The sequence below is a fragment of the Dipteris shenzhenensis genome, chromosome 18, assembly GCF_047967505.1.
Source record: "Dipteris shenzhenensis isolate YYH24624 ecotype China chromosome 18, Dip_SZ_1.0, whole genome shotgun sequence".
Taxonomy (NCBI): domain Eukaryota; kingdom Viridiplantae; phylum Streptophyta; class Polypodiopsida; order Gleicheniales; family Dipteridaceae; genus Dipteris; species Dipteris shenzhenensis.
The window spans coordinates 36,178,426-36,322,604 of record NC_141613.1 but is presented as its reverse complement, the minus strand read 5'-3'; the positions used below and the strand labels follow the sequence as shown (position 1 = coordinate 36,322,604).

At 40.3% G+C, this 144,179-nt stretch overlaps 2 protein-coding genes across 2 annotated transcripts; both read left to right on the top strand.

Annotated features, from left to right (window-relative positions):
• Nucleotides 1–35,775: 35,775 nt before the first annotated feature.
• On the top strand, nucleotides 35,776–89,020 carry LOC147891170 (wall-associated receptor kinase-like 6). The gene is made up of 3 exons (XM_087389171.1): nucleotides 35,776–36,844; nucleotides 36,953–38,014; nucleotides 88,596–89,020. Exons 1-3 carry the CDS (start codon nucleotides 35,872–35,874, stop codon nucleotides 89,018–89,020), a joined length of 2,460 nt encoding a protein of 819 aa, XP_087245297.1. The 5' UTR covers nucleotides 35,776–35,871.
• A 25,220-nt stretch (nucleotides 89,021–114,240) lies between these two features.
• Nucleotides 114,241–122,029, top strand: LOC147891169 (uncharacterized). The gene is made up of 5 exons (XM_087389169.1): nucleotides 114,241–114,255; nucleotides 114,637–114,768; nucleotides 114,842–115,065; nucleotides 115,177–115,246; nucleotides 122,015–122,029. Exons 2-5 carry the CDS (start codon nucleotides 114,667–114,669, stop codon nucleotides 122,027–122,029), a joined length of 411 nt encoding a protein of 136 aa, XP_087245295.1. The 5' UTR covers nucleotides 114,241–114,255; nucleotides 114,637–114,666.
• The last annotated feature ends 22,150 nt before the right edge of the window (nucleotides 122,030–144,179 follow it).

The window sequence follows — 144,179 nt, the reverse complement described above, 5'->3', positions numbered from 1 at the left end:
ACCTCTAATCCCTCATGATTACCATAATTTACTGCACTCATAGTAATCATGCATGCAAGCCCGATGGTGGTAACTGGAAGCTGAGTAATTGTGTGGCACTGTGATGGCTGGTAATTAACTGACAGCCCAGTGGATCTTAGCCACCACCATAGACGTAGTTGGGAATCTTAGATTCCACCACCTCTAATCATTCATTACCATGCAAGTCAGTATTGCCACCTTGAATTATTCAAAATTCGGGCCAACCACCGTAGTGGCTCTCACCTTGACAGTAGTTGGGCTACAACCACTGCGGTGGCTCTTACCTTGACAGTCTAGTCAGCTATTCCATTCCCTTAACCATTTCCTCTTATATCCCTCTCGAATGTTTTGTTCTCCCTTGCAATCTCAAGCCTCCACTATTCCATTTCCTTCACTGCTTCATCTTCTATCCCTCCTGACCATTTCTTTCTTCCTTGCACTCTTCCTGCAACTTCTATCCCCTCTCGTAATGGACCCTGCATAGTCCGAGAGTACAATCTTTCCTCCCTCTCTGCAGCACAGTGCTAAAGCCCCTCCTCCCCTCATCTTGAAATCGTCACATATGGGAGCTCCTCTCTCGCTATTCAAAAGCCCAATTTGGATGCTCTCAACTTCACTAGGATGGTGTAGTAGGTGAACATGAAGGAGAGGAAACTAGTCTGTCAAGGTTACAAGATTGCCATCAATGAAAGCATTAATTGAAAAGGCTCTAGGAATTTCTAGAGGCAGTACGCAAGCACACTTTTTTGAGAAGCAGTGGAAGACACAGGATATTCTAGATGTATACCCCAATGCTCAGATTAGTAAAGATGGCGAAGTCAAGATTTCGAGCTTGCCAGCAGACCTCCAAGATGTACTAAAGAAGACAGTTCACTTCTTTCCTAATACGAGAGGAACCTACAAGTTCTAGTAGGTTCAAGCAGTAGTAGAGAAACTGAAAAGACGTGATGTATCTTTCTCAAGGGCGATCTCCAAGAGCGTGTTAACCAACCTGAAGAATTGTCATCTAAGTCCATTGGAGTTGCAATGCACCTGATGGCATCCACCGTCAAAGGAATTTTTGAGCAATACGAGAAGCAGATGTCTCAGAAGGTGACTTTTCTACAATAGAAAGCCACCGATGCAGCAAAGGTAGCGCAACTTGAGAAAAGTCTCAAGGAAGGTGTAGAAGCCAAGGTAGAGGAGGTACAAGTGAGGGCCTTGCAGGCACAAGAGTAAGCTGAGGCCGCCACAAAATTGGTCGACATGGAAAGGCATAGAAGAGAAGAAGCAGAGAAGCACATGAAGAGCTCCGAGATAGGCTCGAAGAAGTGAGAAAATGATGGGGACATGCTAGACAAGGAGCTAAAAAATATGCGAAAGGACCTTGAAGATTAGAGAGCCAAAAAGGAGGGTCTTTACAAACGGCTCTGCAACATGCAAAACTCATTGAACATTGAAAAAGACCAGATGATGGAGGAGCTGAAAGGGGAGAATGCAAAAACCAAAAAAGTGATGTAGGAACTGTGAGAGAGCTTCGAGGCTAAGAAGGATGGGGAAAAGAGCAGCTGGGGTGGAGAAGACAATAAGGTAGCTCCCCAGGCCAGGAAGGATGCAGAGAGCAGCCACCACAGTGGAGCAAGTTCCAGCCACTGCGGTGGAGAACTTTGCAATAGCCATAGTGAGGATTGTTTTTCAAAACACTGTTGGAAGTCCAAAGAGCAACCTACAATACCTTGCAAGAAGATCATGATAGATGTTTGCATAAGCTTTCCATGGCTTTCGATAGTTATGAAAAGCAGTCTCGTGCCTTCCATTTGGGATTTACAAAAACAATTTAATAAAATCAGCATGGTGGTCATTTGGGATATAAGAAGCAGTCTCAATACAAATTCCATTTTATAGGACAAGTGGACATATTGTTTCCCTGTAATGAGGCTACATACATTTTCTTAGTACTATCTTAGTCATCCTTGTCCACCACTCCAAGACACCCCAAGATGTGCTCATGTGTGTCTAAATCCAATTTGAAGACGCTCTTGCCCTTCTTTCATTGTGGCACAAGTTACATATGGAACTTAATAGCTCTTACTACATGAGATTACACACATGTTTGTGGACTCTTATGTAGCAGTTCGTAATTGCGGCCTCTCTTGGATGTTTTTTTGTACCAAAAAGCTCCGACTACTACATCCCACTTCTCATAGGTTGTTCCCCAATTATCCTTAAATGTTTCCTCAACCTTGTACTTAGGTTTTGTACACTGCAACAGAAAGTATGGATCATCTTCCTCGTTCTCCCCAGAATCTGTGGCAGATGCAAAGTTATCCCCCTCTTCCAGACAGTTAGTGAGGTCATCGAAACTCTCCCCAAACTGTGGCGAGTCGTTTGTCTCTCCATTGTTTGTGACTCCATCTGAACGTAGATGAAAAACTTTAACTCGATCCCATGTCTTCACAGTTGCAATGTTCTCACAATCATCATGATCCCCTATGATGCACGCACTGTAGAAACAAGAAAGTTTTCTCATTTTGATTAGTTGGTTGTTTGAAAATCCCCATATGATGTGCAAACCACGAACTCCTTTAATTTTCTTACAATCGTGTTAGCTTCTCCTTTGCACTTCATCCACTTTCACTTCATGGAACACTCTGCATACTACAGTATTCTTAAGGCTTTGTTTACTGTATGTTGAATGCGCTCTTGTGGAGAGGTTGGCTGTGAGCCATGTTACAACATCATGCTAATTGTTGTTTAAACAGAGTTTGCTTAATAACAACATCGCATCCAACATGTTCACCCTTGCCATGGCTAGACCCAAAGAAATTCCACATCATGTCTAGATCAGTCAGGGATTTGAACCTTGAGACGAAGTAGAATCCACGTGCTGATTTAAATTGAGAGGGAGGCAGCACCATCTGACCACACCCAATGTTGTTTTATATTTTCTGCATAGGGATTTTCCTTTTTCAGCCATTCCCAATGCAGTAGAAAAGCATGCTGCACAAATAGGGTATCATGTTCCTTGTCATCTGAAATATAGAAATGGTAAGTGCATTGCATTGACCTGGACTCCTGTGAGTCATCAAGCATATTGGCATCAGGCGTGGAAGAATTAAGCAAATGATTATACATGATATGTACAAGAATTGTTATCTCCTTGTTGTACCGGTGAGCACTTTGTATCTCATCTTGTTCTTGAAAAGAATAATTTTCTTCAACATCTATGACAGATACTCACGGGGAAAATTGGCAAGGCACGTCCTGAACTGCTTACCCTACCAGCTGGCCGTGAAATTGTGAAGCACTTATTTTGGGATGGATTGAGCCACGTGACCTACAAGCTCCCTTGGTTGGGTGCTCTTATATGACAGTACCAATCTCTTTTTATCGGATCCTTCAACATTGACATTTTCAAATCTCCTCCATTTTAGAGCAACGTGGTTGTCTTCCCTCATTTCATTTGGACAGCCATTGAATGTCTTCTTCTTCAGCTTCAAAGTGCAATTCTTACATGTGCCGCGAATGCATTCAATCTTGTGCCACTCACAGTCTCCCTTTGGACAAACCACTGGCTCCCATAGATACCTCAGGCTACAAAACCTGCCCTCCCTTGCAACACATAATGAGGATCCAGGTGGCCTACAGACTACGCATTCATTGGGGAGGCATGGGCATCGATCCCCATGGAGCAATGCTCCAACATGACTAGATCTCAAGTCATTCATAGCTTGGTGGGCCAGGTCAAAGTCTATGTCTGTTTTACAACAACAAACATTCTTGTCTTTGAGTTTCCTGATGTACCAGGGCTTACAATGCTCAAAGCTCCTCTGCCCAATTGAAATGTCCGGACTCTGATCCACAAACTTGAGATACAACTCCGTCTGCTAACCCAACATGTGGGAATAATAGAACAATGAGCCCCCTTTTTGCTACTACTAAAAGGATACAAAACACAGTCTAATTAAAGTATATAATGAAGCAAAACAATTTTCAACCACCGCGCTAGTTTAGGATAGTCACAATTTCAATCACCGGGATGGTTTAGGACACGTTTAGGACAATCACAATTTCAACCACCAGGATGGTTTAGGACACCGTCACAGTTTCAACCACCGGAATGGTTTAGCGTGACGGTCTCAACTTCACATATTAGACAATAACAAGTATATTTCTTTTCATTTCTGAATTTCACCATTAGAAAATAACAATATATTGCTTTTCTTTTCTGAATTCCACAATTTAACAGTGGTAAATGACCCGAATAGTAGGAAAATAAATTTAACGAATTTAAGTACTAAGAAACACAATAATTTCAACCATCGGGCTGGTCAACAACTAATGTTTGTTCAACCACGCTGGTTCAGGACAATCAATAACTGGTGATTGAGCTGAAGCAGCCATGATTGCATGATGTTCCAACCACCGAGCTAGTTTAGTAAAATAATAATATATTGCAAAATATATTAATGTTAATTTTTGCTCAACCATGCCACTGGGCTGGACAACAACTAATGTTTGTTCAACCACGCTGGTTCAGGACAATCACATATTAGACAATAATAAGTATATTTCTTTTCATTTTTGAATTTCACCATTAGAAAATAACAATATATTGCTTTTCTTTTTTGAATTTCACAATTTAACAATGGTATATGACCCGAATAGCAGGAAATTAAATTTAACGAATTTAAGTACTAAGAAACATAATAATTTCAACCACCGGGCTGGTCAATAAATAATGTCTATTCAACCACGCTAGTTCAAGACAATCACATAACTGGTGATTGAGCTGACGTAGCCACGGTTGCATGATGTTCCAACCACCGGGCTGGTTTAGTAAAATAACAATATATTGCGAAATATATTGCTGTTAATTTTTGCTCAACCATGCCATAGCGCTAGACAGCAACTAATGTCTATTCTTCCACACTGGTTCAGGACAATCACATCACTAGCAATTGAGTTGAACCAACCTACGATTGCATGATGTTCCAACCACCGGGCTGGTTTAGGACAATCACATTTAGTCCAAGCCTAGTTTAAGAAAAGAAACAAGTAAACTATCCCAAAGTTCAATCACAAACAACCACCGGGCTGGTTTAGGCACCATTGACCTACGTTGTATCTAGCATGTGTATAGCATGTGTATGATGTGCTCCTCAAACACCTTTTGTCCCATCCACTTCTCACAGATGTCCTTTCTATTTGGAGAAGCTCTCATATTTTCATGCTAAAACGTTGTCACTCTAGCAATGAATTTTGCACTTAGGTTGTCTCTCCTTTTCTTGCATTCTATTGAAGCCCATAGGCTTCTCGGATCGGGATGATCGTGCATTGCTTCTACTCTATGTTCAACCACTAGAGCCACGTTGGTCCTTCTTATTGACAACATCTTCGACATTGTGCGCCCAAGCCGTTTCTCCTTTGTTTCAGGGGACACCAACATAGCTAATGTCGCCCTCTTTGCAGCTAGTTGATCTAAGCTGTACACCCCTTTTACTTTCTGTAGGCCATTTCTCAGGTTAGAGAGCATCGCCTCTTGGGCGTGAGTTGTTGGTAGGGTTTTAACTCTATGAACTTTAGGGTACAGGCTAAAGCTTGTGAAGACTTGAGATTGGTAATCACCTGAATGGCCTGATGTTGCTACCTCAAATGCTCCCACCAATCGTGACACCACATCTTGTGTTCTTTGCTTCAATGGCAATGATCAAATGCATGCATCTGCAATCGCTTCCTGCTACTTCTCTGCAAGGAGTCTTCTTTGTTCTCGTTGTTTCTCCCTTTGCAGATGTTGCAAAAGTGTCTTCCGTTGCCGATTCGATACCATGCCAGTGCTTTCCTTGACCCACACTCTATTCCTTGTGCCTTGACCTAGCTTTTTTGCTTTCCTGTCTCGCAGCCTCTGTCTACTTCTCTTGCCAGCCATGGCAAATTGTATGTTGTTGAGAGATATGGTGCCATGAGCACATGTAGAGCAAAGGTATGAGCAAAGGGTAAGCTGCCACATGGCATGGAGGAGATATCCCACATGTGAGCAAGCAAATGGATGTAAGTACCCTCACCTATAAAAGGGAGGTTCATTTGAAGTAATATCAATCAAGCACTTTGCACTATCTCAAGATTCTCTTTATGAGTCCAAGCTAATCTATCTTGGAACCTAATTGACTTGAGATACATGTCATGAGCACTCTCTTCATCATGTTTCCACATAGGTTCCATCCACCTTAGAGTGCTCCATAGATCCTGAGGCACACATGTTTTGTCATGGTATCAGAGCATAGGTTTAGTTCTCCTAGTTTAGCTATTAGTAGTTCACTAGGATTGCTTCCATTCCTAGATTAGTTGTAGGTTGCCTTAGGAGCACATGTTTTCTCTTAGGTTAGTTTCATTTTAGATTGAGAGAATTCCGTCCATTGAATGAAAATTCCGTTGATTGCTTTGAGATAATTTCGTCATTCCTGAGAATTGTCAAGGAGAGTTATTCATTCCGTTTACTCTAAGTGAGATAAAGATATGCTTCATTGTGAAGAAGGTAGCTTGAGAGGGAAGATATGTTTATGAGAGAGACAAAGATAGAGACTTTAGAGACAAGTTTTTAGAGAAAGACAGCCCCTCGAGCTCCAGCTTCAAAGCCATGTATGGGCTGTCACCATCAACAACGAGCAACCTCAACAGGCGAGAGCTCCTCCGTCATAGCTCACCAATAGTTGCGGCACCGGCCAGTCGCCTCTAACAGTCTCCCAGCCTCCAAAGAAGGCTTCATAAGCTAGCCTCTCCTTCATACGCGACTTCCATCTGCCATGACATTCCCGCGGCTTATAGCTTGAGCTCTAGTCTCTACAAATGGCACCCGTATGCTCAACAATCAGCAGCTCAAGGGCACCGCTACAGCTCGCGACTAGCCTCCTTCGACCATCCATAAGTGCTAAGTGATCAATTGTTTCAGGCTACCGCCCAAACTAAAGGCATTCCAGCCCAAGAAAGTGACTCGAAAGGCACTCCAACGAGCAGCCCACGTTGCCCAGTGACCTTCTGCTAGCTTCAACGAAGCCCATGCTCCAACGCCATCGCCAACAATGCGTCTCACCATGCTGTGCCTTGCCATGATTAGCAGCCCGAGAGAACCTCTACGGCTCACCATGTTGTGCCTGACAGGCTCACACACAAAGCAGCGCACACAGCGCTGAGGCGACCTCCTGCAAGCTCCTATCTACAACTAGCACCTCCAAACGACTCGCAGCACCTAAGAGCACCGAAACGACCAGCTCTTGCAAGGCAGCCACTTCACCATCAGCAGCTTCAAGACTCCTAGCTCACAGACCATGCTGGAGGGCTTATGACCAAGGGGCTCGAGAGCTCACGGGATTACGCAGGCACGATGGGGCAGCGCTGCAATAAAAGACGCAGGTGGGAAGCCCACGCGAGCAATAGCTCGAGCCACCGAATGGCTATGCGATGTGCCAAGCAAGAGAGAAGTTTGCGGTTCTTCTACGAAGCCTGCAACAGTGGCCGCTCACAGATCCGCTCACAGCGCCAATGCCTCTCCTCACGCGACGCCATCAGATCGACGGACGGAGCCATCTCTTCTCCAAAGTCTCCACAAAAGAAAAAAAAGACACATGGAAGATAGAAACTAACTACGGTTAGGTATTTGACCTTGGGTCAACCAATGGATAGGGTTGGTCAAGCTAACCTTGGTCAGGTCAACCCAATATGCCATGGTTAAGTTAGAGTTAGGATTGGTTAACTGCCACATAAGCATGCACAGTCAGAAGTGCCACCCAAGCACAGTCCCTTTGTAAGCACAGTATGGAATTCAGCATGTGAATCCCTGTGCCACATCATGAAAGGCCCTCTTCTTCACAAAAACTTCGACAAGGCGTAACTTCCAACCCAGGGGGAATTTGGACACGCTTCAAAAGGGAAAAGTGATCGTATTTTCGAGCTCTACGCGCCCATCAAGTCAAAATCATTGTATGCAATTAGACACTGCCAATATTGAAAGAAATCAATTGGTAAGACCTTTGCAACAAATGAAAAAGCAACGCATGAATGTAGAAAGTATGCCAAAAGCACAAGTGCATGAGATGACCATAGCACGAAGCATGGCATCCACACATAAAGCATCAAGGCACATGGAAGAACAAAGCATCATGCATCCAGCTACGTCAAGCGAAGAAGCAAACGCCATCGACATGAAGCATTGAAAAGCAAAAACCTTGCCAACCTTGCCTATGTTTGGTAAATCAAGCCTGACCACCTGAGAGTAACAATGAAACCACCCAGGGGAGGTATTGACATGTAAAATCCACACTTGACCACCTTAAGTAGCAATGCATGCACTAAGGGGAGATGATGGAATGTAACTCACATCTGACCACCTTGTAGTAGCCAAAGGATTATGGCACCAAGGGGAGGTGTTGAGAGATATGGTGCCATGAGCACATGTAGAGCAAAGGTATGAGCAAAGGGTAAGCTGCCACATGGCATGGAGGAGATATCCCACATGTGAGCAAGCAAATGGATGTAAGTACCCTCACCTATAAAAGGGAGGTTCATTTGAAGTAATATCAATCAAGCACTTTGCACTATCTCAAGATTCTCTTTATGAGTCCAAGCTAATCTATCTTGGAACCTAATTGACTTGAGATACATGTCATGAGCACTCTCTTCATCATGTTTCCACACAGGTTCCATCCACCTTAGAGTGCTCCATAGATCCTGAGGCACACATGTTTTGTCATATGTTGCCATTGATGCCATGGCCACAATCAGTCCAAAATACACCCAGAGAAGCTAGTTGGTGAGGCAAGCAAAGAATAGAAGACAAATTACCCGAAAGAAGACAATGGTAAACCAAAGTTTGCGTAAGGTCACATCGAGGTGCGTGCGGGTTGCAGGGCCGGGGCAGGTTGTAAGTACTTAAATCTTCCAAGATTTAATGGGCGAGAGGTGTGAAAATTTGAAATTCACAAGAATAGCAAAATTTCACCTGCTGGTTTTTCCCCCTTCGACGATACATGTCAGTAGAATTGGATATCCCAGACAAGTGCAATGTGGAGTAAAATGCTTCAAAACACAAATAGGCTAAAGGGCATGCTATCGGGTTTGACGTTGTGTATTATTAAATTCAATGACCTTTGGCATGCTTATGAGCCATATAGCAAGCAAGTGCATGGAAAAAGAAACAATTCAAAATTGTAAATAGTGTTAGATTTATTAAAATTTCTTTGCACATGCACAAATTGCACTTTTCCAACTTCTTCCATTTTAGGGTGAATCTAGATACCAATACAACAACTATCAACGTTTTAAGACCACCATGCACTAGTCCTAATAGTTTGGATTCCAAATTTTTAATCCATTTTGGTTTTCAACAAATCAAAAGAAAGTTATGGAGCATTCCCTCAAATGGGTATGCATCACTTTAGCACAACATTGGAGGCCCATTAACCCATGCATACTGATCTCATTTAGGTGTGTCCTTCAGTTGAGGAGAAGCTCACTTAGTGTACTTTAGAATGATTACTTGGTTGCATGTATGTATAGAACAAAATTTTAATGTTTTTGAATAAATTGCTATATCCTATAGTCTTCAGGATGCATGCTTCACATGCAACATAGCACTAATAAATTGCTATATCCTATAGTCTTCAAAATGCATGCTTCATATGCAACATAGCACTTATAATGCTTTAACAGTCTCGTGCCAGATCCTTATTCTATAATTTTTTCCTCTCATGTTCAAGTTTGGAATGTGTACTATAACTTCAAGACAAAGTTTGCTGAATTCCATTGAGCAATGCATAAGTTATGGATCATGCAAGATACCCATATACAAGAAAGTCCTTAAACCTCACCAAAAATGGCTACACCCCAGCAAACAATGACCCCAAAGGGATTGAAGAAATGTGCTCCTACTTGATGAACCATGTTGCACTATGGCTATTTGTTTGGCTTAAAATGGAGGATCGACAGTCCTACACAACACCAGTTGAGCATGACCTATTCCATGATTTGGAATCCATTGACATTTTGGAGTATATGGTCAAATGCAGCAGCTGCTAGACCGTAGTTATGAAGATGGAAGCAAAGGCATATAGTGGATACCAAATTCTTTTGTATATAAATATTCACTTTAATAGAATTCATTCTTTTTTCTCCTATGTTTCCTATTTGGAGATCACACGTTGGTTGGACTCCTTTTCCTGTTACAAAATAGACTTGTTTGAAGTGTTCTTATTTCAACTCTTGCTTCATGTCTTCAAGCTAGTACATGGAAATATTATATTCAAGCCATTTCAATATAATCCAGTTGTTTAGTAAGGAAATGTTGCTATTATAGTGTAATGCTATTATAATTAATACGATTATAACATGACAAGCTATCGTCTTCTAATGCTATGTAGTAGCACTAGTAGTAGCACCAAGCATTAGCAACAACACTTACTCTTAGCAGCATCCCTAACCACTAGTAGAAGCACTGAGCAATAGTACCAACCACTAGCAGTAGCACGAAAAACAACACTAGAAGAATCACCAACCACTAGCAATTGCATTAGTAGTAGCACTATAACAACTGCACCAACCACTAGAAGGACTATAGTAGCACCAACCACTAGTAAACTGCACTAACTATTAGCAGCATCCCTAAGCACTAGTAGTAGCACTAAGTAGTAGCACCAACCACTAGAAGTAGCACTAACAATAGCACTAGAGGCAGCAACAACCAGTAGCCGTTGCTCTAACAATAGCACTAGAAGAAACACCAACCACTACCAGTTGCACTAGCAGTAGCACTATAGCAGCTGTGCCAACCACTAGAAGCACTATAGTAGCACTATAGCAACACCAACCACTAGCAACTTCACTAGCAATAGTACTATAGCAGTTGTACCAACCACCACTAGCAACACTAACTACTAGTAGCAACAACAATAACCACTAGTAGCAGCCAATGACTATATATATGACCTAAAAATATGGTAGCCATTTAGAGTATAAGAAAAGAACCATCTTAAAAGGGATGTAGACCAAGATTATAGCAACACACACTACTATCAGTGCAACTACTATTAAATGATGTGAAGGGGTTCCCTTTCAATATAGGGGTTCCCTTTCATGTCAATATGGCCATTGAGGGGTCCCCTTTAGGGGAAAAGGCCTTAAAAACATGCCACATATGTCCAATGGCAAGTCGATATGGACCTTGCCCCTAAAGGGGACCCCTCAAGGGCCATATCAATTACTAATGTTAGCATACTTATGTAGCAAGGCCTAATGGATCTTGTGGGTTGTGACCATGAAAAACATGTAAAGAACACGAATTGGGAATAGCTTCACATTTCCACTTATTTTCCCTATTCACGTCTCCTACCATTATCTCACAAAATACACAAGCACACTCACTTTGTTTGGATGCATAAGAGGCTACAACTACCTCATATAAGTTGGCTTCTAGGAAAGCAACAACATTGCTTGCAAACTTTAAAATAGCACCGTATTTCTTTAGTTCTTCTTGTGTAAAATGAAAACTCACATGCAAGCCATTTGTTTGTAAATTTACTCTCAATTTCATTTTGAGGAACTCACTTGTAATCTGTTTGTCTATAGATCTGCATTCCCATTATGTGCTAAGGTATCTTTTACATTTGACGGCTCTTCTATCTCTTCTCCTTCAATTGTCTGATCGACCTCAGTGCTAAAATTAGCACTTCTAGCATTCCTTATCAGATTTGGATTAACCACTCTTCTCACTTTTTCTAAATATGATTTGCACAAAGGAATAACATCAGATGGAGTGCATGTACAAGCTTCAACATCATTTTGCCAATTCCTATAAAATGTTGCTTGATGTGAGTAGCACCACCCGTAAACTTTTTTCCATAATATTTACACTGCAAGAAAGAGATTAGGGCATGCACTTTCTATATCCCCATCACATATGACCAAATCTTGCCACACGGCGTGCTTTTAAAGTTGCATGCAAAAACATAAACGACAAATAAAATATTACTTAAAAACATAAAAGACACACAAATCATTACTTGCGTATGCAAAAGGAACATGATACAATAAAACTTTCATTGAAAGAAATAAATATACATCCAAACACACTTTTAAGAATACAAGATTGTAGATACATCCATTCAATGACAAGTACAACAATATTTATCTTTCATCCATTCATTCACGTTCTCTTAAAAAAATATAAAATATCCATTGAAAATAAAGTGTAATAATAAGTGATTGTAAATGCAAATCATTCATTCACATTCTCTCAAAATAATATAAAGTATTCTTTCAAAATAAAGTGTAAAAACAAGTGAATGTAAATTATAAATTATTCACTCACATTCTATTGAAAGAATATTCAGTATTCATTCTGAAGAAAATGTAAGAATGAGTGAGGGTAAATCCAACCATTAATTCAAATTCTTATAAGAGAATATAAAGTATTATTTCAATAGAAAGTGTAAGAACGAGTGAATGTAAATGCAAATCATTCATTCACATTCTATTGAAAGAATATTAAATATTCATTTAAAAGAAAGTGTAAGAATGAGTGAATATAAATGCAAATCATTCATTCACATTCTATTGAAAGAATATTGAATATTCCTTCAAAATAAAGTGTAAGAATGAGCGAATGTAAATGCAAATCATTCATTCACATTCTCTGAAAGAATATAAAGTACTCTTTCAAAAGATAGTGTAAGAATGAGTGAATGTAATTGCGAATAATTCATTCACATTCTCCTGAAATAATATAAAGTATTCTTTCTAAAGAAAAAGTAAGAATGAGTGAATGTAAATTACAAATCATTCATTCACATTCTATTAAAAGAATATTCAATGTTCCTTCAAAAGAAAGTGTAGGAATGATTGAGTGTAAATACAAATCATTCATTCACATTCTTTGAAAGAATATATATAGGATTATTTCAAAAGAAAGTGTAAGAATGAGTGAATTTAGTACAAATCATTCATTCACATTCTTGTGAAGGAATATAAAGTATTCTTTCAAAAGAAAGTGTAAGAATAGGTGAATATAAATTATAAATCACTCATTCAAAATCAATTAAAAATTTTTTAAATATTCTTTCAAAAGAGAGTGTAATAATGTTAAAGATTTTAATTAATTCAAACAAAGAAATTACAACTGTAATTCATTCAAGATTTATAAGTTTCATTTCCAAAGGGAAACCCTAGATATTGTTGCCAAGAAAAGAACCAGAACAACAAATAGATAAATAAGACAAACAAACTCACAATCACAATTCAAACAAGAAAACCCACATTCACACTTAACACAAGAGACCTAAGGCTCCCAACAAGCAAACAAACAAACACAACTCACAAAAGAGATCTTAGGCACTCAACAAAGAGACCCGCAAACCCCTACATACAAAAACAAATCTGTTTTGATTCAGACCTTCCAGATTGCTTTTGCAACCTCAAGGGTCTTCCATCTTTGATATCTTCTACTCGGCTAGAGAACCAATCATGAGATACAAAAGAAAACCTGTTGCTATGAGCTTAAATATAAGAACAAAGGGAAGTATTCAAAATAATGCAGATTTTTGTATGAATAAAAGTGTTCATACGAATAAAATTATTCCTACAAATACGTTTGGATGACGTGTCGATTTATGAAAATATGTGACGTGTCAATGTTTTTTTGCCCGATTTATTCTCTATATTGAATCATTCATATGACTTTACTGTATTTTTGGAATCATTATTTTGAATCTTTCTACTAATATATCAATACTAAATTAACACTAATATAGTAAGCTAAATTTTAGTACTTAATTAGCATATCAATATTAGTACTAATCAGCATATCATCATTAGTACTAATCAGCATATTAGTGTTAATTTAGCACTTTTTTAGTACTACAATAGTACAAATTTAGTACTAAATCAATACTACAATATTGCTAAATTAGTATAAAATTAGCATATCCTGATTAGTACTAATCAACATATCAATAATTAGTACTACGAAAGCATCAACACCATTTCAACAAACTGTGTTTGGCAATATAGCCCTTGAGGGGTCCCTTTAGGGGCAAGGTCCATATTTACAAATACATGATAAATGTTTGTCAAAGTGTTTGTCAATATGGCCCTTGCCCCTAAAATGGACCCCTCAAGGGCCATATTAATAAATGCATTGACAAACACTACATAGTCTTTATCTTTGTTTTTTGTGAAAATGGCTTTGTGTAAGCAAAAAAGATTTTGTGCCTCAATTAAGTTGAAGGGTATTACAAAATCTTGGGTGCTTGCATTGCTTCTTGGATTGTTCCTATTCCTTAAATTATGTTTTAGTAGAACTCCCCTCCTTTATATTTTGACTTGATACAGCAACATTAATATATAAAGAAGAATATTGCAACACTCTTTTTTACTTGATACTACAACATTAATAAAAAAATAGTACTTAATATTGCAACATTATTCGATAACCAACAAAACTTGTACATGATACTACAACACCATAAAAAAATTGCACACACACACAGAGAGAAGAGAGAGAGAGAGATAGACACAGAGAGAGAGAGAGAGAGAGAGAGAGAGAGAGAGAGAGAGAGAGAGAGAGAGAGAGAGAGAGGGAGGGAGGGAGGGAAGGAGGGAGATTTCATAGGAAATAACTTGAAAAAATGAAATTTATTCTTTATATATAATTGGTGACCCAGGATCATTACACCATGTAATAGTATATCCATGTACAAGCTATCTTCAAGTCCCATAGAATGGAGGATAGTGCTTAGCAAACCAGGTTGGTGCAAGCATTTATGTCGACAGGTCTATTGCCAAGCCCCAAAATGCTTTGCATCACATCCCACTAGTTTGTAAGAACTGAACCAGCCAACATTAGTCTCATAATATTTTGAGCATCAACCATTTTACCATAGCTTCTAGAAAACTCTCCAATGAATAGCCAAAATGGGTGCTAGCTAGAATCATATTCTATGTTGATGATATGGACCTCATAGGGAAACCCTGAAATACCAAATGACTCCTATGTGTAGTATATGGTCAATCTATGGTAATGGCCTTATGACTCTATTGAATCATTGTAGTTTGACTAGATCAATGCCTCATTTGGTAAATTGGGGGGTTATTAAACTAATTCAAGCTAGAGATAACATAAGTTACAAGGGTACAAGGGTCTTGATCACTAAAACTAGCACTCATCAACTAGATTTGCTAGTGGGAATAGTTAAAAGTCATACATCATTAGGGGAGAATTAGGGTCTCCAAAGGGCCCCCAATTAGTGTTTTCTGATTTCAAGGAACTAATGAGGTATTTGAGGTGTACCAATGGGAGTGCTCCTTTTTGTGGGGCAATGCCATGTTGAGATGGAGGGTGGGAAGACCTGCAATCCTCCCATATGCACCTGCCCCAAACAATCCTACAAGTCATTCAAGAGGTGGTGGGCCCTTTTGGGAAAAATTTCCCTCCCTCTCAGCTTGTTATAGGCCTGCCCCATCCTCTTTATGGTCTAGCTACATTCTCCCTCCATTTTTCAAATGTGGAAACTAATTTGGTAGCGTCTCTGCCCCCTCCTACTCTGGTCCACTATCTTTCCCCCTTTCCAGTACCTCCTATAGCAGCTGCACATTCTCTCTCCATTACTAGCTACAGCACCTCCTACAGCAATAGCAGCTGCTCATCCCCCTCTACTCTTTCTCCCTCCATTCCTAGCTATAGTACCTCCTGTAGTGATGGCTTCTCATCCCCCTCTACTCTTTCTCCCTCCATTCCTAGCTACAACACCTCTTGGAGCAGCTGCTCATCCCCCTCTGATTTTTCTCCCTCCATTCCTAGCTACAGCACCTCTTGGAGCTTCTCCACCTTCAGTTGCACCCTTTATACCTTTCCCCCCTCTCCCTCTCTCTCCCTCCAAGCTGCACTTTCAGGTCCACTCTTGCTGTTGTGACCTTGGTACAAGCATGATGAGGAGACCATACATGTCCTCTGTGTCCCACAGGAGCAAAAATGCATTGGGTGAATGGGTGCCTTGCACCTATAGCTTGAATGATTGGATAGTCATGAGAGGATCTGCTAAGGTTCCACATAAGCTTTCCAAGAGCAAGAGAGGTGATCTTTTGCATGAATGGAAGGGCCGCATCATGAAGTTCAAGCTTCGGAAGAAAGGATGGCTTGCAAAGGTGCAACACATCTACATGGGGAAGGACATGCGCCTTCCTCCGTCAAGCAATCAATCGACAATACCATTGCATTGTAAGTTTACATTTTGTGTAAGATTTCCAAGTGTAATGACTCAGTTTGAAATTGTATTTTGAAATAGAACTTGTGCACAGCAGATGTATTTCCTTCAGACTTTGAGGAGTGGGGACCAGTCGAGTCCTTATTAGGTAAGTTTACTGCCATTCATGAGGATTTAGGAAGGAAAATGCATGCTTGGGGAAGGACATGCGCCTTCCTCCATCAAGCAATCAATCGACAATACCATCACATTGTAAGTGTGTATTTTGTGTAAGATTTCTAAGTGTAATGAGTTAGTTTGAAATTGTATTTTGAAATAGCACTTGTGCATAGCAGATGTATTTCTTTCATACTTTGAGGAGTGGGAACCAGTCGAGTGCTTCTTAGGTAAGTTTACTGCCATTCATGAGGATTTAGGAAGGAAAATGCATGCTGGAGAGAAGTCCTCTACTTTGAAACATAGAAATTTAGATCTATTAGTATAATGCCAAGTACATTACTCCAAGGATGACATCAAGATATGGCCATATTAAATGCATTGCAGCACCACAACTTAAAGACATGGATTGCACCATGGTGGACATAAGAACAATGCAATCATACAAGAAAAAGGTTGCAAAGAATGTGGGCATGGCCATGAATTTTACATTTGGCTTTAAATGGGTAAGGTTGTCTTGGTTTATGCCTCTGCACATTTTTGCTTCTTGTTTTCAGAATATCTAGATGCACAGAATAGTGCAATCATACAAAAAAAAAGGTTGCAAAGGATGTGGGCATGGCCATGAATTTTACATTTGGCTCTAAATGGGTAAGGTTGTCTTGGTTTATGCCTCTGCACATTTTTGCTTCTTGTTTTTAGAATATCCAGATGCACAGAACAAAAACCATGTGGTCATGCAAGTGCCTACATGAGAATGCCCTTGAGGAATTGCTTGGGGTGAATTGGGGAAGCAGGTCAGGTGAACAAAAGGGTGATCTATTTCAATGCCATGTACATGTAAGGACAATGTGGTTGTCAAGTACCACATCTCCTGCCAAATGTTATATTTTGCTTTCCAATATAGATGCTGGAAGAAAATAGGTGGCAATTGGCTCCCCCTTGACTCTAAGGATGATGATAATACAGGGGTAAGTTTATGTATTGATTCTCATTTAGGAGATGTCAAGAATGTGACTGTGACGTCACAATGAACTCTTAGGGACGTGCGAGAACACCTATTGGTCATGGAGGATGGCATGTTTGAGTCCTTTAACTTTACCTTAAATGGTGAAAAGGTAGGAAAGCGTGTAGAGAAGTGCATGCATAGTGCCACTTTTATCCCTCCTGCAATATTGAAGATGGTAAACAATGTGGGGTGGAACAATTATGGATTTTGACATTTTCCAATTCATAGTGGTGTATTTAATTTTGATGTTTTGAATGGTTTTGTTTCATATCAATGTCAAGTTTTGCCCAAAAAATTTATAATTCATTTTATTATTTATATTTAGAACATTTGGGTATATATAGGTTATAAAGTTACTTTAGTTTCAAAGTTTCACTATCATAGCCATAGTTCTCCTAGCTACCAAACTACCATGGATTTTTCTAGGTCTTCCTTCCACGATTTCATCTCGCGTACTCCATTAGTTGATAGAGAGGAGTTATTTTTAGTCTTTGATAAGAGCATAGATGTCCTAGGCACCTACTTGGGAGCCCGAGACAATTTTGAAGACCTCATCAAGTACATGCAAGACCACATCGCGAGTTTTGCATATCAACTTGATGAGTCTACAAAAAGATGGGTCCCAATTGATTATTTGAAGTACTTGTTCAATAAAGAACCCAAGTTCGTGAAGTGTTTAGATCACTTTCAAGCCCAGCTCACACCCCTAGGGTTTAGGGAGGTGGACACTGATGACCTCCTAGCATGTGGAGTCATTGGAAACATAGGAAATCGGTTCCTATCCTTAGAAATAACCTTGATTTCCTCACAACCATGCAAAGGCTTTTTATTTTCCCATATTTCTACCTTAGATCTAATTTGGTTATGGAATGCTAGCTATGGAATAATTTCTTAACTTTTAGACATTACTTCTCTAAACTTTTCACCATAAATAATTAGTTTCTCTTCATTCTTTGAACTTCCAGATGTTACGAGAAGTGCAAGGCCAAAGAATTCGTATGGTTGTAGACCATGCAAAGTTTCACATAGAGGAGACGTGTTTGTCGTACACATCTTATTTTTTAAAGTTTGTTGTGAATGGTACGTGAGTGGGAGAAAATGAGAAGATTAGTGAAAGGATGGGAGAGAGAAGAGAATTAACCACGAAATGAGAAAAAGCCACCCTTTCTAGAATTGTTATACTGATCTTTAATTATGGTGGAATCCACACATACCCTGAATGTATTATTCTTGTTGGCACTGATGAGACTCGCTTTCAATAATTTCTCCAGTTCTTTGTACACCATGGTTCTATACCTTGGATTCATTATGTAGGATTAGCTTACCTCACGATTGGGGACCTTGCCTTTTGGATATGGTAGGTACTATATTCCTTCCTTTATAAGACTAGGCTAAATAGTCCTGTACTTCATCAATGGTGTTAATACAGTCTCTGTATTTCATCAACAGTGCTTTTACCTCATAGTGAGTTGTTCATTGATTAATACAATCTTATTCTCTTCCAAGGAAGCTCCAAAAAAACATTTGGGCAGAAAAAAAAAGTTTGATTATATTATGATCATAAGCTTTGTACACATAAGTTCCATAAGTACAAGAGACCCCTCTCTAGAGAGGAATAACCAGTGTGTATAAACAAAATAGCTCCTGCTCAGAGGAAAAAAAATTTGCTTCTCCTAGTGGCTTGATAGCATCCGGATAGCTCTAGGGCAGGAGAGAAGAGTGTAGAATCAGCTTGCAGGCTCATCTTTAATAGGGAACAAGGAAGGTAGGAGCTATGCATGAAGGTCCATGCTGGAGTTAGTGCAGCTCCCAGCCTCTCTGATGTTTTCATCTAGTTCACCCTGCAATTGTGAGATCTGTTCATTAAAGTTATGGAATTCCTACTCCAGCATAAATTTTTCCTGGACCACAGAAGGTAGTAATCAGTTAGTAAGAAAACTTCTTCCATAACAATTCAAAAATAATTGATCAGCATGTATGACCATAGTGCATGTGCTCTTATGTATAGCCAAGTGGTATAAGTGCATCTCCCAAGAGAAGTGACTTCGAGCTAATTGGTTCCCCTACCATTAACTGAATCATCTTCCAGACTTTTCTTGCTCTGGGGCAGGAAATATATAAATGGAATATATCTTCTTTGAGTCCAAAATAAGATTTACAAGTGCCATCTTCCTTACCAATCCTCAAGCTTATGCAATTAGTCCAGACAGCTTTATGTAGACTTAGCCACAAAAGAGTAGACATTTTCTCTCTTCCTGACCTTCTACCCAAATTGGGATCGGTGTTAATTGGTTTGTTAGGCCCATTTGAATTCCCTCAGGGATGGTCTGAGGCAGCCTCCCATCCATGACAGGATTTCTCTTGACTAGAGCCCATGTCTCTCATGAATTAGCCTTAGATTGAATCTGTTGAGATGGAATTTGGTCATCAAACATAAGAAATGGCAACTTATGTGTCACATTTTGCCATTTTCCACATTAAAAATGACAACTTTCATGTCACTTTTTTTTTTGGTTAGAATGCAGATTTTTATTATAAAGTCAACAAGATGTACAAGTTTTTTACATTAAAAAAAACATGATTGTGGGCACATATAAAAAATCTCCCAATGTATTCTCCACATCATACTTATCCCAACAAGGGAATGTCACCAATATGAGTAATATTGTGCATGGTATCATCCCCCGTAGCAACAAACTCCTCATCGGGCATCTCATCCTTATGAATGAACCACTCACCATGATGAATCATATGATTTGTGGCTCCTAAATCTATGAGCCAATCATTTAGTTGATCCAATCATTACTAAATGAAGGCTCTTGTATGCTACTCATAACACGCTCCATACTAAAGAGGTGAGTGCAATGTAACCAAAAAATGCATTTTGCCCAGGCAAAATGTGTAGAGACGTTTCTGGGTGGTGACACGTTTCCAACCACAATGTTGATAAGGAAAAACATACATTGGCTCAAAGAACCCTAGGTTGGGAGTATTGGAAAGCTAAACTATGGACAAAGCTTGATGCATTTATAAAGTTGCTTAGACAAGGTCAAATAGATGAGCTTTATTATGAGAGATTCGGGATAGCATTGGGAGAATTCATATCATTGATGGTAGAAGCATGGGGGGAGTCACATATTACACATTACATAGTAATCCTCCTTAGGTTGAAATTTTGTGCTTTAAACTTGAGTCAGTTTATGTTTCTAATACGATGTTTTTCTTTATAGCATATTCTTTATGCACATGCATCGTGGTTTGTGGAGCAATGGGGCCCTCTGTCCATTTGGAATACTCAAGGAATGGAGAAATCGCACTACAGGGCAAAGGTAGCCTACTTCAAGAATACAAGGCATGGGGATGGTATCACGTGAAGCAATGCACTACACGAAATGTTCGACTGGTTTTATAGATGTCTAGAAGCCAAGACTCTCAAGCACGACAAGGTAGAGGTCTCAAGTCTTGCAAAAGCGGTTCAACATGTCAAGAAGACAAGGAGATGTGCTGCTTGGAAGTCCTCATCAGGGAGTCAAGGGGTTGCGCTTTGGTTACAACATAGAGTCAGACAGGGGAGGCGTTGGGTCCTAAGAGAACTCCAAATGTAAAATGTTTGATGAATAAAGTTAACACTATTTTGAGTCAATTATAGATTCCAAAATTCACAAATTTGTTTGAAAATTGCACAGTCGCATGTGCGACATGGCGGGGCGGAGGGGTGTATGGGTTGGGAGGGAGGGTGGTGAAGATTAAGCATTACCAAATTGGCGAAAAGGACCAGGGGGGAGGGGGTACAATCAAAAAATGCTAATTTAAAAGGGCCTATAAATAAAACCCCTAAAGTGTTTTAAAAAAGACTATATAAGGCAATTCAAAGCCCTAAAATCCCTCATTTCTATGGCACAAGTTAAACAAACTACTAGACCCATTGGACATCGTTTAGATGCTACCCGCTCTCCTCCTCACAACTCCATGGCCTCCAAACACACTGCAAGCCCTAGTGGCTAATAGGGCAATGATGAGCAAGGATCTAAAGGCGGTTCTCATCATCAGCAGTCCCAACAACGCGAGTCCCCACCATCCGACTCTTGTAGGGGATCCCAGGGATCTCAGCATGACGAGGGATCCCAGCACGATGAGAGATCCCAGCACGATGAGGATCCAAGCATGATTAGGAAAGTAGAGAGGTTTCCCAAGAGGGACAAAATAGTCCAATCAATCATGATCAATTGCCCCTCCCTCCTCCCTGGGGTCTTGGCATGGAGCATCTAGACCAACAAGGGGAGCAAGAAAGGCAAAGTGAGGAGATGGAGAGATTAATGGGGCCACAACAACAGGAAGTATTTGGGGGGCTCGTAGATAGCATGAACCTTAGCTCCAATCCTCCAACCAAGCAGACTGCATGGAAGAGCACCATCAACCCTCTGTGCCTCAAGATTATCACATATGAGGAGCCTCTAGTACGAGCTGAGCAAGAGCCTCAACCTACTGACTCACAACCTCGGCAAAAGGGAAGGAAACAAGGATAAAGCAGACCCCTAGGCGCGAGGGGCCACCTTGAAGGATCCACCAGACACAGGAAGAGGAGCCTGAAGAGGAGGTTGCAAGGGAGGAGATGCGAAAGAAGTTCAAAGTGGACAAGCGACCATAGAGCCATTTCCAGAGGCCAGTGCAAGGTCCCCCAAAGACTAAGAGGCACAAGAAATCAGGCATGAAGGCACTTCAAGAGATCCACAAGGTCCAGACCACTATGGACAATCTTATTCCCCATGCACCCTTCCAGTGTGTTGTATGTGAAATAGCACAGCATTACAAGGATGATGTGAGTTTTACTTCAGGTGCTATGGGAGCAATTTAGGAGGTGACAGAGCAGATGATAGTAGGTCTTTTGGAAGATGCAAACTTATGTGCTATCCATGCCAAAAGAGTAACAGTGATGGACAAGGACCTTGAACTCACCAAGCGCATCCGCTCTGATCCCCTCCTTAGGTCCTAGATGTTGTTTAGGTTCACTTGGTGTAATCTGAATCATTTTGTAAATCGCTGCCCTTTGAGGCCAATTAATAAAAGATATTTTTATGTTCTATTACTGTTTCCATGTTATTATACATTCTATGTGATGTTTTCCATCAGTTTATGCAAGTTCAATGTGAATTTGAGTGGTCAAATGTTCTAAATTTTTCGACGTGGCACAGAAGGGAAAAGTGTTCAACATCACGCGGGGAGCCTAGAAAGGTCAAAACCCTCTATGGCGCATATGGAGCCTATTTGACTTGGTCAAACAAGCTCTATACGCGCCATAGAGGGTTTTGACCTTTTTGGGCTCCTCGCATGATGTTGAACACTTTCCCCTTCTGTGCCAGGGTGAGCTTCTTGATGGATTGCTAAAAAATGACCATTATAGCACAAAACATTATCTGATAGCATGCTTTTGAACAGAATGGTGAATGAAAATATTATTGCCAACAACAATTAAAGCGACAAATTACAATGACAGTATCAAAATAACTTTTATAAAAGAACACAAAATGGGATACTGTATAAAAATTATATTTGTATTCATATAAAATAAAAGTTCGATACAATAAGGCTTCACAGCCTTTTTCTCTGCTCTAAAACATTGCTAATATCAGGCTTTGAATTCCCAAATAGACTCTTAGATCTAAACCTAGTTGATAAAACGTCAATGCTATTGTCATTGCTGGCCAGGGACATGGCTACTGCCGTCAATGCCATACCTTGAAAATTGGTTCCAAAAGGGGTTTGGTTGAAAACTACTCATTGCTCCTTTCACACTTGAAGCACATGGCTGAGATCTTGCTTGTTCAAGGGATGGCCAATGAGATAAAGTCCACCGCCACTGGGAAGCAAATTATGAGCTTCTCTACTTGCAAATCAAAAGCTAACCGAGGGGAGTATATAGTAACTCGTGCACACAAAAAACAAGGTATTACTTGTACAACTCCACATAAATGCACAATTTCATTGTTGGATTAAACTTACTAACATTCTAGCATAAAGATCATGCCTTAAATCCAAGAATGAGCCTGGCACTTGAGCATCTTGGCATCTTTTGTCTTTCACAAACTTGGCATCTTCTTCTAACAAGGCATGCATTGCAAAAGGGTGGGATTGAATCACTTTAAAGATATTTTTTTATAGTCTCTTAGCGAGGCATGTATTACACAACAATAGCACCAAATTGATTGAAATCCAAGGTCACTTGCATTATGATTTGCCTTCTCTATGATTCTCCCCAAGAAGGCAAACTAGCACTTAACAATTGCATTCCTTTTCAAACTTAAACGTCTGCTTCCTATGTTGGGATATCTCAAGGTGTATGCCTCAGGCACACCTTATGTTTCTATGTGTGAGTGCTAGAGGCACAGTTAGGTGCCCACAAGCACAGTTAGGTGGTGGAGAGCCACATAGGATGATTGAGTGAATCTAGGAGCAGATTGAGGAGATGATTGTGGAGCTTTGAGGTCATCAGTGATGTCAGTGACCTTGTATGAGGTGCCTACTTAAGGACCTCTCTTTTCTTCATTCTATAAGCAAGTATTCTGAGTTTGTGTCCACTCTTTGCTTCCTTTCAGTTTTTCCAACATGGTATCAGAGCCATTTGATCCTCCTTGAACCCATTTCTGCCACATCATCATCTTCTTCCTCTTCTTCTTCTTCACCATCTCTCCCTCTTCCTCCAAAAATTTGCTTAAGCCTGTTCTCCTCCGATTCTCAGCCATTTCCCACGCCCTTCTAGCTGAAGATCCACCTAGTTGGGGCGAACTTTTGGCTGCAAGGAATCGACGAATCCTCGCTTCAGCTCGTCGCCATTATAGGAAGATCGTCGAAGTTCTCTACTGCGTTTTCTCTTCGCCTGCTCCGTCTTTGTCTAATTCCTTTGAGGGCAAGCTTCTCCATACCTAGAGCTACCTTGTGCTGAAATCTGAGCAGCAATGGCTGCATATTGAAGGAGAAAATAGAGAAAAACCAGTCGACTTTGTTGAAGAAGGAGAAGGCGACCTGACGCATATTTTCGCCTCTTCTTCCCAGAGGATCTACTGTGGTATACCAGCTTTCTTTTGCCTCAGAAAGCCCCCTTTATTTTGCTTTGAAGAGTGTGCTATGAGCCCTCCAAGTTCAGCTCTCTAGTTTTGACAGTTTTGACAAGCTTTTGAAAATGATGCTACATAAAATGCTACTCTAGCATTTCTGGTTTTTTTGAAGTTTTCAATAACTTCACTACAAGTGTTGCTTCAGTTTTGTTTTGACTTGCTAGACCTGGTTGTGATTGGAAAGTTTTTATTTCATCCACTTCTATGAAGCATGTAAAAAGAAGCATCATTGTTTGAAATCTAGTCACTACTATTTGCTACATCAAGTGCTCATACTTTGGAAGTATTTCAGTTATTTTTGCCTTGTAAGAGAGATAGACACTGCCCAATATCTGGGTTAGACCCTCTCATGGCTACCATATATAATCTTGAGAAATTCAATGGAAAGGGCTTCCATACATGGCAAATGAAGGTGAAATTTGCATTGATGCGGGAGAACTTATGGGGACTTGTCAAACCTACTCCTACCGCTTCTTCTACGGCCTCCAATGCTGGACAATCTTCAACTCCGACACGACCGGCAAGGGATCCAGCAAGAGAAGAAAAAGCATATGGTATAATTGCTTTAGCTTTGGGTGATGATTACATACATCATATCTCTGACTTGGAATCTCCGTCGGAAGCTTGGCAGAAGCTAGACATGATTTTTGGTGCAAGCTCTCATATCTCTAAACTATCACTTAAAATCTCTTTCTTTGAATTAAAGATGGCAAGTGATACTACTTTAGCTGCTCATGTCAACTATATGCGGAGTCTTATGACTCAATTAGCTTCTATCAACTCTCATATCACCCCTGATGATGCTATGGCAGTGTTACTTAAGAGTATGCCTGAAAGTTTTGATCACATTGTTAGCACTTTGAAGAATCCTCCCAAGCCTAACCTTGAAGGCATTATCTCTGCTCTCCAAGAAGAAGAAAGGCATATGGAGCTAAGGAAAGGCAATGACACTGCTTATGTTATGAAATTCCAGAAGGGCAAGTATACTCCTTGCAATCACTGTGGAAAGACAAATCACCTTTCAAAGGACTGCTTCAAAGTTAATCCATGCAAGCACTGTGGCAAAAACAACCATAGTGAGAAGTTTTGCAGAGCCAAAGCAAAGACAGAAAATGCAAATCTACTTACAGTTAATGAGCCTCCACAAGATGAGGCATCCTTTGAAGATTATGCATTTTAAATCATCTCTATGTATGCTTCAGATCTCTCTTTTTATGTCAAGGTACTCAGCCTGGATAGTCCTCCAAAATGAATGAAAATAAACTATTGTGTTTTGTAAACACCTCTGGTCACCTTATGATGTAGGCCATGTGTATGTTTTGTTCCATGGTACCTCCTGTAGACATTGTGTGCATGTACATGCAGGGGAGATAACCATTGGAAGGTCTGTTTGTATCCCTTTTTTACCTTACACCCAAGGGAACCCTTGCTAGCATGAGAACCTAGCCATAGATTTATCCTTGACCACCATGAGATGGCATGAGAAACTATGAGACTAGATGTATCCTTGACATAGCCTGAGGCATTTCCTTGAGGGGGGGTTTGTTGGGATATCTCAAGGTGTATGCCTCAGGCACACCTTAATATGTTTCTATGTGTGAGTGCTAGAGGCACAGTTAGGTGCCCACAAGCACAGTTAGGTGGTGGAGAGCCACATAGGATGATTGAGTGAATCTAGGAGCAGATTGAGGAGATGATTGTGGAGCTTTGAGGTCATCAGTGATGTTAGTGACCTTGTATGAGGTGCCTACTTAAGGACCTCTCTTTTCTTCATTCTATAAGCAAGTATTCTGAGTTTGTGTCCACTCTTTGCTTCCTTTCAGTTTCTCCAACATCCTATGCAACCCAGTGCCCCCTGCTTCTCTTTTATATATTATATGTGCATATTATCTTCTTAGCTTGAATCTTACTAATGCTTTTGGTCTTGACTTGCACTCTTTTGCAATAGACCCTCTCTTCCACATTTGCATCAGATCACCTTTGACTTTTACTGTTTGTCCTTATTGATGAATTGATTTTCTCTTTGTTGATGATCATAACCTTGAAACTAAACTCATTATTTTTTACGAGAAACGTGTTTTGCGAAATGTTTCTGGGTTTTGCCAGGCGTTTCATCTAGAAATGGGTTTAAATTTTGTATTTCATATTAATTATACATCAAACATAAATAATTATCTCCAGATTCTCTCTCTCTATGTGTGAAAAGAGCTCTCAGATACACACATACACACTGGAACGGTACAATGGACTCGGAGGTTGCCTCTTTATAGCTATGAGGGCGGTAGTCAGATCAATGTAGTCGGTGGAAACGACTAATCAACCTAGTCAGTGAAGCCGACCAGTCAACCTAGTCGATGGAACGGACTAGTCGTCCATGGAATATTCAAGGAATATTCCTTGTACCGCTCTCATCCTCGAACCCCCACCAGGGGGACCAGCTGGCCCCTAGGCCCTAGCAAGAATAAGGGGCTCCCACACAATCACCTTTCTACCATCAACAATCTCATTGATAGACCTCATCTAACATGCAAGTCAAGATCCATCCAGTGTCCTGGGCTCACACATGGCTTCTCCTCATATGGGGGCCTTACAACTTGAGCACCTTGGACCACTAGTGGTTACCAGGAGGGTGGGGCATTGAGCATATCTAATAGTTGTCACAATGCAAGGCAAATGCATCATACATAAGGAAATAACAAGTGCAACTACAAACCCAAAAGCAAAAGGAAGCTAAATGGTTGGCTATGGAGGAGAGGTAGATAAGAAAAGAAGCAAAGGAGAAAATTGAGTTCCCAAAGCAACAACCAAAGGACACTCTAACAAAAGTGGAGAGTGCAAAGTGGGAGATGTTATCCATGGCAGCAACCCTTGACAGACAGAAGGCAAAAAAGGATAGCATTTTGAAACAAATTTGCAATATGATAAATACATTGAGCATTGACAAAGACAATGGCATGATAGAGTGAGTACAAAAGAAGAATAAGGAAGCCAATGCGGTGTCAGGGGATCTACAAGAATCCTTGAAAGGTAGACAAAATGCCCAAGAAACAGATCGGGTAGAGCTTTAAGCAAGGTGAAACAGCTACATATTAGAGGGACATATACCACACTTTAGAGAACTAACCATGTGCCACTTTGCAAGAACCTGTTAAGTCTATTGATAATCGCTTACCTTATATTGTTGTGGTACATGTAGTCTTTATGTTGTGTCAAATCAATGGAATTTTCCTCTTACATTGTCTCTATGATTAGGTTTGAGGAAAAAATAACCCCTCATCTTGTAGATTGGGGTTAGATCAATCAATACCACCCATCCGCTGTGCGAAAAGGTTTGAGGTCATACATAGGAAATAATGGCGGTGATTTGTTAATACAATAGTATATTAGTGAGTCAGATCTAGGGAAACCACACAAGGAGAAGACAAAGTGAGATGCAAGCAAGCAAGTGTACCCCTGGAGTGTAGTGGGCATATAAGAGATGTGGAGAGACTAGATGTTTTGCCATCTTGGGTGCGGCTGGCTTCTCGTTGCTTGGAGCCACTCACTTTGATGGTAGTGGATCCTCATTAGTGAGACCCACACAACACTTTCACCTTACATTAAATTTTACCTTTTTGGCATTAAACTTTAATGAACAATGGGTTTAAAATACACCATACCCACACCATGATGTATGGTTTGGACTTGTGGCTTGGATAATACATAGGCCTTAATATGACAACTCTTGTTCCCTTACATGTTTATTTGGCAAGGTAGGCTCTAGTAAAATAATTAATTCATCAATCAAAGTATTGAACTTAGGGTTGCTAATGCTTTTTTATCCATTCATGGTGACACTAGTATTAAAAAATATCTATCAATGATTTCATGTCTTTAAAGTTTTGGCATCCTCAAGATTTTGATTCTTTTGAAATTTACACTACCCTTTTGTGTTTTAAAATTTAGGCCTTAATTTACTTCCATGTGTATATATAATCTGTAGGTAATAGAATGAGTAAAAACCCATTTGTTGAACTCACATGATAGGGTTACATACGATGACAGGCCTCCCCGGCCATTGCACTGCCTTAAAGTAGATCAACCATTTTATCTAGTAAGAATTTGTGTGCGTATTGCATAAGACATGCTTCCTTGAGGGCCCCCAACATGCAAACCGACATAGTAGATAATCATGAATAGATCTCACTAACCAATGAGAGGGCTGGCAAATATGATAACCTAGTAGCCCAAGTATCACCCCAACCATGGTGATGTATGGAATGCACTTTTAGCATGGTTGATCAACTTTTGGGCACTTAAATTAGAGAAAAATTTAGCTCTTTTACAGTATTCTTATGATCCCACATAGACTAACACAAAGCAAAAATAATAATGGCACAGAGACACTCATATTTTACATAAGAAACTATAATATCATGTGTGTTTAAGGGCATCTTAAAAATCCCTTAGAACACAAAAAATGGCATAATTTGCTACAAAATCCTCACAAAATCATAGTATACTATAAAATGTTTATTACAACAGTCTAAGCAGATTCACCATTAGCACCTAAGGAGAGAATATGAGAAATAAGAACATGTTTGTATTAATACAAAATTTGTAAACACTACAAAATGTTGGTTGCCTTGGACCCAGTCTACTATATTATTATAGTCTAAGAAAATTCACCATTTGACATGTGTTGAGACTATATGAGAAGAGAGAAACATCTTTATAGTATGACCAAAATTTGTAAATACTACAAAACCATCTAAGAAGATTCACCATATGACATGTGTTGAGATGATAATACGAGAAAAGAGGAACGTGTTTGTATTATTATTTAATTTGTAAATGTTACAAAATTTTGGCAACCTTGCACACTATGTATAATTGGCCGTTTGCATCCCTCAGAGCGTTACAAAGGAGATCAGACATAAAATAACAAGTTCCATCGCTTCAAGAAGGACAAAATTTAGTGGAAGATCCAGAACGACATATAAGGGATGCAAGGAGAAATTTCTTAGCTCATTGCATATTTGAGCCCATAGACGGTCAGCACTATGCTTATGCTTGTAATGAGCATTCTAGTGAGGCATATAATAAAGGAGAAGTTACTTATGACACCTTCAAGAATGTGCCTCAATTCCACTACTATTCTACAAGCATTTGTATCTTCAAAAATGAGAAAAAATATTTGATTGAGTAAGAAATACTTAATCATGACATTCATGCAATCCAAAAGATCAGTTCCACTTCAAAGATGTTGGCCAAAGCTAGGACCATATGGAAAACTTTTAATGTTCCTATGACCAATCTCAAGCGAACTACTAGTAAAGAGGAAATGGAGAATCTTGTTGACTTTTACACATGCTTGAGTGCAATTGTACCAAGGGGAAACAAAGAAAGGACAGAGGTGATGACAAGTTTTAAGAGACAGTAAGGGACAGGTATCAAGACTACACAAGTATACTTTTCTGTAGTGATGAAGTTTTCAATTGGATAAAAGAATTATGCCTTGCATGTGAGAAGGGAGAAGTCACATATGAGGCTCCCTCATTTATTACAGACAAGGCAAAGAATAATGAAAAAAAATGAGATGATGGCTCAGATGTGGAATCCTGTAATAAGAAACTTGCCAAACAAGTACACAAGTATAGCTGTAGAGATATTAATGCCCAAAGAATGGTTTTTTGGAAAAAGGGACAAAGACCATCGCATGGAAGATTGCATCAACCAGCAGGTTAAGTGTGATGTAGTAACGAGCATGATTGAATATTTGTTGACAGAAAAAAGCATTTTTATCAGTCAATGTGATGTTGATCATAATATTGTGAAGGAGATGGCATCATCTTTACTGTCGGCTTTAAAAAAGGCTTCGGCACACAAATAAGTAAAGGTAGAAGAAGATGGGTCAAAAATTACCTCTTCTATGACAAATGACATCCCAAAAAATGTGCATGCTTATGTATAAAAAAACATCAATGAGCACACATTCAAAAAAGCAAAAATTTGAATAGGGGCTTTTATTTCATACATGAGATAATTTTAGAATTTGGAAAGAGTAGAGTTTAATAGAGTTTCCTTGAATGACTTCTTACTTGACAACACAGCTTGGGAAATGCCTCATCTTTTCTTTGTCTATGAAATATCCCCAATGATATTCGTCAACTCCTTGACAAAATATTACATACCACTATTGGTAGATTGGAACTATGTAACATTGTCGTATTTGCTAATAAAGAAGACAAGGAAGAAATGTATGCTAACCTAGAAAGGCAATACAATAGAGAACTTAAGGTTTACAATGGTGTATACTCAAGAAAGAGAGACAAGAGAGAATGCGGTCTCAAAATATAGTCTTAAAACCTTTTTCTTATGCATGAAGAGCCCTCACAATGATCACTCTTTATAGAATAACATAAGAGGGAATGTAAAGAGATTGCAACTAATGGTAGAAGACCATGACGCTCCAACTCTCCTCCATTGTAATGCCAGGTCACTACGAAAGGCTAGCAAAAAGTACTGATCTTTTAATTAGTATGATGGAATTTTTGCTGCCCCCGAATGGGAAGTCACCCTGTGTTGAATGGGACATTTGTTTGAAGCTCTTATCAGAAAAGGATATCCTGTAAAGCTATTGAGAGCAAGGCCTTCTTGGAATACCTTGATACCATGGCTTCTCTCACAATTAAGTATGGTAAAAAAATGTCTGATCTCCCAAGAAGAGGATACTGACATAGAGATGGCTATGTATGATGAGAGCAAGAAAGAGGACTAAAATGATGAAAATGATGGATATGATAGTGAGGATACCAACGACAGTGAGGAAGCCGGAGACGAAGGGGATGGATATGAATCTGATCTTGTCTTAGAAGGTTACATAAAAAGACTACGAAGATATCTTGAGGTATGAAACCTTATCCTTAATTTTCTTCATAATTTCTTCAACAGTATTTTATTCAATTACAATTAATACAAAATTTTAAATATAATAAATTTTTATCTATTTATAGGAGGAGGAGAAGGAGGAGGATGAGGAGGACATAGATATAGTAGAGAAAATAAAAAGCTCATCTCAAGAAAACAAAGTTGTTCTCACTGTCCATCAGATGAGTCAAGAAAATAATCATACCTTGCAGCAAATGGGAAAGTCATTTCATGTTAGGTTTCAAGTTCAAGAACAACCTCTTACTTTTCTATTCAATGAAGAGGAGATTTCAATCCTCTTAAACCCCAAGAAAGAGGTTAATGACAAAGTCATAATAGCCATCCTGAGGTTTGACACACAATTTTTCTTGACTTTATACTTTTGTATTTTGATTGAATCAAATGAACTAATTTTCTTTTCTTTCTATTTCTTGTGTAGCTACTATTAATGTATTCTTCATTGTTGCTATCGTAGACTCAAACCTTTTAGGGGATCTCCTCTAACTATTGTGGCTAAAGAGGGATGAATTTATCCTTAAGGCAAGCAAGAGAAGGTGGGTTGCTATGCTTCTGGCACTTAGGGATCCACATGTGAGTGTTGCCATAATAATATCTTATTGATCCCAACCTTCTTGTGCCTTTGTTGATTATAGCCTCTCACATGTTCAAACTCCATTGTATCATTGTAATAAAGTGATATATGTTCTTTGTAGAAAAATGTGAGTAGGACCACAATGTCTTGTCTTATAGATATTCTGTTTTGTTGAGCCCAAGTTGCTTGTTGATTATAGCCTCTCGCATGTTCAAACTTCATTGTATGATTGTAATAAAGTGATATATGTTCTTTGTAGAAAAATGTGAGTAAAAACACAATGTCCTAGAGATCTTCTTCTTTTTTGAGCCCAAGTTGCTTCTAAGAAAGTTGTCAATGAGGGTAATAACTCCTCATTCACATTGGAAGGTTCATGTGTAAGTGTAGGACTGTGTGTGAGATCTCTTTCACACATTGGATAGTACGGTACTTTGCACAAGCCTTAATCTCACCCACTTTTCGACTTGTATGAAAAAATTTACCAAGTGAATCTCACTTGCATGGTCGGGAATGCATTTTTTCTTATTTTCCACCACCTGTTCTGCACAAGGGTCCAAAAATGTGCATCCAGGTGCCTCATTCAAACATCTTCCACTGTGTCTAGCATGGTTGGCATGACAAGTTCTTGTGTAGATGCCATGAAGCTTAATGCCAAATTTCTCACTAAGAAAGATCTTGAGTATCTCCCAAGGGCCAAAGTGGATTCTATTATTGTCATCAAATTATGGATAGAAAAATCTTTTGAAGATCACGTATGTCAGATGTAATAAAAGAAAAAGATTTTGAATGACTTATTTTATCTTTTTACATGGTTTTTGGTATTTTTCCAATGTTACGTTGGCCCTCTTCTGATTGGTCGAGAGCGAACTTGGTGGCAACAACAACAACAACCTCTTCACAGACAGCCTAAGCAAAAGCACATCATAAAATGGAACGACAAGATCTCCGACACTTGACAAACAAGATCTCAGCAATGAAGTTGTCATAGTAGACACCCACCTACAAGTCAACAAATGGGTTGAAGAAGTAGAGTTGGAGAGCTCAAACGATGGCATCACTATGGAGAGGAAGCTTGAAGAAAAGCCGCTTCAAAAATCCAAACTGCAAGAGCTATCTTGCATGAAGCTATCAAAGTCCTCGATTTGGAGAGGTTGAGTGGAGCAAAATAGAGGTGGCCAACCAACCATAAAGGAACCACGAATTAAACACAAACAACCTGCGTCGCCTTGAGCTCCTACTGTAAAAAAATTTCTTTCAAAGGTTTTTTCTAAGGTTGACTTGACACATGGTAGATAGGGCTGGTTAGATAAATCAGGCTAGGTTTGGTCAGTGGCTAATAGTATGACACATGGCATAGTGCCACCTAAGCATGCTCCCTTGCTAAGCACAACTTTGCATGCTGCATGTGAACATCCTCTGCCACATCATCACGTTCAGCTTTGTTGATGAAATACTTTGACACGCTGTAACTTTCAATCCAAAAAGAATTTGTACTCGCTCCAAAAAGGAAAAGTGATTACCTTATTGAGCTCCACGCGCTTGTCAAGTCACATTTATGCAATCAGACACTATCGGCATTGAAGCTCAAAAGCTCAAATAGTAAGACCTCTCTACAACACACAAGCATATGAGATGACCATAGCACATAGCATGGCATCCATGCAAAATGAAGCAAAGAAAATCAAGAACAAAGCATCATTCAAAGAACATGAAGCCTGAGTCAAGCAAAGGAGAAAAAATCGAGAGTCATCATCAAGTAATGAGCAAAATGGCGACAACAACAAAATGTACTAAGATGCAAACCTTGCCATCTTTAGCCTATGTTCTAGTAATCAAACTTGGCCACCTACAAGTAGTCATGCAAGCACTCAAGGGAGGTATTGACATGTAAAGACCACACTTGACCACCTTAAGTAGCAAGGTATGTACTAAGGGGAGGTGATGGATTTGTAAACTCACATCTGACCACCTTGCAGTAGCCAATGGATCATGGCACCAAGGGGAGGTGTTGAGATATGGTGCCATGAGCACATATATCAGAGGCTAAGGTATGGTGTAGAAAGAATTGAAGTAGCCACCCTCAGATGTGGACTACATGATGTGAAGATGTGGAGCAAGGACCACCACTGGATGATATGTGGATCAAAGGATCCCACATGGTTTGACTATTCTAAAGGCTTTCTCTATATAAGAAGCCTTCTTGTACTATTGATCACACATTGCAATACATTGACTTGAGTTTTCCTATATTTCTCATGGAGTGTCTTGTGAAGTTGCATCCACCATAGCTAGTACATTGATCATTGTTGCAGTAGGCATAGCATGATCCTTACCTTTCTCTTGGATTTCATGTAACTTTGAATCCTCTTCCCGAGTCGTATCTCGGTTTTCATACCTCACTGAATTTGTCGTTAAGAGGGGGTAGCCATCCTCTCTCTTTTCACGAGTTGGTAGGACTCTTATTGCAGGAGGAGCAAACTAGGAAGAACATGGCCACATGGGCCTTCGAGCATGCCATGCTTTCAAAATTCAAGCCCAAAGGGAAAGGGTAGCAATAGCAACATGCAAATCAACCTACACATCAGCATAAAGCTGATTCCGGATAGCCCTCTCACAAGGCTAAAGGTGAAGGCTAAGAAGCATCCTTCAAAGGGTCATAGTTGCAAGTCAGGAGAGCATATGATTCATCCTCAAGAGTGGCTGTAGTATCTGGACCATCCACTGGAAAATCTGAAATGCAAGACAAAAAGGCATAATCCTCTTCTACAAAGTTGGTTGTAGCATCAGCTCCTTCATGTGCATGAGGGGATGATGCATCTGAGACAGCCATACCCGAATCCTTTTTATTTTCCTTTGCTATTCTCTTCTTGCATTCACCAATGTAGTGACCCGGCTTCTTGTAGTAGTGACAAATACCCTTCTTCTTTGTCCATTTACATGTTCTTTACTTTGCTTTTTATTTTTTTCACCTTTAAATTTTAGTCATGCGGTGCTTAACATTGTTGTAACATCTATGTGAGTCATAGTAGCCATATCATTGCTAGAAATGACATCTTCAATGTATCATTGCAATGGGTTTAGACACAATCTAGATAGCCTTATGTATTTAGATGCATTTGGGCTACACAATTTTGATGAACCTACCATCATCCATGAGTATAAATGGCCCACCCTCAGGGTGAAAACATGATTGAATGTAAAAATCCTGGAACTAAGTACATAAAAAGGCATGCTCTATAGTTAAATCTAGTAAAACTTAGCTACTTAATGGGTACTTAATTTTAGAGCATGATCTTAAAACTAGTTGCACCCAAAACATCTACATCAATAATGATTTCGCCGTTTGGTGAACCTACCTTTATGAAACTAAGAAGCAAGTTCTAAACGCTTTTTTCCATGTAAATTATTACCCCTAGATGCCCCTCGTGACAGGGGGATCTTGGAAGTCATACGATTGCAATTAAACAACTCTGAAAATGGCTCGCAAGACTTTTGAACATGCTCATCCCTTCCGGCAATCGCGTCGTCCAAAACTTGAAAAAATTGGCAAAACCTTTGCAACCCGCCGATTTGGGAGGCGAGCCCAGAGACAGGACAGATACAGTAAAGTGATCAAGCCTTGAGAGAGATTTAGAATCAACTGCGAAATTGAGAAGAGCGAAAGAGAGTACGTAGAAGCTGAGCTTGAGACTAGCGAGAAGATGAAGGTAGAATTTCAACGTGAGACAGAAGTGCGAATTTGAGAAGAGCGCACGTAGAAGCTGAGCTTGAGAGCGAGATGAAGATAGAATTTCAACGTGAGACAGAAGCAATTAGCTGCTTCTGTGAGAACGATTCGTTAAGATCATGCCGAGCTCCCTGATGCCAATTGCCATCCTTGTTGTGGTCTTATACTTAGTTTGCAGCAGCCAACTCAATAATACAGTAGGAGCTGTGGAGGAGCTGATCGACTGCAGTAGGACCTGTGGAGGCATCGCCATCCCTTACCCCTTCTGGATCTCCGACTCTCTCTGTGGCCTCCCTCCCTTCCCCATCCTCTGCACCAACAACTCCCCCTTCCTCCTCACCGATTCTGGCCAGTTTCAGATCCTCCATATCTCTCCCGGTAGCCTCCTCATCAATTCCACAGACCTCAAGGCCGAATCCTGCAACCTCACCCACCCCGGTCATCTCACCTTCACCCTCACTCGCCAACTCGCTAGTCCCTTCGCCTTATCCAGTAACAACATCTTCGTGGTTCTTGGTTGTGGTTCCAATGGCTCCTGTGAGGGCTCTGTCTATGATCCCCTTCTATCCACGCAGCATAATCTCTTGAGCTTCGATTGTTCCCCCAGTTGCGGCTCCACTCAGCTCGAATTCTGCATTGCACCCTGCTGCCTTGTTAGTATTCCAGCGGGAGTGACTCAATTACAATTCACGGGAGGCGGAGATAAGGAGCCAGGCGACGATCCTCGAGGACAAAGATGTGGATTCTCCACCATATTACTTATCGGCAATTTCAGAGATCATGTCTCAACAGCCTTTGGAAGTGGGGAATACGGTTTGGAGATCGAATGGGGTATCATGCTCGACGATAGCTCCCAGAATTGCTCGACTGTGAGTAAAGAAAAGGGATACGCATGCGCCGAACATGCAACATGCGAGGACGTCCGTTTTCGTCTCAATAGGACCGCTTATTTCTGCAATTGTTCTGAAGGTTACTCGGGAGATGGATACAAGAACGGAATTGGGTGTATCCCCATCCCTGCTTCAGCACCAGCACCAGCATCATCGCTCTACCCACCTTCCAAATCTCAGATGGGGCGCAATGTCGCGATAGGTAATCTCCATTTTCAGGTCTATACAGCTTTCTGTTATCTTTCATTTCCACCTACAGCCATTAGAGAGCCGAAAACTGATATTGCTGAGATTTTTCTACCTTCTGCAGCAACACTGGCCACATGCTTTTCTGTGTCCATCCTTGCCTTCTTGCTTTTCTCCTGTTTGAAGTTACGAGAAGTAAGGCACAGGAAGCAACGATACTTCGAACTACATGGCGGTCGCAGGCTACAAGAGCTTCTGTCTTCCGTCACAGGGAACATAACTCCCAAATTGTACTCAGAAAGTGAACTAAAAAAGGCTACGTTGAATTTCTCAGAGGAGAGGATATTGGGGAGTGGTGGTTTTGGTACAGTGTACAAGGGCAACATGGACGACGGTTCAGTTGTAGCGATCAAGAAGTCCAATCGTGTGCAACAGCCTGGGGAACCCGATCGTTTTGTGAACGAGATCATCCTTCTATCCAGCGTCAGCCACAGAAACATCGTTCGGCTGCTGGGTTGCTGCCTGGAAACGCAAATTCCCCTTCTCGTTTACGAATACATTCCCAACGGCACGTTGTCGGAGCACCTGCAAGGCAAATTCCACAGCTACTTGAGCTGGGGCATCCGCTTACAAATTGCCCTTGAGATCGCGGATGCACTCGCTTACCTCCATTCTGCAGCTTCTCCGCCCATCATCCACCGTGACGTCAAGTCCTCCAACGTCCTCCTCGACGATAACTTGACCGCAAAAGTTGCCGATTTCGGTGTGTCCCGCCTTGTGGCACTCGATCAGAGCCATGTCTCCACGCTACTGCAGGGCACATTCGGATATCTGGACCCCCAATACTTCGAGACGCTGCAGCTGACTGACAAGAGCGACGTCTACAGCTTCGGGGTAGCACTATTAGAATTGATAACCTCCTTGTCTCCAGTGTCTTCTAAGCGAGGCAATCTGGCTTCGGTCTGTCTCACCAAAATCGAAAAAGGCGACTTCTTCCAATTGATAGATTCGCATCTCAACATCTCCATTGGCTCAACGGAAATGAGCTCCATTGATTGTGTAGCAGAGCTTGCCACGAGGTGCTTATCAGATGAGGGGCATAGCAGGCCTTCCATGAGAGAGGTTACTGAACAGTTGCGTAATATCCAATTATGCTGCTCAAACAAAGAGCGTAAGGGTGCACGAAGTAATTTTAGTAGCACTCCACGATTTGACTCATTTGAAATTTCAGTTTGAATTAAACTCTTGCTTTTTTGTGACTTCTTTGTCCCTCATGATAATGATTCCCTCATTATAATGTCAAAATTGATTAGTGGTTCACTAGGGATTAGTTAACTACTCAAGGCAAGTTTCCAGTTTTTTCAATCATCATGACGCCACTTGTCACAATCATATGCGTTGGTTTCCTACAAATCTAAGGTCAAAAGCATATACAAAACGTTCCATCATCAAAGTCTGTACAAGATAAAAGGATGCAGACCAATGCGATAGGAGACTCTATCTCTATAATCCACTAACACTACAAGAGGTATCATTGTCTCATTCCGGATATTATCATACTCTCATACGCAGCCTTGTCACAGTCTCCACATTCATGGAGTAGTTGCATTGTGAATTGAATGCTCCTTTCCCTCCCTCACCCCCTCCCTCCAATCGATCCCACTTTCCACTGCCTCTTTTTCCTCCGTATAATGCCTCATGTCACGATCTATAGTGACCTTGTTATGCCCACACCATTCTGGTGTGTGGACTCTTCAGTTTGCCATGGGCTTTGTACTGCATCACTAAAGAAGTGCAAAGTTGTCCTTCAAAGTTATATGAACAGTTAATAATATGGTGGGGAGGAAGAACAGTGTATAGAATACTAGAGAGACAAACACGATGACACAACTATAGATGATGACCCAATTATTTTTGTTCATTTTCACAATATACTGGTAAGACACGTATATTATGCATACAAGATAGTAGGGAAAGGCACGTTACTCCACGCAACTCAAAATGTTGAAATCATCATGTTCATGCCAGAATCAATAGGTCTACTAGTGTAATCGTTCCTACTCTAATACTGTGATGGTCCCAGCATTGTAGTGCTCGGGCTATCCGAGTATGCCAAAGCTCGTTACTAAGAGAGATCATACGTCGACTAATACTCCTGGGATGCCAACTCAATATATAATATGTTACTACCTTTGTCCAAAATCCAAGGTATGGGGGGACAAGGTCCATAAATAATATGCATGGATTTCCTTAAAAATTTTCAAATATGCAAGGGGAAAAATGAAAATTTCATGTCCCCACTCCCACAAAATATAAGGCAGGTAAAGAGCAAGACCGGAAGCAAGCATGGTAGAGGGATGGCTTGTGCAAGAGTCATTAGTATACATCATGGAGTTTCTTGCATCCATGGATCCTGATATGCTGCAGGCTTGGCATAACAAGGATGATGATCGCATCATTGGCGAGGTTTTCCAAGGAATAGGGATTGAAAGATGAGTGAACAACAAATGGAGAAGCTCAATAAGTTTTGTATCCTCAATAGTAAGGAGATGCAAAAGTGGATTGAGAGATATGAAGCGGCCAAAGCAGAAACAATAAATGCAAGGAGGAGATTCAGAGTAATGTACAAGCGATCGCAACCATATCCACAAGATCTCGCCCTTCTCCCCACTCACATGTCACTTGATTGGCTACAACTGGCTCTACGTAAAGCCGAACATGATGGAGAGACAATAAATGAGTGCGAGTGAGAGTTATCATCTTGATGTATGATGCATGTAAGTTTCTTACCTCGATGTAAATAAGTAATTATTTCTAGCAATATATGCTATAAAATATATGCATCCTCATCGTTTTAATGATGCTCTTTTATAGTACAAAAAGTATAGTGCATTAGGTATGGGGGTTAAAGGTCACTGTGCCTTTACCCCGGTTATGTACAATACTCAAACATATAAATGAATGAAAAAGAAGATTAGGGTGGTTCTGCACCCACCAAAACTTGTGTGGCTCTCTGTTTCTCTCTCTCCCTCTTCCGTTCTTGCTTCCGTTGAGAGCACTCTCAACTGGTATCAGAGCCCGGGTGATCTAGCTGAGCGTGCGTGAATGCTTAGAAACTCAGCAGCTCTGTGGGAAGCTTTGTGGGTGACTTTACTTGCATCCGAGTGTGTAGAGACCTTGGAGGAACCTTTGGAAAAGTCACTTTGGTTTTGCGAAGTGGTTTTGAGAGCCTGTTAAGTGTTTTCAAAGAAAAAGTCGTTTTTTGAGATTTTCCCCGTTTCGTTTGATGATAGAGACTCCGTATTGACTTGTAGAGGCAACTATTACTTGCTTTTGGTGTCCACTTCACTTTAGGAGCTTGGAAACACCTTCATTCTTGAATCTGGGATCATTTCATTGGATTTTTGACTCACTGTGTCAATTTCTGCGTTTTTCTGCCCGGGTGTTGGAACTCAAGTTTGGAGCAACCATTTGCAGATCTGTCAGTTTCGGTGAACTCAGGAGGTCCTAAAACTTCTATGTTGCTCATTATTCGCACTCCGGTGGAGTTTACAAATAGCTTTGTTTCCAAAAACGTTTTTTAGTCCGTGTGTTGGACCCAGTGATTGAGACCACGGTTTCCAAAACAGTTTGTCCCATTGCGTTCCGGACGCCCAAAAACCCCTACTTGTCAATTCTTACGCGATTCAGTGGAGGATTTTCAGAGTTATAGATCTCTGTGTATTCGATTTCGTCTCTCTGTTATGCATTTTTCATTCTAAGGTTTTGAAACCTTAGATTTATGCCACATGGCAGTGGATAAGTGTTGACTCCCATTTCTCACTCATCGGTTGGGATTTTGGAGTTCTGGTAGAAGAGAGATATTTGTAGATTTTCTTGCTGAGTCCGATTATGCAATGGCGCCCATGTTTTGAGGCATCTCAGGTTCTATTTTCAGTAGCGGTCATTACCGTGGGACCATGATTTCTTGAGCATACCTTATGCAGATCACTCTGGTTGCAGTTTGAGCAGTGTGCGCTCATTCGTGGTGTGCATTGGGTTGCAGTGGATGATTTATAGGCCATTTGGATGCATTGCAGTCCTTATTGGATGCGTTGATAGGCCCATATTGCCTTGTGGGATGCTATTTTTATGGACGCTTTGCACATGGATGCTATTTTATGCTGAGGGACAGCTTTGACACATTGCAGGTGATGCACTGATAGTGCTATGCTCTCTTGGATGAGATATTATTAATGCATATGCCAGTGGCTGATGTTTATGCTTGAGTCATTTGGCACTTATTGGCATTTTGGATTGCCATTGCAGTTGGCATTTTCTTTTGGGCCAGATTTGCTCATATGGATGCATAGTATATGCACATGAGTCAGATGCTTTGAGACATGAGTTTTGGTGATATTTCACTCTATTGTGGCATACACATTTGGGTGCACCTGGTATTTGGTGTGATTCTCTCTTGTAGGCACTAGCATTTGGGATTTTTGCTTCATTTGCATCATGGCATCCTCTTCCATGTCTGAAAAGGAGATTTTAAGCATTAAAAAGTTTGATGGGACAAACTTTTCTTTGTGGAAAGAACAAATAAGGGATGTTCTTATTCAAAAGAAGCAGATTAAACCCTTGGCAGGGATTGAAGCTAAGCCTGTAAATATGTCTGAGGATGATTGGAATGAGTTGGATGCATTAGCAAAATCTACTATTAGACTTCATCTTGCAGAGTCAGTTTATTTCACAGTAGTAAATGAGCAAACTACGGAAGATTTGTGGAAGAAACTGTGTGCCACTTATGAGAAGGAAACTGCCTCTAATAAAGTTTACCTCATGAAGAGGTTGTTTGAGCTGCAGATGAAGGAAGGGGTCTCCATTGCTTCTCACTTGAATGAATTCAATATTATTTTCAGCCAGCTTCAGGCTCAGAAGATGAATTTTGATGCGGAGACTAAGGCAATATTTCTCTTATGTTCATTGCCATCCTCATGGGATACCTTCCGTACAGCTGTCAGTAACTCTGCACCTGGTGGAGTACTGAAATTTGATGATGTTGTGGGTAGCTGGTTGGTCGAGGAAATTAGACGAAAGTCTATGGACGACAACAAGCAGGATGCAGCCTTAAATGTGCAAAGGGGCAGATCACAGTTCAGGGGGAAGTCCCAAGAAAGAGGGAAGTCTCGTAGCAAATCCAGGGCACGGAACATTGAGTGTTACCACTGTGGCAAGAAGGGCCATATGGAAAAGGATTGCTACAAGAGCTGAAAAGAGAGCAAAAGGATAAGAAAAAGAATGCAAATTGGGGTGCAAATCAGAAGGAAGAGAGTCCAAGGGAGGACAAAGGAAAAGTGAAGATCGAGGAGATCAATGCAGTCACACATGATAGTGACAATGATGTTCTCTTCATGTCTAGTTTATCTGCAGAGTTGCTTACCACTTCAGATGATGCATGTTCCCAGGATTGGATTTTGGATTCTGGTGCTTCATTCCATGTTACTCCCCATACGGAATGGTTCTCCACTTATGACAGTGGAAAGACAGGTTGTGTGCATCTTGGAAATGACTATGCATGTGACATAGTGGGAGTAGGTGACATAAAGTTTTCTTTTGCAAATGGGTCTGCATTTATTGTGAAACATGTGAGACATATGCCTAAGTTGACCAAGAGTCTTATTTCAGTGGGTCAGCTAGATGATGCTGGTTTTCACACCACTTTTGGCTTTCAGAGTTGGAAAGTTTAGAAGGGCTCTATGCTTTTGGCTAGGGGTGCCAAGTGTGGGACTTTGTATCCCTTACATGTATCAAAGGTATTTGATCATGTTGTTGCAATAACCGAGCAGCCAAGCACTTCTTTGTGGCATTGCAGGTTGGGGCACATGAGCCAGAATTGAATGAAACTCTTATGCCGTTTGGGTTATGTACTGCATTTGAGTTTCTCTGATTTTGAATTTTGTGAGCACTGTCTCTATGGGAAGCAGACTAAATCAGCCCATAAAAGAAGGGGAAAGAAAGAGTTTGAAAAGCTTGATTTGGTGGATTCAGACGTATGTGGTCCCATGCCTACACGGTCATTAGGCGGGGTTGAATACTATGTGACATTCATTGATGATGCAACTAGGAAAGTGTGGGCTTATGTTATAGCTCAAAGAGTGATGTGTTCCAGGTATTTCAGAAATGGATGGCCTTGGTTGAGAATTAGTCAGGTAGAACGCTTAAATGCCTAGGGACTGACAATGGTGGAGAGTATCTCTCTCATGACTTTCAGCATTTCTGTGATACACGTGGGATTAAGAGGGAGCTCACATCCCCTCGTACTCCAGAGCAAAATCCAGTTGCAGAAAAGATGAACCGTACCATTCAAGAAAGGTTGCAATGCATGCTTTCCAATGCAAGTCTTTTTGGTGGTTTTTGGGCTGAGGTAATGAAGACTACAGTGCATGTGATCAATAGATCACCTAGTAAGAGTTTGGATGGTGGTATTCCTGAAGAGGCATGGAGTGGCAAGAAGCCCTCTTACTCTCATTTGCGTATATTTGGGTGTGAGGCATATGCACATGTGCCAAAAGAGCTTTGAAAGAAGCTAGATCCTAAGTCTAAGAAATTCATCTTTCTGGGTTATGGTGAAAGTGGAGAGATGGGCTATCGTCTCTAGGATCCAGAAGCAAAGAAGATCATACGCAGCCATGATATAGTCTTCAATGAGAAGAAGATGCATAAGGCACCCATGAGGGATGTGGAAATGAGGAGGATCACTTTCCAGGATGTGAATCCACCTGATATGTTGATAGACAGCAAGGTGTCCATGCACCAAATGTGCAAGAAATGGTACCACCAAGTACTCCCACATGAATACAATCAAGGGTAGATGATGGATCATCTATTGGTGGAAATGATGAGCCAAATGTGGCTGATATGCAGGTGGGACAGCAAGCTGAAATGCTCTTGAGAAAATCATCTAGAGTGTCTAGACCGCCTGATAGGTTTGTTCTAGGAGTAGACTATGTGATGCTTACTGATTACGGGGGGCCTTCTTGCTACAGAGAGGCTATGATGCGTGAGGATCAACGCAAGTGGGAGTATGCTATGCAATCAGAGATGAGTTCACTTATGAAGAATAAGACTTGGGACTTGGTTTCTTTGCCACATGGAAAGAAAGCATTGCCATGTAAATGGGTCTACAAGATGAAGGTCACAGGTGATGATGTGCCTAGGTACAAGGCCCGTTTGGTCGCTAAAGGGTTCAAGCAAGAGAATGGTGTGGAATTTGATGAGATATTCTCTCCGGTTGTGAAGATGACCACACTTAGATGCATGCTTGGACTAGTGGCAGCAGAGGATATGGAGCTTATGCAGATGGATGTCAAGACAGCTTTCTTGCATGGGGATTTGCATGAGGAAATTTACATGGTGCAGCCGGAAGGCTTTGAAGAAAAGGGCAAAGAGCATTTAGTTTGCAAGCTGAAGAAGAGTCTCTATGGTCTTAAGCAAGCACCTAGAGAATAGTATCAGAAGTTTGATGCTTTCATTTGGTCCCAGGGTTTTAGAAGGAGTGAAATTGATCACTGCCTCTACACTAAAAGGGCTAAGGATAGTAGCCTGATAATCCTGGCACTATATGTGGATGATATGCTATTGGCTAGCAAGAATACTTATGAGCTAGATGCATTAAAGGCCAAGTTGCATGAGGCATTTGATATGAAGGATTTGGGACTTGCAGGTCATATTCTTGGTATGCACACCTGGCACTATATGTGGATGATATGCTATTGGCTAGCAAGAATACTTACGAGCTAGATGCATTAAAGGCCAAGTTGCATGAGGCCTTTGATATGAAGGATTTGGGACTTGCAGGTCATATTCTTGGTATGCGCATCACGCGTGATCGGAGTAGGAAACTCCTTTGGCTTTCACAAAAAGAGTATGTTACAAAAGTATTGCAGCATTTCAATATGGAGGGGGGGAAGGCAGTGAGTACTCCATTGCCTCCATATGTGAAACTGAGTCATACACATAGTCCCAAATCAGATGAGGAAAGGGCCATGATGGCCAAGGTTCCTTATGCATCAGCAGTTGGGAGTCTTATGTATGCTATGATAGCTACTAGACCAAACATTGCATTTGCAGTGGGAGTTGTTAGCCGGTATATGGCTAATCCAAGAAAGAGGCATTGGGAGGTAGTTAAGTGCATCATGAGGTACATGAAGGGTACCAAGGAGATGTGCATCTGCTTTGGTAGAGGAGACATGCATGTACTTGGGTACACAGATTCAGACTATGTAGGGCATGTGGATAGTAGGAGATCCACTTCTGGTTATGTGTTCACCTTTGCAGGTGGTGCAGTGTCGTGGATGTCTCGCGCACAGAAGTGCGTTGCTTTGTCTACCACAGAGGCTGAGTATGTTGCAGCCACAGAGGGTTGCAAGGAGGCTATATGGCTTGATCCGATAGTGGGAGATTTGGGGATTCATACAGGTGTACCGACATTGCATAGTGATTCCATGAGTGCTATTCAGCTAGCATGGAATCTGGTCTTTCATGCAAAGACCAAACACATTGAGGTCACGTACCATTTCATCAGGGAGGTACTTGAGGGAGGTACTTGAGGACAAGCGCATAGAGCTTGTCAAGGTTCATATAGATGATAACCCTGCAGATATGCTGATGAAGAGTCTACCTAGTCAGCGGTTTGAGTATTGTCATGTATTGATGGGCATTCGATAGTATGCTCACTGGTTGTTCTCCCTTAAAGGCACATTGTCCTTTAAGTGGGAGGTTGTGGGGGTTAAAGGTCAGTGTGCCTTTACCCCGATTATGTACAATACTCAAACACATATATAAATGAATGAAAAAGAAGATTAGGGTGGTTCTGCACCCACCAAAGCTTGTGTGGCTCTCTGTTTCTCTCTCTCCCTCTTCCGTTCTTGCTTCCGTTGAGAGCACTCTCATTAGGGTCATATGAACGACATTTGCATGCAGAATTCATCGATTCAAAGAGAGTCACGTATGATTGTGGAGTCATGGCTAACTTCACACAACCCAAAATATTTATTTCCCACAAGACAAAATTAAAAACCAAGATGCTTTCTCTACCAAATATTAGAAGAGACTCATAAAATTTTTGCAAAACAATCAAAAGAAGGGGCAAGAGGGGGAGAGAGAGAGAGAAAAGAGAGGCATTACACATTGCTAAAGATTTATCTCTATTATAAGAGATTCCACAACCACACCATTTGAAACTAAAGCGTTTAAACTAAGAACTCAAACTACCATCCTATCTCAAGAATGGTTGTCCTTCCTATCTCACCGTCTAGCTAGGAGATAGACTATAGTTTGCACCCCTAGGTTGATGCTTTGATCCATAGAGATTGCCACCTTCTCCTCAAAAATCAACCTGCTACGAAAAAAAAAAGTAAGACTAAATCCCATATAAATTTCTTTTTACAAAAAATCATGTTGGATTGAAAAAACTGTAACTGGGACTTCAGATATATAACTTAAAAGCAACTCCACCCTACCAATAGAGACCTTGAAGGAGCGTGATTCCTTCTATTGCACTTGCACCAATGACCCCATCAGTAAAACAACAAGATCTAGTGCTAATTACTCAAACAACCCTATACATAATCAAGAACCTTGGAGTATTTTGATAGTTTGTATCAATATAGCCCTACCCTCATCATTACCACTTGTTCTCCAAGTCAACCACCTTGCAATCCCTAGCCCAATTATCACCACCCTAGAGGGCCCACATATTCCCACTATCTTGAGCACCCCATCGTACCAGATATGTTGTGATGAGAGCATCTCATATTATACATGGAGCAACTCAACCATGTACATGGCATGTAGATCTAGATAATCAATTCAAGGACTTCAATCATATTGAAACATATCGTGAAGGGCATAAACCATTAAGTTAGGATAGCAACAATATTCTTATAAGTTACACATAAATACTTGATCAAATTTTCAAAACAAAGTCCACCAATGGTAGGTTTTGATCACGATAACATCCTACAAAACTACACAATGCAATTATATGCACATTCAAATAGTACCAACCTATAAGTTGAGAAAATCACTTTAGGTCTTAACATGATACTAGAGCTTGGTATAATAACACACATGCCTATTTGGTCAGAAACAATCCAATTTAGAGTGTATAAAGTAGAAGAGAGATTTGCCTAGGAAATAATCCGCACTACTATGTGCATAAAGAAATTCAACTTGCAAATAACTGACAAAAACATAGTGTTCAGAACTGAAAATATATTGTTGCATCAAAAATTCACTTTAGAGTTCCAGAAAAAACTGAAGGCTACACCAGAAATTTTGCTCCACAAGCCTGCAGGAGAGGCTTAGGTAGACAGGGTAGGTAGGAAACAATTTGTAGGAGAGGCTGATGAATGTAGGAGTGACACAAATGGAGGGGTTATATAGCCGGCCAGAACTAGCCGACTCAAGTAGTCGGTTAGCTGACCAACTTGGTTGGCTAGTCAATTGGTACAAACCAGGCCTAATTGGCTTGTCAACTAGTATAGACCAGGTCTATAACACCTGGTTGCTAGCCTATAAAATGCCCTACTACTAGGCCTTTGTTTGGACTACTCCAGGTAGCCCGAGGTAGCTAATAAGGTTGCCACAATCTGCAACAACTTGCTGCAAATAGCAGGGTCTTCAGACTCTACTAAATCTAAAAGGATTACTCTCAGGTTCCGACCAAAAACTAGGGCAAAATAACACCTAAATACAAAAATCTTGGCAGCCCTAATGTCCCAGCAAAGGAGCTCACAAGGAGGCACTGCCCTATTTCAACCCCCTCTTAGTGTCTGCTGTGGGCCAATATACACAAGCTAAAGAAGATATTCAAGCTGCTCCAAGACAATGCCTTTGTCAAGAGATTAGCTACATTCTCCTTTGTTGAATAGTGAACAAGCTCTACCATCTGCTCTAATCAGCTTTTGCAGATGAAATGACAGTCCACCTCTATATGTTTCATGCGATTATGGAATGCTAGATTGTGTGCAACAATAGCACATTTAAACACTCATGCATGATGCATGGTAAGAATTGTGGAGATGCACATGTTCGAACACATAAATGATATCAAATCTGTATCAAAATTTTAAATCACAAGGATATTACTCTCATTAACTCTTGTGAAAACTATCACATCCATCGAGAACATATAAATATGCTAGAAGCACATTGATACATATTTTGGCATGCATACACAACACATGCTAGTAAAGAAACGTGAAAATACGCACGCACAACCATGCAAATGATACCCTATTCACACAAAAGAACATGGAAATTACTCTCTTCAAGGTCTGTTCATACTATTCTATCCATCAAAGACATACATGCATGCACACCGATGCATATTTTTATTACTCATGCGCAATGCATGTAAGAATTGTGTACGTATGCTTGACCATGCAAATGATACCCAATCTACATGAAGTTTTGAAAGATAAAATATATTACTCTAACTAAGGCCTATACAAGTATCATACCCATTAGACATAGAAAAATATGCTAGAGATACACTAGTTTATATTTTTAGCACTCATGCACGATCCATGGTAAGAATTTTCAAAATATGTATGCCCAACCATGCGGATGCTATCTGATACACATTAGAATTTGCAAGAAGAATGATGTTACTCTCACTAAGGACTATTCAAAGCAACACACACTCACAAAGGCTAGAAGAATGCTTATGCATATTTATTAATGCTCATGCACGATGCACGGTAAGAATTGTGGCTATACACATGCCCAACCATGAAAATGATGTCCAATTTAGATAAAACTCTGCAAGAATAAGAAACATACTCTCATTGAGGCCTATTCAAAGTATCATGCCTATCATACTTACACACATATGCTAGAAGCACACACGATGCATGTTTTTAACACTTGCATGACACATGGTAAGAATTGTACAAATACTTATGCATGACCATGAAAATGATACCTAACCCACATGAGACTTTTCAAGAGAAAGGATATTCCTCTCATTAAATCCTTACAAAGTATCATACCCATCGGAGACACACACATATGCTAGAAGCACATTGATGCACATTTTTTGCACTTGCACATGCCGAACCATGAAAATGAAATCTAATCCACATCACAATTTGCAAGAACAAGGATCCTACTATCATTAGATCCTACATAGAGTATCACATCTATCAAACATAGACACTTATGCTAGAAGAACATCGATGCACATTTTTAGCATTCCTATACGATGCATGGTGGTAAGAATGTGAAAATGGGCTCCTATGCTGTGCATCGTAAGAATTGTGGAAATACACATAACCCAACATGAAAATGATATTCGATTTTACTTGCAAAAAAAAGGATCTTAATATCATTAAAACCTCCACAAAGTATCATAGCCATTAACCACATGTACATATGCTAGAAGCATACTGGTGCATATTTTTAACACTCATGGACGATGCATGGTAAGAATTGTGGAAATTCACATGCTTGACTATGCAAATTACACTTGATCCACAAAAAATTTACAAGAACATGGATACTACTCTTGTTAAGTCCTATTTAAAGTAATGATACCCATTGTACATACACACATATGCTAGAAGCACACCAATGCATATTCTTAGCACTCATGGACGGTGCATGGTCTAAAATGTGAAAATACACATGCTTGAACATGAAAATGATATCATATCCACATCAAAACTTATAAGAAAAGGTTTTGAATCTTCCTAAGGCCTTTTAAAAGTAACATATATATTGGACACACATACTTATATACTAGAACCAGACCGAAGCTTATTTCTAACAATCATGCATGACGAGTGGTAAGAATTGTGGAAATATGCAAGGCCAACAATGGAAATGACATTGGATCCACATAAAACTTTGAAATAGAAAGTATATTACTCTAATTAAGGCCTTTGCAAAGTATTATACCCATCAAACCCATGCACATATGCTAGAAGCATAGCGATGCATGTTTTTAACTCCATGCATGCTGCATGTTAAAATTTTGCAAATACACATGCCCAACCATGCAAATGGTACCCAATCCATATCAAATTTGTGAGGAAAATGATATTACTATCAATAAGGCCTATACCCATTAGACACCCACACATATGGTAAACACACATTGATGCATGTTTTTGGCATTCGTGCATGATGCAAGGTATTAAATGTGGTTATACGCATGCCCTATCATGTAAATGATATCCAAACCAAAATAAAAAATTTCAAGCGCAAGGTTCTTACTCTCATCAAGGAATGTGAAACATATTCTAGAAGTGTACCAATTCATATTGTTAAAACTACGATGCATGGTAAGAATTGTGAAAATATGCATGCCCAACTATCCAAATGATATGTAATCCACATCAAAATTTGCAACCAAAACTATGTTACTCTCATTAAGTACTTTGCAAAGTATCATACCCATTGGACACACACACAAAGATGATAAAAGCACATTGATGCATATTTTTAACACGCATGCATGATGCAAGAAATGGTTGCCATTTTGTGCTGCCATTTCTTCATAAGAAATGGAAGTCAAGAAATTGTTGCAAATTTGTGTTGTCATTTATTGCTAAAAAATGGCAAACTATTACAAGAAAAGGTTGCCATTTCCTATTGCTATTTCTTCCCAAGAAATGGCAGTTCAAGAATTGGTTGCCATTTGTAGCTGCCATTTGTACAAATATATGGCACTTTGACAAATGGTTGCCTTTTCATACATAAGAAATTGCAAAAATAAAAATTTTGTGCCATTTCCTATTTCCATTTCTACCTAGTTTTCTTGTAGTGCCTTTAGGTTGTCATTTTGGAGAGGATCCTATATGTCTTTCTTGGTTTAGATCTAGTCCTAGGCTCTTTGAGCCAAAAAAAGCTACAAGGCCAAATTGAGGAGCTTTTGAATATTCTTTCAAACAACAACAATCACAAAACTAATGAAAAGTGAGAAGGGAAATGACACCTATTAGATTTAGAAGAAGGGACCTGATCATAGGACACTTAACGTCATAACACCTGGATATCGTATAACAAAAATATAGGTTTCTGGTATCCAAGCATTGCTATATGTTAATACACGATATTGTTGATGGGATTTTTTATAAGAACCAATCCATCATAAAAGAACTAAGAAAAAATACAACTAGAATGATTTATTTAAAATATTGAATCAATTCACAAGCTCCTCATCAAGTACTTACACTTTTTAGTTCTTTGGCTTGGTGATATAATTTGTATAAGTATGTTCTTTATAATCTTGCAAGCATTGAAAACGTTTGAAAGGGGAAAATAAATAAAATATTAAGCCCTCCCAATACAAAAAATCCATAAATAATATATTCTATCCATATCCCTTTTTAGGCATTTCTATCTTCCATATGGGACTTCATGTTCCCTCATAGGATTTGATCCTTTTTGTGTCATCTCTTACATGGTACTTGGAACTCCCTTATGGAAATAAACCTCCCCATATTAAAAAATCTCTAAATAATATATCCTATCCATATCCTTTTTAAGGAATTTCTAGCTTCCAAATGGGACTTCAAGCTTCCTCATGGGAGTTGAAGTTTGATCATGGGATTTCCTCCTTTATTCATCATCTCTTGCATGGTAGTTAGAACTCCCTTATGGAAATAAAACAATACTAGACCTTGATGGATTAAATCACTATACTATGTGAACACTTGAAGTCTTAAACATGAATTTGAAGTCTTGAACATGAAATTTGAAGCCCCCAAATATGATGTCTTAAACATCATACATGACATTTAAATCAATATCCCACGTGAATTTTTGAAGTCTGAAACATGAAATTTGAATCAACATCCCGCATGAATATTTGAACTCTTAAACATAACATTTGAATCAATATCCCATGTGAATATTTTAAGTCTTTAGCCAATAGCCCTTGATGGATTAAATTAAAATCCTGCAAGAATATTTTAAATCTTATCGAACATGACATTCAAAGTCCCACATTCACTTTGATACTCCCATATAGGACTAGATCAATATCCCACAAGGAATCTTTGAAGTTCTAAAGATCAATTTAAAGTCTAGCATACATGTTTAAAAGCCCAATTTGGGAGAAAATAAATATCCCACATGGAATGTTTGAATTTCCAAAAGGGTTATTTGAAGAGATTTGAAATCTTGTTATTTAAAGGGTTATGTAAGTTTGGTACTCGCATATAAAAATGGATCAATATCCCACATGGAATGTTTGAAGTCCTAAACATCATATTTAAAGTCCCACATACAATTTTAAAAGTCCACTTTGAGAGTGAATCAATATCCCACATGGAATATCTGAATTTCCAAATGGGATATTTAAAGTCCTGTGTAGGAGTTTGGAAATTCCTTATGGAATTTGAAGTCGCACATAGGAGTTTTTGGGTCCCTTATGAGATTTCAAGTCCCACATAGGGATTTCAAAGTCTCTTATGAGATCTAATCCATATCCTACGAGGGATTTAATGTTACATATAGGAGTTTGGGGTCCCTCATGGAATTTGAAGTCCCACATAGGAGTTTTTGGGTCCCTTATGAGATTTGATCCATGTCCCATGAGGGATTTGCAATCCCATAGAGGAGTTTAGAGGTCCCTTATGTGATTAGATCATATCTCATAAGGGATTGGTAAAGTCCCTTGTGGAAGGTAGTAGGTTTATCATGTCATCTTTGACCTGATAAGAAATAAAGTTTTTAAAGAATTAATTTGGGATTTATGGAATTAAATACGATTTAAAAGGACTTAAAAAAAAAACATTAAAAAAAACCCTTAAAAAATGCCTCAGTGGCCTTCTAAACATGTAAATAGGTGATGATGGCCATGATACTTTGTACAAGCCTTAAAATTACCTACTTGAAGGCATGTGCAGATTACCATGCCCATCAGGTACCATTTAGATGGTCAAGAAGCCGTATTTTCATGTTTTCGACCATGCATCATGCATGTGAAGTGAAAAAATTCATCCGTGGTCTTCTAAACATGAAAATGAGAACTGATGGCCATGATACTTTGCAAAAGCCTTAAAAGAACCTAATTTAAGGCTGTTAAAAAGTATCATGTCCATCAGGTACCGTTTGTGTGGTTACGAAGCCATATTTCCATGTTTTGGACGATGCATCATGCATGCGTGTACTGAAAAATGCCTCAGTGGACTTCTAGCCATGCAAATGAGGCCTGATGGCCATGATACTTTGCACATGCCTTAGAATCACCTACTTTAAGGCTCTTTCAAAGTATCATGCCCATCAATACTATTCACATGGTCAAGAATCCATATTTCCATGTTTTTGCCCATGCATCATGCATGGGCGTACAAAGAAATGCCTCTGTGGTCTTCTAAGCATGAAAATTGGACCCAATGTATGATACTTTACACAAACATTAAACTTACCTACTTTAAGGCCCACATAGAGTATCATTCCCATTGGGTACTATTTGCATTGTCAAGAAGCCATATTTCCATGTTTTTGTCCATGCATCATGGGGAAAAATCTTTTGGCGAGCTTTTTAATGTGAGCTTTTTTACCATTTCCTTTGTTTTTGCGAGCTTTTTTTAGAAATCCATACATGTTTTTGTTATAAGAAAGATGGGGAGGTTAGAAAGAGGGGGAGAGGATATAGGATATATTCATTTTCATAGCATGTGGAAGGGGTGGAAGAGTGTATACTATGCACAAGGGGGGGGCGGATATGAGTGGCAGTAGGAGGCAAAAAATTATGGAAGATATGTCCATATTCAAAGTAGAAGGGAGGAACTATGGGAGATATGTTCATTTTAAAAGTGTATAATTTGAAATTTTTAACCTCATATTTGGATTCCTCGTCGAATTCCGATCATTTTGAGTACCAACATGACCATATTGCGATAAAATTTGGAAAAATGGTGTTTTTGTCATTTTGGCCTGTTTTGGGCCTATTTTCGCAGACTCAAAATAGGCCCAAAACAGGCCAAAATGAATTCATGCTAGCGCAGACTCAAAATAGGCCCAAAACAGGCCAAAATGAATTCATGACAAAAACACCATTTTTCCAATTTTTATCGGAATATGATCATGTTGGTACTCAAAATGACCGGAATTCGACGAGGAATCCAAATATGAGGTCAAATCTATCAAATTATACAATTTGAAAATGAACAAATTTCCCATATGCTCTCCCTTCCCCTTTACATTTAGTAGATGAACATAACTTTCACATTCCTCATCCTCTCTCTCCTCCTTGCACTCCTCTTTGCATACCTTATAAGTTCCCCCTCTAACTATGATAATGAATATATGTTCCAACTCCCCTCCCCTCCCTTCTCCATGCCACTTTACCCATGCACCCATCCCTCCCCTTTTCCTTTATCTCCCCTCCCCCCCCTCTCTCCTCTTAACTGCAACCACAACCCAAACTTTCCACCCACCCCACTCCATGACCCCCCCCCCTCTCTCTCTCTCAGGTGAATGAAAAGCTCACAATATTCTTGAAAATTAAAAAAAAGCTCATGACAAAAAGCTCACCAAAAAATCACACCCTCATGGGCATCATGCATGGGCATACACAGAAATGCATCAGAGGCATTCTAGGGATGCAAATGAGATGTGGTGGGCATGGTACTTTGCACCAGTATTAAGCTCATATACATTAAGGCCTTTGTAAAGTATCATTCCCATTGAGTACCATTTGCATGGTTAATAAGCCATATTTCCATGTTTTGCCCATGCATCATGCATGGGCGTACAAAAAATGCCTCAGTGGCCTTCTAAACATGCAAATAGGAATGGCCATGACACTTTGTACAAGCCTTAAAACTACAAAGGTGACCAATGTATCCTTGCGTGTCAATGGAGAAGAGAAGCTTGCACTCTAGATGTCTGAATGGAAGGCATTGTAGATTTTTAATTGTAGAAAAAACACGAAGGAGCAAGGGTTTGTTAGAAAGGCAACATCCAATTCCTTGGTCCCTATGAGAAAGATGGCTAGTGAGTTACAAGAAAATGCCAATCCAACCCAAGTTGAAGGGAGAGCACAGATAAAACAATGTACTGCATTTGTAGACATGTACTCCCACATAGTACACTTTCCATTGAAAGCACTAACCTTGCACAAACTAGTGGGAAATGGAGGACAAGGGAAGGTATTGCGGATACAGGTTGTGGGTGTGCTAGGTCTTAGGCCAACATGGTGGTATGTTGGCAAGAACAGTAATAGAGACGATGCCCATGCTCATCTAGCACTAAAGAATGAGCTAGCAATGGCAGTGGTCCATAGAGTTGTCTATCAAGTATTGGGGTACTCATACACTCAAGACCTTTGAGTCATCACTCCATTTTTCAATGGTGGAAGTGTGCACAATATGCTGATATGTCTCCCACAGCATTGCGGGACAAATGTGAGATGGGTTAACACCACATATCCTAGAGAAGACCCTTGTAGGACATATGTGAGATGGGTTAAGACCACACATCCTAGAGAAGAACCTCACTTTCACTGGAACTCTCCACTCACCAAGTTGCAAGCAAGGTTGTTCTGTCACCATGGATTTTTCATTGCTGCTGCTATTGCTAGTGGTTTGAGAGCAGTTCACGAACAAAGGTATGCGCACATTGATTTGCAAGTGACCCACTAGATGCTAGACTTCATGGGAGATAACAAGCCTGTCCGAGTTGGGATTATTGATTGGGGAAGAAGCCTCAACTAGACCAAAAGTAGATATCCACAAGACCTAACTTATGCTCCTCCAAAGGCATTTCCATGGTTAGCATCGAAAATATATGCTAGTACAACTACATGTACAAATCCTAGGGGCACATGGGCACGAGAGTTAGATTGTTTTGTTGTTGCTTGCCTATTTAGAAAAATTGCCAACTTTCTCATAGATGCTGTAGAAGTTCTTAGTGACAACTCGATGAAGGGAGAAATTGTAGTCAAGCTCTTGGCTGATTGTGGAAACTCGCTATGTAGGATTGATCCAAATGAGAGACCTACCATGGGAGCAATTTTGACAAAAATGCATAGTTTCAATGTAAAGGAGGATGTGGCAATGCGACCCAATGAGGAAATGAAGACATGTGGTTGAACATAAGCTACATATTTTTTGAGCTTCACCCATATGATCGCAATTTGGATTATCAAACTTGTAATTTTCTTGTATAATTGTAGACATGGATTTAAAAATTACTATGACATGTATCTTTAAAAATCACTATGACATGATTATTTAAAACAAATGTAATAATTTTCCAGAGTTTTCTAGCACTATTTGTACAATTTGATCAATCCACAATCAAAATAGTTGGGTAAATTCTCAGATCTTGTAATTTTCATGTGAGTAGATTATAATTAAATGCTTCAATAACACGTTGCTCACTCGATTTTGGCATGGTTGTTAGATCTTCACTTGCTCTCTCACTCACCATGGCATCCTCGTCGCAACAATCAATGCAAGCTACATACGCCTCCTAGGACCCAAACGTGAGGAGGATGCAAGCAATGAAACACATAATGGGCATGGCTGATGGCTACCCTCCTACCAACAACAAGAGATGAGGATTGCACAATTGCCAACGCAAGCGTCTTTCATGATCCGAATGGTTGAAGTACGACCGCATCAACACAATGGTCTCGTACAATGACATGGCACTTGTGTGGGATTGCGGCGATGTCGCCTCACATGGACGGTGGTCCATAAAAAACTGTCACCATCCAACTATGAGGGAGAATGCATATTATATTCATTGCATGATCAAAATCAAATAAGCCTCATAGCGAAGCTGTGACACTCTACTTTGCAAAGATGTTGTATGCAAAGTTTGTGCTCGACGTGCCTGTAGACTTTGCCTCCCAACCCAAAATACGTAGCAAAAAGTCATCCCAACCAAGGATAGTCACCGCTACCGCTATCCCCATCGTTGCATCACCACTTGCTAATGTGGGAAGCTCGACTTCAAGTGAGTGAAGTACATGCCATTTTGTTCCATCTATGCTCATAGTTGTTATATCATACATAGTGTAGTCATTAGCCATGTTTTGCATCTATATAGTTTCTATGACAAGCTTTAAACTATTTATGAATGTGCATGAAGCCGTGGGAGATGAAGGTATATAGGGGGGTTGATGGTGCAGAGGGTCCAAAGCCTGCACCGCAAAGTGCTACAAGGGAAGGTCTCACGTTTCCAAGCATCATAGTGCATGATGCTATGTCTGAATATCGATGGGTGATGAGTGAGAAGAAACAGTTTCTTACTAAAGTGAATCGTATGAATGTAATGCTCCAACAGACTGGACAAAAACAAGAACTCAAAAATGCCTACGAGGAGCAATGTCGCATCTCTGCTGTGTATTCTTAGCAAGCGCGAGATGCACAAGCTAGACTCCAACACATTGAAGATAGAGGTCATGTTTGTAACTTGGGCGTGGCTGTCAGAAAACCCTCCACCCTTCCGATGTAAGAAAATAGTACGCAGCGGAAGATAACAACAAAACGCAAGTGCACAATGGAAAGCTGGAGAGAATACAAAAAATTCTGATATACCAAACTGCTGATACAACTGATGGTTGGCTGTCCACCCGTGCGCTCTACAGACAGAGCTTCGATGGTGATCTAGACAGATGCTGGACGGAGGACTATGAGCGTGAAGAACTGGTGATCTGATGATAGGGGGTGGCCACTTATATAGTGTAAGTGGTTGACGGTCGGCCCTGTAATAGGCAGTCGGCCTAATAGACAGTCGGCCTGGAAGACCACCGACCCTTCAGAAAACATGCCGTCGCGCATGAAGGATCGCCCCCGGACCCTGCCGCTGGGGGCTTTGCCCCCAGACCCCCACCGGGGGCCTGCGCCCCCCGGACCCCCTGCTATCGGGGGGGCTATCGCCCCCCCGAACCCCCCCTTTGTGCAGACGGGTATCTACTCTTGGCTCCTAAGCCATCTCATAACCATCTGGTCTACTCTAAGACCCCTTCCAGTGTCTAAACTGGGGATCCCTCCCAATATCTGATACCCATCATGGCTTCTCCTCATATGGGGGCCTTACAACATTGGGTACACAGAATATTGGTGGGTTACATGAGAGGTGGACATTTGAGCTAACTCTAACATCCGATGTGTATTACCTTTGTGGATGATGGGCCTTTATGTCCAATATGCCAAGATCACTTCGATTCGATGGCCGGATACTATGCGCTCTCATGCCACCATCGATGTCACCTGGTATGCCTGGAAAATACATTAAAGGTCAAGAGTGCATGTCCATTTTGTAATGCTCCTCAGGTCAAGCAATTGTACGACAAGCAATTGTACGACGTTCTTAGCATCGGAGCAACATTTTTTGCGAATCCTCAGTTGCGAAGACTCTAGTTCCCGTATAGGTTCTATGACATATATTGTAATGACATGTATCAATTTTGTTAATGGATTTTGGAGATGATGCGATGAATTATACAAGTTAGCATGTTGTATTTCGTATTTGAAAATGACTATTGTTTTTGCCTTCATTTTTATAATATAGAACTTTTAGTGCTGTATTTTAATTGTTGCGATATACGTAAATGCTGAGCGATTTTGATGCTTGAGTTTTTACAAATCGATTTTCTTTAGACGTACACCCATCAAGTAAGCATGTTGGTCATCGTGCTATACATCTTGGCTACCCTCATGCTCATGGTGCTGATGTGTGGCCTATTTACCATTTTTCTAAACAATTGTCGACTTTTGCTCCATTCAACTCTTCTTGCACTATGTTCTACACTTCTTGCACTCCGTTTCTTACATACATTTTACTTTTGGTATCAGAGCCTAGTTCTTTCCTCATGCCATTGATAATATTTTACTTTTGGTATCAGAGCCTAGTTCTTTCCTCATGCCACTTCAGTATTATCAGTTCGGGATTACTTACGAATTATTCTTTGCTACTAATCCCTCACATACTAAGTACAATACTTCCCCTCCAGTAGAATATTCTACTTACATCTGTTTCGTTCATGCTTCATCACAATATTTTGAGTTTTTGCTTCCCCTTGGTATCATCTTAGGAGAACAAGGTGAATCAGTCTAAGTTCCCTGCTCATACTTGCCTTTTGGTCGAAGATGAGAGTTTGGATCAACACTATTAAGAATGTGGAATGCCTGTGGATCTCTATAAACACCTGATAGATTGATACAAAATTCAATTTGCTCACCATCAAAGCTGACGGAGCCAAGTAGTTCTGTATATCTTGGTGTTTCGGCACAATGCATATTATATTCTTGTCTTGATCCGCTAACTCTGCTATGGCCATGATGAGATTCAGATCCACTCCAAGCAGCATGGTGGCCTCAAAACCCTAAACCCTAAACCTAAACCCCCAAACTCTAAATCCTAAGCCCAAACTCCCAAACCCTAAACCCTAACCCACAAACCCTAAACCCTAACCCCCAAACCCTAAACCCTAATCCCTAAACCTTGAACCCCAAAACCTAAACCCTAAACCCTAACCCCCAAATACTAACGCCCTAAACACTAACCCTAAACCCAAACCCTAAACCGTAAACCCCTAACCTCAAACCCTAAGCCCTAACTCCCAAACCCTAAACCCCCAGTCCCCAAACCTTAAACCCAAACCCCCAAACTCTTTTTTAATTCAAATTAATTTAACTTAAAACTAATAAGAATTTAAAATTCACAATCATAAGAAGTTTAAATTTTGACAAAGCAAATTCTTATTAGTTTGAAATCACAAAATTTGAAATATAACGATGCAATTGTTCATATGGACCTCCGAATTGATGCAACCTTGTAGAAGTATCGAATGGGAGACTTTTTGGATCTTTAAATTTTTGGAAAATGGGCACCACTTGTAATTTTTTTGCCACCTCAAATGTAACTATAAATTTTGCAAAACTAAGCACATGTATACTTTGCTCATATCCGTTGTGGCATAAAATGTATACTTTCCCCATATTCTACAAGTTAGCTCGTGTACACTTTGAACTTATATAATATGATGAAAAGCTATTGTCATGTTTGGTGAAATGTAAATTGTCATGTTTGGTGAAATATAAATTGGCATGTAAATTCAGTCTCATTTTTGTTTACAAATCATTTGAGAAGCAGCAATTTTGCCTTCACAAGTTAGAAATTCTTGAAATTATAAATATTTTATGCACAATTTGATGGGGTTTAAGCTCCCTGTGGCAAAGTGTGCTTGGAAAGATTTATAACTTCATCAATGGCTAGTACACATCTCTCCAGTAACATGATTTACAATATCATGAATTACATATCAAATAAATTGCATTTTAGAATAATTGCATTTTAAAAAGAATTGCAACATTTCATTTGATGTCAGAAAAGAAGTGTGAATTGCAATGTCTCATTTGCATTTTACCTCCAATTGCAACATTAATCAAACACACTGGCATACATCACAACAACATCACTTCTTCTGAGTCGCTAGAATTTGGTGTGTAAGTATGGGGGCATCATGCAAGGGACCTGGAAGATCTATGTGTACCCACTTTGGCATATCACCATCACTGCACACCCCTTTCACATTGTCCAACACCCTACCATGGGCATAGAGGTAAACCATCTTCTCAACTTCTGATGTCAAGTGGTTCCTACGACAAAATGCACAAACTTGTAGTTACTCCAGTTTTGTTTGCTAGAGGAGTTGCTACAAGGTTGTGACAATCCCTTCATGGCCAAGGCTTGCAAATGAGGCATGGATGCTCCACACTCCAACGTTGTAAATCCTGAAGTACATTTAAAATATCCACATGGAGACTTTGAAACATTGGGAGATATCTTATAATGTGACATATTTGATATGCAAGCACATAGAACGCTCTAGGACCAAGATGAAATTGTTCCAAAAACAAACTTTCAAGATATTAAGAAAACTTATTTTGAGGGGAAAAAAGTAGAGATGTTATCTTGCTCCGGAGAAGTTTTAGTAATTGGCAACTTTAAGGGCTATGCTCAGAGTTTTCTCTGTATAGTGGAGATAATTAAGTTGACTAGTGCAAGTGTCATTCAAAATGCAATGGATAGTACTTCACATCTAGACAACTATAATACTACGTCTCATCTATAAGTTCATAGTACTTGTAAATGGGGGTTAGCTTTCTTGAAATCAAGTTTGCCCAAGGCAGTTTCCTTCAATGTCATGGAAGACACAACAGAATATTATCTAAAGAAAAAGACTATAACAAAAATGGGATCCAAATTGATGAGAAGCTATAGTAGTGATCAAGAGTATCATAGTGGCATGCTCACAGGTATTGAGGACATTATAGTAACAGATGTTGATGCAGAAAAGGTTTCTTGTGTTGCAAGTGACTTGAACAGCCTCACTGGTATAGAAGACTTGTCCTATGTTGCAAGTGACTCAAACAGGCCCACTGGTATAGAAGACTTGTTCTGTGTTGCAAGTGACTTGAATAGGCTAACTCGTATAGAAGACTTGTCTTGTGTTGCAAGTGACTGAAACATGCTTACTGATATAGAAGACTTGTCTTGTGTTGAGAATAATAAGATGGAACCACAAAGAAAAACACACACAAAGATTGATGGGATAAGTGATAAAATAACAGGAATTGATGATATTAGTGACAATGATCATGATGTTACCACTCGAATGCAGGGCAAAGGGGGCAGAGAATTTGAGACTTGTCATGTTGTTCGTAATATTGTTGCTAGCATGCCAGAGAATATAGATCGGAGAATCTTGAGTTACGAATGAGAAAGAGTTCAATCACAAAATTCAAGAGGCATTGGCAACAAATTGACATCAATGAACATGTCTACCAGATTGCCATTTCCAAGATATTATAAGGCATCAAATAATTATCAAGCCCACATAGCATTTGATTATAGAGATGAAGATTCAAGGGAAATGGATTCGAGGTTTGATGCTCTTACAATTGGAAAATACAAGACACTATTTATAAAAAGAAAGTATGTGAGTGTGAAGAGGCAAAGAATCATGGCATCAATTCCAAAACCAAAGAGACATGTAATGTTATCTGAGGAGAATATGGAAAGGATACTTATGCGAGTTTGTTGCAAGAGATTTTGCATTAGAAAAGTTGGGAAAGATGATTGTGTAGCCATACACCTTGGTATTTGGAGTAAGACAATGCCTAATAGACATAACTATCTTCTTCAAGAGTTTTCATGCTTTCTTCATCAAGGCACTGATCAAGATTTGAGCACAAGACACTGTAAACCTAGATTGAAACCCATGGTTAATGGGATACCCATTTGCAATCGAGGATATCAATGGTTAACTGGACTATCACATGGCACATACTAGACCATTTGGGCAGAGGTGAAAGAAAAAGTGGTTCATACAATTCATGGAAATACCTACAAGCTTAAATGCCATGGAAGCACTATAAATGCAACTGCAACATTAAAGCAAGTTCTCGAGACCATGCATTACCATAGCCTCATCTTCAACAAGCAATGCTAGATGGATGTGTCGAATGTCAACAACATCTTCCTTTGGGAATGACAAAGAAGGTCGTCCTAGAAACTGTCAACAAAACTTTACAAGACAAAGGCGAGAGCATGATTTCACGGTCAACCTTGTACAAAATTTGGCGTAGAGACTTTTGCCATGTCAAGACACCATCAAAGCAAAGGATGTCAAAATATAAGACATGTGATGAATTGAAAAATGCCATTGAACATAGTAAATGTGAGCACAGTGAGGAAGATATATTAAATGGCGATCAATCCATTTACGTCATGTGCAGGATGCTCGAAAGTTGTATGCTTCTTGGAGAGAGGAAGCTATTTCACATGTCGATAAGTCCCTGTGCATCACCATTGATGGCATGGACCAGAATACAACAACTTTGCCACGATATAGACGTATCCCACCGGCATTGGAGGGAAAATGTGGACTAAAAACACACTTGTGTGGAGTATTAGTACATGGATACCGAATCTTTTGTGATGTATGGATTGATAGTTTGCATGACCATGATAGTAACCAGGTTGTTACATCAATCATGAAAGCAATAAGAAAGGTCAGAGATGCTCGCGGATGTTTACCAAACACATTGCAAATACAAGTTGATAATTGTTGGAGAGAGAACAAGAATAAATATATAATTGCTTTATGCTCTCTGCTGGTTGGTTTGAAAATATTTGAAGAAGTGGAAGTTGGCTTTCTTCTTGTCGGCCATAGACATGAAGACATAGATCAAATCTTCAGTGTTATCTTTGGTGAGTTGAAGTTAATGGATGTTTTGACAATGGAGGATATGCTATTTTGAATTGGGAAAAAATTTGGAGAATTTCACAAGGAAGAATAAGAAGTGGCTATCTTAGAGAGGATGGTAGATTGGAGAGCATTCATAGAGCCACATTTATGAACAGGAGATGATGCCCTAATAGGACACAAAAATCCACACTACTTTCGGTTTCACATGCATAACAATATTCCAGTGATGCAATGGAAGCACTACTCAGTAGATGGAGATCATTTAAGGAGTGAGTCATATGCTTTATTTTACAATGAATAATTCCATTGGAGGAAACTAGATTTATTCTTGCAAAAAACAAATCACTTGACATAGATGAAATGAAAGGCTTGAAATCCTTCATTAAACATCTTCAAAGTATGATGCAAAAATATCCTAAGCAATCAACTAAGAATTTGGAGACAATTAAATCAACTGAAGCACTTATCCAATCTTTAGAAAGACAAGAAAACTTAATGAGCATTGAATACTGTGAATCCTTTTGGCCGGAACAAGCTATGTCACCAAGTTTTCCTTTGGATATAAATATGTTAGTAGATATGGAGGAAGCAAAGGAATGCCTTTTACCTCAAAAATATTGTGGCAGGAAGGGAGACAAACCCTTACCAGAGTTTATACCATCTAATGAGATTGAAGAGGGTCTATTTGTTGCAATTTGGGCATCTGATCCAGGTTCAGAGTTGGATGACCAAGGTGGCCCAATTTGGGTTGCAAAGGTTGCTAAGATAGAAAGGGATGACAAGGGAACTCCTATAACATTCACAGCTTTATGGTATGAACCAAAGCCATTGAAAAATTTCCCAAGAAGATATACAATAAAACAACTCTATGAGGGATGCCTGCAAAAGAAATGTGAATGGGTTCCAAATAATGAGGGATTAACAGAGGTGGAAGTCAGTAACATTATCCATTACTGGAAATCGAGGACACGAAGTTTTAAAAAGAAGCATGGATACAATGTTGAAAAATGTATCACAATCCCTGATCCAAGTCGTGTACACATTAAACATCATTTGGCAAGACTTGACCCATCAAGCGCAAATACATTACATGAATATGATGACTCTAAATGAGATTCAAATGCATAAGATAATGTTTTGTATGCTTTTTTCCATACAAATGGTGTATCTATAGACCACCAATAAGATAATGAATTGTATGCTTTGTTTTTCAAAAAAAGGGTGTATCTATACACCACTTATATATTGAATTCAACAAACTCTTTTCAAAAAATGGTATATCTATACACCACTTATATGTTGAATTCAACAAACTCTTTTCATATAGTGTCATATTTTCACTTCATAGTGTTAAAATTGAACTAGAGTTAGGAGACTACTATTATTATTATTATAGTTATTGGATGGGGGCACCATGCACAAGTTTGGGAATTTTCGCTTCATTGAGCCTTTTTTTAAATTATTAGAGGTCACCACTTGACTTTTTAGCTTAATAAGGCCATATTTGTATATAAGTGACCCATTTAGTGCTCTAAAAAACCCAAATTTTGACCTCACTAAGTGAAGTTGAGTGGAGAAGATATGCTCCAAAAAAAAGTCCAAACTAGGAGAGAAACTCCAAAAATTTTGAATGGTGTGTTTTTGGCTAATTATTTGATTCTTGGATAGGCAAACAGTCCTTCTCTATTTTGAAAAGTTGAGAGTTCCTTAATAGTAGAAGGATACTCTGTCCGATCAATAAGATCATGCCACGACTGGATAATCTGTACATTTGTTTGTGTATACTATTCCCACCATTGCAGATCTAATATATGGGCAGCATAGTGCAAAGATTTGTGTGCTTGATTTCATCGTTTTCGCACCATATTTTGCAACATGATCTGACAAGCCATACTGTATCCACCTTCGCTTGGCCTTGCATGTTCCTTCAAAAGATCCCTCTCAGTAGTCCACCAAGCTATATAAGCACTTCCCATGCTTGGCCCTTTCACATCCAACCTACGGATTGCAAGCCAAATCAACATCATGGCTTCCACTACATCAGATACCCTCTTTCGAAATGTCGGATTATCAACCAGTGCCTTTAAGTTGATGAATTTGTTCCAAGATCCACTCGAGTGTGGCTCAACTATCCACTCTATGGCCTCTACGCTAAATAATGTCTAGGCTACGAGGCCTGTTGCTTTAACAACCGCTCCATCATTATATAGTTTGTGCCAAAACATGTCTTACATGTATTCAGAAGCTCCATTGGGTGATTCGCAAACTGGTGATTCCTAAATATACCGAGTGATCGCTCATGGTTAAGAAAGTATAACATGACTTTTCGAGCCTCATCTATAACAATTTTGAAGTTTGTCTCAGGTGTTTTGTACCAATTCTCCAAGACTAGGTCCAGCTCGAGGGGTGCACCATTAAGAAATCCTACGTATCACGTGCGTTCAAGGGGTATTAAAAAAATCCCTCAGCTAAATTTTTTTTCCCAATAAAAGCATCCCTCTTTACTTATGAACTAACACATTTTTTTCTAAAGTTGAATTTAAAAAACCCTCCTGCTATTGTAAACCTATTACATTTTTTCCAAAAGTTGAATTAAAATACCCCTCCTTTTGAACGCACATGGTAGACTAAATTTTTTAGAGGTGAACCCCTTGAGAGGTCTAGACAATGGCATGAGCATGGTCATGCCCAAATACGTCAATATTTGAGATTTATAATTTTCTCACCCTTTCGATAATTTTTAGCATTATTAGTAATCACTTGAATAATATTGTCAGGACTAATGTCTTCAATACGTCTACTTACCTACCCTGCAATGAATTCTCCCGTCTTGGCCTCACCGCTTGTATCAATCGATTGTTGGAAAGCCTCCCTTTTGAATGTCACAACCATGACATTAATCAAGGGCCTCCTACTCTAACATTCTTCCATCCATCTGATACGATGGCTTAAGCCTTTTTCTCAATGCCATCATAAACCACTTGCTGCACCTCCTCTTTCATCCTATTGTAGTATGCATCCAACATGCCCTCCTTACTTCATGGAAACTAAGAGAGCGGAGAAGATACCAGGGCCCTGACGTACATAGGCACGCAAACTTGCCTTCGACCCCTAGGCCTCTAGCTCACCACGTTAAAACTTCATAAACAGGCGGGTGCTCAGCTGCCATACCCATACCGGGCATCACGTCAACCCTTCCACCTTTCTTGGATGACCTAAATTGTATACTGGCTTTGAACCCGGTTCTCTTTTAATCGAAGTAATCGCTCCTGTTGAAACTAAACTGACTCTTCTAGGCTTATATTCTTGATCACAATCCATAGACTTGAGGATATAAATTCCATGAGGACAACAGCCTCCAAACCGTATACCAACCGGAGTGGTGTCATGCCTGTGGTGACTTTGAAAGCCATTTTATATGCCCACAATGCCAAGTCTAGTTTTGTATCCCAATCCTTTTGGTTATCCAATAAAGTCGTCTTCAAGATACGCTTCAACATCTTCTTACTACTCTCTGTCTCTCCATTTCCTTACAAATCATATGTCGTGGCCATCTTGTGAAATACCAAATGCACATTTGCTAATTGCTTCACCATTGCATTGAGAAAGCTCAGGTGGTGCACTAATAAGAAACCCTACATATCACGTGCGTTCAAAGGGTATTAAAAAATCCCCTCAACTAAACTTTTCCACCCAATAAAAACACCCCTCTTTACTTATGGACTAAGTGATTTTTTTCTAAAATTGAATTAAAAAACCCCTCTTGTTCTTGTAATCCTGTTAAAATTTTCCAAAAAGTTGAATTAAAATACTCCTCCTTTTGAATGCACGTGGTACACTAAAATTTTATAAGGTGAACCCCTCGACTGAGAAAGTGAATCCCCTCATCTAACACCAATTTGATTGGACAACTGAACCTCGTGAGTGATGATATTCTAGTATAGGACCTTTGTTGTATTGGCCAATGTATTATTCCTTAGCACCTGCTCTTCAACCCATTTGGTTGAATAATCTATGGCCATCACCACATACTTGTTGCCAGTGTACTGTCTCAGGGTGTTCACCTCCAAAAATTTAGTGTACCACATGCATTCAAAAGTAGGGGTATTTTAATCCCACTTTTGAGAAAAAATTAATAGGATTACAATAACAGAAGGGGTTTTTAAATTCAACTTTAGGGGAAAATCCGTTAGTTCATAAGTAAGGAGGGGTGTTTTTATTATCGAAAAATATTTAGTTGAAGGTTTTTCTAAATACCCCTTGAACACACGTGATATCTGTTGGGAATCAAGCTCTCAGTTATTGTTCCTGTTGTGTGAGTAGGTGAATAAGGTGAGTTACACTGACTCAACCATAGTTAGTTCTTATCTACTATGTATGGGTGTGACCTTAGTAGTGTCCAATTGTGTTGTGTGGGGTGAATAATTGTTGCTTCCTATATCTCTCTTCTTATTTTTCTTAATATGGTATCAGAGCCAGGTTCCTTGCTTTCTGGTTGCCCATTGCTTGTGGAAGCTTGTGGGAGTGCGTCTCCTACTCTAAAGCTTTGAAGTGATGAGAAGAGATCTCGTTTTTCGGACTGAAGTAGCAATTTTCAGCTTCTATTTGGCTTGGGAGTTGTCCAATTGATATCTTCTTGCTAAGGGGAGATCGCTATTACCCATAGGTTGCTCGTGGGAGTTATATTTTGACAAAACACAACTCGTTTTTACTATTTGGGTGTGATAGAACGGAGTTGATCTCTTTTTCTGGACAACTACTACTTGGTTTGAGTCAAGCAAGAGGTAAATATAGCAGTAAGAAGCAAAAACGTCTCTCCAAACCTCATCGCCCAGCTCTCTGGAGGTTGTTTGTGAAACGTCTCTCCAAACCTCATCGCCCAGCTCTCTAGAGGTTGTTTGTGGCTGAAAAAAACTCTCCTACATCTCCTATCAAGTGGAGAACCTTCAGCTTGTAGATCTCGTTTTTTTGCCCCTGGACAGCATTTGGAGACTTTAAAAGTGATATACGACTTGCTTTCTTTCCTTTTCCAGCACCCCAAATTTTGCTACATCCTCATACATCATTTTTGTGGAGTCTTAGTCTCTCTGTGAGCTACCAGGACTCCCGTGTTCCTCCAAACACAAAGTGCTGCTGCTGTTTTTTTGTTCAAAAGTGATCAAATTGTCATTTTTTGGACTGTTTATTTCTCAAACTGTGTGGATTTGGATGCTGGCCTGAATTGACGCGTTGGAGGCAAGTATACAAGCTCCGACTTTGCTTTTGGAAGCAAGTTCATGTGGATTTACTGTCAAAAGTTATCAGCTTGGGAAAATAAAAAAAGTCACAGTTTACAACTTCCTATCAAATTGTCAGATGCAGTTGTAGGCATGATATTAGAATGTTCATGGATATATGTGATGGTATTTGGACGCCCAATGGTTGGACGTTAATGTCAAGTAGCTTGACAGATGCTATGCCTTGCCAGTGATAGTAGCAAAGTGGCATTTTGAGTCTAGTTGATCCATTGAACTAGTAACTGGAAGTTTTCGAACTGCTGTCAAAAGTGTGCAGGTGCCTATTTTTAGCAGCAAATAATAGTGAGAACCTGCACTAAACTGAAAAGTTGTAGACTTGTGGATTGGCTACAATTTGTTCGTTGATAGTTTTTATATCTAAGGTAACATGCAGAAGTTATTGACTGTGCAAAACCGCAAAAAGTTATAGAAATCTGCTGTTGGAAACCATGGCTAATGCTAGTGGCAGTGACAACATTACATAGATTATTGGAGAGAAGTTGGATCAAAATAATTATGCCATTTGGAAGTTTCGAATGGAAAATTTCATGAATGGAAAATTTCATGATTGGAAAAGGTTATTGGGATCTCATTACTGGTGATGAGGCAAAGCTTGACATGCCTATCAAGAATCCTACTCATGATCAAATCAAGAGCCACAAGGCTTGGCTAGAGAAAGCACGGAAGGTGCTACATTGGCTTTCTCTTTGTATTTCAGATGCCATGGTCATACAGATTATGAGTTGCACATCCCCCAAGAATTCCTGGGATATCTTGATGAGGTATTATGGCACCACAACAAGTGCCAGAAAGATACAGTTGAAACATAAATTTAACAATATGCCAAGAAGGGGGAGAACGATATAGGAATATGTGACTGATATCAAAACTATAGCTGATCAATTGGCCTCTATTGATGCTCCTATAAATGATAATGACATGGTTGCAGTCACTCTAAATGGACTTGGTCCCGAATATAAGTCATTTGACACTTCTATTTTTGTGAGATAGAATATGCCAGATTTCAATGAGCTGGTTGCTCTTTTGATCCATGAGGAAGTGAAGCTTGGGCTGAATACCAATGGCAGTAGCTCAAGAAATAGTGATGAAGTGTTCTACTCTGATCAGAGAGGCCGTGGTGGATGACACAGAGGTTCATTTTGTGGTAGAGGTGATGGTAGGCATGTCCCTAAAACCCCTAGTCAGCCACCTTAGAGAGGAGGTGGAGCCTTTAGAGGTAGGGACTTTCCATCCGGACGGTAGCAAAAATTCTGTCATACTAATTAAAAGATCAGCACTTTTTGCTGGCCTTTCATAGTGATTTGCATTGCGATGGAGGGGACTTGGAGCTTCATGCTCTTCCAGCAGTAGTTGCAATCTCTTTGCATTCCCTCTTATGTTGTTCTGTAAGGAGTGATCATTGTAAGGGCTCTTCATGCACAAGAAAAAGGTTTCAAGACTCTGTATCTTGAGACCGCATTCTCTCTTGTCCCTTTTTCTTGAGTATATACCATTGTAAATCTTAAGCTCATTGCCATATTGTTTTTCTAGGGTAGCAGACATTTTTTCCTTGTCATCTTTATCAACAAATATGACTATGTTACATAGTCCCACTCTACCAATGGTGGTATGTAATATTCTGTCAAGGAGTTGAGGAATGTCATCCGATGATATTTCGTAGACAAAGAAAAGCTGAGGCCTCTCCCAAGCAGTGTCGTCGGATAAAAAATCATTCAATGAAACTCCCTTGCACTCAACACTCTTTCCAGACTCTGAAATGATTTCATGTATGAAAAAAAAGCCCTTGTTCAAAAATTTTTCTTTTATGAGAGTGTGTTTATTGATGACTTTTTGTGCATATGCATACACATTTTCCGGAATGTCACTTGTCATAGAAGGAGTAATTTCAGATCCATCATCTTCTACCTTCACCCATTTATGCGCCCAAGCCTTCTGTTTAGCTAACGGTAAAGCTGATGCCATCTACCTCACAATGCTATGATCAATTTTACATTGGCTAATTGGAATATTTTTTTCTGCCAACAAATATTCAATTGCACTCTTTACTGCATCACGCTTGACTTGTTGGATGATGCAATCTTCCATGCAATGATCTTTATCCTTTTTGCCAAAAAACCATTCTTTGGACATTAATTTCTCTGCAGCAAGACTTGCGTATTTGTCTGGTAAGTTTCTTAGAGGCCTCCACATCCGAGCTGTCATCTCTTTTTTCTCAATCTTCTTTGCCTTGTCTTTAATCAATGATGGAGCCTCATATGTGACATCTCCCTTCTCACATGCAAGACACACGTCTTTGATCTGATGAAAAACTTCATCACTATGGAAAAGTATGCTTGTGTAGTCTTGATACCTATCCCTTACTGTCTTAAAGCTTGTAATCACCTCTGCTCTTTCCTGCTTTCCCCTTGGTACAATGGCACTCAAGCATGTGTAGAAGTCAACAAGATTATCCACTTCCACTTTAGTTGCAGTTCTTTTGAGAGTGGTCATGGGAGAATGAAAAGTTCTCCATATGGTCCTAGCTTTGAGCAACATCTCTGAAGTGGAGGTGATTTTTCGTAGTGCATAAATGTCATGATTAAGTCTTTCTGACTCAATCAAATATTTTTTCTCGTTCTTGAAGATACAAATGCATGCAGAATAGTAGTGAAATTAAGGCAGACTCGCGAAGGTTTGATAAGTAATTTCTCCTTTATTGTATGCCTCTCTAGAGCGCTCATTACAAGCATAGGCATAGTGCTGACCATCTATTGCCTCAAATGTGCAATGAGCTAAGAAATTTCTCTTGGCATCCTTTATATGTCGTTCTGGATCATTCACTGAACTCTGTCCTTCTTGAAGTGAGGGAACTTATTTTCCAAGGAACTTAGTGAATTGCATCTCAAAATCTACAGGCTGAGAGAAATTGATGGATTAACTATAATCTCCTATGACTGGCCAAAATGCTCTTGGACGGAGTACCAAATTAGAAACAACTGGTTTTTTTCCATCAATCAAAGCCTGAAAAAGCTTTTTAGCATAGACAATATCTAAGGTCCTGCTGTTGGTGAAGACACTTGCTTTGACTACCGTTGAAGCATGTATAACTTGAGTCTTCTGGCCCCATATATATCCTGGATCCTCATCTATCACAGCCTCATTCAAGAAAAGATTTAGGTTCTATATTGATAACATTTCTACTTCTAAATCTAACTCCATTTCAAGACCCTCCGCATCCTCTTCGTGTTCTTCCTCTTCTCTTCTTTTCCCTTTCTTTGTATATGAACGACCTCTTTTTCGAGTTATAGGACTTGGAACTGTAGCTCGTGAAGTACTTGCCTTTTGCATTTGACATCTGGGTTTATTTTTTAGGGGCTCTATGTGAACGTCTTTAGATCGCCCTACTTCTTCTTCTATTGCCTCAACTTCAGGTATACTTAAGGGCTTCACTTGTTCTATTATTCCATCAACTTCATGGGTTACACCATCTAAGTGCGTAATACCATGAACAAGAGATGTGTGTGCATGTCCTGTCTTATCTGATGCATGTCGTGTCTCACTCAATTCAATTTCTATTTGAGATGCATGTGCATGTCCTGTATCATCTGATGCATGTCCTGTCTCCACCAATTCAATTCCTGTCTCAGATGTAGATCCCTTGTAAGCATTCACGTGTACAAGACCCTCATCCAACGCTACAATGTATTCTGTCTCATCCACTCCAGTTCCTCTCTCATTCGTATTACCATGAACCAGGTCTACATGGCGTGTCTCATCACTTCCTTTCTCATGTGTGGATTCTTGCACCTTAGGTCCCTCCAATGAAGTTGAACCTTGTTCAATGACACCCTGAAAGTATTCAAGGATAATCTTTGACTGCATTTTTCTTGCTTCCTCAATGGGAAATTCCTCCCACACATGTTGGAGGATCTCCAATGCAGGAACCAATTTAGGAAATTTAGGTGCTTTTGGCGGCGGCATCATAAAGTGCATTGCATCTTTCTTAGAAAGAAGAAACAATCTGTTGCTCATTCTTGACTTTGTGTAAATCATCATTGTACTACTATCTTTTTCAATTTTTATTCCTAGTAAGGTGCCCCCTTGAATCAAATTGCTCTTTGAGAAAGATACATTTGATGCCCACTCATCTTTCTCCAAGTCTCTCTTTGTCATCACTAGAATGAGATTTCCTTTACTTAATACCACCAAGAACCATGCTTTCTTTGTTGTGTCAACAATGGTCCAGTTTGTGAAGTCCTTTGGGGCATAAATTCTTCCATTGTATTTCAATGTCATACCATTGACAAATGCTATAGCCTCAAGATCCATCCTATATTAAAGCACAACACAAATTTTAGGTACTTTGACAAACTATAATTACTTTGATAAATCAAAAGTACAATGAGTCCCATTAATACACCTCAAGTTTTTATTCTTCCCAATCGTATAAGTGTCAATTTCATGCTTTGGGAATAGCCTAAAAGGCTTTACAAGGCTTAGACACATGCATAAATGTGAAAAAAAATAAGGATTTACAATGATCTCGTGGATAGTGTAAAATGAAATAAAGTACAATTGAATACAAATTTGAAATCTGTCAGATATAAGTGCAAAATGCTCTGTCAACTCCCGCAACTGATATAAGTGTAAAATGCTCTGTCAACTCCCACAACTGGTACAAATATAATCTACTATGTCTAGTCCCTTAACTGATTCAACTGTAATCTGTCATGTCCACTAATACAACTTTCAATCATCTTGAAAGTTTAAAAACCTTGATCATTGCTTAAATGGTAGGGTTGTTGTGAGTGTGAAACCGAATGTGAACGAATGGACTGACTTCGATTAGGAACTAGTCGGGAAATTTTGAGCATGGCTTTGATTGGTTTTTTTGGAGTTCTCTCCTCTAAGGACAAACTAATCTATGCTAATCTAGACTACACCAACCGTTGAAGTGAAGAAAAGCAAGAAATAATTTATTTTCCATTGTTCTTTTTAATATCCTTAGGTTGCGAATTAAAAGCAAAAAATAATCTATTTTCCATTATTCTTTTTAATACACTCAGGTTGCGAGTTTAAAAAAGATAAAATTTATATTTTCAAAAACTAATTTACTTTGTAACTCATAAGAATTGAACATTCACAATAATAAGAAGTTAAAATCTTAATAAATTTGAATTTAAATAATAAAAACTACAAATTTAATTTGACTCCAAATCCTAAATCCTAAACCCTAAACCCTAAGCGCGAAACCCAAACCCTCAAATCTTAAAACCTAACCCCAAATCTTGAACCCTAAACCCAAACCCCCAAACCCTGAACCCTAAACCCAAACCCTAAACCCTAAACCCAAATCCCCAAACCCTAAACCCTAAACTCCCAAACCCTAACCCCCAAACTTTAAAACCCTAAAACCTAACCCTAAAACCCTAAACCCTAAACCCAAACCTCAAAACCCTAAACCCTAAACCCTAAACCCAAACCCCTAAACCCTAAACCCTAACCCCTAAATCCCAAAACCTAAACCCTAAACCCTAAACCCTAACCCCCAAATACTAACGCCCTAAACACTAACCCCAAACCCAAACCCTAAAGCGTAAACCCCTAACCCCTAACCCCAAACCCTAAGCCCTGACTCCGAAACCCTAAACCCTCATCCCCAAACCTTAAACCCAAACCCCCAAACTCTTTTTTAATTCAAATTAATTTAACTTAAAACTAATAAGAATTTAAAATTCACAATCATAAGAAGTTTAAACTTTGACAAAGTAAATTCTTATTAGTTTGAAATCACAAAATTCGAAATATAAATAAATTCAATTTAACTTAAAGTTTATGAAAAAATAACGTAAAATTAAGAAAATAAGACTTAAAATTTTGAAATCACAAAATTTGAAATATAAATAAATTCAATTTAACTTAAAGTTTATGAAAAAATAACGTAAAATTAAGAAAATAAGACTTAAAATTAAAAATTTAATATTTACCTAGAAGAATATATTAATTCTCCCTAAAAAGAAATAAATTAAAGTAATAATAACGAATGTAAGTTAAACTACTTTTAAAATTTTTAAAAATGTAATAAAATTAAAATTATACTTTCTATATTCCAAAACAAAATGCATTTTTGTAAACTATATTTCAAAAAATTTAATTGAGAAATTAAACTAGTAAATTGAAAATGGAAGTGAAACTCATTTTAAATTTAAAAATAAAGGAAATTTTAAAATTCAAGTTTCCACAAGTTTTCCTTTTTGCACACGTTTGTCTTTTCACACTTTTCAAGTTTCCACACGTTTGTCTTTTCAAAGACAAGGTTGTCTTTTATCACAATTTTCAAGTTTCCACACGTTTATCTTTTCAAACACAAGGATTCATAGTTTAAAAAAAGGCGGGAAATTTGAAATTCAAGTTTCCACATGTTTCTCTTTTCAAATACCAAGGTTTATAGTTTTGTTTGTTTAAGTTTCGACTAAATCACACACCAATCTCCTCTAATATGCCTCATTGATCGTAGCTCCCAAATTCTTCCATCAAAACATCTCTCCTTTATCTCTCCTTGATCGTCGCCCACTCATTTCTCCTCCTCATTGGTAAGATTTTCTATCTCTGATCGTACTTTCTCTTGCGCCCTCCCTCTCTAAATTTTCATCTCTCGTCCATCTCTCGTCAATCTCTCTCATCTCCTCTCTTCTTCTTCTCTCTCTCTCACGCTAGTATGCTTCTCTCTTCTTCTTGTCTCTCTCTCTCTCTCACTCTAGTACGCTTCTCTCTCTCTCGTCTCTCCTCTCCCTCTCTTTTTCTCTTCTCTCTCTCTCTCTTTCCTCTCCTTTTTATTTCCTCTCCCCTCTAGTCTACGTTTCCTCTCATCTTTATTTACTCTCTCCCCTCCTCTTCATTTCCTCTCTCTCTCTCCCACTCTCTCCTCTCTTTTTCTCTCTCTCTCACTTGCGCGCTGCGCCTCTCTCTCTTCTCTCTCGCTCTCCTACTCTCTCCCACTCTATCTTTCTCTACTCTCTCTCCCACTCCCCCCTCTCTCTCTCTCTCTCTCTCTCTCTCTCTCTCGCTCCTGTGGCAGCACGCCCCTCTCTCTCCCTCCCACTCTCTCTCGCTCTCCTACTCTTTCTCTCCTCTCTCTCCCACTTCCTCTCTCTCCCACTCCCTCTCTCGCGGTGCCCATGCCCCTCTCTCTCCCTCCCACTCTCTCTCTCTCTCTCGCTCTCCTCTCTCTCCCACTCCTCCCACTCTCTCTCTCTCTCTCGTGCCCCTCTCTCCCTCCCTCTCTCTCCCTCCCCACTCTTTCCCTCCCCCCCTCGTGCTGCGCCTCCCCCCCTCTCTCTCTCCCCACACTCTCTCTCCCCCCTCTCTCTCTTACGCGCTGCCACGACAGCGCGCCCCTCTCTCCCTCCCCCCCTCGCGCTGCGCCTCCCCCCACACTCTCTCTCTCCCCCCACTCTCTCTCTCCCCCCGTCTCTCTCGCGGCAGTGGCCTCCCCCCCTCTCTCTCTCTCCCCACTCTCTCTCTTCCCCCCTCTCTCTCGCATGCTACCGTGGCAGCGGTAGCGTGCCCCTCTCTCCCTCCCCCCCTCTCTCTCCCCCCCTCGTGCTGTGCCTCCCCCCCCTCTCTCTCTCTCCCCCCCTCTCTCTCTCGTGCGCTACCGCGGCAGCACACCCCTCTCTCCCTCCCCCTCTCTCTCTCCCCCCCTCGCGTTGTGCCTCCCCCCCTCTCTCTCTCTCCCCCCTCTCTCTCGCGTGCTGCTGCGGCAGCGCGCCCCTCTCCCTCCCCACTCTCTCCCTCGCGCTGTGCCTCCCCCCCTCTCTCTCTCCCCCCACTCACTCTCTCCCTCCCCTCTCTCTCTCGCGCGCTGCCGTGGCAGCGTAGCAGTGCGCCCCTCTCTCCCTCCCCCTCTCTCTCTCCCCCCCCTCGCGCTGCGCCTCCCCCCTCTCTCTCTCTCTCCCCACTCTCTCTCTCCCCCTCCTGTCTCTCTCACGCACTGCCGTGGCAGCGTGCCCCTCTCCCTCCCTCTCTCTCTCCCTCCCCACACTCTCTCTCCCCCCCTCGTGCTGCGCCTCCCCCCCTCTCTGTCTCTCCCCACTCTGTCTCTCCCCCCTCTCTCTCTCGCGCACTACCGCGGCAGCGTGCCCCTCTCTCCCTCCCTCTCTCTCCCTCCCTCCCCTCGCGCTGCACCTCCCCCCTCTCTCTCTCCCCCCCTCTCTCTCTTGCACGCTGCTGCGGCAGCGCGCCCCTCTCTCCCTCCCCTCCCCCCCTCGCGCTACGCCTCCCCCCCTCTCTCTCTCGTACGCTGCCGTGGCAGCGTGCCCCTCTCTCCCTCCCCACTCTCTCTCTCCCCCCCTCACGCTGTGCCTCCCCCCCTCTCTCTCTCTCCCCACTCTCTCCCCCCCCTCTCTCTCTCGTGCACTGTCGTGGCAGTGCACCCCTCTCTCCCTCCCTCTCCCTCCCCCCCTCGCGCTGCGCCTCCCCCCCTCTCTCTCTCTCCCTACTCTCTCTCTCCCCCCTCTCTCCCTCCCCACTCTCTCTCTCCCCCCTCACGCTGTGCCTCCCCCCCCTCTCTCTCTCCCCACTCTCTCTCTCCCTTCCCTCTCTCTCTCGCGCACTGCCATGGCAATGTGCCCCACTCTCTCCCTCCCTCTCTCTCCCTCCCCACTCTCTCTCTCTCTCCTTCCCGTTGTGCCTCCCCCCCTCTCTCTCTCTTCCCCTCTCTCTCTCGTGGTCTCTCTCTCTCCCTCTCGGCACTCCTTTCTCTCTCTCTCTCTCTCTCCCTCTCGGCACTCCTTTCTCTCTCTCTCCCCCTCCCTCTCTCGCGCTCTCTCTCCTTTCCCTCTCTCCCTTTCTCTCTCTTGCCTCTCTCTCCCTCTCATCTCTCCCATCTCCCGCAGCCCTCTATTGCTCTCTCTCCCTTTATCTCTCTCACATCTCTCTCCTCTCGCGCGGTCTCTCTCTCTCTCTCTGTCTCGCGAATCTCTCCCTCCCTCTCTCTCTCTCTCTCTCTCCTCTTGCGGCCCCCCTCTCTCTCTCTCTCCTCTCGCGCGGCCCTCCCCTCTCTCTCTCTCTTTTACCTCTCACCCTCTCTCTCTCTAAATGTCTCTCCTCTCTCTTTTTCTCTCTCTCTAAAAGTCTCTCCTCTCTCTCCCTCTCTCTCTCTCTTTTGCTACCGAGGCAGCAAGACTCTCTCTTATAATCTCTCTCTAAAAGTCTTTCCTTCACTTTTCTCTCTCTCTAAGTTCTCTCTCTATAATAAAATTTCAAAGAATACAAATTTAAAAAAAAGTACCTGGAAAAAAGTTGAGATCTATGCTTGTGCTTGCTTTTGCTCTTCCTCCTCTTTTTGCTTCTCCTCTTGCTCTTCCTTGTTGAAATGAGAGAAACAATGAGAGAAGGAGAGTATATATAAGAAAAACTAGGGTTTTAAGTGCTTCTCTCTCATTGGTCCTTCTATATCATTATCTCATCTCCCGTTGGCCTCTCCATTAGATTATTTTCTCTCCCTCTCCCACCCACTCCCATCCTCCCACCCCATTCCCACTCCCACCCCCATCCTCCAACCCCACCTCCCCCATTCCCATTCTCCCACCCACTCCCATCCTCCCACCTCCACCTCTCACTCGGGTTTAGGAATTAGGGTTTATGGTTTCAAGGGTCGAATTAGGGTTTAGGGTTTGGGGGTTAGGATTTAGGGTTTGATTAAATTTTTAAACAAGATCTAGATTTTTAAATCATTAATAAAGTAGAATATTGAGAAGAGACTAATGTTCTTTATAATGGTTGTTACAGCTTGTTTGCAAAGGAAACTCACATGAAATCCATAGAAAGTGCATCAATGAGTAATGTTCTCTCAGGAATAGATGAGTTTGAAGATAATTCCGGACACTCTATCACCACTGACTATGGAGTTATGAAATCCATAGAAAGTGCATCAATGAGTGATGTTCTCTCAGGAATAGATGAGTTTGAAGATCATTCGGGACACTCTAATGCCATTGTGACAAGTGGTTCTACGATTGTATCAAAAGTAGGGATGAGATCAACAAAGGACTATTCGGTATTTGACTTTGATTGTGAAATAGTTAATGTTACAAATGGTTTGACGAATGTATCAAAAGCAAGGATGACATCAACAAAGGAATATTCAGTATTTGACTGTCAGAGTGATAAGATCAAGGATGCAACATCTCATGAAAACAACATGACAAATAAATCTTACAAGGAGAACTACACAAATCCAAATAAGAATGTACAGAAGGTCCCAAAACGGACATACAAATGCATGAAAAGACAACGAGTCCAGGCAGATCCAGAAAAGCAACCAAAGAGAATAAGAGTAATGAATGAACTCTGAATGAAGATGTTATGCTAAAAGCAATGGGATCTACATGCTATAAGTGTACATGTATGGGATCCATTAACTTACATGACATCAAGGTTGTAGAGAACATGTCTGGCAAAGGAAAGGAAGTAGAAGAAATGAATACCTACTCATGAGATTGTCTTGCTTTCTTGTAAATGATAAGAGAAGGTGAAGTTCAAGACAGCAGATAAGGCCTCTTATAAATGGAAAAAGTATTTGCAATAATGCAATGTCAAAGTGCAACGACTGTGATGATCTAAAGCGAGCACTTGAGAGTGCAACATCTCCAGAACAAAAAGAAGCTTACAAAAAAAAGAGAGAATTTCATCATGGACTTGTTCGACATTCTAGAATAAAATATGCATTTTAGAAGGAGCAAGCTATTTCTCACCCAAATGAGTACATGTGCATTATTGTAGATGGTATGGATCAAAATACAACAACATTACCTTGATTCGTTAACACTCCACCTAAGCTACAAGGCAAATACTTTTTAAAGACACATCTATGTGGAGTGTTAGTGCATGGATTTAAGTTTTTTGCAGACATATGGATTGATTCCTTGCATCTACATGATAGCAATCAAGTTGTAACATCCGTTATGAAGGCAATTCACAATGTACATGCAGAAAGAGGTCGCCTACCAGCAACTTTGAGAGTACGAGCAGACAATTGCAGACGAGAGAATAAGAATGTACTCTTCTTTGCATTTTTCTCAATGCTAATCGCTCATAGAATCTTCAATGAGATTGAAGTTGGGTTTTTGTTGGTTGGGCACACACGTGAGGATATCAATCAGGTATTTAGCACAGTTTCAAGAGAACTAAAACACAAGGACATGGAGACGATGGATGACTTGATAAGAAAATGTGGGAGGCAAGTTGGTGGCTGTAAGGAAGGAACAATATGCTCAATGGTTGAGAGGATGTATGATTTGAAGAGCTTTATTCTACCTTTCACACAAAAAGGTGGTGATGCCCTGATAGGTCATAGCGCTCCACACTATTTTCGCTTTTTCTTAAAGGATGAAAAACTAGTGATGCAATGGCAACACTATTCTCTTGATACAAAATGGGAACCTGAAGAACCTTACTCTCTCTTAACTTCAATCCCGAGCAAAGAAATGCATCCAACATGGGCTCCTATAAAAGAATTCAGCGAGAAATCCAAAGGTGAAATAGAAGGCTTAAAAGCTTTTATTACATACAAAGAGGAAATGCTCCAGAAATTTCCTGATTGGAAGCCCTCTTGGAAGGAACACACTACTGTTGTAATCAGCAAGACCTACCAATTGATAAAGGACCTTGCAAAAATGCGAGAAGATGATATTAAGGCAGAACAGCCTTTATTTTGGCCAAATGTTGGTAATGACTTGCGTCCAACATGTGGTCTCTTTGAAAATAAGTTTGAATCGTTGCTCCCACATCCATATTGTGGACCCAAGAAGAGAGAGTTTATGCCACAAATAGACATAGATGTCCATTGTTTTGTTACAGTTCGACCATCGGATGATGAACATGAGAACGTGAAGTTTTGGGTTGCGAAAGTAGTTGACGTGAGCATGGATGACTAGGGGAGAGCTACAACATTTACAGCGGTATGGTATGAGCCAAGGGGTAGGAAGGAGAACCAAGATAACAATACATTGTATAGTAGTTGTCTGAAAAAGGAATGGGTCCCAAACCATGATGCAATTTCAAGACTTTCCACAGAGACATGCATAGTATCCTGGAAATCAAGGTCAAAGAAAACAAAGAAGCACATGGGGTATGATGTAGAAGACAAAATAAAATTATCGCAACCAATTATTACGCACATTACAGAGTTCATAAAGATGCTCACCCAAGAGGAAGTAGAAGGAGATAGCGCAAATGGGGGAAAATCTTTTGGTGAGCTTTTTAATGTGAGCTTTTCTACCATTTCCTTTGTTTTTGCGAGCTTTTCTTAGAAATCCATACGTGTTTTTGTTATAAGAAAGATGGGGAGGTTAGAAAGAGGGGGAGAGGATATAGGATATGTTCATTTTCATAGCATGTGGGAGGGGTGGAAGAGTGTATACTATGCATAAGGGGGGGCGAATATGAGTGGCAGTAGGAGGCAAAAAATTATGGAAGATATGTCCATATTCAAAGTAGAAGGGAGGAACTATGGGAGATATGTTCATTTTAAAAGTGTATAATTTGAAAGTTTTGACCTCAGATTTGAATTCCTCGTTGAATTCTGGTCATTTTGAGTACCAACATGATCATATTCCAATAAAAATTGAAAAAAATGGTGTTTTTGTCATTTTGGCCTGTTTTGGGCTTATTTTGAGTCTGCGCTAGCGCAGACTCAAAGTAGGCCCAAAACAGGCCAAAACTGAATTCATGACAAAAACACCATTTTTTCAATTTTTATTGGAATATGGTCATGTTGGTACTCAAAATGACCGGAATTCAATGAGGATTCCAAATATGAGGTCAAACCTATCAAATTATACACTTTGAAAATGAACAAATTTCCCACATGCTCTCCCTTCCCCTTTGCATTTAGTAGATGAACATAACTTTCACATTCCTCATCCTCTCTCTCCTCCTTACACTCCTTTTTGCATACCTTATAAGTTCCCCCTCTACGTTCTCCACTATGATAATAAATATATGTTCCAACTCCCCTCCCCTCCCTTCTCCATGCCACCTTACCCATGTGCCCATCCCTCCCCCTTTCCTTTATCTCCCCTCCCCCCCCTCTCTCGTCTTAATTGCAACCACAACCCAAACTTTCAACCCACCCTACTCCATGAAACCCCCCCCCCCCCCCCTCTCTCTCTCTCTCTCTCTCTCAAGTGAATGAAAAGCTCACAATATTCATGAAAATTGAAAAAAAGCTCATGACAAAAAGCCCACCAAAAAATCACACCCGCGCAAATGAAGAATGCCCATGATAACACCATTCAAATATCGAGAAAGAGTAAAGGTGGTGGTGGTAGTCAGATGAGAGTGAATGAAGATGGCACCCAAGCAACAAGTGACAACAGAAAGGACATTCTGAACAAGCAAATGTTTGGATTGCTCATTTCTGTGATCATGATAGAAAAGGACATTCAAACAAGCAAATGTTTGGATCGCCCATTTGTACTAAACTCATTGTAAAGGAAAAATTAAATTATTGAAAAGGCCACAAGAGATCCTTTGTACAAAGACTCATCCAAAGCAATATTTGTTGTAAAACTTATGACATGATAATGTAAAATTGCAAGCATAGCTATTGCTACTTTTTGGAGTACAAAAGAGGCTTCCATCATGTCTCATGTCTATATAAGTTTTCTGCATTGAAAGTAAAAAGAGTCTTACAGGTCTCTTATGTATACATTTTTAACATGTGGTGAATCCTCAATAGCATGGTTTTTCATGGATTTAAACTAATAACTCGGATTTTTTATTTTAAGAATATGATTCTTATAAACAAGAAATACAAATTTAGGATTTAATAGTAGTTTTTGCATTATTTGTACAACATTGTAGAGAGATATTTTGAAATGTATTATGTGAAAATGATAGTGCCAGAAAGTAAACTTTTGATTCTCGAATGACAGTTTCATAAAGTAAACTTTTCATTTGGGAAGGATTCTAAGGAATAGTCCAAAAGTAGACATATGAGTCCAAAATTAATGAAATAAGTGTTATGTGCCTTCGATCACCAAGAACTTATTGTGTGTTGGACAAATGGCTGAGCAGAACTTGCAAGTCTAATTTAATAAGGATGGATGCTTCATTGAGGATAATGGCTACAAATTGATTGTGAAAGGGAAAAGGCAAGGAAGAATGTTTACTTTAGATGCAGGCATGCCAAATCTAAAGGCTGCCATGTCTACCCATAGTACGGGTGTTGTCTCTGATTTGGAAATTTGGCACAAACGCATTGGTCATATTAATATTCAGAAGCTGAAAAATATGCAGCATAAAGGCATTGTTGTTGGCCTACCAAAGTTTAAGTATAATGCTTTGGAGCATGTATGTCCTACATGCCAATTTGGGAAGCAATTTAGGTTGCCATTTACTAGGCATATGTGGGAGAGTAGTATTTGCAGTTGATTCACTCTGATGTCTGGGGTTCACCAGCTCAGACTACCTCGATGGGAGGTTCATCATATTATGTCACATTTATTGATCATTTCAGCTAGTATACATGGCTGTATTTTTTGAAACATAAGGATGAGTTCCTACCTGCCTTCAAGCATTTCAAGCAACATATTGAAAAAGAGTGTGGGTCATATATCACATGCTTGAGATCAGATAATGGAGGTGAATATCTGTCAAATGAATTTGATGACTTCTTGGCCTATCATGGGATTAGACAAGAGCTTACATGCCCATATACACCACAGTAAAATGGACTGGCTAAACATAAGAATGGGGTGGTTGGTTCCTCTAGTAGAGCCATGTTGAATGAAAAGGACATAAACACCATATTAGAGAATTTGGGAAAATCCTGATAATTTGGGAACTTTTGAGGGGTTGTAATTATGTAACATTCAATGTTTTTCATTGATTTTTCCCATAGATTTGGGAGTCCATCCAAATCTTGCAAATGTGCATGGTTTGCATCAACATAAATAAAATGTCAAATGTTGAGGTTTCGACCAATGCATGGTATTTTTTGAGGGGTTACAATTACAATGCATTGAGTGCACTCCATTGACTTTCTCCCTGGATTTGGCCGTGTATATGAAATTCACAATTTGGAGTGTGCCTGTTCTGCATTAGCCGAGAAAAAAACATCATATGTTTGAGTTTAATGAAGCATTTTTTGCCTCTTCTCAAAAATAGGTGGTGTTCAAAAACACCATTTTAGTTTAGTTGGAGAAAAAGTAAGAATGCAACACTAGTCCTTGATATTTTGTCGAGTGTGCAAAACTTGCAACCACAAAGCAATGGTCTGCAGAAAAAAAGATAAAGAAAAAAGATCAATGTCATACCTTCCAAATATTTGTCAGTATTCAAATAAATTATTGTTGTGCAAGGAAAAAAAGGTCATGCTTTTCAAGTACCTTCACTCCATTGTGGAGTCAGCATCAGAGTCAGAATCTGTTCTATGAGCCAAATTGGATAAAGCTCGCTTGCGTGCAATGGTTGGTATCTTCACCTTGATGGGGAGGTTGCTGCTCTTTGAGGAAACCTTCTTTGAGAGGTTACATTTTGGAACCCATGACCATACAATAGCATCAACAGATTCCCAACGTGGAGGATCACCTTTATTGCACATCCAAATCTTGTTCCAACAATCTGCATACACCTCCTCAATTTCTGCATTGTGTCTTTTGCATATAGGTGCCCAATATTGTATGAAAACCTTCTTGAAATTTTTAGATTTATTATCCTTCTCTACATCAGTTTGAGCAATGCCTAGCCAAATTGGGTAAATTTTTTCTGCTGGTCGGACCAAAAGAAAGTGTCCTTTTTGTACATCAACCATTGGATCAAATGATTGTTTTGGCTTTTTCCTTTGAGGTCCACAGTAATGATCATTCAACTCTTCAATTCCTTGAAACTCATCGTTTTCATTATCAAATACTTGCACACAATCAATATGTTGCGTCTTTGGCCAAAATCTCTCGTACATGCCCTCTACACTATTGTTTGGTTTATCAAGCTCATCAATCATGTTCTTCCAGTACTTCACTACTGGCTTGTAAAACTTTGTGAAAGATGCATCTGGACCTTGCAGGTGTGCCCATTTTTCCCAAAAGCGTACATACTCCTTGATACCAACTATCACATTTAAGTGATCCTTCACATACTTGAACATGGTTACATAAGGCGGCTGTCCACTTGGTAGCATTGGGACCATCCGGATGTCTCTTCCACAACTCAATGCCACCTTCACTTGGTTGCCAATCTAATGATCGTGGATGCACTTTATATTGCATGATAGGAACTTCATTTCGCATAAAGAACCGAAATTGGAGAGGCTTTGAGTGTCCCACTAAAGAATCTTTCCCATCGCATAGGCATCCATCAACATAGCTCTTGAAATCAGGGACTTCCGTTACCAAAAATGGCGTTGGAGAAGACTCCTCACATTGTCTAAAAGTATCCATGAGATGTGCAAATGTCAATGTTTGGCTAGTTCTTAACCTCTCTGAAAACCTGCGAAACATTGCATCAATATCCTCATGTGTATGCCCAACCATCAAGAATCCCAATTGAATTGACTTGAAAATCCCTCGAGCAACAAGTAATGATAGGTATGCAAACAAGTACCTATTCTTGTTTTCAGAACCACAATTATCCAACTGCAACAATAGGTGTTCGGGTAGTTTCTTATAAGGATTTTCTTGATGGGAACTTCCAAGTCCAAGGTCTTTTAATGTTCCACCCACTGCTCCAAGATGAAGTTGTTGCTTGCCATTAGAAACATAGTGAGAATCCAATGCTTCTCTTGAGGTTAGTGCATTTAGCAGAGCATTGTCAGACCTTGGCATCCCATCATGTACTAAATCTCCAAGTGCATGGTTATCAAATCTTTCAAGATTTCTCAAACACAAAGCCAATGAACCAATCGTGAAGTTAGGATCCGACGGCCACAAGGATAAAGAAAAGTGACCATAACGTCCTTAACCATGCCCATGTGTTATCATGCCAGTCAAAGCCACTGGGAGCTGAAAGGACTTGTCTATGTCCTTTGAACGATTGCGTAATCTAGGGATGGCTGTCTTCTTTTGGTCCATCTTATCATGGATAATGCACAAGTATGTCTGAGGATACATTTCAGAAAATCTGCGCCAAGTGTAGTACACATTTCTACAACTTTTTTGTTGTAACATGTGTTTTCTTCTATCTTCCATCAACTTATTACGTTCATTTTGGCATTTTGTCGCTGCAAGCTGAGCCTTGATTGCACTACATAAACCACACTTAGAGAATTCACTTGTTTTTGACAAAGTTACATGCTTGAATTCAGAGTTCCATATGCGGTTGAATGTGGAAGTTGACATCTCTTTACAACCCAAACTATGCTTTCATTGCATGTTAACTTCATAGAGAATATCAACCTGCTTGTATACATCCGGTATCACCAACTGTGTTTCCCTTGATCCATCCTGAAGTGTTCTACTTTTGTGTGGCATACGCTCAGAATTGTTATCCACAAAATCTTGGATTATGGCTCTACCCAGTTCTGTGTGGTCCCAACCTCTCCGCACGATTCCTTTATTACCATGTATGCACCTTCGTATACCAATTTCAAATTGCTCCCTGTATCGATAAAATGTTGTTTTTGGAATACCATGCATTTCATACCATGCTCTACAACAAACTTGAATACCATTCAATGAAAAGACATATTTGAACTGCCCATTGTCATCTTTTCGACAAGCAACCCCAAGAGTGTCATATACATAATTGGTCCGAGCCTCCAAACTTTGGCCCCAATACTCTATGCGTAATTTGGATATCATTTGACGATCGGCAAATTGACAACAATTTTGTTTACAACAATCAATCATAGATACTTTTATGACTGCATCCCTTGTGAGTCTAGATGATGCTAATGGCATGCCATGTTTTTTAGCTTTTCTCTTTATCATGCAGTAACGCCTCTTTTTTGTGGATTTTTCCATTGGGTCCTCATCTTCCATGTGCTTTTTCCCAGAACCACTTGAAGAATTCATGGTGTCATCGATTCTTAATGAAGTTCCATCTAAAAAGGTTATTTGTGCAATGGGCCATTTTATTAAGTGGATGGTATCGATGCCTGATACATCACTATGATACTTTTCAATTCCCACACCTAGATTACCTTCACCAAGCATCTCAAAATTTATAGGTTCAAATGGGTAGACATACAAAACAACACCCTCTGCAATGCTCTTGGTTTTCTGCTCATAAGACTTTCTTGTCCTTCCATGATTCTCGAATGGAAAACTCATCATATTCACATAGAGGTTCAACGTCAATGGTATCTAATGTTATATCATTCATTGGTACAATAGCTCCATTGACATTGTCCACACAACTCATTGATCGTGCTTTCCAACGAACAACACTACCCAAAGCCTCATAGACTAAGAATGCATCCATTGTAGGAAATGGAAGAAGTGCACTTTCATCCATACAAATATCGATCGCCACTGATACATTGTTTTCTCCCAAGGGCACACCTTGGCACATGTCATCATGTGATGTAGAGAATATTGTCCCAATGGCAACAATCTTTCCACTGACAAGCAAGTTGACTTTAACCCCCACTTTCAATGTGGCACCTGCATAGTACATAGCATTTGTTATAGTTCAATATTGATATCTGATGGTGTGACTTAGGATGAAAATGCTTTACAAGATTTCATTGCAAGACCAAATCTTCCTAAACCTTGGTACTTTGAATTTTAGGCAACAAAATTTGGCTACATGGCCAAATCTTCACAAACCATGGTGCTTTGAAATGGAGATAGCAAGATTTGTCCACACAAACAAATTTCCCGAGATGCTGGTGCTTTCAAGAAGCCATCAAGATTTATCCACACATCCAAATCTACTTAGACCTTGGTGCTTTGAAAGAAGCCCACAAGATTTGGCCACATGGTCAAATCTCCCAGACCCTGGTGCTTTGAAAGGAGCCAAAAAGATTTGGCCACATGGCCAAATCTCCTAAGACAGTAGTGCTTTGAAAGAAGCAATAAGATTTGGCCACGCGGCCAAATCTGCTCAGACCTTGGTGCTTTCAAAGAAGCTAGCAAGATTTGGATGCACGGCCAAATCCTTAGAGACCTTGGTGACTTCTTTCAAAGCACTGAGAAGATTTGTTTGTGGCATTCTTTCAAACTTGGGGAGATTTGGTCATGTGGCCAAATCTTGTAGGCTTCTTTCAAAGCACTAGGGTATGGAGAGTTTTGGCCGTGCAACCTCCTCTTGCATGCTTCTTTCAAATCACCACGTTCTAGGAGATTTGGCCACAAAATCTTTCAAAGCATTAGGGTTTGGGAAGATTTTGCCCTGCTGCCAAATGTTGCCAGCTTCTTTGAAATCACTAGGAAGATTTGGCCACATGGCCAAATCTTCTTTCAAATCACTAGGAAGATTTGGCAGATTTTAAAATCTTCAAACGTTAAATTTAAAAATTGAAAATCCAGATTTTAAAATTTAAAATTTAAAGTTCAAAATTCAAAATTCAAAATTTAAAATAAAAAATTCAAATTTCAAGTTTCAAGTTTCAAATTTTGAAATTCAAATCTAGAGATCCTACTTTCAAAAAAATCGTACATGCTTTTCATGATTCACGCTATTACAGTTTAAAATCATACTATTACTGTAAAAGCAAACTAGAAAATCTAAAACTATTAAAAAACCAAAACTTTAAAAGGCAAAGCTAAACAAACCTTTTAAACCAAGCATAAAAAGTAAACCTATGAGAAGGAATTGAATTCGTCTTCATGGGGGATCAAGTGCTAGGCTCACCTTGTTCTCTCCCTTCCTAGATCTCCAATGTGTACGTAGGGTGGTTTGAGAGCTTTAGGACAACGTCTTAGATGGGGTAGTTCTTGGAAAACACTCCTCCACCCTTGCTTAGCTAATTGCAAGCAAAAAAGTTCAAAACTATGTCAAAATGAGAGGTCCCGGGAGGCTCCCCATCCCAGTTTTGTCCTAACAATGTGTACTTAACTATGTAGGTTTTAAAATTCCATTACCAATTCAACTCTCCATAGATTCCACACACAATAGTTGGATTAGAAAGAGGTCTTTTTTTTTTTTTTTGGCTCTACATGCTTTTGGGTGGATTGCTCCTTCCCCCCAAAACATGCTTTTTGGGGAGGGGTTGCTTCATCTGCGACCTCATCCTCATCTTCGGCTTCTTCTTTCTCCTCGTCTTCGGCTTCTTCTTTCTCCACCTGCGACCTGATCTTCGGCTTCTTCTTCAGGTGGATCTTCGGCCACCTGCGACCCTTCTGCCTCTGCGCTCGACCTCCTCGTCTTGGGCTTCTTCTTTCTCCACCTGCGACCTCATCTTCGGCTTCTTCTTCCTCCACCTGCGACCTCATCTTCGGCCACCTGTGACCCTTCTGCCTCTGCGCTCGACCTCCTCGTCTTCGGTTTCTTCTTTCTCCACCTGCGACCTCATCTTCGGCCACCTGCGACCTCATCTTCGGCTTCTTCTTCCTCCACCTGCGACCTCATCTTCGGCCACCTGCGACCCTTCTGCCTCTGCGCTCGACCTCCTCATCTTCGGCTTCTTCTTTCTCCACCTGCGACCTCATCTTCGGCCACCTGCGACCTCATCTTCGGCCCAGATCCTTCTGCCTCTGCGCTCCCCTTGTTTCTTCGCCGCTTTTTCTACTCCCCTTGATTCGAGGTCTCCACCGCCACTTTTGCTGCTCCCCTTGCTTCCTCGAATATCCACCGCCACTTTTGCGCCCCCCCGGAGTGGACATTCGCTCCGTATGCTTTTGACAAGTTGTTCTTCATACATTTAGGACTTATCTTTCCAGACTGAGCTGCAAATCGAAAGCGGACATTCGCTCCCCTCTGGTGCTCTCCTCTCCGTGCTTCTCCCCTTCGGCTCCTCTTCCGTTTGCCAGCAAGAAAGAAAACTCATACAATTGCTAGAGCTACTCTCTCTATAGCTCCTACAATTGCTTGAAATCCAAATAGCACAAGCTCACGAACAACAATGGCTACTCAATCATCCAAGTAAGAAAAAGAAAGAAATCGAAAGTGTACCTAATTCTTGCATCTTCTCCATTTTTTCCATTTCGAAACACCACGATTTGAAAGAAAGAGTCTTGTAAAAGTAGGAATCTCGAAGTGTGATTTGAAAGTAGGGTAATCTCGAAGTGTGATTTGAAAGTAGGGTCTTTATTATATGATTTGACTTTCAGATCTTGAAATTTGAAATTTGAATTTTGTATCTAAGATTCAAAATTTCAATTTTGAATTTTGAATTTTAAATTTTAAATTTTGAATCTCAGATTTTGAATTTTGAATTTTGAAATTTTCAGATTTGAAATTTGAATCTTAAGATTTGAATTTTGAATTTTAAATGGGGAGATTTGGCCATGCGGCCAAATCTTCTTGGCTTCTTTCAAAACATACAAGATTTGGCCATACGGCCAAATCTTTCTAGACCTTGGTGATTTGAAGAAGCTATAAAGATTTGGCATCACAACTAAATCTTCCTAAACCTTGCTGCTTTGAAAAGATTTGTCCACATAGCCAAATCTTCCTAGATACTCATGATTAGAAAGAAGATAGCAAGATTTGGCCGCATGGCCAAATCTCCCTAGACCCTCGTGATTAGAAAGAAGCTAGCAAGATTTGGCCACATGGCCAAATCTCTTTAGACCTAGATGATTTAAAAGAAGCTAGAAATATTTGGCATCACAACCAAATCTCCCCAAATCTTGTTGCTTTGAAAAGATTTGGCCACACGGCCAAATCTCCCTAGACCCTTATGATGAGAAAGAAGCTAGCCGCACAGTCAAATCTCCCTAAACCCTCGTGACTTATAAAAAGCTAGAAAGATTTCACATCGTAGCCAAGTCTCCCCAAACCTTAGTGCTTTGAAAACTTGGTGCTTTGAAAAGATTTGGCTGCATGGCCAAATCTCCCCAAACCTGGCGCTTTGAAAAGATTTGGCTGCATGGCCAAATCTTCCTAAACCTGTGCTTTGAAAAGAATTGGCCGCATGGCCAAATCTCCATAGACCCTTATGATTAGAAAGAAGCTAGCAAGATTTGACCACACACAAATCTCACCAAACCCTGGTGCTTTGAAAAGATTTGGCTGCACGGCCAAATCTCCATAGACCCTCGTGATTAGAAAGAAGCTAGCAAGATTTGGCCGCACGGCCAAATCTCCCTAAATCCAAGTGATTTAAAAGAAGCTAGAAAGATTTAACTGATTTGAAAGAAGCTATCAAGATTTGGTTGCACAGCCAAATCTCCCCAGACCCTAGTGCTTTGGAAGAAGCCCACAAGATCTGGACACAAGGCCAAATCTCCCCAAACTTTGGTGCGTTGAAAGAAGCCCATATGATTTGGCCACACATCCAAACCTCCCCTTCCAGTGCTTTAAAAGAAGCCCATAAGATTTGGCCGCACGGCCAAATCTCCCTAGTGCGGCCAAATCTCCCTAGAATCTGGTGCTTTCCAAATCTACTACTATGTCTAGTGTCAATTCTAGATTCTATTTCAGATATGTTTATCGATAATGTGTTTTGTCTAACATTAAAGATTATAAAGATGATAGTTTATATATTGCTTGGGTTTTTTTACAGGAAAGACACAAATGTGAAGAAGGTTGAGAAAGTTATAAGTGGATTTGCAGAAAAAAGCATACCTTGGTACTTTGACATATATAGTATTGAGGGAGCACAGTTGACACGAGTTCACTTATTTGTTTTGTTACCTAATAAAAGTGCATACACTTGTGTTGGATCAGTACATCAAATCACTGAAGATGTGGTTGGAAAAGAGGGAGATATTGGATTGTTGATCATTATAAATCAAAATAAGAAGTTTCTCTTGGATCCCAATGATTATGAAGCATCTCGTATGAAGTCTGATGTAGATGACAACATGCACTCAAGAGGCTGGATAAGTGTTGAATCAATTGATGGAAATGAAATTGACACAGTGACAACAATCATTGAATCATATCGCAAAGTTTCAGCAACATTAAAGAAGCGTAAGAGTGGGGAAGATAGTGGGGAAGGAACAAAGAAAGGAAAATCGACTGTGGTTCAAGCACCAGGTGGTAGCGGAGAAGGGGCAAAGAAAGGAAAGCTAACTATAGTTGATGTACCACAAGAAGGAACACCTCCAGAGGGTATGCTAGCAGTTGTGGAAAGAAGCAGTGGTAGTGAATTGGAGCCAAGTGGAAAGGTCATAGGAAAGAAAGGGCAAAAGAAACCATCAGGCTTGGTGGAATATGAAAAATACTACAGATTCGGGTTGCATGCAACATTTTCAATTCCAGTTACAAGATGTCAAAAAGCTCCTCCAAGCTATGTATATAGAGGGTTGAACAAAGAGCATGTGGAGAAGCTTGCTGCAGACTTCGGTTATAACTCTAGGCCTCCTGCTGCTGTAGCGGATTTAATGCCTTTCAATCCTGAAACAAAGCAGCCCCTGGAAAGGGTAGATAAAAAGGATTTAACCAAGTGCCACTACTGGATACTATCTGGACAACATTCAATATATGCTGCTAAAATATTCACATCTAATGATGATAACAGCACGGCCCAAAGAAAGAACTACTACCGCACCCGCCAGGCGAGGATTGTAGTGAATTGTCCCGCACACTTTTGTGTGGAGATATCAAAGATGGCAAACCTGGAGTCTCAAAATATCTTGAGACAATCTCCATACATTGATATACTTAAGCAGGTGAGGGGACAATGGATTCTCTTTAACAGACCCAAGAAAGCACAACAAGGGCTTGCAAAAGGACATCCAGATCGTGAGAATTGGGATGTAAGTACAGATTTTAATTATGAATCATTTTTTACAAGTCGGTTTCATAATTATTGCATTTTAATGGATTCATATATTTTGCAGGCTTTCATTGACACTGGCAAGGTAACATTGGGCAATAGCTTTGCCACGAAGGATGTACATATGATAATCACAAGCGATGCCATTTATGATGGTTGGATCTCCATCCTTGAGGATTACATTGCAGGCAAATATTCACAAGATGGAAAATGCCGTAGGCAACCCACAGTCTCAATGTTTAGATGCTTGCGTGGATTGAGTGATGATCAAATTGGTCAAATTCAAAATGACATTAAGGAAGGTAGAGTAGTCATAGCTAAAACAAAGACTGATGCCATGATTCTTGATATTGAAGGACGAGCTATGCAGATCAAGAGAGATGCTGCACTACAAGAAGAACTTTATATGTTTATATCCGCAGAACGGCCTTCTTTAATGTTAAAAAATTGGGATGAGTGCAGATTACATTTTAAAATTACTCCAGAATTGTATCATCGGATTCGTGGTTGCTCTGACTCATGGTTAAAAGTGAAGCTTCAATAGGGCAAGGAAACTCCACCATTGCCTGATGCTGCAAAGGGGTATTTGAGGTGGATTATGGGACAAAGTGAAGGTGCAAGTCATGGGCCGAATTCCACCCGGCCTTGGAGGTTCTACACAGTCGGTTCAAACATGGAGGGAATGGAATTTATACATAATGTGTACCAAGAGCCAATGGCAATAGGAGTTGCCTTTTTGGATGTAATGTATGGACCAAGCAGAAGTAGAAATTGGAATGAGGATCGCTTTGAGTGTTTGTTGAAAAGCTTGATGACAATCGCTTCTCCCCCAGTGCAATTCCTTCTTGTGGTGTTCTTGACCATGGACCATGTATCATGTTTGAAGATGCATTAAATAAGACATGCGGACAATATAAAATACACTTCGGTTGCCTTAATTTTGAAACTGCAGATATATTTGTCACTGGATCTATGGATGGCTTAATTGCCTGTGTATTGGTAAGCAAGGAAAAGCATTTCAATGATATTGAGCGCTATACCAATGCACAATGTAAGCCATCAATATATGTTGCAGATGAAAAATATGAAAAATCAAGTGGTGCAGAAGAATCAGGTGATGAGGATGATGATGACGAGGATGATGATGATGAATTTGACATTGAATTGTCCTTGAAAAGAAAACGTTCAAGTATCATGAAAGACATGATCATGGGTTTCTGTCGAGAAGATGAGTATGTATTGGACTTGTTCTCTGAGGGGCTTGCTGCAATAGAGTCTCTTTCTTGTAAGAGGCGTGTTGTTTCAGTTGTTGAGACTTATGAGGAGTTGGCAAAGGTTGAAAGTATATGTTGCACGTATGCTTACAGTAATCATGAAATTCGACAATGGGCTGGCTTGCAAGAACCAATATTGGCAATAGAGGGGGTGCCAAAAGAAGATGATACAATTGAAGGTGGAGGGGATAAAGAAATTGATACCATACCAGGACAAAAAGAGCTTCAACCCTTCAATGAAGAGCAGCGTGAGCATTTACAAAAACACGCTTCAAAGTTTTGGGAAACAGAAGAGGAAGCAACAGGTCCTTGAAATTGTCCTTTTATATGGTGTTCATGTTTTCCATATGTTATCTTGCTATATTCTCCATATGATGTATTAATTTTGTTCCAAATATCTTTTAATATTTCTTGGAAATTTCTTCTATCTCATTGCCATAATTCAAACATTCATATGTATTCTTGAATATGTTTAATTTTCTATATTTCATGAAAAGATGTGTTTGCATGTTGTAATATCTTCGGAGTGTGATACACATCCAAATTTATTTATGAGTTCATATTTGTTAAAAAGTGTGTTGAGTCTTGATCGTGATGAATGAATTAGTGTAAATTGTTGTTTCTATCCTTATTCACTTCATATGAATGCACAAATATGTTTTGGCCACTTGGCCAAATATTTTCTTAGTGGGAACACTTGGGCAATGCTAGATAATGTTGGACTCCACTCTATCTATTACGCAAAGGTTTTTGGCATTGTAAGGATATGTAATTTTGGGGATTAAAATAACTTGAAAGGGTATAGATTCAACAACTTTAGGGGGTATACTAAGCATATGAACATGAATGCTTTCTTTTCTTTAGTATTCCAATTTTGTTTTGAAAAAGAAAAACATGAATGCTTTCACACAAACAAATTGCATTGAGAGCACACAACCTAAAGTTTGACAATTTGGTTTTCCATCTCTATCTTCAGTTTGTTTCTACTTATGAATTTCATTTCCTTGTTTATCAACAGATATTGGCCATCTCAATTTCACATCGCTAGAAGCATTGCCTGTACATGTGACACCTGATCCAATGATTCATTATGTGCCTAATTTGAACATTAGCATGCAAGTTCCAAGCTCAACATGGTTGATTGAAAATGTTGAGGATGCAATGTCTGCAGTTAATGTTCCATTGACAAATGTGAATGCAAGCTTAGAAGGTAAAGGAGAAGATGCAATGTCATTGTATGAAGCCAAGGTGCAGGAAGAAATCTTAGAAGGTAAAGGAGAAGACATAATGTCACACTCAGAAATAATGTCGAAAGAGGTGATAACAAAAATAAGACTAGCAGTGATAATAGATTTGAAAGGGTTATTGCTCGAGCATTGTTTTTCAAAGTCAAATAAACATATGAGCTTGCACAATGGGAAGCATTGGCTTGTTCTCCGTACTGGGTGTTTAGAGTTTCTACAATGGTTGCTCGATCACTACCATGTTGGCATTTGGTCCACTCGAGGAGAAAAGGGCATGGTGCAACACATGCTGGACACTTTGGAGCATCATGTTAACAGAAAGTTACATTTCTTCATGGTTTGGGGTGCGATGGCATGCCACAAGCATACAAAGAGTAGAATCATTCGACCAGATAGGATGAATGTGGAAGCAGAGTTTAAACCATTAATGAGAGTGTGGTGTTGTTTTAAAGAGGAATGCAAACCAGCAAGAACAGTGTTCATTGATGTTTCGCCTTACACGGGTTGTGTTAATCCAGCAGAAAATTGCATTTTCCCTACAAAATTTGATATAGATTGTGATGATTCTATTTTGCTTCATGAGTTATTACCGTACCTACAGATGCTAGATGATGCAGTAGATGTGCGCAGTGCCATCTCTTCTAACAGATTTGGTCAAGCTCCGCCGATTGTCGAAGGGCATGATATGTTCTATTATTTTCAACCAGTGATCCTTGAATTCAAAGAAAAAAACAAAGAAGTTCTCGAAAGGATGAATGTCGAATCTCATATGTCTACTCATAGTTCAAAAAAAGACACAGAGAAAGGTATTACTTCACCTATAACCAAAACTAGAGTGAGAGGGACTTGTCCTACTACAAGAAGTATGGTGCATGCTCAACATGTTACATTGAATGAAGAGGAAGAATGCATGCTAGGAAAAATTGCCAAAATGGGGCCATTGAAAGATAGTGAGGCAAAACGCTTTGCTATGGTTCTTGGATGCAAGGAAAGGGGAATCACTGCCGATGCTGCAAGGGCATTCTTAGCCAACTTCATTCGATTTTATTGTATAGACAACCCTTAGGGAATGTGAGTGATCTTGTTAATTAGAGTTGCAAACACAAATGCTCAACTAAAACATTTGTACCTACATTCTGATTTATATTTGGACACTATTTGGTTAGATTTGATTTTCAAAACATTATGTTTCAATTTGTTTTGTGAAAGAATTAATAGACATTGAGTTAGTACCTTGTCCAAAAAATGCTATGTGCTTTATGATGTGAGTTTGTATTCCTCCACTAAAAGAATGATTCTTTGATTTTAACCATATGATAGGTGTTGCAGATTGTCCTGAAAAGTTGAAGAGCTATCTTATTACAAATTTTGATCCTACATCCAATGGCTTATGGAAACATAAATTGCCCATACCCATTGAGCACGTGTTCGAAATGAATGGCATCCATTATGAAGTAAAGAAATCAACAATACCTGGGGCAGGATATGGTCTTTTTGTACATACGAGCATCAAGAAAAAACAAGATTTGATGGTATACAATGGTCCAAAGTATGATTATGATACTTGGAGATCTCTCCTCAAGTTTTTCCCAAGGATGAAGACTTATGGAATGTTTGAAGATCCATTCATTGAGCCATTGACAGATGTGAAATGTATTGTGGGAGATGTATTGTATGGAAACATTGCTGGATATATAAATAGCTCAATGTATTATAAAGAAAGAACAAATGTTATATTTGTATACATCCCTAAACTACCACCTTGGGCTCAAAAGTCACAAGGAAATTTGAGTGCCCATGGGTACATTACTGTGCAAACCATAAAGGATATCTCCTTTGGAGATGAGCTACTTTGTGAGTATGAATACTAGTATGGAATTGTTAATAATTATGTTAAACAATGTGGTGAAAAATTGGCTATGTGTCAATGGTTTTGATTATATTTAGTACAAGAAAGCAATTTAAAAAAAGGTTTTTATCAAGACCATGTCTCTGAGTTTCATGAGCTCTATTGTGATGGAGAGTTTCATGAGCTCTATTGTGATGGAACGGTGTTTTTGAACACCACATTTATATGATGGATGTCAAAGCTCTACCATAATCCTATTGCATATGTCAATACTGCAATTTATCAACATAGAAACATAAGCATTTGACATTAATTTATACATCTAATATTCCAAATAAAAATTGACAGTTGTTGCAAGTTTAATTTTGTTTTTGAAGACCACATTTATATGATGGATGTCAAAGATCTATAACAATCCTATTGCATATATCAATACTCCAATTTAATTTACTCCAATGAATCTTCCTAACGCAACATCTATAAATTGGCTTTTCTTTGTGGTTTCGATGCATACGAAACAACAAACATCTTTCTTTCACTAGTAAATCAACAAATGTTTTGGCCATGGAGCCATGTTCACATCTATTAAGGCCTTTTGCCATAGCAACATACGGAAGATTTTTGCTTGGGTTTCTAGGAATTGGGAAAGTATTGTGCATGGTCTAGTCTCCCCCAACATAATTGAAACTTGGGTCCTCAATGGAGCTAATGTTTCAATAAAAAACATCAAATTTTGTGACTATATTTTATTTCGTGGGAATTGGGATTTTCCCAAATTCTCTAATATAGTGTTCATACCTGATTATTATTGGGGAGAAGCACTTGAAACTGCAGTGTATGTGCTGAATCACACTCCTACTGCTGGCATTCATATGCTCACACCATATGAGAAATTGTATGGATCGACAGAAGCTTGATGTCACTCATTTAAAAGTGTTTGGCAGCTTGTCATATAAGCATATACTAGATGAAAAGAGATGAAAGTTGGATCCGAAAGCTGAAAGATGTGTGTTTATTGGCTATGCACAGAACCAGAAGGGTTACAAATGCTACAACCCATCGACCAAGAAGACTGAATCAAAGAAATAACAAAAATCAGAGACGTAATTGGAATCTACAATTGGCATGGGGCCAAAAATCCAGTCAGGATGTTTCTTTTAATGAGCTGGAATCTTGGTATGGCAAGCCAAAAGTGGCTGTTCCAAATGATGTATCTGCAGGTCATGCATATGACAAAAAACAGCAAATTAGTACATCCATAGCTGGGCCTACATCTACTGGTTCTACTACAGTGAATCCTTGGTCTGGTAGGTTACACAATTCCATTGACACTGCTATGTCAGTGAGGGGGAGAGATAGAGGGAAAGCCAAGGTTGTTGAGGTGCTTTTGCAAGCTGAAAATGATGTCCCTGGGCCACAAATTGTGGCTATGATTCGTCATGTAGTGACAATTTGGATAGTGAGCTGGGTATACCATCTGTGTCTACACCTGGAGCCAAGGGAAGCAGGTACATACCTCCTCATGAATGAGGATAGTCAGGCACTCTAGTGAGAAGGTCACAGAGAGTCAGGTATCCTATTGATAGGTTAACTTATTGTGGTTATGCTACTCGGCATTATGCATATATGACAAAAGTTATGGGACATACTGAGCCAACTATCTTTGGTGAGGCTATGCAACATGGTCATTGGCAGAATACCATGGATGAGGAGATGGATGCTCTTGCTACTAATTAGACTTGGGATTTGGTGGAGTTGCCTGAAGGTAAGAATCCTATTGGTTCCAAATGGGTCTACAAAGTAAAATGCAAGTCTGATGGATCAGTGGAAAGGTATAAAGCAAGGCTGGTTGCCAAACGATATGCACAGCAACATGGGGTAGATTATGGGGAAACTTTCAGCCCTGTTGCCAAGATGGCAACTGTGAGAACTGTCATAGCATTGGCTCTTGTAAATGGCTGGAAATCGCAGCAAATGGATGTCAAGAATTCTTTCCTAAATGGTGACTTGTTGGAGGAAGTCTATATGGTTCAGCCTGAGGATTATGTGCACCCTGACTATCCCAACTATGTTTGCAAGTTGAAGAAAGCTATCTATGGGCTGAAGCAACAAACACCTAGAGCATGGAATGAAAGGATCAATAGATACCTGCAAGAGCTTGGTTTTGCAGTTGGGAAGGCTGATCATTCACTGTTCACAAAAAAGACAATTGCTGGATATGTTGTGATTGTGATTTATGTTGATGATCTGATTTTGACTAGTAGTGATGATGATGGCATAGCTGAAATTAAGAGCAAGCTAAAAATGGAGTTTGATATGAAGGATCTAGGGGACTTGAAGTTCTTTCTTGGCATAGAGGTGTTGAGAACACCAGATGGCATTTGGCTTATGTAGAGGCAGTATGCCTTGAATATACTGGAGAGGTTTGGCATGAAGGATTGTAAACCAATGGATATTCCCTTGGATCAAAACTTGAAGATGATGGCTGATTCTGGAGCTGAGATCGATGACATTACCATGTATAGGTAGATGGCTGGAAGCTTGATTTATCTGACTATTAGCAGGCTTGATTTAATATATGCTATGGGACTCATTAGTCAGTTTATGCAGAAGCCATAGAAGCCTCACTTGGATGCAGTGAGAAGGATTATGTGCTATGTCAAGGTAACATATCAATATGGATGCTTTTATGAGTATGGAAAGGATATAGAACTGGTTGGATACACAGATGCAGATTGGGCACGATGTGCCTATGACAGGAGATCCACCAATGGTTATGCATTCAGCCTTGGAAGTGCTATGGTTAGTTGGAGTAGCAAAAAGCAACCCGCAGTGGCATTGTCTAGTATATAGAAGCAGAGTACAGAGGTGCAACATTGGCTGCATGTGAGATTACTTAGCTTCAGAAGCTTTTGCAGGATTTGGGACTGCATGTGGAAAAACCAGTCAAACTTTATTGTGATAACATGAGTAGCGTGCAGTTGGCAAGTAATCCAGTTTATCATGCTAGAGGTAAGCATATTGAGGCACACTACCATTTCATCAAAGAGATGGTGTTATCAAAGAAGATTGATCTCATACATGTGAAGACTGAAGATTGATCAAAGGGAAAGCCAAGGTTGTTGAGGTGCTTTTGCAAGCTAAAAATGATGTCCCTGGGCCATCAAATTGTGGCTATGATTCGTCATGTAGTGACAATTTGGATAATGAGCTGGGTATACCATCCGTTTCTACACCTGGAGTCAAGGGAAGCAGGTACATACCTTTTCATGAACGAGGATAGTCAGGCACTCTAGTGAGAAGGTCATAGAGTCTCAGGTATCCTGTTGATAGGTTAACTTATCGTGGTTATGCTACTTGGCATTATGCATATATGACAAAAGTTATGGGACATACTGAGCCAACTATCTTTGGTGAGGCTATGTAACATGGTCATTGGCTGAATACCATGGATGAGGAGATGGATGCTCTTGCCACTAATCAGACTTGGGATTTGGTGGAGTTGCCTAAAGGTAAGAATCCTATTGGTTGCAAATGGGTCTACAAAGTAAAATGCAAGTCTGATGGATCAGTGGAAAGGTATAAAGCAAGGCTGGTTGCCAAAGGATATGCACAGCAGCATGGGCTAGATTATGGGGAAACTTTCAGCCCTGTTGCCAAGATGGCAACTGTGAGAACTGTTATAGCATTGGCTCTTGTAAATGGCTGGAAATTGCAGCAAATGGATGTCAAGAATTCTTTCCTAAATGGTGACTTGTTGGAGGAAGTCTATATGGTTCAGCTTGAGGGTTATGTGACCTTGGCTATCCCAACTATGTTTTCAGGTTGAAGAAAGATATCTATGGGCTAAAGTAAACACCTAGAGCATGGAATGAAAGGATCAATAGAAACATGCAAGAGCTTGGTTTTGCAGTTGGGAAGGCTGATCATTCACTGTTCACAAAAAAGACTATTGCTGGATATGTTGTGATTGTGATTTATGTTGGTGATCTGGATTCTGACTGGCTCGGGGGGGTCACTATGTATAAACCCTCTATATCACGTGCGTTCAAGGCCTATATTTAAAATCCCTTATCTGTAAATTTTTTCATTAATAAAATGCACCCCTTTTCTATACAAATATGTAAATTTTTTCCAAAACTATTTTAAATAGTCCCTTATGTATATTTATTTCTATAAATTTTAGGAATTAAAAATATCCTTCTTTTGAACTCACGTGATAGGGTTACATATGATGAGTGACCCCCCCGAGCTGACTGGTAGTGATGATGATGGCATTGCTGAAAGTAAGAGCAAGATAAAAATGGAGTTTGATATGAAGGATATAGGGACTTGAAGTTCTTTCTTGGCATAGAGGTGTTGAGAACATCAGATGGCATTTGGCTTCTGTAGAGGCAGTATGCCTTGAATATGCTGGAGAGGTTTGGCATGAAGGATTGTAAACGAATGGATATTCCCTTGGATCAAAACTTAAAGATGATGGATGATTCTGGAGCTGAGATTGATGACATTACCATGTACAGACAGATGGTTGGAAGCTTGATTTATCTGACTATTACCAGGCCTGATTTAATATATGCTATGGGACTCATTAGTCAATTTATGTAGAAGCCATAGAAGCCTCACTTGGATGCAATGAGAAGGATTATGCGCTATGTCAAGGAAACATATTAATAGACTCTTTTATGAGTATGGAAAGGATATAGAACTGGTTGGATACACAGATGTAGATTGGGCACGATGTGCCTATGACAGGAGATCCACCAATGGTTATGCATTCAGCCTTGGAAGTGCTATGGTTAGCTGGAGTAGCAAAAAGCAACCCACAGTGGCATTATATAGTATAGAAGCAGAGTACAGAGGTGCAACATTAGCTACATGTGAGATTACTTAGCTTCAGAAGCTTTTGCAGGATTTGGGACTGCATGTGGAAAAACCAGTCAGACTTTATTGTGATAACATGAGTAGTGTGCAGTTGGCAAGTAATCCAGTTTATCATGCTAGAACTAAGCATATTGAGGCACACTACCATTTCATCAAAGAAATGGTGTTATCCAAGAAGATTGATCTCATACATGTGAAGACTGAAGATGAGGTTGCATATATCTTTACCAAGTCATTGAGTAGAGATAAGTTTACATGCTTTAGAGAGCTACTTGGTGATACACTCCCTACTTGAGCTTAAGGGGGAGTGTTGGGAATCAAGCTCTTGGTTATTATTCCTATTGTGTGAGTAGGTGAATAAGGTGAGTCACACTCACTCAACCATAGTTAGTTCTTATCTACTATGTATGGGTGTGACCTTAGTAGTGTTCAATTGTATTATGTGGGGTGAATATGAGTTGATTGTGGAGGAGACTGTTGCTCCCTCCTATTGCTTCCTATATCTCTCTTCTTGTTTTTCTTAATAATACCTAGGATTTCTTAGAAGTGCACCCCCTAAGTATAAATTTGTGTTGCTGGCTTAAATGGACCACTAAAGTCCAGACCCATTTCTAGAATGGCTCCAATGGAAGAATTGGATTTAGAGGCATTTATATGCATTCATTGAATGCTGATCTTTCTGACAATACCAGCAGTGCTTTGCAAAAACTCATGTTTACCTTAAATGACAGTCAAGGATCACACCCCGGCTTGGAAATTTTCTTTGCTTTAATGTCTCCTACAAAGTGGCCACTTGATATACCCAAATGTGCCTCTGTCAACACCGCATTTTGTTCATGCTTAAGTAATGATTTCTTATAAATGATATTTACTCATTTGTACATTCAATACTAGTCTAATTCAATTTTTTTCTGACCAGTTGTGGACTTTGGGACTTAAGTATGTGTATGATGAATATTTAGATAATGTGTCAACATAGCTAAGGCAATGCTACATATTTCATATAAACACTCACTAAATGACACCAACGACATGACATTATTCTCTTGATTATAATGTCAAAACGTTTTTAGCGATGTTTAAATTTATAGTTTCTAGTTGTGCATCCATGAACTATTAAGGTTTCAACAAAAGAAAACAGCCCAAATATCCTTAGTGAGCAATCCAACTCTTAAAATGAAGAATTTTAGTCTTAACATCTAGAAGTGCATATTAAACGCTTTGTCATTGTATCAATTATAATTTTGCACACCTCCACTTAGTCCAAGGATTCTTGGGATCTGGACACCACTGAGGGTGATGACATGATGGAAGATTCACATGGATAGGTATAATTAAGGTAAGAGATACCAAGGTGTTTATGAACACCACCAATGTTAATGAGATGATTCTCACTCCTTAAATTCTATTGGCGAGGTGTTTGTACACTTTGACCAAGGAGGAATGGGTGTGGTTGGATTCTCCCCATATACTTTGACATGGTGTATCTTTATTGCAACATGCTAGTATGGATGAATCATTCACATTCACCAGTGACTCAGTGGTGACTAATATTACATTGCATGAAAAATCAAAATTGTAATGGGCTTGCATGACCAACCAAGATTTCTTGCTCATCACATAGGTAGCCATCCACATAATCCTTGAAGTTAGGAACTCGTGTAAGAAGAAATGGTGCTAGAAAAGTTGATGTACATTTTTTGCATGTATCCATCAGATGAGAAAAAGGTGAACGTTTTCCTTACTCACAAACTCTCAGAGAACCTACTGAACATTGCATCAATGTCCTCATGTGTGTGCCCTACCATCAAGAAGCCCAATTGAATTGTCTTTAAAATGCCCCTTGCTACAAGAAGAGAAAGGTATGAAAACAAGTATCTATTTTTGTTCTCAAACCCACAATTGTCTAGTTGGAGTAGCAAGTTCTTTGGCAACTTTTGGTATGTTGGCTCAACAACAATACATCCATATGAAGAGGGTGGATTTTTGCAAGTAGCTGACGGGGGCAACAAATTCCTACATGTGTCCGTAGCCCTCGCAATGGTATTTGTCATGGAATCCATGGAAGACTTTGAGTCACTCTTTAGTACAATCTCTAGATTTGCATTTGTGATTGTGGCATCTATAGTTTCAAACAAGACAGGTCCCCTTATGGAAATATGTGCACTTTCAGAACTGTAATGGGAGTCCAAAGCATTTCTTGAGCATAGAGCATTTAGAAGGTGAGCACAGCTTCTTGGAATCCCATCAGTAGCAAGGTCTCTGAGGTCATGCATATCCATCCTCTCTAGGTTGTGCAAACAAATCAAGAGCAATCCAATTGTCAGGTTGGGATCAAATGGCCACAAATCATTGAGGGTGAGGTGTCCATAATAATCTTGTCCATGCCCATGGGTAATCATTCCAATGAGTCAAACCTATAATTGCCATGCAGAATTGGTGTCCTCAGGACCTCACCCAAAGTCTTAGAATTGCCGTCTTTTTTTGGTCCATCTTATAATGGATTATGCACACATACTTTTTTGGATCCATCTCGGATTACCTACGCCATGCATAGTACAAGCTCTTGCAACTTTGTTGCTGTATCATATGCATCTTTTCTCCTCCATCAATGAATTGCACTCATCTTGACTTTTTGTGGTTACCGATTGCTGACTGCACAAGCTACATTTAGAGAATTCACTTATCTTAGCAAGGACTACATTTTTTAATTCTGATTTCCAAAATTTCCTTCCAAATGTGGATGTGGATAGGCTATGATAACCACGTTGATTAAGCCTAAGTGTTGACCTCATGCATGACATTTATCTTCTTACACACTTCAGGTATCACTTGTTGTGTCTCTCTAGAACCATCCTGCATGGTTCTACTCTTGTGAGGCATATGCTCTGTGTTATTATCCACCACAAAGTGTTGAATGAGAGCCCTCCCCATACGAGGATTACCAAAAAGCGAGCGAAGAAAAGCGAGCGAGGCCAAATAAGCGAGCGTGGACAAACAACAATGCAAGGTGTTATCTGTTTAATAACAACCACATCATATTCATCCAGGACAGCCAATTACCACAATTTATGCTCTAAGAAAGCTTAACCACTCGCCTGCATCTTGGCTAGCATGTTTCCAGAAGTACATGTTCAAATCATGTTTCCTTTGCTGTGAAAAAGTAATGATAAAATAAAACATTGAATGCTTTCAATAATGAGAATAGTAACATATTACATTAACTGCTCTTCATGTTGTCAGAAGTCACCTTTTTTCTAAAAGTTATTAACTCCATAGCACAAAAAGCATATGTCATACAAAAAAAGTTGATAGAAAAATTTGATGCTTCAAAATATCTTCCAACCCTTGGAATGATTGTACAAAATGTTTTTTTGTGCATTGCCAAAACATGGAAGCACACCTATGTATATCATCTGCTTCCAAAGGAAATAGAAAAAAGGCATCTAGGCTGCCTACTAAATGCTTCATGGGTTTCTTCCACCTTCAAAAAATACAACTTAGTGCAGCATCATGCAAGGAAGCACACCTACATATATTATCCGATTCTGAAGGAATTGAAAAAAAAGGGCATCCAAGCCATACACTACATACTTGATGGGTTTCTTCTGCCACCCAGAGCTTGAAACAATTCAACTTTTGTCAATGCAGCCTGATGCATAAACTGATGCACCATTTCAGTTAAGCCCAAGACAACAATAAACACGAAGTATATGTGCTTGCAAGGCATGTAGGGACTTTTTCTTGCTTCCCTTTCTGTGAAATCAAGGCATGTGCAACGTGGAAACTATGAAATCAAGACACTATATGTTAGCCCCTTAGACATTGATCCTGTTGTACGAACATGGAATACATGCACCTCATGTGGAATAATGATGTTCTCTCTCACCACCTCCCCATTTTCTGTAACTGCCTTGTGTATCCTTTCGTTGAAATCTTTATTCAACTTACTTCTCCATGAAACAAGCTTTCCATCACGATGAGAAGGGCGCACATGGCTAGGTGTATGGATCTGCCGTGCATAAGGAGGTCCCATCACACCAATAGAATCATCACTATTAAATACGAACCCTGCCCTTACAAGGGCACCCCTCTCATCTACAGTCATTGATGTCCCACTTGCAACCTTCCATACACCTGGAGAGACCCCAGGAACACCTTGAATGGATTTATCCACATTCCATGTATGGGTGACAGAAGTATTACAAAACCATACAAACTGCTCTGTCACTCCATGAGAATGTTGCCTTCTTCCCTTAAAACAAGGGGCTGGCACACCATAACTTGCACTTCTACCAAGTGCATTGATTAGTGCCCCACATCGTCTCCGACTCTCTGCCAAGTAGCCAAAGCATGTGACAACGCTATGTGGTTCAGTTCTCCTGATCGCCCAATTGGCTTCATGAATATCTATCTCTCTACAAACCACGTCCTGTGATGGACTTTTAAAATCAATTTGTCTTCTTTTTCCTATCACTCTCCTTGTTGTCACTGTCATGTATTCTGGTCGATGACTATCATTTGCATGGACCGATGTTGAACATTTTGAACCCCTCTTTCTTCTTATGCTCACCGATTCTGTTATTGGCCTATTCATCTCAGGAGATTGTATCCCACCCTCTTCAATCACTATGTGTGATAAATCCACAAGCCTATTTCTGTCCCCTGTACCAGACCCACTACCATCAAGTATTCTTCGCCGGAGAGCATCCAAATTTGGTCCTGTACCCAAGTGTCTTCCATTCATAAAGGCATTGTAGTGGGCACTCTGAAGGACACTCATTGCAAGATCTGCTGCACAAGCATCATACAATGTTATGTGTTTTGCATATCCATGTGCTGCTCTCATGCTAGAATGTTTTGTCTCTGAAAGGTTCAATGTAGGAACAAATCCAGAGTGCTCTTCTTGCTGCAAGAACATTCCCCCCCACTGGTTGACTCTAACATCCCACCAAGCAAGCCACGTATGCAATGTTGGTAGCTCACCCTCCTTCACATGAATTGGGGACCAATACAAATTCAATGTTTGTTTGCATTGGTCTGCAGAAGTTGAAGTTGTTGCCTCGCTCCACTTCCGACATAGAAGTTTATGCTCCTCCTGAAATTGCGGCTTAATGCATCGTCTGGTGTGCTCAACCATGCTCATCTCCCAATGGAAAACACAAGTTCTTTCTCTACCATCCATCACATTTTCCGGTCCCCCACCATTGTAAACAGTGCGGACAGCCAGCCAATTTGCTCCTGCTCCATCTGCCATGAATCCACGGAATTCAGGTTTTTTAAAACCATTCTTCTCCATTGTATTGTTCAGTAGCTCCCAGAATCGAACTTGAGCATGGTTATCCTCCACCTTGAATTCACATATTGCTATAGTTAATAGTTCCCTTATGAATGGGTCATACACATGAGCACCCATTGTTGACCATCCCCTCACTCGATGCACATGGTCAAAATGAACCCATTGTGATCCCAAGCTCCCACCAGGCCGCATGCGATTCACTAGATCAACTCCTGATCCTGGACCAATGGTCGACATTTTGAAGATATGTGGTTGTTGTTCATCTTGCAATTGTTCAGGAAATAGGATACTTTGTAGGTATGGATATTTGCATCTCCTCTTTAAATCAAGTATTGAATCCATTCCACCATCCCCTCCTCTAGCCTCACTTCTTGCGCTCTGCACCACTCTCTGAAGCCTCCTTCTCTGGGTCATTGGTGTAATGGTTTCAAGCACTTCTTCGAACTTTTGATCATCTAGCGGCTCCACAACAACCCCATCCTTTGCTAGCGTCATCTCCATCACAAGGTCTTGTGCCACAGACACCTTGATTTTTTTGCAAGAGGAATTTCCATTCAACCTTGCACGCATTGAAATGAGATCATCTACTTGCATTTCCTTTGCTCGACTTCTACCTTTTTCAACTGGATGGTCATGGAAACCCACATGCACTGCACATCTCGTTGTCTTCACTCGTTCATGGGGAAAGCAATAATATATAATAGCACTGCATAGGTAAACACACTTTGGTATTGCATCACAATGCTTGCACACAAGTGACCCCAAGGCTGGATCAATGGGACCAGGTAGAGGAGGTCTCCTAAGCTTTCCTTTCCATTGTGTATCATTTAAAACTCCCATTCGTTCAAGGAAAGGACAATCCAAATTACAACATCTCAAATAACCTGAACATCTACTCATTCTCACAACACCATTGAAGCAGTCTTGCGAACATGTGGAATATTTTGTCCAAACATGACCATCAGTATTCTGTTCCATTCCAGACATTGGTGAACCCTTAGGCATAGGTGGAAGTTCGAAGACAATATATCCATCATAAGTTAGAGGAAGCTCAGTAACTTTCTCCACTCGAACTGCAGATTTGAGCGCAACATGAAGAGAACTATTCAAAGGCATCCTCTCTATCAGTGAAACCACACTATTTAGTTCATGATTCATAAAGTCACCATGAGAACCTCTTTTATAGGGCATGTGAACTCTTAAGGTTGATTGTTGGCTACCACTAATCTTGAACCCTTTCTGACCATCCTCTAAGTTTACCACTGGAAGTACAATGGCAAGCTCATCTATTCCGATTTCTTGATGCAGCTCAATGTCCTCGTTCTCAATGTGAAAGTGTTCCTTAAGCTCCACCAATGAAACCTCCAAGAAAGGAGTGTCAAAACGAATGGTCAATGATTCGTGTTCTCCAAAGCGAATGAAAACTGAGAAAGGCATGATTCAAATGCTAGAGCCAAGATGTAGCACCAGACGACACCAACCAAAGAACAAGAGAAAAGCTAGCTACACAAAGGGTCCGGAAGCAGGGAGGCAAAAGAAGAAATGGCATAGATGTGTTGGAGACCGAAGAGAATGGAGCAAAGAGAAGTGTTGAAAGAGCCACTGAGAGGGATTATGGGAGAGAAGAGAAGAAGCAAGTTCGTCTCTGTAAGTGTCAAATGCAAATGGATGTCACTATTAGCATCCAAGGTGGTCGTTTAACTGCAAGTTTTTATTTGAACAAGATGCCTTCATGCATATAGTAACTTGAATGACGCCTCCATGCATTTCATTCAGTAAGGGTGTACATTTAATATAAATGAATAAAAAGAGAAGTAACTTTCAAATTTATATAATTGAAAGACTAAAATATCAAGAAAAAAATTAAAGATTTATAATTACTATATTTTACTAGAGTAATAGTTAGAATGAGTAGTATCTTCAAATCCATATCTAAAATGAAAACTATCAAAACGTGTTAGTTTACTTCACATTTGCATGACCGAGCAATATTACTATTTCCATCATGAGTCATTACAAGGTGTTCTCCTCACTATTACAAGGGTTATGCGGTTTATGGCGTTACCCATACCCACGTCTTCTCCTACCGTCTAATAATGACCAGGCCTGCAAAATCTGATAAAATCGTTTCTCTAAAGGCTAGGCCTGCCATTGACTGAGTGTTGGGCGGGATGACAGGTCCATTGGAATTCGAGTGGAGTAAATGCTGAGTAAATGCTCATAAAAGAAGAAGATCTCAAGAAGAAGGAAGCAGACGCGAGGCTTCCTTCTTCACTTCCGCCAACCAATGGCTCGTCCACTTCGCCTTCTTCACTTCACTTCACTTCCACTTCTGCCAACCATCAGTTGCAGTGCGTCCACCTACGACTTGACCGTGCCCGGGTGGATGAGTGTGAACCCCAGCTTGAGTCTTGACAAAATAGGCCACCTACCAAATGTAGCTTCCCTCTAAATGTTATCTACACTCCAAGTAATGCCGTGCTATCTAAACGTCGGTTTGCGAGCTCTTGAACTTTTGGCGTTGTTCTATTGTGTAGAGGAGCTCGCAGAACTTCAAATTCACGGCAGCTTCAATCCTCTTCTTTTGGCGTTGTTCTATTGTGTAGAGGAGCTCGCAGGACTTCAAATTCACGGCAGCTTCAATCCTCTTCTGTGGGTGTTAAGGTATTTCTCACTTATGTCTACGTTTCTGATTTTCTTCGACGTTCCTCATTAATTAGTTGACGGGGTCAGGCAAATTTTGGTTTTCTATGGAACTGATGGTAACCGACTAGAACTTGTAGAACCTTCGCTTCCGTCGTTATCTTCTACTTTCTTAAAAAATGCCATTCATCTTACGATAACTTCTTACGGCCATTACCCTTTGCTACGAGACTGCAGCGGTTGGTAGAACGCGGGATTACCCTTCCTCACCCCCTCGGCTCGCCGCCTCGGCTTCCTTCCTTACCCCTCTCGTCTTCCTCGTCTTCCTCTCGTCTTCCTTCCTTTCCTTCCTCGTCTTCCTCTCGGCCTTCCCTGCTACTCCTCTGCTTTCCTGCTCGTGGCCAGTTTTTTGGCTGCCTGTCTCTAGTCTTTCGCGTATCTTGTTGCTCCCAAAGCCTCCAAATCTGGCTGCTCATGATCTCCTACTACGGGTACTTTACGACGGTCTCTAATTACCTTGCTCTCAATGTCTTTTGCTATGCACGTTTCAGATGGAACCTTAACTACGTGTGAACAACCTTTCTCTTCATGGTGGACAATCATCTTTCGTGTAGCTCTAGCTCTGGGCTTTCGTTTTCTTCTTGCTTGTAGCTCTAGCTTTGGACGCCTCTCGTATAACCTCGCATAGCTTCTTTCTTGTGGCTCTAGCTTTGGGTGCATGTTGGTCTGCATATAGGTCCTGATGCGTATCACTCAACTGCATTTCGCCTTCATGGAAGTTTGCAGGTCTGTGCTACGTTCGGATCTACGCCCCCTATCTACTTTTACGTAGGCGCTGTCGCTCGACTTCTTGACCTAGAAGTATCTGATGGTCATTGAGCTTTCGTTATGGCCGGTTACATTATCGAAATTCTGAGAAAGATGCTCCTACCATCGTGTTGGTGCCGGGCGCTGGACCGAGCTCCATCTTCATTCGCACGTACTTAAGTTCATTCTCTTAATATCCCCAACAGCCGTATATTGCCTACGGAACAGCCAATACGTATAGTTTGTTGTAAGAATTTCATCAGAGCAGCTCTGGGAACGGCGTGTCTCTAGCTGCAATCGCTGTAATAGTGTTGGTTTGAATAGCAGGAAAGCAGAGGAAAGCAGAGGAGTAGCACCCCCCGCATCCAAAACCTCCGCCTCGATTTCCACCAATGCTTGCGCCGAGTCGCTCCGCTCCTCACTCTCAGTCAGCTTCGCTCGAGTCGCTCCTCGCTCCCTCACCCATCCGCTTGCACTTCCCTTGCCTAGCTATCTCCCTCCCTCACCCCGTTGCACTTCAGCTTCGCTAAATTCGCTCCCCCCACCCCCCCGATATCGTTGTGATCAATTGGTGCATGCAAGCTTTTACATGCTCTATCTATCTCCCTCCGTTCTTTTGATTGTTTGCTTGCATTTACTACGTGTTGTATGATTGTCTATACATACTTTTTTGCAGGGAGCTACGCTTGGAGGCTCTGATGTGAGATTTCGGTTCTCGACTTTGTTGAGAAGTCATCTACTACCAACTACTTTATAGCTTGCAAGTAGAGACGCAACGCTTCTCAAAAACTCGAAGATCAACAAGAGTGCCCCAAGTACCTTCCCTTTCATGCGCTCATGTTTTGGCGAATTTTATTACATGTGTGTTTTGTTGTTGGGCAGCTCGGAAAGAAATACAGAAGAAGGGTTGTGTGTTGACGATGCATTGCTGGGATAGAACTGGACATGAGTCCTCCCCTTGTAGACGACGATAGTCGCTCAGAGTTCACGAACGGAAAATACCTTCCTGCCCTCTCTTGGCTGTGGTGGCAGTTGGACTGCCTGGGGCAGCAAAAGAGGCAGCGCGTTAACAAGGAAAGAACAAATGCTGTGGTGGCAGTTGGACTGCCTGGGGCAGCAAAAGAGGCAGCGCGTTAACGCGCTGCCTCTTTTGCTGCCCCAGGCAGTCCAACTGCCACCACAGCATTTGTTCTTTCCTTTCGTTCTTTCCTTTCGGCGCCTCGCTTTCATCTCCCTTTCTCTGGTGGCTTTCATTGTAATGCCCATCGTTATGATGGATATTAGCTTGTGTCCCGAAGCTATATGCCATTCATCAGACGGATATGAAAAAGTAATACCGAAAAGTCGAGTGGACGAGGCTGGAGCTGCTACTTTCGACGCAACGGAAAAGAAAGCAACGACTGGTGTGGGAGAGTCAGAGTCAGAGAGTCAGAGCCTCACCGCTCATCCAAAACCATGCATGAAATTTTTCTTTCACATGGCTCCTAGTCCATAGGATATTCTTGATTGGCGTAACCTACCCCCGAGTGTTGGGGTCTAAATACTAATTCTCAACTTCTCGGGGAATCCTTCATCTTCAAACCGAGTCTCCGTCAATCTTTTAATCTCCCCATTTTTTTCTATTCTCTCATTCTGAATAGAGGGAAATTTCGTATAGAGTGAGGCAGAGTATATCAGAAACGGGAGAACAGGAATAGGATTTTCTTCGTCCCCGACAGGCACGGCTTCATTATCTTGGGGGGATTCCTTCGCTGACAAATGTACCTATCGTATGTTGCACCTATAATTCCTGAAGGATTGGAACTAATGGAATCTACATCTCGGAGGTGGTGGCAGTTGGACTGCCTGGGGTGGCAGTTGGACTGCCTGGGGCAGCAAAAGAGGCAGCGCGTTAACGCGCTGCCTCTTTTACTGCCCCAGGCAGTCCAACTGCCACCACAGCATTTGAACTGTGGGAAGTGTGGGAAGGCATACACACCATAGCCTGGGGCAGCAAAAGAGGCAGCGCATTAACGCGCTGCCTCTTTTGCTGCCCCAGGCTATGGGATGTACGCCTTTCTGTATAGTCTAATTAGTCTGCATTTTGGCGTCGGATTTTATCTCCTCGGGCTCTTCACGACTTTTTCTTGCTCCATTTTGTTTCGTTACTCCATTTTGCTTGCATTGCTCGGTGGTTGTTGCTTAGGACTCGATGGTGTTCACAGGTTTTTTGTTGACTTGGTTGTGTAGCAGCCCGAGGTATCATTTCATTTTATAAGACTTGCCGTCAAAAATTTGTGCCCATATTCTACAAACCATATATACGAGGCATGTATGTGGTTGCTAGAGTTACCCAGAGTCATGCAAGGGAGGGGAACTTGGACTGTGAAGGGTAGTAAAAGAGGCAGCGCGTTAACGCGCTGCCTCTTTTGTTGCCCCAGGCAGTCCAAGACCCGCTCCCATGTGAGGCATTCAAGTGATATTCAACTCTTGAACAGATGAAAGAAGTTCACAAAACAAATGAGCGAGTGCAAGTCCAATGTTCAAGTGTAGAGAGATAAGAGGAAAACTTTTAGAAAACCTTGTAGACCCCTCCTTGCATAGCGATCAAAAGACCATGTGACCTATCCCTCCAAGAGTCCAATAGCATTCCAAAGACCATAAGACCTGTATACCAAAGCATACTTGGAGACAAAAGATGAAATAGTCGAAGCAACCTCTTGTGAGTATTGATACATGGAGGATTGAGTAGAAAAGCCTTGCTGAAAAGCGTTCATCAGAGACAGCTTGAGATGCCAAAAAGGACAGCACGTTAACGCGCTGTCCTTTTTCGCTTCTCAAGGTGTCTTTTCATGAGGGTAAGGGGTAGGCATAGAAGTGCATATTTGCCACTGCAATTCCATATATCTAAGTGTATAGATACCACTGCAAGTTGATATACTATGTGCATTGGAGATGAAACTTTTTCTTTTAGGACACAAGTGGGTGAATGTTCCCTAAACTGGAAATCAATTGCATTGGTAGATACATGTATTTTTGTCTAGATATGTAAAATGATATTTATTCATAAGTGCGAGTTTACACACCTTTGCATTCATATATGTCAGCAGTTTGAGATATTTGTCTGAAGCTTTTTCCTTATGAGGTGTACACACTTCATTATCTGTTTGGGGCTTTGCCCTCGTGATATGTATTGCATATTTTTCATAAACAAACCCTTTATCATATATATATGTGAAAAAGCTCTCATGTTTTTTTGAGCATATGGAAAGATTTGAGAAGACCTTTGAACCTGCCGTAGGTTATACTCTATCTGTTGTTACATGTTGTTTCTTGTTTTTAGTTTTGGTTTTTATTGAAAAGGTTTTGAGAACTATGATTGGAAAAATGCCTTGTTTTTTGTCTTTTCAGGATAACAGGAAAAAAGGCAGAAAAGTTCAAGTGGCACATTCTACAAAGGTGACAAGAGGAACAAAAGTAGATCACAATGTTGAATCATCAGTAGGTGGAACCGAAGAGCAAGAAAGTGTGGTGGGTCTAGAGGTTGAAGTATCATCAACTCAAAGAGATGAAGGTCCAAGAGTGGAGGAGGATGAGTTGGATGATAGTGAAGTTCAGGTGGAAGGAGGAGGTGATGTGATTGGCAAATGTAGGATGCTTGATTCAAACCAGTTTCCTCGCATTCCCTTGTGTAGGTTGATACCTTATGCAAGAGTGAGAGGACTTCGTGATGATGTATCTTCACTCAAAAGTACATTTCAAGTGGAGGGCTATCTCCCGGAGAAAGGGTCTTTCATTGTATCTGTCTGCAAGAGTGATGGAGGGGAGATAGTTGTGACAGATGATATGAGGAAGAGTTGGTCTCCCACCTGGAGAGAGGTGGATGAGGAGTTTGAGAAAGATGTGATGTCTAACACTGACTTTCATTTTATGTCGCAAAAGATGTTATTTGTTTGGGAGGGCAATCATAGGACCACTGCATGGATGAGTGTTATCAAGGAAATCTTTCCTACAAACAAGAAAAGACATGTACGAGTGGTATGTACAATAATTGACCCAAGGAAAATTAGTGAGATTGCTCTCTTGGCAGGGCTACAACGAATGAATTCGTAAGTACATGGACTCTTTGAATCTTCTCCACATTTGTGTTTTATGCTACTTTGCATTTATTGATTGGGTTGTGTACTTTATTGTTTGTTTTCTAGCATGAATGAACATGCCATTATCAAACCCAGTCTAAGGGACATACTCATAAATGCACACAACATTTGTGAGTGTGACTCTATGGTGTTTATGAAAACATTGTCTTTGAGTGAGATCAAATCAATAGAGAATTGGAGGGCTCAAGAGAGTAAAGGGAAGAAGCCATGGTTTCCATTGACAAGAGGTTATCTGGCAAGGCTTGTCTTCCAGGTAGAATGTTGCATTTGTATTGATGCTTACTTCTTTATCACTCCTTTGCTTTCTCTAATTGGAACTTATGTATGTAGGTTGAGTACAATACAGAGCTTAAAAAAGCAATGGACAAAATATCTACAAAGCTACCTTTAGATCAAAGGGGAGAGGCAGAAGGAAAGCAGCGTACCATAATTCAAAAGAGAATTGCTGATAGGATGGGAAAGGTGTGAATTGAATTTTCTATACTTTGTTGCATTTATTTTGAAGTTAAGTGACTGACATGTCATCTTTGGATAGGTGTTGAATTGTATAGATCCTGGTCTTGGAGAGGCTTGGTTGGAAAAGTTGTTTGCCTTGCGCTTTGATGGTGCGGACTCTTGCGTGACATTGGAGAAGCTCCAACTCATTGCAAAGTCTGATTTGAGATTAGAAAAAAAAAATATTTTCCTTTCTTTGTTAGAAGCCACTAAACCTATGCGAGACATGTACTTCATGCCTGTGGGCGACCTTGAGTACAGAGGGTGTGTTTCTTCTACCAATACAAATCATCTTTCATGGTGTTTGTTTGTTTCTTGCCAATAACATGACTCTTATTTTTTTATTATAAAATTGCGTCAACTTTTACTGTTTAGGTGGATTAGTAGAGAGATATTTTTGGAGAAGGTGGAGAGACAGTCATTGAAAGTGCTTGAAGATTTGAGGGTAATCACAACAATGGGCATGCCTTTGGATACCCCTAAGGATTACACATTGCAGCAATACATGGAGGATATAAAACTGGAGGGGAGAAAACATATGTTTGTGGTGCTAAGATCAAAGGAAACAAAGATGGAGAGCAAGGGTGGAAAAAAAGGAGATGGACTATCTGAGTTGGACATGGCTGCCCATAGGGTGGTTTATAGGTATGTTGTCAATTCATTCGAAGGTTCATTTTTCATTTGTCTATTTTTGTGCTATTGATTCATGTACTTACACAATCATTGATGGTTGTTCCACTTGATTTTTTGACCTTTTGATGGTTTGGGACATCCAATTTTTTTGTGTTTCTTGGTTGATAGATATCTCTCCCACTTGGCAATAGAGAAAAGGATCTCTGACATTCCAAATTTGTGCAAGAGTTGGGTGGAGATTGGTCATGCTGCATGCATGTATCCACCTGGCATGCACCGTCTCTCTCAATGGGAATTAGCACATTGTCCCTGGTGGATAGATTTTCCTAAAGGACAAGTACTGGTGCGAGAAAGAGACTTGTACAATACTTATGCTTCACAAAAAGCCAATGAAGCAAGTAAGGACAAAGTGGAGGGAAGCTCAAGGAGAGATAAGAAAGAGAAAGAGAAACAAGAACATCCTACAGAAAAAGGTAAGGAAGATACAATATGATTGTTTGTTGATGTTGTCTTCAATTTGTTTTGACATTGCATTAATAAGTTTATGATTGTTCTCTTTCTAGATGAGGGACCATCTAGTCCTATGCGGCATGAAATGGATCACATAGAGAGTGCAGGTAAGGGTGTTGTTGTGTTCTGCATATGTAGTTGTTCCTTTAACACTAGTTTTACTTGTAATTAATTTGCTTTTGCATATAGATGGAGAATCAATCTCGGGACTTGTGAAGCAATACGTGTTCCATCGATCACAGTCACCTGACATTTCCTTGGCCCGTGGCATCACACCTTTGTTTGCTTGTACAGTTGGAGATTACATTGCAATGGGCAAAGACTTTGCTGACTCTAAAAGAAATGATAAGTATGCTATTTTGCATGAGTTTTTTATTACAGTGGCTAGTCGAGATCAGGACTACAAGAGGATGGGTAAGAAGGTGAAGTGGGCTTCAGATTTTATATTGCTCGATTTTCCATCTGGCTATCCACTTGATGAGAGAGGATCCACTCCTACTTGGAATGTCTTGCTCGAGGACCATGTGCGGCATGGGCTTGCAGTTGCATCAGCTTCTTTGTCTGATAGTGGTTGGTTGGCATGCATATGTCCTTTGGCAGGTAAGGCACAATACCACAATTGACATTTCACATTTTTTGTTTCCATTCTACTAGTTTTAAATAAAATTAATTGCTTGTAGGACAATGTATTGGTTGGATGGAACGGTTTGCATATGTCCAGGGCTTGGAGGTTGTCAGACGTGTGATCATTCATGACAAGTTTCCATATGGATTTTGTAGAGAACATGATAAAAGTGTTAAGGTAAGCTACCATTCCATGCATTCTATGTTTGCGTTCCATGATAAAAGTGTCTTTGACAAATGTCTCCTCGTTGGTCCTATGCATGCTATGTTTGGAAGGATAAGTCCTATGCATGCTATCTTTGCCATCTTTAATGCTATAATGCTTGCTACAACAAGTCAATATACTATACATGTTTTTCTCCATGTGGTTTCCAGATGCAATCTTCAGTATTAGCTCTAATACGTAGAGCAAAGAAGAATCCAATAGTTTTTTGGGAGGAGAGCTTTCCACTTTTCCAACAGCTTTTGATTGATCCACGTGAAGATGTCTGGACTCATTACATACCTCCCTCTGCAAGGACAATCGTGCCGATTTCTTCTCAGCTAGCACGAGGTGGACTAGAGAGGAGTAGTTTTTTTGTAGGTTGCATTATGTCTCTTCTCTGTGTTCCTGGAGGGCTGGTTCTAGAGATGGGTTGTGGTACAGCCCCTCTTATGCGTGCTTGTCAGGCCATTGGCAGGCCTTGTTTTTCATTTGATTCAGACAACAGTATTATGGCTAGCATTGTTGAGCCACTTATGGCAGATCATTCTGGAAAACGGATCAGGTCAGAGCATGATGGAGAGGGGGAAGAAGAGAGAGTGGAACCTGTCACAAACCCCTTTGATGAGTAGTATGCTACTGGCCCTGAGTTTTTTTGTTATATATTTTGAATGCTAAAATTGAGGACTTTGAAAGTGTTATTTAGCATCTTTATAATATGGTAGATAGTGAACATTTACGGGTGCCTTTGAATCAAGAAAGTACAAATTTTGATGCTTTGGATAGTGTTTGTAAGGCCTTGATCTAGCAATTGATTTTTTTTGCTTTTTGTTGGTAGCGAATTGTCTTTTGTATAACACATAAGGATGGGAAGACTTTCTTCTTGTTGGAAATTATTTTCATTGTTCCACTTTGACTTACTTTCCTTTGAAATGTATGTTTTGTTGTAGTTTGTTGCCATGCTATGCAGAAAAAATGGCAAGATTCATGACAGCCGACAAGAGATATGATGAGTGGCAATTAGATAAACCCCATGCGTGCAACTACTTTCTTGATGATGAATGTCAGGGGGATTAGAACATGGTTTAAAACACCATTTTGTTCATAGACTGATAATTGTTGTGGTGAACCATGGATACATTTGGAAAGTTTTGGTCTAGTGCATTTTGCGGGTGAAGTGGTATTTCAATAGTCATCTATGTTATGAGTTTGGTAATTAGTTTATGTTCTTCAAGTGAAAGATAGGGTGGATTGTAAGTCTGATTATTGGTATGCTTATTATGACAACATCTTGCTATAGTAAGTTCGGTTTCAAATTTGTTCTCATCGGAGGAATTGTAAAAAAACTCGCTCGCTTCATTGGGCCCGCTCGCTTTTTCTCGCTCGCTCTATTGACTACCCCTCCCCATACCTATTTGCACCTTTCTCCTCCTCACAATCCTAGAATTCCCATGCACATATTGTTGCACACCACTCTCAAATTGCTCCCTATATCGATAAAATGATGTCCTTGGGATTCCATGCATCTCATGCCATGCTCTACAACACACATCCCGACCGTTTACCCTGAAGTTGTAGTGTGTCCTCCCAGCACAGTCATGATGCCAAGCCATTGACAACACATCGTATAGAAAGTTTGTACGAGACTCCAAGGAGCTGCCTCAAAAATTCTGCCTTACAAACATTAAGAGGTCTCGCTCAGCATGCTGGAAGCACCTACCACCACAACAATCGATGGACGAAACTTGCTGCACCGACTCTAGTGACATTTTGTACATTGGCATTGGAGGCTCCCTTTGCTTAGGCACCCTACTAATGAAAGTGTAGCTTCTTTTCTTTAAAGGAGGAGCATCCTTTTTCAACATTTGATCATTGACCACCTCATCTATGCCACCAACTTGGCTCATGGGCACATATTGTTGCAATGGGCTTCCATCAAGTAAGGTAATATGCGTGATGGACCACTTAACAAGGTTGAGAGATCCAACATCTTGCATAGAAAACCCTAAGTCACTTCCTATAATTTGTTCTTTCTTTTCAATACCCACACCAATGCAATCATTACCCACCAATAAATCAAAGTTTATAGAGTCACCCAGGAAAACATGCAAGATCACACCTTCCCCCATGGTCTTTGTTTTTCTGTCATCCCACAAGAAAACCTTTTTCTCTTTCCAAGATTCATGAATGCAATTGTCAATTTCCAAAGAAGAAATTGGTATTGCCTCAACATAAGGTTTCTCAGGCTCACCTGGTGTGGCTTCTTAAGTTACCAAATCATCTAAAGAATCACCAACATGTTTTAGACAGGTCCTAGGCCACTTGACAATGCTCCAAAGTGCCTCACCAATAAGCACTGCATCCATAGTAGTGGGAAATGGCAAGAGCATGTCACTATTGATAGACTTCTCCACTATCACCATTTTTTGCCCCAATCTTCACACCACTACTGTAGCCCTCTGGATCTATTACACACATTGCACCAATTGCAACCACTTCATTCCCCACCACCATCATGACCTTATCCCCACATATGGTAGCCATCTTTTGCTATTATGATTATAAGAAATGAGATTTTGAAAAAATTACAACAAAGAATTTCATAAGACCAATAGATAATTATGCTAGTCTGTCCTTGTTGACACGTGGGATTGTGGAGAATGGAGTTGATGCCATTCTCCTTATGAGCCTAGACTTCTTATGAAGAATGGAACTAGTGCCAATCTCCATGTGGGTTTTTGGAGAATGGCATTGGTGCCAATCTCTAAAATCCATGAATGGGTCTAATCAAAATTTCCATGAAAGCATGAATTATTTCCCTATAAATTTTAGCAATTTGATAAAACTTTCTCTAAATTCCAAACATAGAGATTGGTAGTAGTGCCATTCTCCACAATCCCACATGGAGAATGGCACTATTGCCAATCTCCATGTGAGTCTAGCAAATTTTAAATTTCCCCATGTGGAATGGATTTGGGTTTGTGGAGCATGTCATTGGTGCCAATCTCTATAAACTGACATTGGAGAGGGACATGAAAGCTATTCTCCATAGGGAAATTTAAAATTTGCTAGACCCACATGGAGATGGGAACTAGTGCCACATGTGGGGTTGTGAAGAATGGCACTGGTGCCATTCTCCATAAATCCATGTGGAATCTCCAAAAACCTTGTGGCGAATGGATCTAGACAAAATTTACAAGAAATTATTTTTCTAAAATTTTCTAATGATTTCCATGGAAACCTCCCATGCAATAAGAGACATTCTGGAGATTGGCACTAGTGCCATGCTCCAAAAACCCATGTGGAGATTGGCACCACTGCCATGCTCCACAATCTCACAAAGTAGATTGGTAATGGTGACAATCTCCATAAGGGATTGTGGAGAATGGCACTAGTGCCAATCTCCAGAATCCTCATGGAGAATAGGATAGATTAAATTTCCATGAAATTATTTTTCTAAATTTTTTGGTAATTTGGAAAAAAAATTGAGAGTGGATCATATTTGCCAGACCCACATGGAGATTAGCACCAGTGCTATTCTCCATGTGGGGTTGTGAAGAATGGCACTGGTGCCATTCTCCATAAATCCACGTGGAATCTCCAAAAACCTTGTGGGGAATGGATCTAGACAAAATTTACATGAAATTATTTTTCAAAAATTTTTTAATGATTCCCATGGAAACCTCCCATGCAATAAGAGACATTATAGAATTGGCACCAGTGCCATGCTCCAAAAACCCATGTGGAGAACTGCCATGCTCCACAATATCACAAGTAGATTGGCAATGGTGACAATCTCCATATGGTATTGTGGAGAGTGGCACTGGTGCCAATCTCCAGAATCCTCATGGAGAATGGGCTAGATAAAATTTCCATGAAATTATTGTTCTAAATTTTTTGGTAATTTGGAAAAAAATAAAAAATAAAATCTTATGGTTAGTGGATTATCTTCTGTTATAGAACACACACAGAGAGAGAGAGAGAGAGAGAGAGAGAGAGAGAGAGAGAGACGTGGTACCCACATATTATAGTGGGGAGACCATACCAATAGTAGTAGCACATATTGTGAAGTACCCTATTCTAGATGGTTTTGGGTTTCTAGTGTATTTATTTTGAATGATTTTGGGTGTGATTTTTTGGTGAGCTTTTTGTCATGAGCTTTTTTTCAATTTTCATGAATATTGTGAGCTTTTCATTCACCTGAGAGAGAGAGAGGGGGAGAGGGGGGGTTTCATGGAGTGGGGTGGGTGGAAAGTTTGGGTTATGGTTGCAGTTAAGAGGAGAGAGGGGGGCGAGGGGAGATAAAGGAAAAGGGGAGGGATGGTCGCATGGGTAAAGTGGCATGGAGAAGGGAGGGGAGGGGAGTTGGAACATATATTCGTTATCATAGTTAGAGGGGGAACTTATAAGGTATGCAAAGAGGAGTGCAAGGAGGAGAGAGAGGATGAGGAATGTGAAACTTATGTTCATCTATTAAATGTAAAGGGGAAGGGAGAGCATATGGGAAATTTGTTCATTTTCAAAGTGTATAATTTGATAGATTTGACCTCATATTTGGATTCCTCGTCGAATTCCGGTCATTATGAGTACCAGCATGACCATATTCCGATAAAAATTGGAAAAATGGTGTTTTTGTTATGAATTCATTTTGGCCTGTTTTGGGCCTATTTTGAGTCTGCGCTAGCGCAGACTCAAAATAGGCCCAAAACAGGCCAAAATGACAAAAACACCATTTTTCCAATTTTTATCGGAATATGGTCATGCTGGTACTCAAAATGACCGGAATTCAATGAGGAATCCAAATATGAGGTCAAAAGTTTCAAATTATACACTTTTAAAATGAACATATCGCCCATAGTTACTCCCTTCTACTTTGAATATGGACATATCTTCCATAATTTTTTGCCTCCTACTGCCACTCATATTCGCCCCCCCCTTGTGCATAGTATACACTCTTCCACCCTTTCCACATGCTATGAAAATGAACATATCCTATATCCTCTCCGCCTCTTTCTAACCTCCCCAGCTTTCTTATAACAAAAACATGTATGGATTTCTAAAAAAAGCTCGCAAAAACAAAGGAAATGGTAAAAAAGATCACATTAAAAAGCTCGCCAAAAGATTTTTCCCATTTTGAATTATCAATGTTTACAATAGTTTCAACTACGTGCTTTAGGTTTCTAGTGTATTTATTTGGAATTATCAATGTTTATAGTAGTTTTAGTTATTTGCTTTGGCTTCTAGATTGTGGATGTATGATTGACTAGGTTTTCAGTTGGCCTATTCTAGATACTAGACCCTGATCCAACTAGTACATATCCTAGATATATGTACTTCTAGTCTAATTAATCCTTCGATGAGGGTTTTTTAAATCCAAGTTTTGAGTGGTATCCACTGTAGGCTCTAGAGAACTTCTTTTTACAGTCATGCTCGAGGTGCTAGATCTATAGATCTCATATGCCAATCAATTGTATGGGGATCGAAAGCATGAAAGCATTATGTATCATGTTCCAAGTTTTAATTATCTAGGGTTTGAGATATATAAGTTTTCGATACAAATCTTGATCTTATTATTAAGAGTTGTAGATTCATTTAATTCAAATACTAGATTGAGATCCTTAGTTCAAGGATCCATGTCCAAGTAATTCTTTTTTGGACTATTTTAGATTTATTTAATCTAGATACTAGATTCAAATTCTTTGGTCAAGGGCTTAGATTCAAATAATCCTATCTTGGGGGCATTTTTTCATTCTAAGCCCTACATGCGCTCATTTCAAAGTCCCAGTTCTAGGGTCTAGATCTATAGATCCCACACATTAGTCAAATATTTTGGATGACTAGTGCCATGTGTCAATGACAATATTGGACTAGATCTAGCTAGTGTTTTTTGATCTATAGATCCCACACATTAGTCAAATATTTTGAATGACTAGCGCCATGTGACAATGACAATATTGGGCTAGATCTAACCCTACCTAGACTAGGATTTAATAGATAAAGACTAATGTTAAACTATGATTTAATAGACTAATGTTCTTTTTTAAATAAATGTTAAACTAGGATTTAATAGACTAATAGGCTAATCCTAATAGATAATCCTAAACTAATAGACTAATCCTAAACTAGGATCTAATAGACTAATCCTAAACTAGGATCTAATAGACTAATCCCAAACTAATAAACTAATCCTAAACTAATAGACTAATCCTAAAATAGGATCTAATAAACTAATCCTAAACTAATAGACTAATCCTAATAGATGAATCCTAAACTAGGATCTAATAGACTAATTCTAAACTAGGATCTAATAGACTAATCCCAAACTAATAGACTAATCCTAAACTAATAGACTAATCCTAATAGATGGGGGATATTTTTTTGCAAGCTTTGCATGCGAGCTTTTTTAAAGTTGTGAATGGAAAAGACATGAAAAGGAACACTAGTAAGCATACACCTTTGTGAGCTAAAGGGTCTTCTTGCTATCCTTATTTGAGCCTCAAAGTAAGAATTTTGTGTAGTGAAAAATAAATAAATGAAATCGGGGGAGCCACGAAGCTCCTTCTACTGAATTCCCTCTGAAACAACTTTTTGTAGCTCACTAAATTTTTGCTATCCATATGATTGATCCATTTTGTACACAAAATGATCAAGGAAGGACTGTTGGCATAGCCCTTGCCCAAGCTTTAGGGCTCCTTTTTTTTTTCTTTGTTTAGGACAATCTTCCCTTTCACGTGAAGCTAATGAGGATGCCTTTTTAGTATTATTTATTATGCTCTTGTTGAAATTATTGATTATTAATAACTACTAAGTATATATGTTCCAACTATTGATATACAATGATGGTTGGCAAAATATTATGTTCGTTTGTAGCATGATAAGTTCAAGCTCTTATGAAACAAATGATTTTTAACAATTGTTTTTTTTTTAATTTATAATTTGGACACTATGACATAGAAAATGGCTTTGTTCATATCACATCGATCATTTTGACTACAAACATGACCATGTTTGGAGTCATATTGACCAAGTTATGGCCAAAATAAGACTTATTGTCCAAGCTCCTCAAGCATGGCCAGGGGCTGCACTAGCGTAGCCCCTCAAGTGCTTGGGGGGCTTAGACAACCAATTTTATTTTGGCCATAACTTGGTCAATATGACTCCAAACATGGTCATATTTGTAGTCAAAACGATCGAATTGATATGAAAAAATCCATTTCTTATGTTAGAGTGTAAAACTTCTATATAATTAAATAGTGTTGGATTAACTTTTCTATTGAACACTTACAATTGGCAATTTTTAACCAGAACTAGGAGGCCTTATTAGCATACAGGTTAGCTTCTTGTCCATAGAGACCTCAAAGAGTATCTTCATAATTGTCTTGTGAAATGATTTAGAGAGCCCAAAGAGCTAGGTGGGGCTAGGACAATTGGCATAAAGGCTTTCATCGGTCTTAAGAGACCCAAATAGTCTCTTCATGATTTTCTTGGGACATGGTTTGAGGATTACATATATTGTCATCAACACTTGTGATTCAAGAGACATGAAAGGTCTTCAAGATTAGGATTTATTACATTATTCATGTGCATGCTTTGTTTGTAGTGCTTACATGAAATGTGAGTTTGGAATGATTGCCTTTAAATACGTGATGCTTTGTAGGCATGACCACAAAGATGCTTTGAAGGCATGATTTTTTTTTGAATGAAAATTTGAAATGATTACATTCATATAAAAAATGCATCCTTCCAATCGCATGGCTTTGAAGATGTGCATGCTTCGAATCAGTCAAATTCTTTCAGCCACTACATTGCTTTAAAGATTAATGCATTTTTAGAATACTCTAAACATGCAACCACACAAGAATCTGAGAGTGCTCTCAATGGAAGCAAGAACGGAAGAGGGAGAGAGAGAAACAGAGAGCCACAAAGTTTTGGTGGGTGCAGAACCACCCTAATCTTCTTTTTCATTCATTTATATATGTGTTTGAGTATTGTACATAACCGGGGTAAAGGCACAGTGACCTTTAACCCCCACAACCTCCCACTTAAAGGACAATGTGCCTTTAAGGGAGAACAACCAGTGAGCATACTATCCAATGCCCATCAATACACGACAATACTCAAACCGCTGTGACTAGGTAGACTATTCGTCAGTATATGTGCAGGGTTATCATCTGTATGAACCTTGACAAGCTCTATGCGCTTGTCCTCAAGTACCTCCCTGATGAAATGGTACCTGACCTCAATGTGTTTGGTCTTTGCATGAAAGATCAGATTCCGTGCTAGCTGAATAGCACTCATGGAATCACTATGCAATGTCGGTACACATGTACGAATCCCCGAATCTCCTCGGGGGGGTCACTCATCATATGTAACCCTATCACGTGAGTTCAACAGAAGGATTTTTTTTATTTCTAAAATTTACAGAAATAAATATACATAAGGGACTATTTAAAATAGGTTTGGAAAAAATTTACAGATTTGTATAGAAAAGGGGTACATTTTATTAATGAAAATTTTTACAGATAAGGGACTTTAAATATAGGCCTTGAACGCACGTGATATAGAGGGTTTATACATAGTGACCCCCCTGAGCGAATCTCCCACTAGCCGATCAAGCCATATAGCCTCCTTGCAACCCTCTGTGGCTGCAACATACTCAGCCTCTGTGGTAGACAAAGCAACGCACTTCTGTGCACGAGACATCCACGACACTGCACCACCTGCAAAGGTGAACACATAACCAGAAGTGGATCTCCTACTATCCACATGCCTTGCATAGTCTGAATCTGTGTACCCAAGTACATGCATGTCTCCTCTACCAAAGCAGATGCACATCTCCTTGGTACCCTTCATGTACCTCATGATGCACTTAACTGCCTCCCAATGCCTCTTTCCTGGATTAGCCATATACCGGCTAACAACTCCCACTGCAAATGCAATGTCTGCTCTAGTAGCTATCATAGCATACATAAGACTCCCAACTGCTGATGCATAAGGAACCTTGGCCATCATGGCTCTCTCCTCATCTGATTTGGGACTATCTATATGACTCAGTTTCACATATGGAGGAAATGGAGTACTCACTGCCTTCCCCCCCTCCATATTGAAACGCTGCAATACTTTTGTAACATACTCCTTCTGTGAAAGCCAAAGGAGTTTCCTACTCCGATCATGCGTGATGCGCATACCAAGAATATGACCTGCAAGTCCCAAATCCTTCATATTAAAGGCCTCATGCAACTTGGCCTTTAATGCATCTAGCTCATAAGTATTCTTGCTAGCCAATAGCATATCATCCACATATAGTGCCAGGATTATCAGGCTATTATCCTTAGCCCTTTTAGTGTAGAGGCAGTGATCAATTTCACTCCTCCTAAAACCCTGGGACCGAATGAAAGCATCAAACTTCTGATACCATTCTCTAGGCGCTTGCTTAAGACCATAGAGACTCTTCTTCAGCTTGCAAACTAAATGCTCTTTGCCCTTTTCTTCAAAGCCTTCCGGCTGCAACATGTAAATTTCCTCATGCAAATCCCCATGCAAGAAAGCTGTCTTGACATCCATCTGCATAAGCTCCATATCCTCTGATGCCACTAGTCCAAGCATGCATCTAAGTGTGGTCATCTTCATAACCAGAGAGAATATCTCATCAAAGTCCACACCCTTCTCTTGCTTGAACCCTTTAGTGACCAAACGGGCCTTGTACCTAGGCACATCATCACCTGTGACCTTCATTTTGTAGACCCATTTACATGGCAACGCTTTCTTTCCATGTGGTAAAGAAACCAAGTCCCAAGTCTTATTCTTCATAAGTGAACTCATCTCTAATTGCATAGCATACTCCCACTTGCATTGATCCTCGCGCATCATAGCCTCTCTATAGCAAGAAGGCTCCCCACAATCAGTAAGCATCACATAGTCTACCCTTGGAACAAACTTATCAGGCAGCCTAGACACTCTAGATGATCTTTTCAAGGGCATTTCAGCTTGCTGTCCCACCTACATATCAGCCACATTTGGCTCATCATTTCCACCAATAGATGATCCATCATCTACCCTTGGTTGTATACCTATGGGAGTACTTGGTGGTACCATTTCTTGCACATTAAGTGCATGGACAGCTTGTTGTCTCCTCATTTCCACATCCCTCATGGGTGCCTTATGCATCTTCTTCTCATTGAAGACTACATCATGGCTGTGTATGATCTTCCTTGCTTCTGGATCCCAGAGACGATAGCCCATCTCTCCACTTTCACCATAACCCAAAAAGATGCATTTCCTAGACTTAGGATCTAGCCTCACACTCAAATATATGCAAATGAGAGTAAGAGGGCTTCTTGCCACTCCATGCCTCTTCAGGAATACCACCATCCAAACTCCTACTAGGTGATCTATTGATCACATGCATTGCAGTCTTCATTGCCTAAGCCCAAAAACCACCAGAAAGACTTGCATTGGAAAGCATGCATTGCAACCTTTCTTGAATGGTATAGTTCATCTTTTCTGCAACTGGATTTTGCTCTGGAGTACGAGGCGATGTGAGCTCCCTCTTAATCCCACGTGCATCACAGAAATGCTGAAAGTCATGAGAGAGATACTCTGCACCATTATAAGTCCGTAGGCATTTAAGCATTCTACCTGACTGATTCCAAGGCCAACCATTTTTGAAATACCTGGAACACATCACTCTTCCGAGCTATAGCATAAGCCCACACTTTCCTAGTTGCATCATCAATGAATGTCACATAGTATTCAGCCCCGCCTAATGATCGTGTAGGCATGGGACCACATACGTTTGAATGCACCAAATCAAGCTTTTCAAACTCTTTATTTCCCCTTCTTTTATGGGCTGATTTAGTCTACTTCCCATAGAGACAGTGCTCACAAAATTCAAAATCAGAGAAACTCAAATGCGGTACATAACCCAAACGGCATAAGAGTTTCATTCCATTCTGGCTCATGTGCCCCAACCTACAATGCCAGAAAGAAGTGCTTGGCTGCTCGGTTATTGCAACAACATGATCAAATACCCCTGATACATGTAAGGGATACAAAGTCCCACACTTGGCACCCCTGGCCAAAAGCATAGAGCCCTTCTAAATTTTCCAACTCTGAAAGCCAAAAGTGGTGTGAAAATTGGCATCATCTAGCTGACCCACTGAAATAAGACTCTTGGTCAACTTAGGCACATGTTTCACATGTTTCAAAATAAATGCAAACCCATTTGCAAAAGAAAACTTTATGTCACCTACTCCCACTATGTCACATGCATAGTCATTTCCAAGATGCACACAACCTGTCTTTCCACTGTCATAAGTGGAGAACCATTCCCTATGGGGAGTAACATGGAATGAAGCACCAGAATCCAAAATCCAATCCTAGGAATATGCATCATCTGAAGTGGTAAGCAACTCTGCAGATAAACTAGACATGAAGAGAACATCATTGTCACTATCATGTGTGACTGCATTGATCTGCTTGATCTTCACTTTTCCTTTGTCCTCCCTTAGACTCTCTTCCTTTTGATTTGCACCCCAATTTGCATTCTTTTTCTTATCCTTTTGCTCTCTTTTCAACTTGTAGCAATCCTTTTTCATATGGCCCTTCTTGCCACAGTGGTAACACTCAATGTTCTGTGCCCTGGATTTGCTACGAGACTTCCCTCTTTCTTGGGACTTCCCCCTGAACTGTGATCTGCCCCTTTGCACATTTAAGGCTGCATCCTGCTTGTTGCCGTCCATAGACTTCTGTCTAATCTCCTCAGCCAACAAGCTACCCACAACATCATCAAATTTCAGTACTCCACCAGGTGCAAAGTTACTGACAGTTGTACGGAAGGTATCCCATGAGGATGGCAATGAACATAAGAGAAATATTGCCTTAGTCTCTGCATCAAAAGTCATCTTCTGAGCCTGAAGCTGGCTGAAAATAATATTGAATTCATTCAAGTGAGAAGCAATGGAGACCCCTTCCTTCATCTACAGCTCAAACAACCTCTTCATGAGGTAAACTTTATTAGAGGCAGTTTCCTTCTCATAAGTGGCACACAGTTTCTTCCACAAATCTTCCGTAGTTTTCTCATTTACTACTGTGAAATAAACTGACTCTGCAAGATGAAGTCTAATAGTAGACTTTGCTAATGCATCCAACTCATTCCAATCATCCTCAGACATATTTGCAGGCTTAGCTTCAATCCCTACCAAGGGTTTAATCTGCTTCTTTTGAATAAGCACATCCCTTATCTGTTCTTTCCACAAAGAAAAATTTGTCCCATCAAAATTTTTAATGCTGAAAAACTCCTTTTCAGACATGGAAGAGGATGCCATGATGCAAATAAAGCAAAATCCCAAATGCTAGTGCCTGCAAGAGAGAATCACAACAAATACTAGGTGCACCCAAATGTGTATGCCACAATAGACTGAAATATCACCAAAACTCAAAAGCATCAAAAGACGCAGCTGACTCATGTGCATGTACTATGCATCCATATGAGCAAATCTGGCCCAAAAGAAAATGCCAACTGCAATGGCAATCCAAAATGCCAATAAGTGCCAAGCATAAACACTATCAGTGCGTCACCTGCAATGTGTCAAAGCTGTCCCTCAGCATAAAATAGCATCCATGTGCAAAGCGTCCATAAAAATAGCATCCCACAAGGCAATTTGGGCCTATCAGTGCATCCAATAAGGACCGCAATGCATCCAAATGGCCTATAAATCATCCACTACAACCCAATGCACACCACAAATGAGTGCACATTGCTCAAACTGCAACCAAAGTGATCTGCATAAGGTATGCTCAAGAAATCATAGTCCCACAGTAATGACTGCTACTGAAAATAGAACCTGAGATGCCTCAAAACATGGGTGCCATTGCATAATCGGACTCAGCAAGAAGATCTGCAAATATCTCTCTTCTGCTAGAACTCCAAAATCCCAATCGATGAGTGAGAAATGGGAGTCAACACTTATCCACTGCCATGTGGCATAAATCTAAGGTTTCAAAACCTTAGAATGAAAAATGCATAACAAAGAGACGAAATTGAATACACAGAGATCTATAACTCTGCAAATCCTCCACCGAATCGCGTAAGAACTGATAGGTAGGGGTTTTTGGGCATCCGGAACGCAATGGGACAAACGGTTTTGGAAACCGTGGTCTCAATCACTGGGTCCAACACACGGACTGAAAAACGTTTTTGGAAACAAAGCTATTTGTAAACTCCACCGGAGTACAAATGATGAGCAACATAGAAGTTTTAGGACCTCTTGAGTCCACCAGAATTGACAGATCTGCAAATGGTTGCTCCAAACTTGAGTTCTAACACCTGAGCAGAAAAACGCAGAAACTGACACAGTGAGTCAAAAATCCAATGAAATTATCCCAGATTCAAGAATGAAGGTGTTTCCAAGCTCCTAAAGTGAAGTGGATACCAAAAGCAAGCAATAGTTGCCTCTACAAGTCAATACGGAGTCTCTGTCATCGAACGGAACAGGGAAAAGCTCAAAAAACGACTTTTTCTTTGAAAACACTTAATAGGCTCTCAAAACCACTTCGCAAAACCAAAGTGACTTTTCCAAAGGTTCCTCCAAGGTCTCTACACACTCGGATGCAAGTAAAGTCACCCCCAAAGCTTCCCATAGAGCTTCTCCTTCCTCCCACAGAGCTGCTGAGCTTCAAGCATTCACGCACACTCAGCTAGATCACCCGGGCTCTGATACCAGTTGAGAGTGCTCTCAATGGAAGCAAGAACGGAAGAGGGAGAGAGAGAAACAGAGAGCCACAAAGTTTTGGTGGGTGCAGAACCACCCTAATCTTCTTTTTCATTCATTTATATATGTGTTTGAGTATTGTACATAACCGGGGTAAAGGCACAGTGACCTTTAACCCCCACAGAATCTACCATTTGAAACCCATGCCCTCTTTTCTTGAGCTCTCACACTCCTCTAAATCCATGTCCTATAACCTTGAAACCTGACCTTACTTCTCAAGTGATCATGGATCAAGGGTTGTGTTATAAGTGTTGCTCAAGATATGTGACTCATATATCATGTGAAGTCCCATAAGAGTCGTGTTATATAATGTTCTAAAAATGACCAAAAAAATCAAGTCCCCCAAGCTCATCCCAAGAAAACCTTGCAAAAAAATGAAAAAGCTTGCAATCAAAGCTTGCAAAAAATAAACACTCCTAATAGACTAATCCTAAACTAGGATTTAATAGACTAATCCTAAACTAATAGATTAATCCTAAACTACTAGACTAATCCTAAACTAGGATCTTATCAACTAATCCTAAACTAGGAACTAATAGGCTAATAGACATTGCCAAAAAGAAACCCTACCTCGCCAATCCTAAACTAGACTAGGATTTAATAGACTAATCCTAAACTAGGATCTTATCAACTAATCCTAAACTAGGAACTAATAGGCTAATAGACATTGCCAAAAAGAAATCTGCCTTTCCTCTTCTTGCACGCACACCCTCTTCTTGTATGCCCTTTGTCACATCAAGGCTTCTTGACTCTAGTCATCTATCATGCTCGTCAGTGGTCACGTAGACTCACGCTCCACAGCTTTGTCCACTGTGCAATCATCCACGGTGCCCTAGAATCCACTTGCTGCACCCAGTTCCACCATGCAATCTATGGAAATGATTCTGTGCTCCACCGTTCATGCAGGGCCTAGATACCTTTAGAGTCTAGGCACGTCACTAGACTCACCACCGTTGTTGAAGGCGGCTTTAGAAATTGAAACTTGGAAGTTTGTAGCCTGTGCAAGGAGCCGTGCCCTTTCAAATCACCATCATTATTTTTCCCTTGAAGAGTCAAGACCCATCGCCATTGCTATTTTTCCCTTGAGCTCTTCTGTCGTGCCATGTAAAACACAAATCGGTCAGCTTCCTGACCTCTCTCAAACCAAGATGGGCAACTCACACCACAACTGAAATGAGCACAAAGCTCATGAAATATGTGATCAACTGCTCTCTTCACCTTGAGACAAAGCAAGAAGTTCCATATGAACCAAGGCCATTCACCCTCCTTATAGAGATCAAACCAATAGTTCCATTAACCCATGTCCTTTCTTTTCCATGCAAAACCTTCGCCATCGATTGGCTCCTTTTATCTCCACTATTGAGAGCCATCCCTTTAATTTTCTTTCATTGTGACCCACTCTTTTGGTCAGTGGTCATGCAAACCACTCCTTACTTGTAGTCTGTTTGAAAAGCACTAGTCCTTCTTCAGTGCCTTAGTGACCCCTCCATCATCCATTCCATGTGCCAGTGCAAGATCCAAGGTCCTCATCCAAGCTCCATGGGTCAACCAATCATTAATTTGGTCACAAAGTTCTTGTCATCATCTCCTACAATCAGGGTTATTCATACAAGTGCATCGTTATTTTGAAAATATATGTTCAATACAAAAATCATCCCAAAAAATAGAGAGGGCCAATGTCATGATATGCTTTAGCTACTATCTTCTATACTATCCCTACTATCTATATGTGTGCCTATTAGTGCTACTACCTCCTAGACGTGAGTGCTATTAGTCATATTTTACATAGCATTTCTTATCCGATACAAAAAGATTCTAGTCATATGAAAAAACCTATCACATTTTGCCCTCCCCCTAGCTACTAGGACATTCATGTCCAGCAGCTGTTAGAGAGAGAAATGTCGCAAGATTGAAGTATTCATGAGGCACTTCATCAGTTGATTGTTCCACCTGTTCATTTGCTTCATCATGTACAATTGTCATCATCCGAGCAACATACTTTTTCAATCAGTATCCATTCACCACCCTCAGCTGATGCTCTTTACCATTTAAATTTGCCAATTGGTACATACCATTGGAAAATTTTTCAAGAACCATGAAAGGACCCTCCCACTTGATTTGGAACTTTGTTTGAAAGGTGTTGTCTAGGCGGGTTTTATAGCATAATACAAGATCACCCTTCTTGATTCCTTTATCCTTTACCTTTGCATTTGCTATAGCTTGATTTTTCTCAAGCATTTGAGTATGATAATGATGCTTGCATGTGGTCTAATTGAAGTTCCTGCAAATACAATAACCTTTGTTGCATCATGTTAGTATCTTCATCCAATTGTTTCATTAAAATCTTCACGGCAGGAATCTCCACTTCTATAGGCAACAATGCTTCCTTCCCAAACACCAGATGATATGGAGAGAATCTTGTGCCTACCTTTATTGCTACTCTGTATGCCCATAAGACCCCTGGCAATTCCAAGTCCCATGTAGTGCCATACCCTTCCATTTCCTTTGTCATCATGAGAGTCAATTCCCCATTAAATTTTTCATTCAACCCATTACACTGAGGATACCCTGGAGATGTGCTTGTGTTTTATACCCAACTTCTCACACAAGTAAGAAATGAGTTTGCTGCAAAAACCTGACCCATTATCTGAAAGCAACTCAAGGGGGATTTCAAATTTACAACAGATTTCTTCATAAACAAATTTTGCTACCTCTTTTTCATTTACATGTTGCACCAAGCCTTGGCCCATTTCGAGAGATAATCCATAGCCATCAAAATGTAACATTTTCCTCTTACTGCCATTGGTAGAGGTCCTATGGCATCAATCCCCCAACACTCAAAAACATCAAAAGAAAGGAAAACATTTCTCAATTCTGGCTTCAATATTCTCTTCCCCATTTTTTGGCATTGCAAGCAAGACGTACACCAGTGTGCCACATCTTTCCTTATAGTAGGCCAAACATATCCTTCTAGTAAAATTTTATGCAAAGTGATTTTCAAAGCAAAGTGCCCACCACAAGAACCTTCATGATATGCCTCAAGTATCCTGTAAATCTCTTCTTTCCAAGGCACCCTTCTCAATTAAGATCATCCCCTTTCATAAACAAAGCATCATCAATTAAAGTATACGTGGTAGCTCTCTTGATGAAAGTGTATCTTTGTGATTTCTTCAAATTCTCTGGCACCTCGCCTGTCATCAAAAAATTTTCTTCTTTTTCCAAAGTTTCCCTACCACCATATAGAGTAGAGTTAGATTTAAAACAAAGAGACTAGATACCTTTTGTTGGGCCATAGAGTGGGCTTCTTCATTATTTGCTCTACTTATGTGCTTTATTGTCCATGCCTGAAATTTACTCAGCAATCTCTTAACCTTGTTACATAATTGTTTCAATGTGGGATTTTTATTCTGCCATATGCCAAGAACCTGTCTTACTACAAGCAATGCATCACCCCTGATTTTGATCCTCTTTACTCCCATGTCCAAAACTAGATTCAACCCTTTTTCAAGGGTCATATATTTAGCTTCATTGTGACTCTTGGCCCTCAATCGAATGCTCCATTCTGAAACCTTCTTACTAGCACGGTCATATAACACAAATCCTTCTAATGATTCATTATGGGCCCTCCGGTATGATCCATCAAAGAACATAGCATATGAATTTTCCAAATCATCTTCCATTTCCTTACATTCTTCCTTGGCTTTTACTTGTCTCACATGTATTGGTCCTTCTCAATAAGTAAGGATATCTGCCAAGCTCGCCCTTGTAGAAGCCTTTGTTAAAAAAGAGAACTCAAACTCATGTAGCTCAATAATCCATTTCATCATTCGCTTTGATAAATTTGAATTATTCACCATCATAGGCAACAGATCATAACATGTAAGAATAACAAATGGATTAAGCAAAATATAATGATGGAATCTACGGCATGCAAAGATCAAGCTGACCATGATTTGGTTAGCTTCTTTATAATCTCTTTCTGCTCCTGTCTTTATCCTGCTTGCATAGTAAAATGGCCTCATGTACTATTGAGATATCGAGCTCCACTCATGATATGCCAGGGTGATCGTTGTGCATTTATGTCACCGATTTGTTAGCTGCAGATGCGGTTGGTACACTGCCCATGAACAATAGCTGTGGATGACAGCTATCTTTATGTACTCTAGTTAGTGGCTCAGTTAGTATGCCACCTAGGTTAGCTGAGTTTGGTTTGAGACCCACATATAGGGTTCATCTATTCCTTTTGTCCTTAGAGAGAGAGTTGTTTTGGCTTTCACAACTAAGAAGAGGAAAACTATTTTCAGCCTCCACCTTTGTGTGTATTCCCCCATTGTGTCTGTGAGAAAGCTGTAAGTGAGACTCCTTACCTCTATCCCACTCTCTTCACATGGTATCAGAACTCAGTTCGTGGCAAGGATCTCAAGAAATCAAACCAAGTTCGTGGTGTCTTGGTAAGAGGATCAGTGTTTCTTTCCTTTTTCGAGTTTGGGAGCAAATCTCTGCAGGTAGCACAGCCGAAAAGTGCAAGAGTGCACTATCTTAGATTGGGATGCCCTTTGTGGTGTGACGAGAGGGTAGTATGTGCTACGGGATAGGGCAAATCCTTAGGTGACATTATTTTTTTGATTCAAGGCCCGTTTTGGTAGCGGAAGTTTTTCACAGGACTCAGAAAGGCACCTTGATTTTGCTGTGCAACCACTATTCTACAGGTCGGTGAAAAGTTGCCACATAAATTGCATTGTATGGCTATGCGCAGAGATATTAGGAGTGACAGAATCATTCTTATTGCCTGTTGATGCAAAATCGTCACTAAGAAGTGACTGTGTGGTCAAATACCACTTTCGTCAGTTTTGCAGATTTGCCCTTGTGAGGCAGAAGTTGTGTTTTTTGCAGTGACAGAATATTTTTATAGTGTTCTGTAATGGCGTTTGATGCTCTTTCATAGATTGTCACTGAAAAGCCTGACAAGAATAACTTCCCAGCATGGAAGTTTAGAATGACGAATTTCCTTAAGGGAAAAGGCTAGTAGGAGTTCATTACTGGAGCTAAACAAGAACCAATTATTCCTAATGTTCCCAATCAACAAGAGTTGCAGGCATTTAAAGGCTGGCATGAGAGAGCCAGAAAAGTTATGTACTGGTTGTCTATCAGTATTTCAGATTCTATGATTGTGCATATTCAAGATGCAAGCACGCCAAAGGAGGCATAGGATACTTTGACAAAAATGTATAGCACAAATACGCAAGCCAGGAAAATGCATAATAAGTAGAGAGAAAATATGAGCATCAACGACTACCACATGAGGGTGAAGAAGATTGCAGATGCACTTGCTTCCATTGGGTCGCCAGTGGAAGATGATGATTTAGTTTCTGTGACCTTGAATACTCTAGACAAGGATTATGCACAGTTCCGGACATCCATTGTCGTCCATGAGAATTTTCCTGATTTTGGGGAACTTCAAAGTTGAGTCTCTAGATTCTGAATCTGCATTTGATTCGTGGTCTTGTACTGATTTTTCAAGACCGTCAATGCCTCCTCCGCTGTGGTGACATGTTGAATTAACGCCATGATGGAATCACTAACACTGCAGACAATAGAACACATTGCATCTGCATTTCTTCTTGTCCACGTGAGAATCTCATCCGCAGCTAGTACTATCTATTGTCTTGCATTGGCTGGATCCAATCTCGCAACCGGCCTCACGTCCACCCTAGTAGCAGTGTCCCAAAGCTCGTATGTGCTTAGGATGGTCTTCATCGTGAACTTCTAGAGTGGATAGTTAGAGCCGTCCAGCTTTCCACTTTCGCCGAACAGTGAGATTCACAGTCTTGCAGGCTGGGCCATCTCTCACAATCTGCTCACAAATAGAAAACACACTACCAAATCTTCTTGCTAGAGTCCAGGCTCTGATACCATGTAAGAAAATAATATAACATCTGTGCTCAACAGATAAGAGGATCTCGTACGCAAGAGAGAAAACAAGATAGTATGGAGAATCAAAAATTTGATTACTATAGAACTGATACAATAGATGGCATTGCCTCCCAACCGTGCGCTCCTGTGAAAGAAGCTTCGATGGCATGCTGGAAATAGTAGAAGACGGACGTTGGATGCTAAGGAATCAGGGTTGCTGTAGCCAGTGATGAAATGGGCTTCACAGGCTTGCTCTTGTATAGCCACCAGTCATAGTCGGTTAGGCTCAACCGACCCAGTCCGCCCAAAACGGTTGACTCGAGGTCGGTCCTGAAATAGGCCATCGACCATACGATAGAACCGGTGTGCAAAATAGAGCAACTAATCTACGGTATCCGTTCGGCCCAGAGCCATCCGAGATCATCTGAGGCTCCAAATGGGCCCCGCAACCTGAGAGTGGGCTGCCTTGGGAAATGCTCCGTCTACCCTTAGTGCAATCAGTCAAGGGATGCCTTCCCGCACTTGCATGTAGCCTAGTTGGCGGTGTGCCAACTCTATCTGAAGCTGTCAAGCCATCTGCATGGCCCCCATCTGGTGTCCAAACCAGGACCTATCAGATAATCGAGCTACTCAATTCCCTTCTTCTGGGGGGCTTACAAGTAGAGTTAGCTGGTTCCCGTGTAGTTACATGAGAGTGGAGCATTGATATCTAACAAGTTTACAGTGAGCAGAGATGTTGTTTTTGATGAAATGAGCAGTTGGTATAAACCAGTAAATGTGATTGATGATGTAGATGCACGAAATGGTAATGCTGCACAGAATTCACAGCAGCAATCACAAAATATTAGTGGACCTGTAGTGTCCTCTAGCAGTGGTTCACATAGTACTTCACCATGGACAGGCAGATTGAGATCAGAAGAACCTCCTCAAAGCAATGCAGATAGTGGTATGCAAGTATCACGAAAGAAAAAAGAGAAAGTAGATCAGCCCATGGTTGATGTGAATGCAGGTCACTCTTATGTGGATGGTGAATCCAGTGGCTCAGAACAGAGCCTTGATGATGAGTTGGGTATTCCTTCCATTGTTACACCTAGAGTAAGGAAGACAAGGGATGTTTTGAGAGCACTTGGTAGTGATCCTATTTTGCACAGGTCTACCAGAGTTAAGTATCCTGTGGATAGGCTGAAATATGATGGATTTACAGCCATTCACTATGCCTATATGGTCAAAGTGATACATGAACCAGAACCCACTTCTTTTGAGCAAGCCATGGGAAAAGAAAAATGGGAGAAAGCCATGGATGATGAAATGTATGCCTTGGAAGCAAATACTACATTGGAATTGGTTCCTTTGCCTAAAGACAAGAATGCAATTGGCTGCAAGTGGGTCTATAAGGTGAAGCACAATGCAGATGGTTCTGTGAGCAGATACAAGGCAAGATTAGTTGTCAAGGGGTATGCACAGATAGATGGCATTGATTATGAAGAAACATTCAGTACGGTTGCAAGGATGGCAACCATAATAGCAGTCATTGCTATGGCTGCATCAAAGGGATGGTCTTTACATCAAATGGATGTAAAGAATGCCTTCTTGCATGATGATTTGCAAGAAGAGGTCTATATGGAGCAGCCACCAGGTTATGTGCATGCTGTTCATCCTGAGTTTGTTTGCAGGTTGAAGAAAGCCTTGTATGGCTTGAATCAAGCACCCAGAGCATGGTCTAACAAGATAGGATAGTATCTTGTCACTATTGGCTTTCAAATTTCCATGACAGAGTTCCCACTTTATGTGAGAAAAACAGAGAAAGGTATTATGCTGCTTGTCATTTATGTTGATGATTTGATCATCACATGTGATAGTGATGAAGATATCCTTCATGTGAAAATGCTATTGAAGTAGAAGTTTGAGATGAAGGATTTGGGAGAGCTGCGTTATTTCTTGGGCATTGAGGTGATTAGATCCACAAATGGGATATGGCTCTTGCAGAGGCAGTATGGATTGGACATGCTTTCCAAATATGGGATGACAGGCTGTAAGCCTATTTCAGTTCCTTTGGAGCAGAATGTGAAGCTGAGTGCAGATGCAAGTGAGCTTCTGGAAGACCCTACTATGTACAGATGCATAGTAGGAAGTTTGATTTATATGACTATTACCAGGCCAGATTTGAGCTCTATGCTGTTGGGTTGGTAAGTCAGTTTATGCAGGCTCCAAGGAAACCGCATTTGGATGCGGCTAGATGCATACTGAAGTATGTGAAGTCCACATTGCAGTATGGACTATTTTATGAGACTAGGGTTTAGATATAGTTGCATGGATACACTGATGCTGATTGGGCTGGTAGTATTTCTGATAGATGATCTACCAGTGGATATGTGTTCTCTTTTGGGAGTGCTGCAGTCACTTGGAGCAACAAGAAACAGCCTACAGTTGCCTTGTCGAGCACAGAGGCTGAGTACAGGGGTGCAGCAATGGTTGCATGTGAGGTAGCTTGGTTGCGTATGCTACTTTATGATATGCATCAGTCTATAGATGGGCCAGTTGTCATTTATTGTGACAACATGAGCAGTATACACTTGGCAAATAGTCTAGTCTGTCATGCTAGAACAAAGCACATTGAGGTGCATTATCACTATGTGCAGGAGAAGGCTCTAGTAGGTTTTATTGATCTCAGCACAGAGGATCAAGTAGCTGACATATTCACGAAGGCATTGGGTGCAAAGAAACTGCACAAGTTCAAAGACCTGCTTGGTGTGCAGGAATTAGGATTGAGCTCGAGGGGGAGTGTTGAGATATCGAGCTCCACTCGTAATATGCCAAGGTGACCGTCGTGCATTTATGTCACCGACTTGTTAGTTGCAGATGCGGTTGGTACACCGCCCATGAATAATAGCTGGATGATAGCTATCTTTATGTACTCTAGTTAGTGGCTCAGTTAGTATGACACCTAGGTTAGCTGAGTTTGGTTTGAGACCCACATATAGGGTTCATCTATTCCTTTTGTACTTAGAGAGAGAGTTCTTTTGGCTTTCACAACTAAGAAGAGGAAAACTTTTTCAGCCTCCACCTTTGTGTGTATTCCCCCATTGTGTATGTAAGAAAGCTGCAAGTGAGACTCCTTACCTCTCTCCCACTCTTCACATGTACATGCTACCATTTCCTTGTTGTAGAAGCACTGCTCCAAAAGCCTCTAACCCCACTGATGGATTCACATAAAATGGTTGATCTCACCTTGGAGTTTGTATAGATGACATCTCACATAATAACCTTTTCACATTCTCAAAAACAATGTTACATTCTTCAGTCCACTTCAATTTTTCTTGTTTTGCCATTTGTTGTAGAGGATATAATAATTCTGATGACATAGAAATGAACCTACCCATGTACTTAACTTTTTGTATACAACTACTTCACATTCTTTGGTGGTGGCAAAAGAAGTGAGATTTTACCTTATCCTCATCAGGCTCAATACCATTCTCTGAAACCATGTGCCCAAGCAATTTGATCTTTCTCCTAGCTAGAAAACACTTACCAGGATTGAGTTGACCACCTTGAGAGTGTAGCCTCACGAGAGCCATCTCCAATCTGGTACAATGCAACAATCTGCTGGTATATACACAAACATCATCCATGAAAACTTTAACAAACTTGCCTATGAATGGAGTAAACACATAATTTGCCTTTCTTTGATAGTGGGATGGTCCATTCTTTAGTTCGAAAGGGAGCACACGATAACAAAAACATCCCCATGGTGTAATGAAGGTGGTTTTCTTTTGATCTTCAGGGGCTATCCTTAGTTGAAAGTAGCCAAAATAGCCATCACAGATACTGTAACGCTCATGACCAACCACTGAATCTAGAATCTCATCAACATAAGGTAGTGGGTAATGATCCTTCTTTGTTGCAACATTAAGTGGCTTGTAATCAATACAAATCTGCCACTTACCATTCTTTTTCTTCCTGATAACTACAGGGCTCACCCACTCTGAGTCTAACACCAGATATATGAAGTCAGCCTTCAATAATTTCTCCACCTCCTCTCTCAGGGCATCCTGTTGTTCCTTGCTTAGTGGCCTCAACCTCTGACATATGGGTTTGGCTCCTTTTAATTCTATCCAAAGATCTTCTCCCTGAATCCCCTTGATCTCTTCATATGAAGTGATGAAAAGTCCAAGGAATTGATCCAACATATTCCTATAAGAATAAGATTCCCGTTCACCATTTGTTAAGTCACTGTCAAGCATTTTTGAAAATATATCTTCATGACTCTCCACCTTTGGCTCTAAGAATGCCTCTATTTCCTCAATACTCCTCTTTTCCATCTCTTCCATTTGTCCCACTAGTTCCTCACTTCCTTTTCCTTCTTCTTCCAAAAACAACATCCCTACCTCATCACTGCTTGAATCTGTGATTTCACTGTCACTTTTACTCTCTTCTTCAGTCCCACTTGAGCTGGCCTCACTATCTTCTCTTTCTTCTTCTTCTTCCTCTAGTAGCTTTTTGTCCACCATGCTGAACTTTTTCCTTAGCCCTTTCTTATTCAATAGAGTAAGTGTGCCATTCCCCCAATCCTGGACTGATTTTACTAGTCTCAACCATGGTCTACCCAAGATTAGTGGAAAGGCTCCCATCTGCTGGCTGGCATGACATGACAATCGACTTTTATATCATCCCCAAAAACCCTCACGTTCATGGCATTCAAGATCCCCAAGCATTTCACCTTGGAATAATTTGCCAGTCTGATCCTGTACCCTGATACTCCATTTAGTTTGAGGCTTAGCCTTTCAACACAAGATTGTGTAATTACGCATACTTGGTCTCCACCATCAATATATGCTTCTCCTATAGATTTTCCCTTATGCCAAGCATCTATCACAGGACATATATCAGGTAATTCTTCCAAGGATTGAACCCTTACCGTCTTCTTCTCCGGATTAGGTGGGTTAACTAGCTGCTTCCATTCTCTTCTTAGTCCGAGGGCAAAACTCCATCAACTGACCATACGAAATATCACTTTCTTATCAAATCATTTTGAAGAGAGTAATTTTCTTGAGTTCTCCCAAGTGGTAAATCCCCTGTTTGAAAATGTCTTCGTGGTCTTGACTTCTTTTTGCTTGAAGCAGACTCCCCTTCCTTTTGTTTTCCCTTCTTTGCATCACCGTGTCCATTCTCAGGCTCTCTTTCCCTAGCCCTCTTCACTGGCATTACTTCAGGGTCTTCTAAATATATTGGTGACATTGCAGGCTATATTTCATCCATTTTCTGCTTCCCTTTTTCCTCTGTTGTCACACTGCTTGGACTAGGCTTATCTTTGATTTCTATGCTGAAGTCATTTGCTCGATTATTCAAATTGCTTGGCAAAGGAAACATGTCTCCTCCTTTACGTGGAGGCTTATCACAATTTGGACTGGTGTGGCCCCAATCCCCACAATTATAACAATTATAGGGTTTGAACCTTCTTTGATTAGCTCCTCTACCTACTCCTGCTGGATCCTGTCTGTTCTCCCTGGATTTTGGTATGATGGCCTGGGCCCTCTTCCTTGTGTTCTTTCTGCACCTCCCAAAAGATTGAGACTGAGATTTTTGAACATGTCAACCACCTCATGCATTTCTTTACGCAAACTGTCATTCTCCGTATTCTTTGTTTCTCCTGATGCAACCAAAGCGCCCATAGAAGGTTGTTCCTCCCTCCTTGGAATTTGTGGTTATTGTTTATGATTTTCTTTTTAGAATTTTGTGTCAATTGCAAATGTGTCAGTGGGTGCCAACTTTGCCACCAAAGACACCCATATGATGACCTATGAGGATGACATATATGAAAAATGGATACAAATTTTGAGATCAGTGCAAGAGAGAGGTCGTCAATCGACCATAACATACATGAGACACTTGTTGGGATTGGAGTGTGAGAAAGATCCAAGAGGAGATAGAGTCGGGTGACATTGTACTCATCAAGTCCAAGCAAGACAACAATGATGTTACCGACAGGGCTTAAAGGGCACTGGGAGTGAATCAAGACAAAGCATTTAGAGAGGAGCTTATGAAAGTATTCACCTCACGACATCCAAATCCCACCTATGGAACATGGGATAACTTTGCAGGGTATTTTGGTATTACTTCCGTTGCTTTTCAAAGATTTCATAGAATTTGCGAGACATGGCTAAAGGAAAAGCTATAGGTTGGCAGATCAACACTTGAATACCAATAGCTGCAATTAGCTATGCTGAATGGTTAATAGAAGCAAGAAATGATGACAATGTCAAGTCAAAAAAGTGTTTTCCATGGACGGTCTCTCTTGTCAATATGGAAATGGAAGGTGATGAGGACTTGCTATTAGCTTGTGTGGGCTTGACACTACAAAAGGGTTTGCAAAAAACATTGATTGGAATAAAGCTACATTTGGGAAGTTAATTAAAGGTGTAATGCGGTCCAAAGTGTCTCCATCACAGTTTGTTCTTTTGTCATTTTTGAATATGACAGAGATGGACAATCTTAAGAATGCCATTGATTATGGGCTCAGTAGGGATGCTACTCTTATAGTAAGAGGAGGATAAATAGGCCCGACAAGGTTGTTAAAGATAGTGTAAATTGCACTATCCACATAGGGCATAGGGGCAAACCCTTACCCTAACCCCAAGGGGTTCACATGTATATCTTCATGTTCATTGTCAATACACTTAGTGTTACAGGTAGCTATATCGTGTGCACTGCTCTCTCTCTCCCTCTCTCACTTCTGCTATCATGGTATCAAAGCCGATGGTGCTCCACTCCATTGATGAGTGTCAAGCCCTCCTTGCGTGAGGCATCTTCCATCGAGAGAGATTTTTGTTAGAGAGAGCGTAAGCCCTTGTTCCGTCAAGGCACGTAAGCCCTTGTGCAGTCAAGGCGTAAGCCCTCTGTTTGTGAGGCATCTTCATTTTTGCTCTAGTTCTTCTTGTAGAGCTCCTTCTCATCTTCATTTTGAGATAGAAAGCTCAGGAATCTGCTTCTTGGTGCTTGAGATATCTCATCTTGAGTGATTATGGTTGTTGTTGTTCATTCTTGAGTGAGTTTTATGTGAGTTTGAAGGTTCATCCTTCTGAGTTCTGCAAGGTTGAGAGCTCTGCAGACTTCCTTTGATTGTGTCACAGCATCTTCAACAGCTCAACAAGAATTCAAAGACTCCATGCTTCAAAGACTCAATGAGTCCTTCCATGCCTCCAAACCTACTTCTCGGTCAAGAGTTCCAAGCAATCATCAGGCCTCCAAGTAGTAGCCGCATAGTCTCCAGGCAAGCTACATAGCCAAGGCGGCTCACAAAGTTGTTCTACGATAGTGCCTCATCCACAACAAAGTGCCAGCCCACATATGGGCAACAAACAACGACCCTCTTTTGTAGATCCAGACTCCTTTGGCCAGCAACCTTCAATAGCCCTTACCATCTATGAGCGATAGTGCTCCATTTGACTCCTACAATGGAGGCATCTCCAAATGATGCAGGCCTCACTTAAAGCTCCCAGAGCGGCAAGCAACTCACAGCAGGCTCCACCTACTGCTCCAACAACGATGGTCTCCTCCACCGCTCACTATGTCTATGAGCCTCCTCCTCAAACCGATGAGTGCCTTCAACAAGCCTCAGCCAACTTCGATGACAGATGACCATACGGGGAAAAAAGGTAGCTCTAAGCCACAACGACAGACCCGTGACCAATCGTAGCCACCTACCTCAAGCCTTCCATCTTTTAGGA

Coding starts and splice junctions, on each gene's coding strand:
- LOC147891169 (XM_087389169.1), top strand. CDS start 114,667: ATGGACAAAATATCTACAAAGCTACCTTTAGATCAAAGGGGAGAGGCA. Junction 114,769..114,841: donor TTGCTGATAGGATGGGAAAG/GTGTGAATTGAA, acceptor ATCTTTGGATAG/GTGTTGAATTGTATAGATCC. Junction 115,066..115,176: donor GGCGACCTTGAGTACAGAGG/GTGTGTTTCTTC, acceptor TTTACTGTTTAG/GTGGATTAGTAGAGAGATAT.
- LOC147891170 (XM_087389171.1), top strand. CDS start 35,872: ATGCCGAGCTCCCTGATGCCAATTGCCATCCTTGTTGTGGTCTTATAC. Junction 36,845..36,952: donor GGGGCGCAATGTCGCGATAG/GTAATCTCCATT, acceptor TACCTTCTGCAG/CAACACTGGCCACATGCTTT. Junction 38,015..88,595: donor AGAGCGTAAGGGTGCACGAA/GTAATTTTAGTA, acceptor CTTCTTCTTCAG/GTGGATCTTCGGCCACCTGC.